At 42.7% G+C, this 122,674-nt stretch overlaps 9 protein-coding genes, 2 long non-coding RNA genes and 8 pseudogenes across 22 annotated transcripts; 14 read left to right on the top strand and 5 right to left on the bottom strand.

The window, feature by feature from the left end:
* Positions 1-11,533: 11,533 nt before the first annotated feature.
* Positions 11,534-14,534, bottom strand: LOC115692491 (probable membrane-associated kinase regulator 6). 3 transcript variants are annotated; one of them, XM_056304201.1, is made up of 3 exons: positions 14,396-14,534; positions 12,034-12,733; positions 11,534-11,880 (listed from the first exon to the last, which is right to left on the bottom strand). In XM_056304201.1, exons 2-3 carry the CDS (start codon positions 12,701-12,703, stop codon positions 11,861-11,863), a joined length of 690 nt encoding a protein of 229 aa, XP_056160176.1. In that variant the 5' UTR covers positions 12,704-12,733; positions 14,396-14,534; the 3' UTR covers positions 11,534-11,860. The 3 variants fall into 3 exon arrangements, with proteins under 3 accessions (XP_056160176.1, XP_056160177.1, XP_030475210.1); XM_056304202.1 differs by lacking the exon at positions 14,396-14,534 and adding an exon at positions 12,845-12,863; XM_030619350.2 differs by lacking the exon at positions 14,396-14,534 and having other exon boundaries at positions 11,588-11,921; positions 12,034-12,822.
* A 4,871-nt stretch (positions 14,535-19,405) lies between these two features.
* Positions 19,406-25,936, top strand: LOC115668760 (uncharacterized). Of its 4 annotated transcripts, none has more exons than XM_056304195.1 (16): positions 19,407-20,200; positions 20,289-20,408; positions 20,851-20,995; positions 21,118-21,410; positions 21,696-21,754; positions 21,867-21,961; positions 22,234-22,336; positions 22,432-22,526; positions 22,597-22,656; positions 23,423-23,498; positions 23,595-23,703; positions 24,039-24,151; positions 24,297-24,355; positions 24,662-24,752; positions 24,971-25,111; positions 25,558-25,936. In XM_056304195.1, exons 1-15 carry the CDS (start codon positions 19,807-19,809, stop codon positions 25,103-25,105), a joined length of 1,947 nt encoding a protein of 648 aa, XP_056160170.1. In that variant the 5' UTR covers positions 19,407-19,806; the 3' UTR covers positions 25,106-25,111; positions 25,558-25,936. The 4 variants fall into 4 exon arrangements, 3 of the variants coding, with proteins under 3 accessions (XP_056160170.1, XP_056160171.1, XP_056160169.1); XM_056304196.1 differs by having other exon boundaries at positions 25,554-25,936; XM_056304194.1 differs by lacking the exon at positions 25,558-25,936 and having other exon boundaries at positions 24,971-25,356.
* A 1,942-nt stretch (positions 25,937-27,878) lies between these two features.
* LOC115669159 (hevamine-A-like) lies at positions 27,879-28,956 on the top strand. 2 transcript variants are annotated; one of them, XM_056304124.1, is made up of 2 exons: positions 27,879-28,488; positions 28,582-28,956. In XM_056304124.1, exons 1-2 carry the CDS (start codon positions 27,955-27,957, stop codon positions 28,858-28,860), a joined length of 813 nt encoding a protein of 270 aa, XP_056160099.1. In that variant the 5' UTR covers positions 27,879-27,954; the 3' UTR covers positions 28,861-28,956. The 2 variants fall into 2 exon arrangements, with proteins under 2 accessions (XP_056160099.1, XP_030446309.2); XM_030590449.2 differs by having other exon boundaries at positions 27,883-28,955.
* Positions 28,957-29,860: 904 nt separating this feature from the next.
* On the top strand, positions 29,861-33,108 carry LOC130135331 (uncharacterized). Of its 3 annotated transcripts, XM_056304168.1 has the most exons (8): positions 29,861-30,069; positions 30,161-30,422; positions 31,173-31,248; positions 31,346-31,454; positions 31,784-31,896; positions 32,042-32,100; positions 32,407-32,497; positions 32,723-33,108. In XM_056304168.1, the coding sequence occupies exons 2-8, from the start codon at positions 30,196-30,198 to the stop codon at positions 32,855-32,857; spliced, it is 810 nt and encodes a 269-aa protein (XP_056160143.1). In that variant the 5' UTR covers positions 29,861-30,069; positions 30,161-30,195; the 3' UTR covers positions 32,858-33,108. The 3 variants fall into 3 exon arrangements, with proteins under 3 accessions (XP_056160143.1, XP_056160142.1, XP_056160141.1); XM_056304167.1 differs by having other exon boundaries at positions 29,861-30,347; XM_056304166.1 differs by having other exon boundaries at positions 29,861-30,422.
* A 7,460-nt stretch (positions 33,109-40,568) lies between these two features.
* Positions 40,569-42,561, top strand: LOC115669004 (hevamine-A-like; annotated as a pseudogene).
* Positions 42,562-45,040: 2,479 nt separating this feature from the next.
* On the top strand, positions 45,041-50,777 carry LOC130135364 (uncharacterized; annotated as a pseudogene).
* A 3,152-nt stretch (positions 50,778-53,929) lies between these two features.
* On the top strand, positions 53,930-55,020 carry LOC115668461 (hevamine-A-like; annotated as a pseudogene).
* An 858-nt stretch (positions 55,021-55,878) lies between these two features.
* Positions 55,879-57,585, bottom strand: LOC130135317 (protein CURVATURE THYLAKOID 1A, chloroplastic-like; annotated as a pseudogene).
* Positions 57,586-58,942: 1,357 nt separating this feature from the next.
* LOC115669456 (uncharacterized) lies at positions 58,943-64,329 on the top strand (annotated as a pseudogene).
* A 6,071-nt stretch (positions 64,330-70,400) lies between these two features.
* LOC130135338 (hevamine-A-like) lies at positions 70,401-72,363 on the top strand. The gene has a single exon (XM_056304237.1). The coding sequence runs from the start codon at positions 70,463-70,465 to the stop codon at positions 71,366-71,368; it is 906 nt and encodes a 301-aa protein (XP_056160212.1). The 5' UTR covers positions 70,401-70,462; the 3' UTR covers positions 71,369-72,363.
* On the bottom strand, positions 72,337-87,436 carry LOC115669256 (protein CURVATURE THYLAKOID 1A, chloroplastic-like). Of its 3 annotated transcripts, XM_056304238.1 has the most exons (6): positions 87,115-87,414; positions 85,883-85,980; positions 85,321-85,428; positions 85,056-85,127; positions 84,451-84,554; positions 82,918-83,185 (listed from the first exon to the last, which is right to left on the bottom strand). In XM_056304238.1, the coding sequence occupies exons 1-5, from the start codon at positions 87,266-87,268 to the stop codon at positions 84,489-84,491; spliced, it is 498 nt and encodes a 165-aa protein (XP_056160213.1). In that variant the 5' UTR covers positions 87,269-87,414; the 3' UTR covers positions 82,918-83,185; positions 84,451-84,488. The 3 variants fall into 3 exon arrangements, with proteins under 3 accessions (XP_056160214.1, XP_056160213.1, XP_056160215.1); XM_056304239.1 differs by lacking the exons at positions 82,918-83,185; positions 84,451-84,554; positions 85,056-85,127 and adding exons at positions 72,337-72,633; positions 73,141-73,212 and having other exon boundaries at positions 87,115-87,436; XM_056304240.1 differs by lacking the exon at positions 82,918-83,185 and having other exon boundaries at positions 84,522-84,554; positions 85,292-85,428; positions 87,115-87,427.
* Positions 74,825-80,587, top strand: LOC115668837 (uncharacterized; annotated as a pseudogene).
* Positions 82,329-83,432, top strand: LOC130135337 (hevamine-A-like). The gene has a single exon (XM_056304236.1). The coding sequence runs from the start codon at positions 82,381-82,383 to the stop codon at positions 83,284-83,286; it is 906 nt and encodes a 301-aa protein (XP_056160211.1). The 5' UTR covers positions 82,329-82,380; the 3' UTR covers positions 83,287-83,432.
* A 3,890-nt stretch (positions 87,437-91,326) lies between the features above and the next one.
* On the bottom strand, positions 91,327-95,358 carry LOC115664404 (uncharacterized). Its single transcript, XM_030586340.2, has 3 exons — positions 92,992-95,358; positions 92,684-92,875; positions 91,327-92,193 (listed from the first exon to the last, which is right to left on the bottom strand). Exons 1-3 carry the CDS (start codon positions 95,259-95,261, stop codon positions 91,629-91,631), a joined length of 3,027 nt encoding a protein of 1,008 aa, XP_030442200.2. The 5' UTR covers positions 95,262-95,358; the 3' UTR covers positions 91,327-91,628.
* A 1,783-nt stretch (positions 95,359-97,141) lies between these two features.
* LOC115664405 (uncharacterized) lies at positions 97,142-99,815 on the top strand. Of its 2 annotated transcripts, none has more exons than XM_030586342.2 (2): positions 97,142-97,727; positions 98,226-99,453. In XM_030586342.2, the coding sequence occupies exons 1-2, from the start codon at positions 97,315-97,317 to the stop codon at positions 98,230-98,232; spliced, it is 420 nt and encodes a 139-aa protein (XP_030442202.1). In that variant the 5' UTR covers positions 97,142-97,314; the 3' UTR covers positions 98,233-99,453. The 2 variants fall into 2 exon arrangements, with proteins under 2 accessions (XP_030442202.1, XP_030442201.1); XM_030586341.2 differs by having other exon boundaries at positions 97,143-97,727; positions 99,418-99,815.
* A 370-nt stretch (positions 99,816-100,185) lies between these two features.
* On the top strand, positions 100,186-104,610 carry LOC115668478 (hydroxyproline O-galactosyltransferase HPGT1-like; annotated as a pseudogene).
* A 905-nt stretch (positions 104,611-105,515) lies between these two features.
* Positions 105,516-106,176, top strand: LOC115667398 (uncharacterized). Its single transcript, XR_004004039.2, has 2 exons — positions 105,516-105,657; positions 105,768-106,176. It is a non-coding gene; the product is annotated as an uncharacterized LOC115667398 (long non-coding RNA).
* Positions 106,177-106,622: 446 nt separating this feature from the next.
* LOC130135358 (uncharacterized) lies at positions 106,623-109,130 on the bottom strand. Its single transcript, XR_008814771.1, has 3 exons — positions 109,066-109,130; positions 107,800-107,961; positions 106,623-107,194 (listed from the first exon to the last, which is right to left on the bottom strand). It is a non-coding gene; the product is annotated as an uncharacterized LOC130135358 (long non-coding RNA).
* A 6,588-nt stretch (positions 109,131-115,718) lies between these two features.
* LOC115665230 (protein argonaute 16-like) lies at positions 115,719-120,025 on the top strand (annotated as a pseudogene).
* The last annotated feature ends 2,649 nt before the right edge of the window (positions 120,026-122,674 follow it).

Below are 122,674 nucleotides of genomic sequence, written 5' to 3'. Positions count from 1 at the left end.
CCTCCTTTGTGAACGAATGTCCTTTTTGTTGGATATTTCAGCATTTTTTAAATATTTATTATAATTTATGATAGCCATAAAGTCATTATTTTGTAACTGTTTTGCCAGGGCGTATAACGGCTTTCTAACGGCTTTATAACATTTGATTTAATTGTTCTTAAACCCTCTATTATTTTACAACAATTTTTAACGACTCTCTTCCTTGTACCTATAAATTGTTACTTTGAGCATAATTGGAAAGTAATAGATAGTTATCTATACATATATATACATATGAAATAAAGAATATTCGTTGTTCATTCTTTTATCTATTTTTCCTTTCTTTGCTGGGTTATACACATAACGTTGTTCCTGTTTCCTTCAAATATTCAGTGCGGAGTATAGAAAAAATTCTGTTGTATCTTGGGAGGATAGCCGCTAGAGCTTTACGCACCGAGTTTCGTACTTCGAGGGGCGAAATTATCCTTAAGGACAGTACTTGCACGCCTCAAACATTTTGATATTATTTTCTCATCTTTTCAATAGATTTTCAATGCTTCTCATTTTTCATGTTATCAAACAATATTTCCAACACTTTTTTCGTATGTCTTTTCAGATCTATGTCCTTCAACATCTTCCAAGCCTCATAACAACTCATTTATATGGACCCTCTTTCTTGTGCAATGAATCGCCGCCGTACAGTGTCTATTCCTCTGGAGAAAGGGAAGTGAGTTTCCTAAGGCTGCGTATGGCAACCATTTTGTGCCCGGGAACAGATTCTGCTAAAAAATGATTCTTTTTTATTCCGTGCCCGGGAACAATTTCTAAGCATTTGAAGGCGTTTGGTAACTGCCCAAAATTTCTAATCTTAGAATAGAAAGAGAACAGAAATACGTTTGGTAACTACACAAAATTTCTTTTTATTAATAATATTTTAAATTTATTTATTTATTTCTTTTTTTTTCCTTTTTTCCTTTTTTTTTTCTTTTTTTTTCCTTGGCCATGGCCGGTTGCCGGCGATCGGCAACAGGCCAAGGCCGGCGAGGGCATCGCGACCCTTGCCGTCGGCCTCGCCGTCGCCACCCCCAGCAACGGCGAGGTCAGCCTCGCTAAACCACGGCGAGGTCGAGTGTGACATTCTGAAATCTGACCCACTTGGGATTTATGAAATGGATGATTTTGTGGACGTGCTTGTAGTTAGATCTCGCCCGGAACTGATCAATCCTGGGATAATAACCGTTAGGGAAAGGCTAATTAGGGATTTTAATTCGCGCGACCAAAGAAACTCGATCGTGAACCGATTTTCGACCATAAAAATTGTCGAGGTGACATTTTGAGCCAATGTAGGCCGATACAAGGATAGTTAGGGATCAATTCGCAGCTGTCGCGACCGAACTCCCGAGCCCTTTCTTTTTGAAAACATGCGAAAAAAGGGGGGGCTCGCCTGGTACGTGCTAAGTCTAGGTTCAGAACTTAACTCGGGCTCTCCCAAGCCCGTACCATATCGCGACTTAGGGTTTAAGTTTTTAACATGCAAGTGATTTATATCAAGGAATCGCCACTAATCGATTTGGGGTGGGCCGATTAGAAACCTAAATAGGGTGATGGGAGAATCACCATATTCCTGCGAATCATAGAATCGCCACATAACAATTCATGCAGCCTAAGGTTCTAACCTTAACTAAGTCAGATGACATTCAAAAACACAACAGCTCATGCAATTGTATTAAAAACATGCATAATAACACAACGGTAATAAAATTAACATGCAAAATACTACCACGCAATCCTAGGCTTGTCTAATTTAAACAAGACAAAAACTTACATAATAATACCATGACAAATATATCACATAATCATAAAACTTTTTTTTTTAAATTTTGAATTTTTTTTTGGAAAAAGAAAATAATAATAATAATAATAACACAGAAAAGAAAAAAAATTTAAAAATTTAAATTTTTTTTAAAATTTTCTTTTTTAAAAAAATAAAAATAAAAAATAAAATAAATAAAGAAAACAATATAATATTGTAACCGGGTCGGGTCGGCGGATCCGGGTCGGGTCGGATTCGACTCGAGTCAACGGATCCGATCCAAAACGTTGACCGGGTCGGATCTCCGGATCCGGGTCCAATCGGAACCGACCCGGATCCACGAAACCGACCGAATTGATTAATTCGGGTCGGATAATTGATCCGGGTCTGTCCGATTGACCCGAATCGATGAACCGCCCTAACCGATTTTTGAACAGACCGGACGGTTCACGTGTCCAACCCTCAAACGCCGGAGAAAGCCACCGACCGCACGAAAATCCGGCGATTCGCCGGATGTTTTGTCCGGCCAGGCATCATTCTCCTCGGCTCATCGAGTCGAGAGTGTTGATGCCCGTCGCCGGAGAACCGGCCGAATAATCGCCGCCAAGCCCCGATCGGAATTGCAAACCGGACGCCGATCGAACTTGGTCGACGTACCCGGACTACGATTCGGGCTCCTCGGTCCCCGATGGTCTCCTCAACACTTACCCGAGTCGGTTGAGTCACCGTTCGGCCCCTACTCTCCGACGAAGCTCAAACACAAACCGGGCTTTGTGAGACATTTTGACAAACGGTTGGCGGGCATGACAATAATAAAAGCATTTTGACCTCCTCCTGGTGACTGTGGCTCACTTTCGCAGTGGGGATGGGGCCGGACCGACATCGGTATGGGCGGATTCGCACGAAACGGCCGGCGCGAGTCCCGGCCCAACCACGCCGGAAAACGAGGAAAACAGAGGCGGTTCTCGGCGGGAGAGACTCACCGGTCGACGGCGCGTCGGGGGTCTCGGCTGCTCCGTAGGCGACGATGACGCCGCTGGTTCTCCTTCTTGCTCGGTGAGCTCTCGGTTTGCTCTCTCTCTCCCCTGTTTTCTCTCGGTGCTCTTTTTCTCTCTCTCGGCCTCTCGCTCTATTTTTTTAAACCGCCGTGACCTCTCTCTCTCTTTCTCCGGTCTTTTATGGTCTCGGTACGAGCATGGCGGTTGCTGAAGAGCTCTCGGTCTCTCGTCTAGCTCGGTCTCTCTCTTTCTCTCTCGCTTCTCTCTGCTTTCTGTTTCTTTCGTCAAACGGCCGACCGGCCTCTCTCTCTCTCTCTCGGCTATTTATAGCCGGCGGCACGGTGCCCTCTCTCGTTACGTGCAGTAATGACGACGGCTCGCACCGGCCTACTCGCGCGCAACTTTCATGGCCATTTAGGCCGGTGCGAGCGGGGGTCGGTTCGGTGAGGCGCGAGCGGAGGAACGAGGGGCGAGAGGAGGAGGAGATAAGGGAGCCGGAAATGGGAAGACGGGACTAGCCATTAATGCCGGCCCGTTGGCGTGCTCATCCGACCTGCTCGGCCGAATAGCGACGGTGAGGAGCGGCCGCCGTGCGTCGGCGTGACGTCGCGAACAAGGGAGAACAGGGCGAGAGAGCGGCCGGCGAGGGGAAGAAGAAGAAAGGAAGGGGTGGGCCGGGCCGGGCCCGGCCCGTCTTGCGGGGAGAGAAAAAAAAAAAGGAAGTGGGGCCGCGCTGGGGAAAAAAGAAAGAAAAGAAAAGGAAAGGGAGCGGACCGGGGTCCAGCGGGGAAAAGAGAAACGGGCCGGGTCGGCCCCTCGATTTCTCTTTTTTTTTTACTCTAATAGACCCTATTAATATAAAATGTACCTAATTTCTATATGCAATGCATTTTAAATTGAAATATTTTTTGTTTTAGGAATTAAAGGAAATTAATTCCTAAATTTTGTGTATTTAATTTTGGGCAAATTAAAATAGGTGTCAACAGCAGCTGTCATACGAATGGATCACGGGTGATTCCGTTTGACACGAGATGAGTTGACGAATGACCCAAACCTATACCAAACGATCGTGCCCGTCAAAACTAGTGATCGATCCTCGCGATTAAGTGACAACCGAGGTCGTCACGATACGGGTAAACTTGAACGTGGCTTGATTCAGTATCGGCCACGGGTCGAATGTGCGAATTTCGCGAAAGCCACCCGTTAGTTCAACATACGCTCAAGTTACGATAATTGAATTTAGTCATTACTTAGAGACCAAGTTTGGGCATTGGAAATTATGAAGGTTACGACAGGATAATTGGACGACGTTGTTATTGGCTTAGTTAGCCTCAGATTTGTTCGGATTCTTCAGAAAATTCGAATTTTGGGGAGAAATGGAAAATGACTGTTTTACCCCTGGGACTTTGTTAAGGCCAAGTATAACGGAAGAGGGGCATTTTCGTCATTTCACACCAACATTAGAAATAGAAATTTTTGGACAATTTTGCCCTTGAAAATTTTGTGAAATTCCAATTTTGCCCCTGGATATTTTTGGCAAGGATTAATCTGGACCGTTGATCTTAGGATAAGATCAAATCGTGGCCGTTGATTGGAAATTAGAGAGAGGGGTATGATGGTCATTTGGCAAGGTATTAGACACCAATAATTGGTTATTTAGCCTATTTCTATCATTTTCTCTCTCTTTCACTCTCTCTCACTCTCTCGGCACCTCTCTCTCCCTCTCTCCCTCCCAGCCGATCATCCTCCTCCCCACCGTGACCGTGGCCAGCCGACCCAGCTAGCCACCGCCGCTGTCCACCCGCCGAGCCGGAGCCACCGCCGTCGACGTGGCCGCTCGCCTCACACCACCACGCCTCACTGTCTCTCTCTCTCTCTCTCTCCCCTATTTTCCTCCTCACCGAACGCCACCACCAGCCCCCCTTCGGTTCAACCCAGCCGAGGTGAACCAGCAGACCGTCCAGACGCCGCCATCCGCCGTGCAGCAGCCGCCGTGGCCGTACACCTGCCGAGTGACCGCCGGCCAGCCACCCCTCCCTTCAGCCCGAGCTAGACTAGAAGTACAAGTAAGTAGCATCCTAAACCCTATTTAGGATATCGGGTATCTACGGACGTAATTAGGGGCTGAATCGAGTTAATTAGGGGCTGATTTGGTTAAATTAGTGGCTGTTTAGGGTGAAATTTGTGGCTGTTTGAGGGCTGACTTGATAGGCTGATCTTGGCTGGTTTGGGGATGAAATTTGTGATGGTTTCGGGACTGATTTGATGTTGAGTTAAGTACTGGAAATTGGGCGTGAAATGAGGAGCATATGGTCCGATTTAGGGACTAATTGTGTCGGTTTAGTGTGTTGTGTTGTGGCTGGTTTGTGGTGATTGTTATGGCTGGAAATAGACTTGGAAATGTTGAATTTATGCTCGTACTAGTGGCTGCAATTGTGGATCCAAGGGCGGCCTTGTATGCTCGTTGGATTGTGAATTGAATGATTGAAATGTGGACCGTTATATGCACGCATGGGCTAAATTGATTTGACTGGCAATTGACCATGATTGGGTATTAATTGAGCATGTGAAATGCGTGAGGTTCGATGCGTGCATGGGCCGAATTTAATCGGCTGGTAATTTGGCATGTTGGTGTGTAAATCGAACGAGTGAATGAATGAGAAAATGTGTGAAATGTTGTGCGTGTGGTCACGAAAATCCCTGAGGCGGTACTGTAACGCGGGGAATTGTGCCGTCCTGAGGCAGTACTGTAACGCGGGACGATGCCCGGTATTACCGGAAGACTGCCAACCTGAGGCGTGTACTTCAACACGGGTTGTGCCGTAGGTGGTGGATGTTGAGCCTGAGGCAGTACTGTTACGCGGACAAGAGACATAGCCTGAGGCGGTACTATTACGCGAGCTAAGAAGCGTTGCGAAATTGAGATGGTCATGTGTGGACCGTGAATTGAAAGTGAACCTGAGGCGTGTACTGTAACGCGGGTCACTGGCAAGTCGAATGATAATGATGTGATGAGGTATGAACGAGTGTGTGAAATGTGGAAATGAAAAGCCTTATGTTCAACTTGTGTATTGGGCATGAAATATATTTGGAATGTGCATGTGATTGGAAATTGTGTATTTGAGACTAACCTGCAGATTGCGCGTATCAAAAGCCCAGGTAAGTGCAAATTGTGTGCATGTTATGTGGTCGTTGAATGTGATTGTGTTTGGACTTGTCTGAAGGTATGTGTTAGCCTAGGTGGGATTTAGGGTGTGTACTTGCTGAGACGTGTTCTCATGGTTGTTTCAACCAAACAATTTCAGAACCTCGGCCTGGACCATGAATCTCCCACCGCCACCGCTTGAGCGTTTTGGAGTACCGATGCACACCGACCATAACATTGTAGAGTATCCGATAGACAAGAATATGGCCTGGATCAAACATACTACAGTAGTCTGGGTAGACATAGGGCAACCCCTTTGGCAAGCCCACAACTATACCGCCTGGTATTTTCGGGATGGGCTGGACGGGTTTGGCCCTGTCCGTGGCTTTGATGTTCCCTTGGACGGAGTAGGGGACTGGGATCCGTCTGCCATACCCTCTCCCGATGGTGAGATGACTAGCTTGGACACTAGTCTCGCCCAGTCAGGACATCAGCATGTACCCGCAGCGCCCGAACCTTCAGTAGCTGAGCCTGATCCGGAGCCGAAGGAATCCCAGGCAGGGTATAATCTGATGGATGTGGATCTAGAGGCAGTGCCAGAGGAGGAACCTAAATAAGAAGAAGAACCAGAAGAAGAAGACCCCGAAGAAGAGCCTGAAGAGGCGCCGGAAGAAGACCCAGAGGTGGAACCAGAGGACGAACCAGAGGATGAGCCAGAGAACGAGCCAGAGGAGGAGCCAGAAGAGGAGTCTGATGAGGAGGAGCGGATTGAGGTTCCGGTAGAGTCGGGTGATGAGGACAACCCGATTGAGATCGAGGCGGATTCGGAGTCTTCCGAGGAGCCGGATGATCAGGGGGTTTCAGATCTGGATTCCGAGGAGACTGAGTTGGAGTGGACACCGTCTAGCTGGCGTAGGGGCTAGTTTAGGGGTTGAGTAAACCTTTTTGGAGTGTCCCCTTTTGGAGTTAGGGTATACCCAGGCTACTGATACTTTTTGATATCGGTGGTGTAAAGTATAGTAGCTCGGTGTGCATGTATATTCTGTGGATTGTAAATGGTGGATATTGTATAAGTTTGAATCGGTAATTGAGGTATATTCTCCATTTTACCCCCAGTCAATAATGTCTGGGTGTTTATGGCTTTCGCTGGTGCTTTATATCTCTGATGAGTTGATTTGGGTCGGCGGCGTTTCCTGGGACATCGCACTAATTCGACCAAAGAGGGATGCCACGAGCTCGATGGGGTTCGGGGCGTGACATCGAGCCTCGCCCGGCCAAGGCGAGGCCAACCTGCCGTCGCCACCCCTTGCGACGACGAGGTCGGCCTCGCCATGACCGGGCGAGGCTCGACCTTGCCCAGATCTGGCGAGGTTGAGCCTTGCCTGGCCAAGGCAAGGCCGACCTGGCCGTCGCCACCCCTCGCGACGGCAAGGTTGGCCTCGCCGTCGCCGGGGGCGGCGAGGGCCGCCTTCGCTGGCCCTGGCCGATCGCCGGTGGCCTGTCGCCGGTGGTGGGCCAGGAAGAAGATGAAGAACAAATACAAAAGAAAACCAAGAAGAATCAGAAATGGAAAAATTGTTCCAGAATAAAAAAAACTACTTGTTTTGCTTCTTGATTCTGTTCCAAAACTGATTTTCGGAACAATTTTTTGCAAATTTGTGCCCGGGCACAAAAATTTTAACAAATGGATTTCTGCTCCCAAACTGATTCTGGGAACAAAATAACATAAATTTTTACTATTTGGCAAGTTGCCAAACGCCCCCTAAGGCTCTGTTCGGTGTCCTAAACCATCTTAAGACGACATCCGGCTGGACTCAGCCGACACACGGCACCTCATGTTGCGACAGTTCCTCTATTGTTTGTTTCGTTTCTTTTTGTCCATATGTTTTGAAGAACTCAATAATTAAACTTTTGAAACATATGTAACTATCTTGGCAATTGGTTGGGTCCTAACAAGTTCAGATGCAGATAACTTGGCATCACTTGATAGTTCCTTTTCTGTTTCCTGCACACATTGTCCACAGGTTGATCACTGAAGATCTACTTTGTATAACTATTCCTCTCGATGCCTGCATTGGCTTGAAATCGCTGAATAAGATATTATTACACCCAGTAATGAGTAAAATAGAAGCGTAATTACTTTTGCCCCTGATCTTCATAGGGGTCATAGTTTCTGAAGCTATTTGATCAGCTGAGACCAAGTTTGATATGGTCTAAGCAATTTCTTGGGACCTAGTGCCATTGACCGCCCGAAAGATAGATAAACAATAGTAAGTTAGTGACTACCTAGTTACTGTTGGATCGACAATAGCCGGATAAGGCCGAGGGTACATTATCGCTCACTGAGCAAAGACCACATCTTCCGTCAGTGGCTCTTTTGTGAACACACAGCTACCGGGAACAAGGGACGTGCGCAACGCAAAATTTATCAGACAAATGTCAACGTCTAAAACGGCCTCGTCCGTGGGACCATTTACGGGTACTTCAACGAGACCGTAACATTCACAAGTAGCCCCGGCCCACTAAGATTCCCAAAATCAATGATCAAACAATTACCTCGCAATCGCTGCTATTTTTAGTCCTTCTCTCTCCGGGCCCCTAAGCCTTCGTCCGTGGATTCCCGCATTAAATCCGTTTGTCGTGGAATGTTGTGAGGACGTTATCTTGTCCCAAAACTCTATGCAACAGTTTCTGTGAATGGAGGGACAAACAAAAGCAAGAAAGAAAGAAAGAAAGAAACACTAACCCAATGGTTAGAGTGAGAAAGCGAATATTTGTGCATGACTTTGCCCAGGCTAATGTCATTATCCAACAGTGAGCCAAAGAATTGATGGCCGCGACAAGCAGCATGTAAGAAGAGCTTCCGGTCCCCACAAGGAGGAGATTACAATTGCAAAGGGATTGATAAAAACCAACAAGAAGAGAACAAAAGAGTCTGAGCTTGGTTCTTCTTCTTTTGCGGAGAAGCACGGGAAAGATCCAACAGGCAAGACGAGAGAGAGAGAGAGGGGAGCCATCAATAGTTTGGCACTTTGTCCTAGCACATCTTGTGTCCATGTCCCCTCCCTGTTGACATGTGACCTGAAACACTCGGTTCACTTTTTTCTTTACCCTTTCATTGGCTTGAGGTTTTGGTCTGAGGGTGAGCTGAACTAGGGCCATGTTCTAAGGGGAACTTTGGTCGAGACTTTTGACTAAAGAAAGCACATCATCTTCAGCCACAAACCAATGGACATAGTAATTTAGTGTTTAGTTTGGATAGGGTACACACGTCTTGTTCGAATCACAACTCTCTCGCTGAGAGGAACCTTGGGGGTCATGTCCCGCCTCTACCCTACAGACGGAGCCTTACCCGATTCTTGTGAACGATGCGATTTGCATTTATGCATGAGGATTAGTCACGCGGAAAGTTCTGATAGCACCATCTAAAAAAATGTACATCGTTCTTTATTGAACTTTCATAATACGTTGCCAGTCTATTTTTTATGAAATAGTTTATAATCACATGTAGGGTCTTGTTTGAAGGACAATTATTTTCGAAAAATTGTTTTCCAACTTTCTAATGTTTTGATGACGGAAAACTAATTGATGTGCAGAAAACGTTTTCCATGGACTGAAAACAACTAGTTTAGATATGGTGAAAACAAATTCCCATTCTGGTAACAAGGAAATCACTTTCCTTAAACCACCAAATAAATGAAAATTATTTAAGGATTTTCACAGAAAATATTTTCCTTTATCATAAATTTTTCGCTGAAACAAATGCACCTTAGAGAAAAAAAAAGGGAAAAGTGTCAGAAAAGTCTTAAACCTAGTGCATTAGTGCCAATTTAGTTCTAAACCTTTTAATGGTGTCAATTTAGTCATAAATCTTTTGACCTAGAGCCAATTCAGTCATTCCGGCTAATTTTAGTAGGACATTGCTTATGTGGGCTGGCTTACGTGGCACGGCTGGCGTTGATGTGAATAACTTTTAATAATAATTTAATATTTTTTGAATTTATTATTTCTTTTCTTTTTCCTTTTTTTCTCTTTCTTTTTTTTCCTTCCCTTCCTTCTTCCTCCAACCGGTCACCAGACCTCAACGACCAGCCAGAGGTAAGGGCCGGCGAGGTCGACCACTGGTGAGGCTCGCCCTCGCCATGGCTGGGTGAGGCTCTACCTCACTAGATTCGGCCAGGTCGTGCCTCACCTACACCAGAAGCCGTGAGGTCAGCCTTGCCGGCCCTTGCCTCTGGCCGGTCGCTGAGGTCCGGAACCGGCTGGAGGAAGAAAGGAAAAAAGAAAAGAAATAATAAATTCAAAATTTATTAAAATATTATTTAAAATTGTCCACGTCAGCGCTGACCGTGCCATGTAGGCCGGCCAACGTTCACATCCACATCAGCAATATCTGATCAAAATTAGCTAGAAGGACTGAATTGCCTCTAGGTCAATAGATTTATGATTAAATTGCCACCATTAAAAAGTTTAGGACTAAGTTGACACTAATACAATAGATTTAAGATTTTCTGATGCTTTTCGTGAGAAAAAAAAAATCAACCGAATAACAATTACATCGGAAATGCCGTAATATAAAGATCAATCTCAATTAGTTTCGAGAGCATATAATTTCTACTAATGGCACGTGATTTGACTAAGAGTTGACTCAGTCTCGGAGTCAGCAGCCAATTCACAAGTCTCGAATCACCGTTGGTGTATACCGAGACTAATCACGGAATTAGTTCAACCGAGGTTGACAAACTATTCCCTCACTTTTGAGACGTTACGTTCTTCTTCTCCTTCTTCCTCAATTCAATGCCCATCTCACACGCCATCTGCCAGTTGCAGGCCATGCCATGAATCACTCGGATCACAACCTGTAATTGCCTTATTTTTCTCCTTCCACGTTACCCTTTATTCAAGCAGACAAATGGTCAATCACAGCAATTTGTGCATGCTTGCCAAGTATGCTTTCTTTGAGATAATCACCTCGCGCGTGTAAAGATAGACTCGGTCTTTTTATGCGGTTCCGTCTGTCGCCCTGTCTTAGCAAGGATATAGATCTTTCCGACATGCTACGGCAAAGTGATGTGATATACTTTCAAATCTTTTGCGTGAATGATCTCGTGGTTCGATCGCGATATTCCGAGACTTCAGATAGAAGCACATCTGAAGCTCTTCCATTGCTACACGGACATCTGAAATTAATTCATTGATAAAAACCCAGCAAGGATATAGATCTTTCTGATATCCTACGGCAATGCGATGTAATATACTTTCGAATCTTTTGCTTGAATGATCTCGTGGTTTGATCGCAATATTCCGAGACTTTAGATAGAAGCACATCTGAAGCTCTTCTATTGATATAGCGACATCTGAAATTAATTCATTGATAAAACCCCAGTTTTTGCTGGAATCAAGTTCATATCTGGAACTTTTTCTTTCTCTCTCTTTTTCACCCTGCAAATCAAGCCACATGGGTGTAGGTCATGTTTGTTCTCCAAAAGCATGCACAGGCCCTTGAGATTATTCTGTTCACTGACTAGAATCAAAATCAGAATGAACAAATGTGACTGCTTTTTGTTCTGTCAAGCGGGTCTAATTGACAGGATCAGAGAAAAAGGAGAGATTTTTTACCAGTTGCAAAAACATTCTGTCCCAATCTCAGAATGACAAAGAAAGTAAAAAGATATACACAGATTCCATTTCTTTCCTCACAGTGTGGGAGAGATATATCCATGGCCGACCAGACAATTTCTGTACATGATCATCACATATGGAAAAGCAGAGACAAATGTGACAAGAAGAAAAGGTTGCTCCATTGATATGATCTTTGACACCTCTCTTTCTTATATTTGTCTTTACGTTTTTTTTGTATCTGGGCTTGCTCTTGTTCTCGTGACTCATCTTCTCTTCTTTCACGCTTTTTTTTGTCCTCCGGAGTCACTGTCTCGTCTTCGTATCTGCGGAACAATTTATTGTAGCCCAATTCAATCGAATTTTCCTGAAACCGGCACGTTGGAAAATGTATCAGTGCCTAAAATATCATTTAGGACACAAGTACTATGTGGGTAAATTCGCGAAAACATGAGGAAATGGGAAAGACATCTACCCACCGAAAGATCTTTTGCAATGGAGAACTGCCTCGTAAATCGAGCTCTCCGAATCGAATGACCTGCGACAATCGTTGGCGGAGTACGCTTCGCTTATTGTAGGAGAAGAAGCCTCTTCAGGATAAACCCAGTTCCTCATTCCAGGACCTCTTGCATCTCCATATTCCGCCCGGAAACTCGACCTTCCGGCTCGGAAAATCCTGTACAACGGCCTCAGAAAGTCCATGTACTTCCCAAACATCCTCTTTGATAATTTCCCGCACCTAGTCTTCGAGGAGGGAGGTGAACACGATTTACTACTCATGAGTTTCAGCGAGCCAGGCCGAGAAGGAGTCGAATTGGACGTCTCGTATGCCTTCATCTTTGAAGGGTCAAGAAATAGGGGCAAGACGTAGCCATCACAGAAGAGCTCATCCGCATGAACAAGAGCCGGAGAAGATGGCGACACTCCCGGGAAGTCAAATTTGAAATCCTGAGAAGCAGAATTGCCTCTATTCCGGGAGAATCTCCTGGAAGGTGGCATCCTGGGATCCATCTCAATGAAGGAGGCTTCGTCCGATGCGTCAAGTGAAGTCCTGACTGATGACCCATCGAAGCTCTCATGGGCTGGCTTCAAATTCACTAGCCAACGGTATGAGAAGCTCTCCACCGAGAGAGGCTCAGAGGATTCCATCAGCAGACAATGTTTACTGTTCAGGAAGATCTGTAGGAATTTGATGGAAGAGAGAATAAGTTGTGTGTATTGCAATGAGAAAGGGAGAATAAGAGAAGGCACGAGATCTTCAATCCTTAGAGCACATATATATATATATACCTCGACAGATATATATCTTCTCTTTCTTCCTTCTCTATAACAAGGGAGTGTGTGGTTGTCTACTTGTCTGGCAACAGACAAAGAATTTTAATAATTGATAAGGGGGGGAGAGAGAGAGACGAAACAGAAAATGTGAGCCCCATGATCACCCATAATGTCCTAGCATCGCCAGTATTTTTGTCAACTTTTTTTTCCATAATCATTGATCTTTAAAGCTTCACAGAGAAGATGCCCTTTTTTTTTTCCTTTTGCTTATTATTGCTCATTTTATTAAGACCCTTGTGCCTTGTGAAGCTTATTAGATGCTAATTTGTTATTCTATACAAGGAAAGGCCCCCCAGAGAACATGCGTGATCCTAGGAAGCATGAGCAAAGCAAATTCATGCACAGTCCAATGACAATCCAATCTGCCTCCCCATAACCAAAGTGTGGAATGATGGAAGAATGTGTTTTTTAGCCTTGCTTGCTTTTAGTATGATGTCATCTCGCAAATGAATTTGCTTTTTTCCTGGTGGGTAAGATAAACTCAGCCTTCTGATGCTTACAATCCAACTACTGCAGAAGGAAGGATCAACCTAATCCCGATTTTCTTATTGCCGGGGGTGTGATTAACGCTACCAAACTATGACTTCCGTTGACAAAATCATAGTATAAGAAGCAACACGGGGACTTAGGCTCTAGTTTTATCTTTCAATACCCAAAAGTTAATTCTCCAGTTTGGACATCAGACTGGTGTTTAGAAGGGAAACCAATAACTGATGAGCATATGAGCACGTCAAGAAGGAAGGCTTGTAGCCTTGTATACACAAGGCCATTGGATCATGTTTTTTATCTGCATATTTTAAGCAAAGGTTTCTCACTATAAACATCTATTTTAACCTCCAGATATATGGAGTACCATTTGACAGAAATATCTGGCATGTAAGAGGATCAACATAGCAAGAGCATTCTCAACCCTGGACTAGATATCTCAGAATTACAATCCTTAATCACAACTTTCTTTAATGCAGAGACAGTTTCTTGACATAAAGAAAAAAGGATGAAAAAGGAGAAAAGAAGAGGATACGGGGGTCTTCTTTTTATTTACAGATTTAACTTAAGAAAAGTGCAAACAAAGTGTTTTGAAAATGACATGACAAAATGCTACAGTTTCATCACGGATTCAAAAGTGCAATTACCAGATGAATGGCACTGGATGCAAACATTTTGGCCTTTTTAGGTCGTCGTGTTGATAGAACATATAATCATGGGGCCGGTCACTTCTTTGGATAGATAAGACTCGGCTCAATAATAAACGATATAACATAGCCTAACTCAGCAACATCATCCTAGAAATCAAACGTAAATTTAACAATTTCTCTGGTTAGAAGAACGGATTATATCCTCTAGTTGCACTTCAAAAAATGACAGTGTAAGTATCTCCTGCTTGGTGTAACAGATAGGTGTGCATAAATCGTCAATTAGTCTATTGAAACTAACGAGCTGAGCACTCTATATTCTCATTAGCTTCATTTGTTGAAATTGAATGTAGGCAGAGCAAAAGGTACTTACTCATCACCAAAGCAGCTTGGTTTTATCCTTGAAGCAGCAATCCAGGGCATATCTCAGATAGATAAAAAAAAAAAGTGGGGGAGAAATGAAATGTCAGAGTTCTCGTGGCAAGGAAATTCCAAACCTTGGCGTCCACGAACGGCCTGACTGGTGGTGCATTTGCGTCTGGGTCGGGCTTTAAATGCTAGATGGTTAGGTCATTTTCGCGCAATTTAACTTATCCAGCTCGGAAACAAATCTGCAGAAGCAGGCAAAATTCACACATGTACGCTTCTATACATGTCCAATATGCGTACGTTATGTAAGCGGAGCCTATGGAGAGAGAGAAGAGAGAGAGGGCAGACAAGGGGTAGCCCACAGTTGTTAGCAAAACGAGTTGACATAAACTAAGGTTTTCGGGGACAAAAGCTGGGCGGCGAAAGGGATATGAAGTCAAGTGGTCCCTGCACTTGTCCCCTTAAGAAGACAATAGGCCACTGCCAGAAAATTCAGACACTCATGAGAGCAATTCTCAAGTGAAATGATTCTCCGGTATGCTTGATAATTGGCGTCATCTTGATCCGGTGGCGGTGAATCAACGAAGCTAATCTGCACGAACACAGATAACGGAACCGCAATTAGCGACAAATTTCATAGAGAGTGAGAGAGATCAAATTGACATAATATGGGCTGTCGCCAATACGGTAAAACTTGAAACCATAGCACACTGATACATGAAATTATCTTGGTTCATCGCAATGTTTTGGTCAGCTTGAGAAAGAGGAAACAAAAGAATCACGACACAAGTATCACTGAACAAGAGAGCGAATTGTTTCCCTTTCGTTTCTGTAAAGGAAAAGCAAACGGAAGCAGACAGGATGTCATTTGCCTTAAGTTTAGCATCATAATCTCCGTGCAGGGCCTCCATAGATATCCCATCCAAACAGCAGTATCTGCAGGATGAGCCAACATCTGGCTGAGGACCACAGCTAACACAATGATCTCTGGTCTTGAACACCCTCCAGTCCAGTCCAGGGCCTACAAACAAGAGCGCAAAAACTTTTGCTCTAGGAACTGCAGCCGATGCCCGATACACAAACTGTCTGATCTGTAAGAATCATCGGACTCCACTGGGTCTTTGCAATATGCGTACTGCTGAACAAAACTAGGTGAAATTCCGACGCCAGTGCACTTAGACATGCATATGTACCGCCCCCTTTCGTTTAACCGAACATTGTTGCTTTTTCCCGTCCCATCGAACTGAAGTGAAAGCTCAGCTAATATGATTTATCTGTGCAAATTTCTGTTGCTGTTTCATGCTGAAGAGAGCACAGCCCACAGTGCATGATGGCTCTTAGCAGCAAGATTGTTTAAGCTACAAGTAACCCATTCCGTTCCAACGATAGTGCCGGTAAAATCACTTCATCATTACATTCTGATTGCCTTTTCGCGTCACGTCTGTGGTCGTGTTTGTTTGTTACGCAAGTCGATCGATCGGCATATTTGTTAGTACTTGAGCACCAAGATCGGTCTCTGAGCAACGTGTGTCCGTACCATCGATACCGAGCGCCTAGCGGCACGTGAACGTCTGCTTAAATGGGAGTTGGGCCACTCTTGCCGTTACCTGATAATGGGCCCAGCGGCCAACCCATAGATAATTTTATATTTGGGCTCAAGCCTGCCCATAGAGGCCTAATTGGGCCTGCAGGCCCAATTCTCTTTTACTAAAAAAAATATAGTACTCCTGAACTTATGTGCGGGCCTTGGCTATGATTTTTCAAGGCGGTACACGACTCAGCCCACCAAGGTCCATCAATCGGGAGAAAATATTCGGTGTCTTGCGAGTGCCACGTCATCGGCTGACGTGGCGTGCGTTAACGTGAGTTGGTGCAATTAAAAATTGACACGTGTTTCAGTTTCGAAAAATTAAAAAAGCAGATTTTCTCTCTCTTCGTCTCCATCGCGGCCACCCATCTCTCCGGTCACTTGAGAATCCATCGCCCAACTCGTCCATGTCCGTCGTCTCCATCCATCGCTTAAGGCGCGGTAACTTCCGTCTTCGACACCCACTTCCCCACCATGGCTGCCGCAGCGAGTTCTTCCTCTGCCTCGAACGGTCATGGAGTCTCTCTCTCCTCGGTGTCCCCAGCCATCGTCCTCCGTTCGAGTTCCCCTCCGCGCAGCGCGGCCGCGACAGACCTGGAATCGTCTTGGAGCCATGGCTGCATGCAGATCAGGAACCGCGGAGTTATGGCAGCGACAGACCTTGGAGCCATGGTCGCATCCAAATCTGGAGCCTTGACCGCGACAGTTTTGGAGCATGACCGAGTTGGAGTTAGATTTGGAGTCATCGACCATGGATGAGCAAGGACGATGGAGAACTTCCAGATCTAGCGAAGACTCTTGACGGAGGCGAACACGAAGACTACAAACTTCTAGGTTTGGAGCTTGTCCATGGCCGCCGACCTTGAAGGCGAAGTCCACGGTGACTCTGCCGGTAGCGATGGCGGAGGGAGGTGCCAGTCTACTTGGGTGAGCTCATAGTGGCTGCAGTCACAGAGGGAGGAAGGAGGAAAACAGAGGTGGATAGGGATTTTTAATTTTTATTTATCTAATTCCACGTATATATAACGTGTCAGCAAGTGACGTGACACTAACAAATCACTGAATATTTTCTCATCAATTGAAAATATTCCAAACGTGCGCGGTGGGTGAGTGAATTGGTTTTTTAAAAAAAATGTCAAATCTATTCATAGGACCGACTCCAATAGAAATTATGTTTCTTTACGCCCAACGTGAACTAGCAAGATAAGCAACGGAAAATACAGAGTGCAAGGGTAAGAGACATGCTATCAAGATTCATAGAAGTCTAGTACTTGTGCCTACCTGCGTTTTTTCTCCTCCGCATTCGCTCTGGCCAAGATCAATCCAGGCTGGTTTGGTTTGATAGGGCCTGGATTTTGATTGATGGTTCTAGAACCGCTAAGCCTACAATAGTACCTAAAATTACTACTGGAAAAATATATAAAAGATTGTTGGGCCCCCAATCCGGGGAAGCTTAAGCAGACATGAAAGAATAGGATGAGGGAAAGATAAAGCGACGAGTGGCATAGGAACCTAATTCTCCACCGATGGAATATGACCAAAAATCACTGGGAATTTCACTTCAAAGGTGGGTTCGCGGAAGGGATATGCCATACATTTTTTGTTATCTCTGCAACTGCTACTGTCGCTGCAACAGAATTTAGTTGAAAGCTAACCGTCCCAATCAACTCGATCCACGCTTTCTTTTGAGTCAATTCAACATTCCTCGGCCTAATCTTAAATCTTAGGGAAGCCGTGCCGTGGGGAACTGATCAACTATGAATAGATCTTACTTAGGGCTAAGAGTAGGAACATCTATTAGTCCGTATCGTGGGTCTACTTGTTACAAAAGGCAAACATCCCCATTCCAAAACATTCACATTGGTCCTTAGGTAGGCATCGAAAAGGGGACGAAAAGTCTATGCGAAGCGGTCGATTTTCCACCATCTTCGGAGAATCGTCCAACTATCTTTTATTTGGATTATATAACTCCGACATGCATGTGTTCAAGATATAGACGAATTGCTTCCTTCTTTTACTTTATTTATTCATGTTGTTCATTGGGAATTGAAGAGGGGAGAACAAGTAGACATCGAAGTATTAATTTCTATTTCTTGTTATCAAGGAATTCTTCATCAAGATGGATCGCCCTTATGCGGTCAATGAACTCATACTTCTCTTCTTTTTTGGCTGCTCCCACGACAAGTTATTTTCGGTATTTACATAATGAAACAACTTGTGGTGGCAAGTTATTTAAGCTTGTGTAGCCTATGCGAAGAAAGCCTAGTCCGACAAGCAGACTTTTATTCCTTCCTTATAGTAGAAATTCCGACAACAGATGCGGATTATGTATCAAATGCCGCTGATGCGTAACATATTGAGTTGCACGGCTTTCCTTGAGCAGATAGGACACAGCGCCATCGACAAACATACTCGCAAAAAAAGCACCTACCCTCGGGTCGCTGAACTACCTTTAGAGAGAGATTAAAAAGGCTAGTTAGAGCTAATTCGGCAAAGGTTAGGTTTGGTTTCCCCTAAGGGAATGTTAATTGGAAAAACATTCCTAAATGTCAGCGAATCGCGGGTTAGACTTAGAGTCTGTTAATAAGAATAAGATGTTTTAACTCAATTTACATTCCCTATTAAGGAAAAGTGCTCATAGAGAGAAGGCTATAGAGAGGCCTAAGAGAAGAGCGACCATCAGGAGAGCAAGGAAAGCAAGCAGCAATCATAGAGGACAGGTCTTATCCCTACTTCAATCAATAAGGTATTGGAAAGTGAATCAATTCAAATCAGATTACCTCCTTTGGTAGACTACAATTTTCATACTCAATGAGGGGATATTATTTAAAATATTCTTATACTATAGGCTAACTCATTCCTGGAATCAAGTTTCTATACTCAATCGAGGAGTGATAACCCGCTAGATCGGAGATGATTTACGTTGAGATAAGGAATAACCTAGCATTTTTTAGGTAACTAGGAAAGAAAGAAGATTCACATATTCTCCCTATATCTTTCAAAGACCTTACCCTTTTCACTCCAATTTCAAACAACCTAGAATAGGTGAGATCGTTGAAAGTCTCTTTAAACTCACATCCACGGAAAGGGGTTAAGCTAGACTCGAACCAGGGGATCAAAAGATAGGCCCAGCGAACTACCATTTTTTCTGATTGTTCTGGCAAACGGATCATAATTACAAGTACCTAGCCTTGCAAATTCAAGTAATGGACATAGCTCCATCTTACCGTTTTTTTCTAGGACGTCCTTGGATTGGATCCACATTCGAATTGGTCAATAAAAATAGATTTCAATGCTATTTCTTTTGCCATCTCTTTCAATTTCAGCAACCTAATTAGGTTAAGTTCCACTAATTACGCCGAGATAAGCAATTCCTTTTAGGAATTTTTTTTTAAAAATAATTCATTTTTTTCGTTTGGACCGACTGATCTCTTCCATCTCATGCTCCCCGTAATCCCGTAGCCAATGAAGAACCATTTGGTGGTAAAGGGAGACGGCGCCGTTTCCCAGCCAACCGAAGATTGGCTCCGGTGGGAAACAATACCGGCCCCGATCCCACCTATCGCTCCCCCCGCCCCCGCCTGAGCGAGCGCGAGCGATCGTCGACGGCCGCGCATCTCCGTCGTCTTCCTCCTCCTCCTCCTCCTCCTTCGTTCCCTCCTCCGCCTCCGCTCCAATCGTGTTGCAACACTCGCTATCGCTCCATCGATAGCTCTTCCCCCTTCCCCGAGCCCGAACCCAATCCGCTCCCCGGGTCAACACGCGCGCCCCCGCCGGCATTCGCCCCCTTCGGATCGCAATCCCCCTCTCCGGCAGGGCCCCGACCGATGGAGAACATGCAGTACGCAGAGGAGCTGGTACGGGAGTTCCTCGTCTTCCGGGGCTTCACCAACGCCCTCCAGTCCTTCGAGAACGAGCTCGCCACCGACGTCGGCAGGGGGTTCCAGGTCGACAAGCTACGCGACCTGATCTTCGCCGCCTACGTCCCCAAGTTCCAGGCGGAGAAGCTGGTGGGCCTCTTCGGCTTCTTCCGGCAGTGCCTGTCGTCGTCCTCGGCGGAGGCGGTGCTCCTGGCTTCCCTGTCTAAGCTGGAGGTCTCCGTCATGCGGTACTACATCGTTCACGCCGTGCGGTCCGGGAGGAGGGACAAGGTTTTGGAGTTCTTCGGGACGAGCGGGAATGATCTGATCCGCAGGGACCAGGATTGGACTCCGTGGTTCGGTAGGTCAAACAATTAATTTTTATTTTTTTTGTAAGAATTTCGTTCGTTGCTGTCGTGAATTTTGCATTTTTCGAGCTTGCTTTTCAGCTATACCGTACGTGAAGAATCCGAGCTTGGATCCTCAGTTTCGGCTCTACTTTTCAAAGGAGTGGTACGAGGCATTGCGTGTTGCTGTGAGGAATTTCTTTGATGAGATCTTCAATGGCACTCATATCCTTGGAATCGCGTGCATATGCATATCGCTGTTTCTTATTTTCAATAGTGCCTCTTGGGCTTTAGCTTTTAGTTCCATCTGCTGCCATTACACATGAATGTGATGACTTATGTGGGAGCAACTTTTGAAGTGTAGATAGATGGTTGGTCCTGATGATTAAGTAGAAGTTATGGAGCTTTCTCTTGCTGCAATTCAGACAGCTGGGGCTTTCACCAGCCGCATTGCAGCCATCCTCTTGATATCCTGGCATACCGACTTTTCTCTGTACAAAACCAATCGTTTTCAATTCGAGTGTTGCCATTATTATTGTCGAATAGATGGTTGGCCCGTTGGTAGGCGGCGACTGTCTTTTTTCATTTTTCTGATTCCCGTCTTGCGAATGGAAAATGCATGAGTACTTACTGTCAGTTTAGCAAGATTTTTCCTTAACTAGACCACGCATTCCGGCCTTATTGACCATCAGTTTGGAGAAGAATACCATCAGCCGTCTCAAAAAAGAAATTAAGCAGCTAAACAGTAAGTTAGCACAACTTCAAGCTCTATTGGAGGAAAAAGAAGCGCAATTATGCCGATCAAGGAGGTAAGTCTCTGTCTGTCTTTTTGTGGTAAACTCTCTCTTTTTTTCACCTCAAAAGTTATGGGTCTATTGCCTGCACCATTTTCTGATAATATTTTTATCGCTGTGATTGTGCTTGCAAACAGTCATGCTGCATCAGCAATGGATGCTAGCATAGCTCGTAGTAGTTCTTCAACTCTGCCAAGTGGTGTGCTTGATGAAAATATCGTATCATCACGAGATAATCAAGACACCTATAATCATGCTACTCCCAATCCGGGTAATAGAGTGCTGTCCCAGGACTTGGTTGCTGCTGCAAAAGCCAAAGTCGACTTAGAATCTCTAGCAGCACCATCTGGTCATGTTACAACCTCTCTAAGTTTATGTAGTGATAATGGAGCTGGTGGTTCCAGTCTAATGCTCCAAGATGGTACCATTGGTAAATTTCTATTCTGTATATTTTCTCTGTTTGTCTAAGTGCAGATTAGTGGTGTTGGACAAGTTTGCACAAGTGCACAATCCTGTAAGGTGAAACAAAGATAGCGGGATCATATATGGCTGGAAGATCTTCTGGCCTATTAGGATGTGTTGCATTTCGTGCATAGATGACCCCTAAAGTCACGAAAATATCTTCATTCCATTTATCACCATAATATCTGCAATGATTGGAATAGTTGCATTACAAAGTTATACATGGTAAGTAGTTGCTTAATGCATTGATCAGAAACTGGAAGAGAAGTAGAGGGAGAAGAAGAATTCGCTGAGGTGAAAGTAGACTTTCAGGTAATTCTGTCAAGCTGATTGAATGACATCTTTTGGACTAACACATTACACCTTTCATTGGTTAAAGTGTTCTTTGGTAGTGGCTCTCACTCTGCAACTCCATGAACTATAGGAAACATTTTTGGGCCATACAAGTCCAATCACTCGATGCCGCTTTTCTGCCTCTGGGAACAATATTGCCAGTGCATCCATGGATGGCACAGTCAGGTTCAAAATGTCATTTTGGCTTATATAAGCTTTTCTCTTTGGGCCATTGCCAGTTTCAAACTTATTTTCTAGTTTGGATTGATCTTCTTTGTTCAAATGAATAAGCTTTTCTCTTGGGCCATATATGCCTGGATAGAATAGGTACTGCAAAAAATGGTTTATTGGCATACGTCCTAGTAGCAAGCTTCTTGTTCAAGACTATCTTCTATTTCTTCAACTATTTGGTTGTATCTGATGTTCTTCTTTTACCTCTTTCATGCATTTCTATTCAGAATATGGACCTATGACTCATCAACTTCAGCATCAAGAAATGCAACTATTTACTGTGGGGCAGAGATAATGTCGCTTGACTGGGAGTGTAAATCTGATCGCTTGGTATGATATGCATCTTAGTCCAATAGCTTGGCTCACCAACAAATGTTTCTTTAAGAGATACCTTTCATTAAGACCTTATTTCTTTTTTACTAAAGCTTCTCATAGGAACTGCTGATGGAGGAATTAAGGCATGGAATGTTGACGCAAAAAGAGTAGTCTGTGATCTCAATACCACAGAGGCTTTTCCAAGGTTTTAAAACATGAGTTGTGATTTTGTACTTCTTCCATTCTTGCTTCTTGACATTTGTGTTGTTCTGCAGTGTCTTGGATTTGAAATGTAGCCCGGTAGAACCAATTTTTGTTTCTGCTGCGGCATCCAGGTATTAATTTTTCCCTTCTGGTACTTTGGGAGTGTCTTTTTGTTGCGTCTTTAAAATTGATTCCTTCGTTGGCCAAGGATTTAATACAAGTTTTGCACTCCATATGAGGATTAGTTTGTGCAGTTTTTCCACCATTTAGTTGTTTTCATTTTCTCTGGGAACTTTTTTTAAGTCTATTTGGTTTAAAATGCTTCCATTCTGATCTTAAAATAGCTGACATGGTTCTACACATGCTAGATCTCATGGATCTTCTCTGTTGCGAATGATTTTAGTCATATGTAGGTTAGCAACCTTTGGTGGCTTTAGCATAAAACTCTTCAACTAAAGGGAAAATGAGGTTATACAGTACGTTAATTTGACTACAATTGATGTTGCTATTCTGTGAGTGAACTTTGAGGCTATAGGTGACTTTACTATCCTTTGGATGAAGTGTCACTGGTTTAAATAGAAGATACGAAAGTAATCTTGTTGAGTGCCGAGACATATGAGGCCCTTTATCTTGGCATGCTAAAAGTCAGCCATACTCCTTGCTGCCTAATGCAAATGTCCATGTATTTCTCTTAGCAGAACTTAAAGATATGACAAAACCTAAGCTAGTGTATGACAGTGCCCGCATGTTCATCTGGGGATAGCATATCTGTCTTTACCGGATGAAACTTTTTCTTGGAACTTTTCAGAAATCTATTATATTTCAGGTTGATGCATTTGCAATGGAGATTATTTTCTTTGTAGATGCACTTGATAATGGGTATCTTTTCCTTTGTAGGCATGTTTCTGGTCATATTGATGACTCGGCTTTTGCTTCACTAACTGTATGGAACATGAAGACATGGAAAGCAATGGTATGTGTTTTTCTTGTTCCTGGAACAACCTATGATTGAAGTTGCTAATTTATCCATTGTCCTTTGTGACTGGACAACTGCCTGGTTTTCCTGAAGACAGTCCTTCCTCTTGGTGAAGATCCCCCTGCAATTACTTCTTTGTGCTTTAACCACAATGGGAAGATTCTTGCTGCCTCTGCCACGGATGGAATGATTCACATGTTTGGTATCCTTTTAGTTTCTACAACAGTGATGACAATGGAATTCGAGGCAAAGATACATTGATTTGTCTTTGCATGCCAGACAGCCTCATCTTCCCCTCCCCCTCCCCCTCCCCATATCCATCATCTTCGAGGGGGAGAAAAGGGGAGTTCTGAATTTTCATGAGCTTATGTGGACCTTGTTATGTGTTGTAGCTTGGATACATTGAAGAAGACATATTGCTTTGAAATTACCATGAATTCATTTCTGTTGGTTTTGAAGTGTCATCATCTTCTGTTTCTCCAATATGTGGCCTGTAGACTGGTAAATGTTAGAAGGGAATGCCTTAACTAGCCATAGACATGTCTGCCGGTCTACAAATTACTGGGTGGCCTGCACATGATTGTGGTATAAGCTCCATTCTTTTTGGAGCTGATGAGACAAGCATATTTAGTTTGGGTACAGATGGAAAGGCAAGTACATTCTCTAGTTATGATTTGTGGATTCATATCTTGGATGCATTGAACTTGAGTATCCATTAAGTTCATTGCATCCCACATCTATTTATGTTTATTCATGGTATGAAATATCAAAAAGTTGATGGTCTTGCCATTTTAGGTCCTTGAGTGGAGCTTGCAGAAACAGGGTCATGTTCTGTGGTCAATCAATTCAAAGAGGTATCGGTTGCGGATCACATATTTACCTTAACAACCATAATATACTTTGATACGTGAGATTTCATGGTTCTTGATGTCACTTGGAATGTCAAATTGGTTTCTCAATTTTATTTATGCATTGGGTGGGTGGATTCTTGAATCAATTTCCAATAAGAGTGAGGAATTGTCCTCACTGAATGGGACGATCCTTAAGATATGATCATCATGGTAACTGATGCCACCTATAGTTGTTGCATCAATTAATCTCGCATGAGTGTCATTTATAAAATTTCGGTCGTAATTATGTGGATCATGTTATGCTTGCAGCTCCAGTCACTTAAGACATGAAATGGCTCTAGATGCAAATGGAAGGAGATTGTTAGTAACTTCTGGTTCAGTAAGAGCGCCCATATACCAGGTAACCTCTCTCTCTCTCTCTCTCTCTCTCTCTCTCTCTCTCTCTCTCTCTCTCACACACACACACACACAGAGAAATGCTGTAGGAAGGCGATGAATAAGGGCTTTTAAGCTGCGTATTTTCTGTACTTCTCATTAACTGTGCTCTGATCAATGGTTTCAATGTATATTTCTTAGAAATGATGTTAGCTCATATCTCATTTTTTTTATTTGGTTTAGACACGTAGTCGGGCAAGTGGTTTGAGAACTCTCCCGCACAGTGCTTCTGTGACAACGGTGGATTGGCACCCAACCTTGCCCATTTTCTTGACTGGATCGGCTGATAATTCCGTGCGGGTGACATCCATATTATGAAGGCAGGTGCTTTACTCTTCTATTTTCGAGGCGTTTGTTCTTGTGATTGATTGTATGCTTTTGGTTGGATGGATGATTGTCAGATTAATTTTGCTCCTTGATTGGTTTAGCAATTAGTAGTCCCCAACTCATTCTTGTGATTCAGTTACAAAGGTTGTCATAGGCTCATATGTATCATATTGAAATTTATCTTCAGACCTGTAATAAATTTGTAAGATAACCTTTGATATGATAGATTCAGATTGCTATTATGATTGTTGTCTGCATCTATTGTTTCTTTTTTTCTTTTTCCCTCTTCACATCCATGTACGAAAATTGGAATGGAAATTTGTTCACTCTTTGTTTTGAGTCGATTCATTTCCCTTTTTTATCAAGTAAACTTGGTAATCAGTCAAGTTGTGGCTTCATGGAAATGTTTTGAGCCCTGAGTTTCTCCTCCGAATTGCAGCCAGTTCTATTGGAACTGGCCTGGATCGCTTGTTCTATTAATAAATTAATCCCATTCGAGGCAGATGATGCCTTTTAGGCTAGTGCACAAAACTGTACCAAGATCACTTCAACTCGGAAGGAGCTCAGGTGACAAGATTGTGGTCACAAGGATGATTGGCTCAAGTTGCGGCAATATCGGGAATGGAGATTCTGTAAGGAAAAAGGAAAATCAGACAAATCAGGGAAGAGTAATGGGTTGAGTCTAAAAGTTGCTTCAGTGACTTGTAATCTAGCAGTCATCAGCTAACTCTTCATGTGCTTTCGGTTCTTGCAGCTTGCTCAGGTTTTTCCGATTTCTGTTGCTGAGTTTTGTTAAAATCTTAACTTGCTCACTTAGTTTCACGAAGTTTATTGATCAGGTTAGTATCATGTCACTTGTCTCCCTTAAGATTTTCTCAGGTGGTGGCTACATGCCATTCATACTAGATGTCCTGTTGGTCTTTTGATGGGCTGACCATGCCAAGATCGGCGATAGCTGATTCTTGCACCTTTAACATGTCCTTTTCACTGCATAAAAAAATTTATGCATAATTTGATAGGATTTTACCTACTACCAGAGTATGACAACCATTATCCAAACTAATCATTACATGTAGAATTCGATAATCAATGACTGATTTGAATGGACGGGAATGTTTTACTCTCGGTGCGCCTAGAATTCCCTCGAGTTATATAACTAATAGTTAAGTAAACATTCACTTATTTATGGCATTGTTTAAGATTAACTCCGCCCTTTCATCCTATAGCGTTTCTCGCTTGTGCTTCTGCGTTGTAATCGCGCCTTGGTCATTCCACTTGTGATTTCCCCATTCGGTTTTATCTTCTCAGAATGGGCAATAGCAAAAGTAGTTAAACAAGGTGAGTGCGCATTAACGTGATGAAAATTTAGCACGATGCCTAAAACGTCATTTTCAATCACATCATCGTGTCTCCAATCCTCTTCGGCTCGGGTTCATTTCAACCTAAACCAACACCATACAACAATGCACAAGCTTGTGGGCGGCTTTGATAGCATATCACCAAAGCAAAATCCATAACATTTTTTGGGATGCTGTGATTGATAGCTTGAACTCGATTGGGTGCGTCAAATCAAACTGAGGGGGTGTTTGGTTCAACTTTGGGAAGGGATTTTGAGCCTTTAAAGCCCATTGGAGAAAATATGAGGGGAATGCTAAAAGCCCAAAGTTGGCAGGAACCTGCTTTGGGCTTTCGGCATTCTCGGAATACTACAGCAGTGATTTAATGATTTTTTTTTCTTTCCAATATTGTCCTCACTAATAATTATGTGTTCCACTTTTGCCCTCAAAAAACACTGTTCATCTTCTTCCTCAAGCTGTCTTCACCGAAGCTGCTGTGGGTCGAGCGACCCAGATCTGGCCGACCACGGTTGTGCAACCTCATGTCGCGCATCCTCGGCATCGCGCATCCTTGGCTCGCCTAGGCGACGGCCGTCCTTGGCGACCCCAGGTGACGGCCGCTTGAGGTTGTGCAACTACCCAGGCGCCATCGCCTGGGGTGGCGCGACCAAGGCCGCCGTCGCCTAGGTCACCTGGGGTGGCGCGACCAAGGCCTAGGTCGCCTGGGGTCATGCGACCCAGGCCACCGTCGCCTGAGGTCACACGACCCAGGCCACCGTCGCCTGAGGTCACACGACCCAGGCGACGGCAGCTTGGGTCACGCGACCCTCATCGGGGGTCACTTGACCTCAAGCGATGGTCGCCGGCGCCAGATATGACTCGCTGGTGGTCGCCCGATCTCGGGCAATGGCCGCCGGTGCCAGATCTTGCTCGCCGGCGGCCATAGCCCTTCGTTGGCGGCCGTAGCCCTTCACCAGCTCCGACAAAGGGTAGGGTAACCTTTTTTTTAAAATAAAAAAAATTTCCAAAGCCCTTTGCCAAAAACTACTTGGGCGCTTCACAAAAGATTTTTTACCAAACGCCATTTACATTTCTCTAAAACGCTTTAACCTAAAGGTATTTGCATTCTTCCGAGGCTCATTTGTAAAATTGAATCAAACGGCCCTTGAATTCTCGGATCACGTCATGAGTATGACACAAACCTGATGAGCAATTAATCCGAGAGGTATATGCCGAGCATTATTCCAATTGGAAATCACGTGTGTAAAGTTTCGACCATTCAATTAACCCGGCTAACCTTTCAGATTCGAGTGTATCATGAATTCACGATCACGACGTTCTCTTATCCGTACGACAAATTTGTCTGTTTTTCCCCCAATAATGTTATCTTGGTCAGAGATCTAAAGTCACGGGGTGCTTCTTCTATAAAGAGTAACCTCGCCTCGCCACACACCAGCATTCCAAGTTCAAACCCACGAATTCACACTGCTAAACCACCCAGAAATGCCAACCCCACCTCCATCCACACCCTACCTCTCCCTCCTCTTACTTGTCTTCAGCTCATCTCTCATCCGAGCCTCTCATGGAGGCGGGATCGCCATTTACTGGGGCCAAAACGGCAATGAAGGTACCCTCGCCAGTACATGTGCCACTGGCAGATACGCCTACGTAAATCTTGCATTCCTCTATAAGTTTGGCAGTGGCCAGACACCGCAAATCAACCTCGCAGGCCACTGCGATCCCGCCTCGGGTGGCTGCACTAGCATAAGCAGCGGCATTCGGAGCTGCCAGAACCAGGGCATCAAGGTGATGCTCTCCCTTGGCGGCGGCGTTGGGAGCTACTCGTTGGCATCTCAAGCCGATGCTAGGAACGTAGCAGACTATCTGTGGAACAATTTCTTGGGTGGCACATCAAGTGCTCGTCCTCTAGGAGATGCAGTCTTGGACGGTATCGACTTCGATATCGAACTTGGGTCTACTCAATATTGGGATGATCTTGCCCGTTATTTATCAGACTATAGCAAGCAAGGAAAAAAGGTGTACTTAACGGCAGCTCCTCAGTGCCCTTATCCCGATAGTCATTTGGGGGCTGCGCTTAACACCGGTCTTTTCGACTACGTCTGGGTACAGTTTTACAATAACCCTCCATGTCAATACAGCTCGGGGGATATTAGCAAGCTCACGAGTTCTTGGAGCAAATGGGTTGCTTCCGTAAACGCCGTGAAGATGTTCTTGGGCCTGCCGGCGTCGTCGGAAGCAGCAGGAAGTGGGTATGTTCCGCCGAACGTGTTGACTTCTCAGATACTACCTGTCATAAAGAAGTCAGCAAAATACGGAGGCGTAATGCTGTGGTCAAAGTACTATGATGATAAGAATGGTTACAGTGAGTCAATAAAGAGTAGTGTATGAGCTGGATCTCCACGAATGAGAGGACCCCAGTCTCATCTCTAGAATTAAATAAAGCTGTTGGCAAGCGGTATGTCCCGTACAAAAGGCTGCACTAATATGTAATGTGGGGCCATAAAACTCGAGAAAAGTTTTACTGTTTGTGAACTTTACCTTCCAGAACAGTCTCCATTGAATCACTTATCTCTTCCTCAATTTGTTCGCTGTTTCCTACATATTTGGTTTAAAAGTGGCCTCAACTAGCTCGGTAAAAATCAGTACCTCATTAGCCAGCTTGGGCAATCCTGTAGGCTGATGGAGGCGGCAACCCGCACCCGTCACCAACATTCAACAAAATTTCCCAATAAATCTTTCTCTAAAAGTGGCCGAAATTATCCAAATTCCTTGTCATAACCTCATATTGCCATTGTTGACCAGATCAAGCAACACAGAACAGCTATACTGTAATCTCAATACCAATAACAAAACTACACGCACCACAGATTTACCACCACACTCATAACGAATACCTGAGTCATTGACTATACTTTCCTCCCTTTTACGAACGGAAGTAAGCACTAATCATGTAAGGTCATTTACATGGATTCACAAGATCCCAAAGACGGCTCCGGTCTAATGTTTCCTTTTGTTACTTGCATAAACTGCCATCTTGTCCTCTTTTTCTTCTATGTCTCTCCAACATGCTTACGACCTGTTCTTACCTCCATATTTTTGTCAATTCTGTTACGTACATGCAGTCACAAAAACTTTTTACCCGATCACCGCTAGACAAATGACGTGTTGGATTCAGAATTAAGCTTTTCACACAAGCTGCCCGCCAAATGATGCTTGTGCAAATTCAGTGGAACTTTCACTAGATGAAGGCTGGTTGTGCATGCTTTTTTCTTGTTATGTGAATTATCAGTAACCTGATTTTCAGCAATGTGATAAGCTCCAAAAGTGCCGTCTCTCTCTTTTTCATGACTCACCTACTTTAACCCTCCTTATTCATCTATTTAGGCCTCATCAATTGGGAGGAATCTGCCAACAGTTGCAGAGATCATTCAAGTCCAACATAAAGCACCAGTCTATATATTCAACTGCTGCATTATGCCTTCCTTTCACCAAATTCTCCTTTTGCTAACTTATGAACTCCTCTTTATGTCGACCATTCTTGTGACTTGCATCAATGCCACCAAAAGCATCGGTGCAGGTAGTGTGCCGAAGAGAATAGTAAGGAAATTGATCCATCGTAATTCCGTCAAGTCGCCAATGTATAACTCTGTTCATACCAACTTTGACCGTGCCAAGTTCGCTTTCGAAGATCCCATCTCCCGTGTTGCTGTAATAGAGGAAAAGATGAAGCGCTGCGAGGTGAACGTGTCGTGCTCAGACAACATTCAAGCCAACCTGCATGTGAAAACCTGGGTGGGTGTGTTCTTTGTGGAGTCTTATATTAAAGACATGTCTCACCGGATGGTTACGGTCATGGACACCGGAAGTAACCTTTTGTGGGTTCATTGCATTCCTTGCCCAAATTGTGCTCAAGCCTCCATCCGAATATACAATCTGAGCACATCCTCGACGTACACTAATGTATATTTGGTTTAAAGCAATCTTTAAAATTGATTCCTTTGTTGGCCATGGATTTATTATAAGTTTTGCACTCCATATGAGGATTAGTTTGGGCAGCTTTTCCACCATTTAGTTGTTTTCATTTTCTCTGGAAACTTTGTATAAGTCTATTTGGTTTAAAATGCTTCCATTCTGCTCTTATAATAGCAGACATGGTTCTACACATACTAGATCTCATGGATCCTCTCTCTTGCGAATGATTTTAGTCGTATGTGGGTTAGCAACCTTTGGTGGCTCTAGGATTAAACTCTTAGACAAAAAGGAAAAGGAGGTTATGCAGTACGTTAATTTGACTGCAATTGATGTTGCTATTCCGTGAGTGAACTTTGAGGCTATAGGTGACTTTACTATCCTTTGGATGAAGTGTCACTGGCTTAAATAGAAGATACGAAAGGAATCTTGTTGAGTGCCGAGACATATGAGGTCCTTTGTCTTTGGCATGCTAAAAGTCAGCCATACTCCTTGCTGCCTAATGCAAATGTCCATGTATTTCTCTTAGCAGAACTTAAAGATATGACAAAACCTAAGCTAGTGTATGACAGTGCCTGCATGTTCATCTGGGGATAGCATATCTGTCTTTAGCAGATGAAACATTTTCTTGGAACTTTTCAGAAATCTCTTCCATTTCAGGTTGATGCATTTGCAATGGAGATTGTTTTCTTTATAGATGCACTTGATAATGGGTATCTTTTCCTTTGTAGGCATGTTTCTGGTCATATTGATGACTCGGCTTTTGCTTCACTAACTGTATGGAACATGAAGACATGGAAAGCAATGGTAAGTGTTTTTCTTGTTCCTGGAACAACCTATGATTGAAGTTGCTAATTTATCCATTGTCCCTTTGTGACTGGACAACTGCCTGGTTTTCCTGAAGACAGTCCTTCCTCTTGGTGAAGATCCCCCTGCAATTACTTCTTTGTGCTTTAACCACAACGGGAAGATTCTTGCTGCCTCTGCCACGGATGGAATGATTCACATGTTTGGTATCCTTTTAGTTTCTACAGCAGTGATGACAATGGAATTCGAAGCAAAGACACATTGATTTGTCTTTGCATACCAGACAGCCTCATCTTGCCCTCCCCCTCCCCATATCCAACATCTTCGAGGGGGAGAAAAGGGAAGTTCTGAATTTTCATGAGCTTATGTGGACCTTGCTATGTGTTGTAGCTTGGATACATTGAAGAAGACATATTGCTTTGAAATTACCATGAATTCATTTCTGTTGGTTTTGAAGTATCATCATCTTCTGTTTCTTCAATATGTGGCCTGTAGACTGGTAAATGTTAGAAGGGAATGCCTTAACTAGCCATAGACATGTCTGCCGGTCTACAAATTACTGGGTGGCCTGCACATGATTGTGGTATAAGCTCCATTCTTTTTGGAGCTGATGAGACGAGCATATTTAGTTTGGGTACAGATGGAAAGGCAAGTACATTCTCTAGTTATGATTTGTGGATTCATATCTTGGATGCATTGAACTTGAGTATCCATTAAGTTCATTCCATCCCACATCTATTTATGTTTTTTCATGGTATGAAATATCAAAAAGTTGATGGTCTTGCCATTTTAGGTCCTTGAGTGGAGCTTGCAGAAACAGGGTCATGTTCTGTGGTCAATCAATTCAAAGAGGTATCGGTTGCGGACCACATATTTACCTTAACAACCATAATATACTTTGATATGTGAGATTTCATGGTTCTTGATGTCACTAGGAATGTCAAATTGGTTTCTCAATTCTATTTATGCATTGGGTGGATGGATTCTTGATTCAATTTCCAATAAGAGTGAGGAATTGTCCTCACTGAATGGGACGGTCCTTAACATATGATCATCATGGTAACTCATGCCACGTATAGTTGTTGCATCAATTAATCTTGCATGAGTGTCATTTATAAAATTTCGGTCGTAATTATGTGGATCATGTTATGCTTTCAGCTCCAGTCACTTAAGACATGAAATGGCTCTAGATGCAAATGGAAGGAGATTGTTAGTAAATTCTGGTTCAGTAAGAGCGCCCATATACCAGGTAACCTCTCTCTCTCTCTCTCTCTCTCTCTCTCTCTCTCTCTCTCTCTCTCTCTCTCTCTCTCTCTCTAACACACACAGAGAAACGCTGTAGGAAGCGATGAATAGGGGCTTTTAAGCTGCATATTTTCTTTACTTCTGATTGATAGTGCTCTGATCATTTGTTTCAATGTATATTTCTTAGAAATGATGTGAGCTCATATCTCATTTTTTCTATTTGGTTTAGACACGTAGTCGGGCAAGTGGTTTGAGAACTCTCCCGCACAGTGCTTCTGTGACAACGGTGGATTGGTACCCAACCTTGCCCATTTTCTTGACTGGATCAGCTGATAATTCCGTGCGGGTGACATCCATATTATGAAGGCAGGTGCTTTACTCTTCCATTTTCGAGGCGTTTGTTCTTGTGATTGATTGTATGCTTTTGGTTGGATGGATGATTGTCAGATTAATTTTGCTCCTTGATTGGTTTAGCAATTAGTAGTCCCCAACTCATTCTTGTGACTCAGTTACAGAGGTTATCATAGGCTCATATGTATCATATTGAAATTTATCTTCACACCTGTAATAAGTTTGTAAGATAACCTTTGATATGATAGATTCAGATTGCTATTATGATTGTTGTCTGCATCTATCGTTTCTTTTTTTCTTTTTCCCTCTTCACATCCGTGTACGAAAAATGGAATGGAAATCTGTTCACTCTTTGTTTTGAGTCAATTCATTTCCTTTTTTTATCAAGAAAACTTGGTAATCAGTCAAGTTGTGGCCTGGGGTTTACATCATGGAAATGTTTTGAGCTCTGAGTTTCTCCTCCGAATTTCAGCCACTTCTATTGGAACTGGCCTGGAATAGAACTGGCCTGGGTCGCTTGTTCTATTAATAAATTAATCCCATTCGAGGAACATGATGCCTTTTAGGCTAGTGCACAAAACTGTACCAAGATCACTTCAACTAAGGAAGGAGCTCAGGTGACAAGATTGTGGTCACAAGGATGATTGGCTCAAGTTGCGACAATATCGGGAATGGAGATTCTGTAAGGAAAAAGGAAAATCAGACAAATTAGGGAAGAGTAATGGGTTGAGTCTAAAAATTGCATCAGTGACCTGTAATCTAGCAGTCATCAGCTCACTCTTCATGTACTTTCGGTTCTCGCAGCTTGCTCAGGTTTTTCCGATTTCTGTTGCCGAGTTTTGTTACGATCTAAACTTGCTCACTTAGTTTCACGAAGTTTATTGATCAGGTTAGTATCATGTCACTTGTCTCCCTCGAGATTTTCTCAGGTGGTGGCTACATGCCGTTCATACTAGATGTCTTGTTGGTCTTCATGTGCTGACCATGCCAAGACCGGCGATAGCTGATTCTTGCACCTTTAACAGGTCCTTTTCACTGCATAAGGAAATTTACAAGGAAATTTACGCATAATTTGATAGCCATTATCCAAACTAATCATTACACGTAGAATTCGATAACTAATGATTGATTTGAATGGACGGAAATGTTGCACTGTTGGTGCGCCTAGAATTCTCTCGAGTTACATAACTAATAGTTAAGAAAACATTCTCTTCTTTATGGCATTGTTTAAGATTAACTCCGCCCTTTCATCCTAATAGCATTTTCCGCTCGTGCTTCTGTGCTGTAATCGCGCCTTGGTCATTCCACTTGTGATTTCCCCGTTCCGTTTTATCTTCTCAGAATGGGCAATAGCAAAAGTAGTTAAACAAGGTGAGTGCGCACTAACGTGATGAAAATTTAGTACGATGCTTAAAATGTCATTTTCAATCACATCATCGTGTCTCCAATCCTCTTCGGCTCGGGTTCATTTCAACCTAAACCAACACCATACAATAATGCACAACCTCTTGGGCGGCTCTGAAAGCATGTCACTAAAGTAAAATCCGTAACATTTTTTGGGAGGGAAAATTCCAATTAAGGACCCCAAGTGGGGTCAAATTCTCAAAAAGGGGTCCAAAGTGAACATTGTGTCAAATAAGGGCCTGAAGTGCTCAATCAGTCTCAAATAAGGACCCGAAGTGCCCAAAATGTCTCAAATAAGGACCTGGGTCCCCGGCCGGCGAGAAAGTTACTGGTCACCTTGACCGGAACAGTGAACTTTTAACTTTTTTATTATTTTCTTTCTTTTTTCCTTTTCTGTTTTTGCTCTTTTCCTTTTCCTTTTCCTTTTCCTTTTCCTTTTTTTTTTTTATTTTCTTCCTCCGCCGGCCATAGCCGGGGCCGGCGGAGGTCGCCGGCCTCGGGCGAGGCCGCCCTCGCCGCGTCGGGCGGGGGCCGCCTCGCACGGGGCTGGGCGAGTCGCCCTCGCCCAGGGCCGGGCGAGGCCGCCTCGCCGGCGTCGGGCGAGGCCGGCCTCGTGGCCGGCGCGAGGCTCGACCTCGCCGAGCGTCGGGCGAGGCCGGCCTCGCCCGGTTGCGCGAGGTCGAGCCTCGCCCGGTTGCGAGCGAGGTCGAGCCTCGCCGGTGTCGAGCGAGTCGAGCCTCGCCGGTGTCAGCGAGGCCGGCCTCGCCGGTTGCGAGGCGAGTCGAGCCTCGCCGTTGTCGGGCGAGCCGGCCTCGCCGGCCGCCGGGCGAGGCTCGACCTCGCCGGCCTCGCCCGGGTTGCGAGGCGAGGTCGAGCCTCGCCGGCGTCGGGCGAGGTCGAGCCTCGCCGGATCTGGCGAGGCTCGACCTCGCACCTGCAACCGGCGAGGCCGACCTCGCCCGACAACGGCGAGGCTCGACCTCGCCCAGCATCCCAGCGAGGCCGGCCTCGCCCGGCCAGCCGGCTCGAGCTCGACCTCGCGCAACTGGCCGAGGCCGGCCTCGCCTGAGGCCGGCGAGGTCGAGCCTCGCCCGGCCGCCGCCCTCGCCCAGGCACGGCGAGGTCGAGCCTCGCCCGGCGGCCGGCCTCGCCCGACGCCGGCGAGGGCTGGCCTCGCCCTGAGGCCGGCGACCTCCGCCGGCCCCGGCTTTGGCCGGCGGACGAAGAAAATAAAAAAAAAAGAAAAGGAAAAGGAAAAGAACAAAAACAGAAAGGAAAAAAGAAAGAAAATAATAAAAAATTAAAGTTCTTGTTCCGGTCTTGAACAAGATTTCGCCCGGCCACAGTATTTTGGCCGTAGGGGACCCGGTCCTTATTTGAGACATTTTGGGCACTTGGTCTTTTTGAGCTTCGATCTGCCCTTATTACACAATATTCACTTTGGACCACTTTTTGAGAATTTGACCCCACTTGGGGTCCTTAATTGGAATTTTCCCTTTTTTGGGATGCTGTGATTGATAGCTTTAACTAAAGTAAAATCCGTAAGATTTTTTGGGATGCTGTGATTGATAGCTTTAACTCGGTCTGGTGCGTCAAATCAGACTAGGGGTGTTTGGTTGAGATTTGAGCCTCTAAAGGCCCTTGGAAGAAATATGAGGTTTTTGGTTTAGCTTTTGGGACTCCATTGGACAAATGCTAGCATTTAAAATGCCGAAAGCCCAAAGCTGGTAGGGACCTGCTTTGGGCTTTCGGCACTCTCGAAATGCTACAGAAGCGATTTAATGACTTTTTTCTTCTTTCCAATATTATCCTCACTGATAATTATGTGTTCCACTTTTGCCCTAAAAAATTATCTTCTTCCTGAAGCTGCCTTCGCCGGAGCTGCAATGGGTCGAGCGACCCAGATCTGGCCAACCACGGTCGTGCGACCTCGCATCGCGCATCCTCGACATCGCGCATCCTTGGCTCGCCAAGCGATGGCCGTCCTCGGCGACCCCAGGCGCCGCCGCCTGGAGTCGCGCGACCTCGCCTGGGGTAACCCCAACCTCAGGCGACGGTTACTGGCGCCAGATCTGGCTCGCCGGCGGTCGCCCGACCTCGAGCAATGGCCGCCAGTGCCAGATCTGGCTCACCGGCAGCTGTAGCCCTTCGTCGGCTCCGGCGAAAGGTAGGATAACCTTTTTTTTTAATAAAAAAAGAAAATTTCCAAAGCCATTTGTTAAAAAAAACTTGTTAAACACTATTTGGGCCAAAGTAGCTTCACAAAAGATTTTTTACCAAATGTCATTTGCATTTTCTCAATAAGTTTTAACCTAAAGGTATTTACATTCCCCCGAAACTCATTTGCAAAGTTAAACCAAATGGGCCCTGAATTCTCAGATCCTGTCGTGAGTATGACACGAACGTGATGAGCATTTTATCTTAGAGATATATATGCCGAGCTTTATTCCAATTGGAAATCACATGTGTAAAGTTTGGACCATTCAATTAACCCGGCTAACCTTTCTGATTCGAGTGTATCATGAATTCACGATCATGACGTTCTCGCATCAATACGACAAATTTGTCTGTTTTTCCCCCAATAATTTTATCTTGGTCAGAGAACTAAAGTCACGGGGTGCTTCTTCTATAAGGAGTAACCTCGCCTCGCCACACACCGGCATTCCTAGTTCAAACCCACGAATTCACGCAATTAGTAGTCCCCAACTCATTCTTGTGATTCAGTTACTCATAGGCTCATATGTATCATTGTTGACACACAAAATTACCCCTGGTGGGAGTGGGCCGTTCACAAGTTACAGAAGATGTAAAGTACGGCCCACATGGCGAAAATCTAAAAAAGACCGCAAGTCAGGCCCAGAAACATTGAGAAGACCTAAGGTAATTATCGACAGGACACATCATAGAGGTGTCGACAAGTTTAAAATCACGAGCCTTGCACGTGACATTGATGAGTTCAAGATCACGAGCTTTGCACGTGACGTCGACGAATCCAAGATCACGAGCTTTGCACGTGACGTCGACAAAATTCAAAATCACGAGTTTTGCACGGAATCATATGGTAATACGTGGTGAAAAATTCATTTACACGTGTCAAAAGGTAAAGATATGACCGTGGGCGTGAAGATCAAGGAAGGTAAAGAATAACAAGAAATAAAGAGACACGTGGAAGAAAATTAGCTATTACGTGATGACCAAGGAGCGTAAGCAATGTCGACAAGTTTGGAAACAGTTAAAGCGCGAAACGTACGGAAGTGGAAAACGATTTTAAAGGAGAAGTGTTCGGTCAACAGTTATCAAGCTGCTCTATAAATACTCAAGGATTTCCAACGTAAAAGGGACCCTTTTTCGCAAACAACACAACATATCTTTTATCTAGCTGTACTTTTAGCACATTAGGAGTAGTTTTAGCTGTAATTTTCAGATTCTGCGTCGTAGATTCAATTCCGGCAAGAGTCTTTATCAGGTTCAACATTGTTGATTAAATTCCAATGTTGTGCCATTAGTTCAGCGTCGTCAATTAAATTCCGGAGTTAAGCTTGGAATATAGCTGTTGATTAGATTCCAGTCATATTCTCCCAAATTACGTCATTGATTAGATTATGACGTACCTTGAATGGTAATACCGCATATTAGTTGTGTCGTTGATTAGATTCCGACATAGCTTGGTCTCGGTATTTGCAAGTTGTCATTTCATTGTTAGTATTATCGAGTTTGGCATCATATCGAGTCGGGGTGTAAGATCTAAATTGGGATTAATAAACGCATTTGACATTCTCTGTCCAAGCTTGACTCAAGACCCTAGTCTCCCCTAATAAAACCCGAAATGCAGCGTTCGGTGAAAGATTTTCGACGGAGTAAAAACCGGCGAAACAATCACATTGAAATTTATCTTCAAACCTGTAATAAGTTTGTAAGATAACCTTTGATATGATAGATTCAGATTGCTATTATGATTGTTGTGTGCATCTGTCGTTTCTTTTTTTCTTTTTCCCTCTTCACATCCATGTACGAAAATTGGAATGGAAATTTTTTCACTCTTTGTTTTGAGTCAATTCATTTCCTTTTTTTTATCAAGAAAACTTGGTAATCAGTCAAGTTGTGGCTTGGGGTTTACATCATGGAAATGTTTTGAGCTCTGAGCTTCTCCTCCGAATTGCAGCCAGTTCTATTGAAACTGGCCTGGATCGCTTGTTCTATTAATAAATTTATCCCATTCGAGGCAGATGATGCCTTTTAGGCTAGTGCACAAAACTGTACCAAGATCACTTTAACTCGGAAGGAGCTCGGTGACAAGATTGTGGTCACAAGGATGATTGGCTCAAGTTGCGACAATATCGGGAATGGAGATTCTGTAAGGAAAAAGGAAAATTAGACAAATCAGGGAAGAGTAATGGGTTGAGTCTAAAAATTGCATCAGTGACCTGTAATCTAGCAGTCATCAACTCACTCTTCATGTGCTTTCGGTTCTCGCAGCTTGCTCAGGTTTTTCCGATTTCTATTGTCGAGTTTTGTTACGATCTAAACTTGTTCACTTAGTTTCACGAAGTTTATTGATCAGGTTAGTATCATGTCACTTGTCTCCCTCGAGATTTTCTCAGGTGGTGGCTACATGCCATTCATACTAGATGTCCTATTGGTCTTGATGTGCTGACCATGCCAAGACCGGCGATAGCTGATTCTTGCATCTTTAACAGGTCCTTTTCACTGCATAAGGAAATTTACGCATAATTTGATAGCCATTACCCAAACTAATCATTACACGTAGAATTCGAAAACTAATTATTGATTTGAATGGACGGAAATGTTGTACTCTCGGTGCGCCTAGAATTCTCTCGAGTTACATAACTAATAGTTAAGAAAACATTCTCTTATTTATGGCATTGTTTAAGATTAACTCCGCCCTTTCATCCTAATAGCATTTTCCGCTCGTGCTTATGTGCTGTAATCGCGCCTTGGTCATTCCACTTGTGATTTCCCCGTTCCGTTTTATCTTCTCAGAATGGGCAATAGCAAGAGTAGTTAAACAAGGTGAGTGCGCACTAACGTGATGAAAATTTAGTACGATGCCTAAAACGTCATTTTCAATCACATTATCGTGTCTCCAATCCTCTTCGGCTCGGGTTCAGTTCAACCTAAACCAACACCATACAATAATGCACAATCTCTTGGGCGGCTTTGAAAGCATGTCACCAAAGTAAAATCCGTAACATTTTTTGGGATGCTGTGATTGATAGCTTTAACAAAAGTAAAATCCGTAAGATTTTTTGGGATGCTGTGATTGATAGCTTTAACTCGGTATGGCGCGTCAAATCAGACTGAGGGGGGTGTTTGGTTCAGCTTTGAGCCTCTAAAGCCCCTTGGAAGAAATATGAGGTTTTTGGTTCAGCTTTTGGGACTCCATTGGCCAAATGCTAGCATTTAAAATGCCGAAAGCCCAAAGCTGGTAGGGACCTACTTTGGGCTTTCGGCACTCTCGGAATGCTACAGTAGCGATTTAATGATTTTTTTTCTTCCAATATCGTCCTCACTGATAATTATGTGTTCCACTTTTGCCCTAAAAAAATACTGTTTATCTTCTTCCTTAAGCTGTCTTCGCCGGAGCTGCAGTGGGTCGAGCAACCCAGATCTGACCGACCACGGTCGTGCGACCTCGCGTCGCGCATCCTTGGCTCGCCAAGCGATGGCCGTCCTCGGCGACCCCAGGTGCCGCCACCTATGGTCGCGCGACCTCTCCGAGGGTCGCCCGACCTTAGGCGACGGTCGCTGGCGCCAGATCTAGCTCGCCGGTGATCGCCCGACCTCGGGCAATGGCCGCCAGTGCTAGATTTGGCTCACCGGCGGCTGTAGCCCTTCGCCGGCTCCGGCGAAGGGTAGGATAACCTTTTTTTTAATAAAAAAGAAAAATTCCCGAAGCCTTTTGCAAAAAAAAAACTTGCCAAATACTATTTGGGCCAAAGTAGCTTCACAAAAGATTTTTTACCAAACGTCATTTGCATTTTTTCAATTGACTTTAACCTAAAAGTATTTGCATTCTCTCGAAACTCATTTGCAAAGTTGAACCAAATGGGCCCTGAATTCTCAGATCCTATCATGAGTATGACACGAACGTGATGAGCATTTTATCTGAGAGATATATGCCGAGCATTATTCCAATTGGAAATCACATGTGTAAAGTTTCGACTATTCAATTAACCCGGCTAATCTTTCAGATTCGAGTGTATCATGAATTCACGATCATTACGTTCTCGCATTAGTACGCCAAATTTGTCTGTTTTTCCCCCAATAATGTTATCTTGGTCAGAGATCTAAAGTCACGGGGTGCTTCTTCTATAAAAAGTAACCTCGCCTCGCCACACACCGGCATTCCTAGTTCAAACCCACGAATTCACGCTGATAAACCACCCAGAAATGCCAAGCCCACCTCCATCCACACCCTACCTCTCCTTCCTCTTACTTCTCTTCAGCTCATCTCTCATCCGAGCCTCTCATGGAGGCTTGATTGGCATTTACTGGGGCCGAAACGGCCATGAAGAGAACCTCACCAGTACATGTGCCACTCACAAATTCGCCTACGTAAACCTTGCATTCCTCTATAAGTTTGGCGGTGGCCAGACCCCGCAACTCAACATCGAAGGCCACTGCGACCCCACCTCGCGTCGCTGCACTAGCATAAGCAGCGGCATTCAGAGCTGCCAGGACCAGGGCATCAAGGTGATGCTCTCCATTGGCGGCGACAACAATGGGAACTACTCGTTGGAATCTCAAGCCGATGCTAGGAACGTAGCAGACTATCTGTGGAACAATTTCTTGGGTGGCACATCAAGTGCTCGTCCTCTAGGAGATGCAGTCTTGGACGGTATCGACTTCTATATCCAACTTGGGTCTACTCATTATTATGATGATCTTGCTCGTTATTTATCAGACTATAGCGCGCAAGGAAAAAAAGGTGTACTTGACGGCAGCTCCTCAGTGCCCTTATCCCGATAATCATTTGGAGGCTGCGCTTGACACGGGGCATTTCGACTACGTCTGGGTACGGTTTTACGATAACCCTTCATGTGAATACAGCTCGGGGGATATTAGCAAGCTCACTAGTTCTTGGAGCGAATGGGTTGCTTCCATAAATGCCGAGAAGATGTTCTTGGGCCTGCTGGCGTCGTCGGATGCAGGAAGTGGGTATGTTCCGCCGGACGTGTTGATTTCTCAGATACTACCTGTCATAAATAAGTCAGAAAACTACGGAGGCGTAATGCTGTGGTCAAAGTACTATGATGAACAGAATGACTACAGTGACGCAATTATCTGTTGTGTATGAGCTGGATCTCCACGAAAAAGAGGGCCCCAGTCTCATCTATAGAATTAAATAAAGCTGTTGGCAAGCGGTATGTCCAACACAAAAAGGCTTGGGCCAATATGTAATGTGGGACCATAAAACTCTGAGAAAAGTTTAGTGTTTATGAACTTTATCTTCCAGGACAATCTCTATTGAACCACTTATCTCTTCCTCAATTTGTTCTCTCTTTCCTGCATATTAGGTTTAAAAGCGGCCTCAACTAGCTCGGTAAAACCCAGCACCTCATTAGCCAGCTTGGGCAATCCTGGAGGCTGATGGAGGCAGCAACCCGCTCCCATTGCCAATGTTTGACAAAATTTCCCAATAAATCTATCTCTAAGTGGCCGAAATTATCCAAATTCCTTGTCATAACCTCATATTTTCCATTGTTAACCAGATCAAGCAACACAGAACAGCTATACTGTAATCTCAATACCAATAACAAAACTACTCACACCACAGATTTACCACCACCATCGTAACAAATACCTGAGTCATTGACAATACTTCCCTCCCTTTTACGAACGGAAGTAAGCACTAATCATGTGAGAGGTTTTTTACATGAATTCACAAGATCCCAAAGACGGGCTCCAATCTAATGTTTCCTTTTGTTACTTGCAAAAACTGTCATCCTGTCCTCTTTTTCTCCTATATCTCTCCAACATGCTTACGACCTGTTCTCTACCTCCATATTTTTATCAAAAAGGCAAGAAGAACTAAACACAGGCATAGTTTGCCTCCTTTCTTTGACCTCTAGTGTCCACCGTTTGCCTATTTTTCTTTGCTTCTCGCTTGTTTTCCACCACTGTGAGGTATGTACGTGGATAAATTTCACTGTCATGTTTTGAGACTCTTCAGAGAGTCCAGTGTACGGAGGAAAGCGTGTTTTCATAGACCAGCAAAAGTGAAACTTTTGTTACCCAACTAACTCATTTGTATAGCACTACCAATGGTAATCGAGGATTATTTTCATTTCCCCCGAAAGTTTCAGGTATTAAATTAGCATATAATATATTGCACTGCAAAGTACAAACAGCAGTTGGGTCCATGTGAGTTTAAGCAGAAAATGACAAAATTAGATTGGACCACAACACTGACTAAACAAAAACAACCATTACAATAGAACTAAACGTTAGTTAATTACCAGAATTAAGAAATACATTTCCTATCCTTCTACAGCTTTATTCACTTCCAGCAATCTCTTTCTTCAACGCTTCAACATCACTGGCCAATTCCTTTCTGCTTGACTGCAAACAAGTAGCAGAAATTGGCATCATGTGGCTCACTTTAGAGGGAATGTCAAGACAGATGATGCAACGCACAGTGCACTCACATGCACTCGTCCCGGATCTCTCTACCACAGACAAGGTAGAGAATAAACCATCAGACTTCAAAAGAACCTAACGATGCTTTCATCCAGGTCTGATTTTAAACGAGTCATTCTCAGAGCATTTCCATTTCTAGCAATACATACTATACCAGATACTTATGCTATGAGTTGGAGCCTGAATATCCTAGTAAATATTGCCTTAACATGTAAAACGAGTTCACTTTCATGCACCAGCAGCTCTAGAGAACCTCCATTATATGTACTTTATCTGCGCTCCACCAACAAGAAAATGTTTTTACATAAACTATATTATCAAGAACACTCTGGATCCTCCGCAAAATCGAGTCTTTTGCCAATACTATCTAGCCAGGAGTAAGTGAAAATGCTCCCAGCAAAGAAATAGAGCATAAATAGCCAACTTTACCTTCAAGAGCAAATATCTGTGGACTGACCATCCTGTGTATCCAAGACCTACCAACTCCATGACCTTTGGCAGCTGTAAGCAAACAATGTCAGAAGAGGTTTCACCACTAGGAGACAATCAAATTTATGGCAATTCCTACAGGCAACTTAAGCTAAAGGATCATCCCAAAATTTCACTACTTAAGGACCTTTTCTTTTGCTCGGGATGCTGCATAGACACCTTAAATAAGTTTTCAATTGCAAGCACAGAAGAAAACCAAACCTGCCAAAGCGACCGAGTTGATAGCCTCAACTACGATGGATGAAAGCCAAACAGCAACTATTGCTCCACCACCATAAAGGAAGACTCTGGATTTGTCTTCAATAGCATCCCACTGTCAAGTTATCATCTAATGTCAACAATTTTTATCAAACAGGGGAAAGTGTCTGGACAACAGGTGCAATATTTTAAGGCCCAAAAAACACCATTTTAATTGAAAATATGTCGATGTTGTCATTTGCTCAATGTTAAAGAATCGACTAGGTCAACTTAACCCAACTTAACTCCAATCACCAGACATCATGATCATGGAGTGCTGTAGCGAGCTTACCTCATAAAACGTTAGCAAGAAATAATGCTTATCCCTTTAGATGTATTACAAGCCATTTTTTCCCTTTGTCAGGAACCATCAATATATACCATTTAGATGATATCAGACAACAAAATAACCTCAATGAGCTAAAATCAGAGGAAGAAAATAAATTCACTTGAGAAAACTTTTTAATGTTTCTATTGTGCTGGGTGTGTGAGTTTTCATAATCCAACACTGCAGAGTAATAGCACCCTAACCTTCTGCTTCAAGTCAGAAAACATCTCTCCAACTTCAACAGGACTAGATGGCTCTTCAGAAGAAGCTCTGATCTGGATAGACTTGAATCTGTTGGAATTTTCAATGATAGAGAGACCGTTAATTCAATGTGCCCGAAAAGTAAAACTTTCAGAACTTTGATAAACTCACCATCATGCGAAAAACACAAGTATATGAACAATTTGGAAGAAAAAAAAATTGTGATTACATAAGGTCATCTATGATTTTTCCAATTCAACCAGGTTAACATATGTAGTTCTTCATATTTTTTCTGCTTAAAATAATGCCTAATGGCGCAGGATGGTCAAGGCTGCGAAAACTACTTATCAGTCAATGAAATTCCGAAACACCGAAGACGCCACAGTAGCAGAGGAAGAGCAAGTACTTTGTCTTCAGCAATCAAGGGCTCTCCTTTCACCTTTGATGCAGTCGCTGCATATCTAATTGAGTGCACTGACGGACTGAAGACAGTGATTTTTGCTAGTTACATGGACATGGAAGTCTGCTGATGTAAGGATTAACGAATTTTGCTCAGGTCCCCTCAACATTGTTAATGTCACAAGCAATAACTCCATTCACAAAGCCGCAGCTAGTGCTTCTCTGTCCCTATATGTGAATTAAAACCGAACCGTGGAACCCATATAGCAGAGCATCCCCAGGCAAAAACACTAAGAAGGCAAAATGACATTATTCAACTGGTATTTCCATAGATTCAACTTAAGCATCTGGTCACTCCAAATGTAAATAATCAGGTGTACTCAAAGCGAAAAGAATGTCTTAAACCCGAACTCAAAAGGGACAAAATTAAGTAGCGAGATAACTGCCCCAGCTAGTAATAAATCCAGCTAAATTTCGTCTTTCCATTCCAAAATAAACTAACCAAGATTCGCTTTCCCGGTATCGTTTAATTTGTCTTTTTCTACAAGTCAATATGAACCAAACTTAGTCAAACAGAGCTGATTAATACCGAAATTCTGTCGCCTACTACAACACTTGGCTTCAAAACTGACGAAAACTCAACACAATCCAAACCAAACTCGAACAAGAAACTAAAATGAACAGTAAAAAATGGTACGAGGAACTCTGATGGAGACAAATGGGTTCTTCAGATTCTACGCTTTCTCAGCAACCACAGAGAGCATTACAGGGAACCTTCGAGAACGAGCTCGCCACCGACGTCGGCAGGGGGTTCCAGGTCGACAAGCTGCTCGACTTGATCTTCGCCGCCTACGTCCCCAAGTTCCAGGCGGAGAAGCTGGTCGGCCTCTTCGGCTTCTTCAGGCAGTGCCTGTCGTCGTCCTCGGCGGAGGCGGTGCTCCTGGCTTCCCTGTCTAAGCTGGAGGTCTCCGTCATGCGGTATTACATCGTTCACGCCGTGCCGTGCGGGAGGAGGGACAAGGTTTTGGAGTTCTTCGGGACTAGCGGGAATGATCTGATGCGCAGGGACCAGGATTGGACTCCGTGGTTCGGTAGGTCAAACAATTAATTTTTATTTTTTTGGTAAGAATTTCGTTCGTTGCTGTCGTGAATTTTGCATTTTTCGAGCTTGCTTTTCAGCTATACCGTACGTGAAGAATCCGAGCTTGGATCCGCAGTTTCGGCTCTACTTTTCAAAGGAGTGGTACGAGGCATTGCGTGTTGCAGTGAGGAATTTCTTTGATGAGATCTTCAATGGCACTCATATCCTTGGAATCGCGTGTATATGCATATCGCTGTTTCTTATTTTCAATAGTGCCTCTTGGGCTTTAGCTTTTAGTTCCATCTGCTGTCATTACACGTGAATGTGATGACTTATGTGGGAGCAACTTTTGAAGTATAGATAGATGGTTGGTCCTGATGATTAAGTAGAAGTTATGGAGCTTTCTCTTGCTGCAATTCAGACAGCTGGGGCTTTCGCCAGCCGCATTGCAGCCATCCTCTTGATGTCCTGCCATACTGACTTTTCTCTGTACTAAACCAATCGTTTTCAATTCGAGTGTCGCCATTATTATTGTCGAATAGATGGTTGGCCTGTTGGTAGACGGCGACTGTCTTTTTCATTTTTCTGATTCCCATCTTGCGAATGGAAAATGCATGAGTACTTACTGTGAGTTTAGCAAGATTTTTCCTTAACTAGACCACGCATTCCGGCTTTATTGACCATCAGTTTGAAGAAGAATACCATCAGCCGTCTCAAAAAAGAAATTAAGCAGCTAAACAGTAAGTTAGCACAACTTCAAGCTCTATTGGAGGAAAAAGAAGCGCAATTATGCCGATCAAGGAGGTAAGTCTCTGTCTGTCTTTTTGTGGTAAACTCTGTCTCTTTTTTTCACCTCAAAAGTTATGGGTCTATTGCCTGCACCATTTTCTGATAATATTTTTATCGCTGTGATTGTGCTTGCAAACAGTCATGCTGCATCAGCAATGGATGCTAGCATAGCTCGTAGTAGTTCTTCAACTCTGCCAAGTGGTGTGCTTGATGAAAATATCGTATCATCACGAGATAATCAAGACACCTATAATCATGCTACTCCCAATCCGGGTAATAGAGTGCTGTCCCAGGACTCGGTTGGTGCTGCAAAAGCCAAAGTCGACTTAGAATCTCTAGCAGCACCATCTGGTCATGTTACAACCTCTCTAAGTTTATGTAGTGATAATGGAGCTGGTGGTTCCAGTCTAATGGTCCAAGATGGTACCATTGGTAAATTTCTATTCTGTATATTTTCTCTGTTTGTCTAAGTGCAGATTAGTGGTGTTGGACAAGTTTGCACAAGTGCACAATCCTGTGAGGTGAAACAAAGATATCGGGACAATATATGGCTGGAAGATGTTCTGGCCTATTAGGATGTGTTGCATTTCGTGCATAGATGACCCCTAAAGTCACGAAAATATCTTCATTCCATTTATCACCACACTATCTGCAATGATTGGAATAGTTGCATTACAAAGTTATACATGGTAAGTAGTTGCTTAATGCATTGATCAGAAACTGGAAGAGAAGCAGAGGGAGAAGAAGAATTCGCTGAGGTGAAAGTAGACTTTCAGGTAATTCTGTCAAGCTGATTGAATGGCATCTTTTGGACTAACACATTACACCTTTCATTGGTTAAAGTGTTCTTTGGTAGTGGCTCTCACTCTGCAACTCCATGAACTATAGGAAACATTTTTGGGCCATACAAGTCCAATCACTCGATGCCGCTTTTCTGCCTCTGGGAACAATATTGCCAGTGCATCCATGGATGGCACAGTCAGGTTCAAAATGTCATTTTGGCTTATATAAGCTTTTCTATTTGGGCCATTGCCAGTTTCAAACTTATTTTCTAGTTTGGATTGATCTTCTTTGTTCAAATGAATGAGCTTTTCTCTTGGGGCATCTATGCCTGGATAGAATAGGTACTGCAAAAAATGGTTTATTGGCATACGTCCTAGTAGCAAGCTTCTTGTTCAAGACTATCTTCTATTTCTTCAACTATTTGGTCGTATCTGATGTTCTTCTTTTACCTCTTTCATGCATTTCTATTCAGAATATGGACCTATGACTCATCAACTTCAGCATCAAGAAATGCAACTATTTACTGTGGGGCAGAGATAATGTCGCTTGACTGGGAGTGTAAATCTGATCGCTTGGTATGATATGCATCTTAGTCCAATAGCTTGGCTCACCAACAAATGTTTCTTTAAGAGATACCTTTCATTAAGACCTTATTTCTTTTTTACTAAAGCTTCTCATAGGAACTGCTGATGGAGGAATTAAGGCATGGAATGTTGACGCAAAAAGAGTTGTCTGTGATCTCAATACCGCAGAGGCTTTTCCAAGGTTTTAAAACATGATTTGTGATTTTGTACTTCTTCCATTCTTGCTTCTTGACATTTTTGTTGTTCTGCAGTGTCTTGGATTTGAAATGTAGCCCGGTAGAAACAATTTTTGTTTCTGCTGCGGCATCCAGGTATTAATTTTTCCCTTCTGGTACTTGGGGAGTGTCTTTTTGTTGCGTCTTTAAAATTGATTCCTTCGTTGGCCATGGATTTAATATAAGTTTTGCACTCCATATGAGGATTAGTTTGTGCAGTTTTTCCACCACTTAGTTTTTTTCATTTTCTCTGGAAACTTTTTTTAAGTCTATTTGGTTTAAAATGCTTCCATTCTCATGGATCCGCTCTGTTGCGAATGATTTTAGTTGTATGTAGGTTAGCAACCCTTGTTGGCTCTAGGATAAAACTCTTCAACAAAAGGGAAAATGAGGTTATGCAGTACGTTAATTTGACTACAATTGATGTTGCTATTCTGTGAGTGAACTTTGAGGCTATAGGTGACTTTACTATCCTTTGGATGAAGTGTCACTGGTTTAAATGGAAGATACGAAAGTAATCTTGTTGAGTGCCGAGACATATGAGGTCCTTTATCTTTGGCATGCTAAAAGTCAGCCATCCTCCTTGCGGCCTAATGCAAATGTCCATGTATTTCTCTTAGCAGAACTTAAAGATATGACAAAACCTAAGCTAGTGTATGACAGTGCCTGCTTGTTCATCTGGGGATAGCATATCTGTCTTTAGCATATGAAACTTTTTCTTAGAACTTTTCAGAAATCTATTCCATTTCAGGTTGATGCATTTGCAATGGAGATTATTTTCTTTATAGATGCACTTGATAATGGGTATCTTTTCCTTTGTAGGCATGTTTCTGGTCATATTGATGACTCTGCTTTTGCTTCACTAACCGTATGGAACATGAAGACATGGAAAGCAATGGTATGTGTTTTTCTTGTTCCTGGAACAACCTATGATTGAAGTTGCTAATTTATCCATTGTCCTTTGTGACTGGACAACTGCCTGGTTTTCCTGAAGACAGTCCTTCCTCTTGGTGAAGATCCCCCTGCAATTACTTCTTTGTGCTTTAACCACAATGGGAAGATTCTTGCTGCCTCTGCCACGGATGGAATGATTCACATGTTTGGTATCCTTTTAGTTTCTACAGCAGTGATGACAATGGAATTCGACGCAAGGACACAATGATTTGTCTTTGCATACCAGACAGCCTCATCTTCCCCTCCCCCTCCCCCTCCCCATATCCATCATCTTCGAGGGGGAGAAAAGGGAAGTTCTGAATTTTCATGAGCTTATGTGGACCTTGTTATGTGTTGTAGCTTGGATACATTGAAGAAGACATATTGCTTTGAAATTACCATGAATTCATTTCTGTTGGTTTTGAAGTATCATCATCTTCTGTTTCTCCAATATGTGGCCCGTAGACTAGTAAATGTTAGAAGGGAATGCCTTAACTAGCCATAGACCTGTCTGCCGGTCTACAAATTACTGGGTGGCCTGCACATGATAGTGGTATAAGCTCCATTCTTTTTGGAGCTGATGAGACCAGCATATTTAGTTTGGGTACAGATGGAAAGGCAAGTACATTCTCTAGTTATGATTTGTGGATTCATATCTTGGATGCATTGAACTTGAGTATCCATTAAGTTCATTCCATCCCACATCTATTTATGTTTATTCATGGTATGAAATATCAAATAGTTGATGTTCTTCCCATTTTAGGTCCTTGAGTGGAGCTTGCAGAAACAGGGTCATGTTCTGCGGTAAATCAATTCAAAGACGTACCGGTTGCGGACCACATATTTACCTTAGCAACCATAATATACTTTGATATGTGAGATTTCATGGTTCTTGATGTCACTTGGAATGTCAAATTGGTTTCTCAATTTTATTTATGCATTGGGTGGATGGATTCTTGAATCAATTTCCAATAAGAGTGAGGAATTGTCCTCACTGAATGGGACGATCCTTCAGATATGATCATCATGGTAACTCATGCCATGTATAGTTGTTGCATCCATTAATCTTGCATGAGTGTCATTTATAAAATTTCGGTCGTAATTATGTAGATCATGTTATGCTTGCAGCTCCAGTCACTTAAGACATGAAATGGCTCTAGATGCAAATGGAAGGAGATTGTTAGTAACTTCTGGTTCAGTAAGAGCACCCATATACCAGGTAACCTCTCTCTCTCTCTCTCTCTCTCTCTCTCTCTCTCTCTCTCTCTCTCTCTCTCTCTCTCTCTAACACACACAGAGAAATGCTGTAGGAAGGCAATGAATAAGGGCTTTTAAGCTGCGTATTTTCTATACTTCTCATTAATAGTGCTCTGATCATTTGTTTCAATGTATATTTCTTAGAAATGATGTTAGGTCATATCTCATTTTTTTTATTTGGTTTAGACACGTAGTCGGGCAAGTGGTTTGAGAACTCTCCCGCACAGTGCTTCTGTGACAACGGTGGATTGGCTCCCAACCTTACCCATTTTCTTGACTGGATCAGCTGATAATTCCGTGCGGGTGACATCCATATTATGAAGGCAGGTGCTTTACTCTTCCATTTTCGAGGCGTTTGTTCTTGTGATTGATTGTATGCTTTTGGTTGGATGGATGATAGTCAGATTAATTTTGCTCCTTGATTGGTTTAGCAATTAGTAGTCCCCAACTCATTCTTGTGATTCAGTTACAGAGGTTGTCATAGGCTCATATGTATCATATTGAAATTTATCTTCAGACCTGTAATAAGATTGTAAGATAACCCTTGATATGATAGATTCAGATTGCTATTATGATTGTTGTCTGCATCTATCGTTTCTTTTTATCTTTTTCCCTCTTCACACCCGTGTACGAAAATTGGAATGGAAATTTGTTCACTCTTTGTTTTGAGTCAATTCATTTCCTTTTTTTATCAAGTAAACTTGGTAATCAGTCAAGTTGTGGCTTGGGGTTTACATCATGGAAATGTTTTGAGCCCCAAGTTTGTCCTCCGAATTGCAGCCAGTTCTATTGGAACTGGCCTGGATCTCTTGTTCTATTAATAAATTAATCCCATTCGAGGCAGATGATGCCTTTATGGCTAGTGCACAAAACTGTACCAAGATCACTTCAACTTGGAAGGAGCTCAAGTGACAAGATTATGGTCACAAGGATGATTGGCTCATGTTGCAACAATATCGGGAATGAAGATTCTGTAAGGAAAAAGGAAAATCAGACAAATCAGGGAAGAGTAATGGGTTGAGTCTAAAAATTGCTTCAGTGACTCGTAATCTAGCAGTCATCAGCTTACTCTTCACGTGCTTTCGGTTCTTGCAGCTTGCTCAGGTTTTTCCGATTTCTGTTGCCGAGTTTTGTTAAAATCTTAACTTGCTCACTTAGTTTCACGAAGTTTATTGATCAGGTTAGTATCATGTCACTTGTCTCCCTTAAGATTTTCTCAGGTGGTGGCTACATGCCGTTCACACTAGATGTCCTGTTGGTCTTTTGATGGGCTGACCATGCCAAGACCGGCGATAACTGATTCTTGCACCTTTAAAGGTCCTTTTCACTGCATAAAAAAATTTATGCATAATTTGATAGGATTTTACCTACTCCCACATTATGACAACCGTTTTCCAAACTAATCATTACACGTAGAATTCGATAATCAATGAATGATTTGAATGGACGGGAATGTTTTACTCTCGGCGCGCCTAGAATTCCCTCAAGTTATATAACTAATAGTTAAGTAAACATTCACTTATTTATGGCATTGTTTAAGATTAACTCCGCCCTTTCATCCTATAGCGTTTTCCACTCGTGCTTCTGCGTTGTAATCGTGCCTTGGTCATTCCATTTGTGATTTCCCCTTTCCATTTTATCTTCTCAGAACAGGCAATAGCAAAAGTAGTTAAACAAGGTGAGTGTGCATTAACGTGATGAAAATTTGGCACAATGCCTAAAACGTCATTTTCAATCACATCATTGTGTCTCCAATCCTCCTTGGCTCGGGTTCATTTCAACCTAAACCAACACCATACAACAATGCACAAGCTCCTGAGCGGCTCTGATAGCATGTCACCAAAGCAAAATCCGTAACATTTTTTGGCATGCTGTGATTGATAGCTTGAACTCGGTCTGACGCGTCAATTAGACTGAGGGGGTGTTTGGTTCAACTTTGAGAAGGGGCTTTGAGTCTCTAAAGTGCCTTGGGGAAAATATGAGGTATTTGGTTCAGCTTTTAAGACTTCATTGATGAAATGCTAGCATTTGGAATGCTGAAAGCCCAAAGCTGATAGGGACCTATTTTGAGCTTTCGTCATTCTCGGAATGCAACGGTAGCGATTTAATGACTTTTTTTTCTTTCCAATGTTGTCCTCACTAATAATTATGTGTTCCACTTTTGCCCTCAAAAAACATTGTTCATCTTCTTCCTCAAGCTGTCTTCGCCGGAGCTGCTGTGGGTCGAGCGACCCAGATTTGGTCGACCACGGTTGTGCGACCTCGCGTTGAGCATCCTTGGCATCGCGCATCCTTGGCTCGCCCAAGCGATAGCCATCCTTGGCGACCCCAGGCGGCGGCCACTTGAGGTTGCGCAACCGCTCAGGCACCATCGCTTGGGGTGGCGTGACCCAGGCGGCCGTCGCCTAAGTCGCTTGGGGTCACGTGACCCAGGCCGTCGTCGCCTGGGTCGCGTGACCCAAGCGACGGCGGCTTGGGTCACGCAACCCTCGCCGGTGGTCGCTTGACCTTAGGCGACGATTGCCGGTGCCAAATCTAGCTCGTCAGCGGTCGCCCGATCTCGGGCAATGACCACCGGTGTCAGATCTGACTCGTCAGCAGCTGTGGCCCTTCACTGGCTTTGGCAAAGGGTAGGGTAACCTTTTTTTTTAAAATAAAAAAAATTCTCAAAGCCCTTTGCAAAAAAATTTGCCAAACATTACTCGGGCGCTTCACGAAGGAATTTTTACCAAACGCCATTTGCATTTCCCTAAAGAGCTTTAACCTAAAGGTATTTGCATTCCCCCGAGACTCATTTGCAAAGTTGAACCAAACGGCCCTAAATTCTCGGATCCAATAATGAGTATGATAGGAAGGTGATGAGCATTTAATCCGTGAGGTATATGCCGAGCATTATTCTAGGTGGAAATCACATGCGTAAAGTTTCGACCATTCAATTAACCCGGCTAACCTTTCAGGATGCGTTTGGTCGACCGGATAAAAGCCAGGATAGGATATGTTTTATCATATACTGTGTTTGGTGGTAGTCTAGGATAGGATAAGGTCGGATATAGACCGGATATAGCCCGGATAAAAAAATCTGGGAGCGTAGGGGTGGGATAGATCCGGATAAGATTTCTAATGCCTATTTTTCCAGAAACCCTACGCTCTACTCACCGTCATCTTCATCTCCACACCTTGTGCGCTTTCACCAAAAAAATTTCTCGGCTTTTTTTCCTTCACAGACTCCTCCGGATCCGTGAATAGCCAAAAAAAAAAAATTATCTTATCCGACTTTAAATCCGTAGTCCACCAAACAGTGGACAGGATATGAAGAAATCCCAGGATTCCTTATCCTATCCTATCCTATCCTATTTAGAAATCCGAACGACGAAACGCAACCTCATATTCGAGTGTATCATGAATTCACGATCATGACGTTCTCTTATCCGTACGACAAATTTATCTGTTTTTCCCCCAATAATGTTATCTTGGTCAGAGATCTAAAGTCACGGGGTGCTTCTTCTATAAAGAATAGCCGTACGACAAATTTGTCTGTTTTTCCCCCAATAATGTTATCTTGGTCCGAGATCTAAAGTCACGGGGTGCTTCTTCTATAGAGAATAGCCGTACGACAAATTTGTCTGTTTTTCCCCTAATAATGTTATCTTGGTCGGAGATCTAAAGTCACGGGGTGCTTCTTCTATAAAGAATAACCTCGCCTCGCCGGCCACCAGCATTCCAAGTTCAAACCCACGAATTCACACTGCTAAACCACCCAGAAATGCCAAGCCCACCTCCATCCACACCCTACCTCTCCTTCCTCTTACTTCTCTTCAGCTCATCTCTCATCCGAGCCTCTCATGGAGGCGGGATCGCCATTTACTGGGGCCAAAACGGCTATGAAGATACCCTCGCCACTACATGTGCCACTGGCAGATTCGCCTACGTAAACCTTGCATTCCTCTATAAGTTTGGCGGTGGCCAGACCCCGCAAATCAACCTCGCAGGCCACTGCGACCCCACCTCGGGTGGCTGAACTAGCATAAGCAGCGGCATTCGGAGCTGCCAGAACCAGGGCATCAAGGTGATGCTCTCCCTTGGCGGCGGCGTTGGGAACTACTCGTTGGCATCTCAAGCCGATGCTAGGAACGTAGCAGACTATCTGTGGAACAATTTCTTGGATGGCACATCAAGTGCTCGTCCTCTAGGAGATGCAGTCTTGGACGGTATCGACTTCGATACCGAACTTGGGTCTACTCTATATTATGATGATCTTGCCCGTTATTTATCAGACTATAGCAATCAAGGAAAAAAGGTGTACTTAACGGCAGCTCCTCAGTGCCCTTATCCCGATAGTCATTTGGGGGCTGCGCTTGACACGGGTCTTTTCGACTACGTCTGGGTACAGTTTTACAATAACCCTCCATGTCAATACAGCTCGGGGGATATTACAAAGCTCACTAGTTCTTGGAGCAAATGGGTTGCTTCCGTAAACGCCGAGAAGATGTTCTTGGGCCTGCCGGCGTCGTTGGAAGCAGCAGGGAGTGGGTATGTTCCGCCGGACGTGTTGATTTCTCAGATACTACCCGTCATAAAGAAGTCAGAAAACTACGGAGGCGTAATGCTGTGGTCAAAGTACTATGATTAATAGAATGGTTACAGTGAGGCAATTATCTGTTGTGTATGAGCTGGATCTCCACGAATAAGAGGGCCCCAGTCTCATCTATAGAATTAAATAAAGCTGTTGGCAAGCGGTATGTCCAACACAAAAAGGCTTGGGCCAATATGTAATGTGGGACCATAAAACTCTGAGAAAAGTTTAGTGTTTATGAACTTTATCTTCCAGGACAATCTCTATTGAACCACTTATCTCTTCCTCAATTTGTTCTCTCTTTCCTGCATATTAGGTTTAAAAGCGGCCTCAACTAGCTCGGTAAAACCCAGCACCTCATTAGCCAGCTTGGGCAATCCTGGAGGTTGATGGAGGCAGCAACCCGCTCCCATTGCCAATGTTTGACAAAATTTCCCAATAAATCTATCTCTAAGTGGCCGAAATTATCCAAATTCCTTGTCACAACCTCATATTTTCCATTGTTAACCAGATCAAGCAACACAGAACAGCTATACTGTAATCTCAATACCAATAACAAAACTACTCATACCACAGATTTACCACCACCCTCCTAATAAATACCTGAGTCATTGGCAATGTTTCCCTCCCTTTTACGAACGGAAGTAAGCACTAATCATGTGAGAGGTCATTTACATGAATTCACAAGATCCCAAAGACGGGCTCCGGCCTAATGTTTCCTTTTGTTACTTGCAAAAACTGTCATCCTGTCCTCTTTTTCTCCTATATATCTCCAACATGCTTACGACCTGTTCTCTACCTCCATGTTTTTATCAAAAAGGCAAGAAGAACTAAACACAGGAATAGTTTGCCTCCTTTCTTTGACCTCTACTGCCCACCGTCTGCCTATTTTCCTTTGCTTCTCGCTTGTTTTCCACCACTGTGAAGTATGTACGTGGATAAATGTCACTGTCATGTTTTGAGACTCTTCAGAGAGTCCAGTGTACGGAGGAAAGCGTGTTTTCACAGACCAGCAAAAGTGAAACTTTTGTTACCCAACTAACTCGTTTGTATAGCAATACCAATGGTAATCGAGGACTATTTTCATTTCCCCCCGAAAGTTTCAGGTATTAAATTAGCATATAATATATTGCACCACAAAGCACAAACAGAAGTTGGGTCCATGTGAATTTAAGCAGAAAATGACAAAATTAGAGTGGACCACAACACTGACTAAACAAAAACAACCATTACAATAGAACTAAACGTTAGTTAATTACTAGAATTAAGAAATACATTTCCTATCCTTCTACAGCTTTATTCACTTCCAGCAATCTTTTTCTTCAACGCTTCAATATCACTGGCCAATTCCTTTCTGCTTGACTGCAAACAAGTAGCAGAAATTGGCATCATGTGGCTCACTTGAGAGGGAATGTCTAGACAGAAGATGCAACGCACTGTGCACTCACGTGCACTCGTCCCGAATCTCTCTACCACAGACACGGTAGAGAATAAACCATCAGACTTCAAAAGAACCTAATGATGCTTCCATCCAGGTCTAATTTTAAATATGTCATTCTCAGAGCATTTCCATTTCATGCAATCAATACTATACCAAATAGTCATGCTATAAGTTGCAGCCCGAATATCCTAGTAAATATTGCCTTAACATCTAAAACAAGTTCGCTTTCATGTACCAATACCTCTAGAGAACTTCCATTATATTTTATCTGCTCCACCAACAAGACAATGTTTTTACATAAAGTATATTGTCAAGAACACTCTGGATCCACCGCAAAATTGAGTCTTTTGCCAATATTATCTTGCCAGGAGTAAGTGAAAATGCTCCCAGCAGAGAAATGGAGCATAGATAGCCAACTTTACCTTAAAGAGTAAATATCTGTAGACAAACTATCCTGTGTATCCAAGACCTACCAACTCCATGACCTTTGGCAGCTGTAGGCAAACAATGTCAGGAGAGGTTTCACCACTAGAAGACAATCAAATTTGTGGCAATTTCTACAGGTAACTAAAGCTTAAGGATCATCCCAAAATTTTACTACTTATGGACCTTTTCTTTTGCTCGGGATGTTACATAGACACCTTAAATAAGTTCTCACTTGCAAGAACAGAAGAAAACCAAACCTACCAAAGGGACCGAGTTGATAGCCTCAACTACAATGGATGACAGCCAAACAGCAATTATTGCTCCACCACCATAAAGGAAGACTGTGGATTTGTCTTCAATAGCATCCCACTGTCAAGTTATCATCTAATGTCAACAATTTCTATCAAACAGGGGAAAGTGTCTGGACGACAAGTGCAATATTTTAAGGCCCAAAAACATCATTTTAAATGAAAATATGTTGATGCTGTCATTTGCTCAATGTTAAAGAATCGACTAGGTCAACTTAACCCCACTTAACTCCAATCACTAGACATCATGATCATGGAGTGCTGTAGCGAGCTTACCTCATGAAACGTTTGCAAGAAATAATGCTTATCGCTTTAGATATATTACAAGCCATTTTTTCCCTTTGTCAGGAACCATCAATATATACCATTTAGATGATATCAGACAACAAAATAACCTCAATGGGCTAAAATCAGAGGAAGAAAATAAATTCACTTGAGAAAACTTTTTAATGTTTCTATTGTGCTGGGTGTGTGAGTTTTCATAATCCAACACTGCAGAGTAATAGCACCCTAACCTTCTGCTTCAAGTCAGAAAACATCTCTCCAACTTCAACAGGACTAGATGGCTCTTCAGAAGAAGCTCTGATCTGGATAGACTTGAATCTGTTTGAATCTTCAATGATAGAGAGACCGTTAATTCAATGTGCCCGAAAAGTAAAACGTTCATAACTTTGATAAACTCACCATCATGCGAAAAACACAAGTATCTGAACAATTTGGAAGAAAAAAAAAATTGTGATTAGATAAGGTCATCTATGATTTTTCCAATTCAACCAGATTAACATATGTAGTTCCTCATATTTTTTCTGCTTAAAATAATGCCTAATGGCGCAGGATGGTCAAGGCAGCAGAAACTACTTATCAATCAATGAAATTCCGAAACACCCAACACGCCATAGTAGCATAGTAAGAGCAAGTACTTTGTCTTCAGCGCAATCAAGGGCTCTCCTTTCACCTCTGATGCAGTCGGTGCATATCTAATTGAGTGCACTGATGGACTGAAAACAGTGATTTTTGCTAGTTACATGGACATGGAAGTCTGCTGATGTAAGGATTAACGAATTTTGCTCAGGTCCCCTCAACATTGCTAATGTCACAAGCAATAACTCCATTCACAAAGCCGCAGCTAGTGCTTCTCTGTCCCTATATGTGAATTAAAACCGAACCGTGGAACCCACATAGCAGAGCATCCCCGGGCAAAAACACTAAGAAGGCAAAATGACATTATTCATCTGCTATTCCACAGATTCAACTTTAGACTCTGGTCACTCCAAATGTAAATAATCAGGTGTACTCAAAGCGAAAAGAATGTCTTAAACCCGAACTCAAAAGGAACAAAATTAAGTAGCGAGATAACTGCCCCAACTAGCAACAAATCCAATTAAGTAGCGAGATAACCAAGATTCGCTTTCCCGGTATTGTTTAATTTGTCTTTTTCTACAAGTCAATATGAACCATACTTAGTCAAACAGAGCTGATTAATACCGAAATTATGTCGCCTACTACAACACTTGGCTTCAAAACTGACGAAAACTCAACACCATCCAAACCATACTCGAACGAGGGGAAAATTTCATTTTAGTACCCAAAGTGGGACCTTTTTCTCAATTTGGTACCCAAAGTGGACATAGTCCCAAATTGGTACCCAAAGTGTCCATTCAGTCTCAATTTGATACCCAAAGTGCCCATTCAGTCTCAATTTAGTACCTGAGTTCGCCGACCGGTGAGCATTGGATCGGCCGGTGAGCTCATGTATCAAATTGAGACTGAATGGGCACTTTGGGTATCAAATTGAGATTGAATGGGCACTTTGAATATCAAATTGAGACTAAATGGACATCTTGGGTACCAATTTGGAACTATGTCCACTTTGAATATCAAATTAAGAAAAAGGCCCCACTTTGGATACCAAAACGAAATTTTCCCTCGAACGAGAAACTAAACTGAACAGTAAAAAAGGGTACGAGGAACTCTGATGGATGGAGACAAATGGGTTCTTCAGATTCTACGCTTTCTCAGCTACCACAGAGAGCATTACAGGGAACCTTCGAGAACGAGCTCGCCACCGACGTCGGCAGGGGTTCCAGGTCGACAAGCTGCTCGACTTGATCTTCGCCGCCTACGTCCCCAAGTTCCAGGCGGAGAAGCTGGTCGGCCTCTTCGGCTTCTTCAGGCGGTGCCTGTCGTCGTCCTTGGCGGAGGCGGTGCTCCTGGCTTCCCTGTCTAAGCTAGAGGTCTCCGTCATGCGGTATTACATCGTTCACGCCGTGCGGTCCGGGAGGAGGGACAAGGTTTTGGAGTTCTTCGGGACGAGCGGGAGTGATCTGATCCGCAGGGACCAGGATTGGACTCTGTGGTTCGGTAGGTCAAACAATTAATTTTTATTTTTTTTTGCAAGAATTTCGTTCGTTGCTCTCGTGAATTTTGCATTTTTCGAGCTTGGTTTTCAGCTATACCGTACGTGAAGAATCCAAGCTTGGATCCTCAGTTTCGGCTCTACTTTTCGAAGGACTGGTACGAGGCATTGCGTGTTGCTGTGAGGAATTTCTTTGATGAGATCTTCAATGGCACTCATATCCTTGAAATCGCGTGCATATGCATATCGCCGTTTCTTATTATCAATAGTGCCTCTTGGGCTCTAGCTTTTAGTTCCATCTGCTGTCATTACACGTGAATGTGATGACTTATGTGGGAGCAACTTTTGAAGTATAGATAGATGGTTGGTCCTGATGATTAAGTAGAAGTTATGGAGCTTTCTCTTGCTGCAATTCAGACAGCTGGGGCTTTCACCAGCCGCATTGCAGCCATCCTCTCGATGTCCTGGCGTACCGACTTTTCTCTGTACTAAACCAATCGTTTTCAATTCAAGTGTCGCCATTATTATTGTCAAATAGATGGTTGGCCTTTTGGTAGACGGCGACTGTCTTTTTTCATTTTTCTGATTCCCATCTTGCGAATGGAAAATGCATGAGTACTTACTGTGAGTTTAGCAAGATTTTTCCTTAACTAGACCACGCATTCCGGCCTTATTGACCATCAGTTTGGAGAAGAATACCATCAGCCGTCTCAAAAAAGAAATCAAGCAGCTAAACAGTAAGTTAGCACAACTTCAAGCTCTATTGGAGGAAAAAGAAGCGCAATTATGCCGATCAAGGAGGTAAGTCGCTGTCTGTCTTTTTGTGGTAAACTCTGTCTCTTTTTTTCACCTCAAAAGTTATGGGTCTATTGCCTGCACCATTTTCTGATAATATTTTTATCGTTGTGATTGTGCTTGCAAACAGTCATGCTGCATCAGCAATGGATGCTAGCATAGCTCGGAGTAGTTCTTCAACTCTGCCAAGTGGTGTGCTTGATGAAAATATCGTATCATCACGAGATAATCAAGACACCTATAATCATGCTACTCCCAATCCGGGTAATAGAGTGCTGTCCCAGGACTTGGTTGGTGCTGCAAAAGCCAAAGTCGACTTAGAATCTCTAGCAACACCATCTGGTCATGTTACAACCTCTCTAAGTTTATGTAGTGATAATGGAGCTGGTGGTTCCAGTCTAATGCTCCAAGATGGTACCATTGGTAAATTTCTATTCTGTATATTTTCTCTGTTTGTCTAAGTGCAGATTAGTGGTGTTGGACAAGTTTGCACAAGTGCACAATCCTGTAAGGTGACCCCTAAAGTCACGAAAATATCTTCATTCCATTTATCACCATAATATCTGTAATGATTGGAATAGTTGCATTACAAAGTTATGCATGGTAAGTAGTTGCTTAATGCATTGATCAGAAACTGGAAGAGAAGTAGAGGGAGAAGAAGAATTCGCTGAGGTGAAAGTAGACTTTCAGGTAATTCTGTCAAGCTGATTGAATTACATCTTTTGGACTAACACATTACACCTTTCATTGGTTAAAGTGTTCTTTGGTAGTGGCTCTCACTCTGCAACTCCATGAACTATAGGAAACATTTTTGGGCCATACAAGTCCAATTACTCGATGCCGCTTTTCTGCCTCTGGGAACAATATTGCCAGTGCATCCATGGATGGCACAGTCAGGTTCAAATTGTCATTTTGGCTTATATAAGCTTTTCTCTTTGAGCCATTGCCAGTTTCAAACTTATTTTCTAGTTTGGATTGATCTTCTTTGTTCAAATGAATAAGCTTTTCTCTTGGGGCATCTATGCCTGGATAGAATAGGTACTGCAAAAAATGGTTTATTGGCATACGTCCTAGTAGTAAGCTTCTTGTTCAAAACTATCTTCTATTTCTTCAACTATTTGGTCGTATCTGATGTTCTTCTTTTACCTCTTTCATGCATTTCTATTCAGAATATGGACCTATGACTCATCAACTTCAGCATCAAGAAATGCAACTATTTACTGTGGGGCAGAGATAATGTCGCTTGACTGGGAGTGTAAATCTGATCGCTTGGTATGATATGCATCTTAGTCCAATAGCTTGGCTCACCAACAAATGTTTCTTTAAGAGATACCTTTCATTAAGACCTTATTTCTTTTTTACTAAAGCTTCTCATAGGAACTGCTGATGGAGGAATTAAGGCATGGAATGTTGACGCAAAAAGAGTTGTCTGTGATCTCAATACCACAGAGGCTTTTCCAAGGTTTTAAAACATGAGTTGTGATTTTGTACTTCTTCCATTCTTGCTTCTTGACATTTGTGTTGTTCTGCAGTGTCTTGGATTTGAAATGTAGCCCGGTAGAACCAATTTTTGTTTCTGCTGCGGCATCCAGGTATTAATTTTTCCCTTCTGGTACTTGGGGAGTTTCTTTTTGTTGCGTCTTTAAAATTGATTCCTTCATTGGCCATGGATTTAATACAAGTTTTGCACTCCATATGAGGATTAGTTTGTGCAGTTTTTCCACCATTTAGTTGTTTTCATTTTCTCTGGGAACTTTTTTTAAGTCTATTTGGTTTAAATGCTTCCATTCTGATCTTAAAATAGCTGACATGGTTCTACACATGCTAGATCTCATGGATCTTCTCTGTTGCGAATGATTTTAGTCATATGTAGGTTAGCAACCTTTGGTGGCTCTAGCATAAAACTCTTCAACTAAAGGGAAAATGAGGTTATGCAGTACGTTAATTTGACTACAATTGATGTTGCTATTCTGTGAGTGAACTTTGAGGCTATAGGTGACTTTACTATCCTTTGGATGAAGTGTCACTGGTTTAAATAGAAGATACAAAAGTAATCTTGTTGAGTGCCGAGACATATGAGGCCCTTTATCTTGGCATGCTAAAAGTCAGCCATACTCCTTGCTGCCTAATGCAAATGTCCAGGTATTTCTCTTAGCAGAACTTAAAGATATGACAAAACCTAAGCTAGTGTATGACAGTGCCTGCATGTTCATCAGGGGATAACATATCTGTCTTTAGCAGAACAAACTTTTTCTTGGAACTTTTCAGAAATCTGTTCCATTTCAGGTTGATGCATTTGCAATGGAGATTATTTTCTTTATAGATGCACTTGATAATAGGTATCTTTTCCTTTGTAGGCATGTTTCTGGTCATATTGATGACTCGGCTTTTGCTTCACTAACTGTATGGAACATGAAGACATGGAAAGCAATGGTATGTGTTTTTCTTGTTCCTGGAACAACCTATGATTGAAGTTGCTAATTTATCCATTGTCCTTTGTGACTGGACAACTGCCTGGTTTTCCTGAAGACAGTCCTTCCTCTTGGTGAAGATCCCCCTGCAATTACTTCTTTGTGCTTTAACCACAATGGGAAGATTCTTGCTGCCTCTGCCACGGATGGAATGATTCACATGTTTGGTAATCTTTTAGTTTCTACAGCAGTGATGACAATGGAATTCGAAGCAAAGACACATTGATTTGTCTTTGCATACCAGACAGCCTCATCTTCCCCTCCCCCTCCCCCTCCCCCTCCCCCTCTCCATATCCATAATCTTCGAGGAGGAGAAAAGGGAAGTTCTGAATTTTCATGAGCTTATGTGGACCTTGTTATGTGTTGTAGCTTGGATTCATTGAAGAAGACATATTGCTTTGAAATTACCATGAATTCATTTCTGTTGATTTTGAAGTGTCATCATCTTCTGTTTCTCCAATATGTGGCCTGTAGACTAGTAAATGTTAGAAGGGAATGCTTAAACTAGCCATAGACATGTCTGCCGGTCTACAAATTACAGGGTGGCCTGCACATGATTGTGGTATAAGCTCCATTCTTTTTGGAGCTGATGAGACGAGCATATTTAGTTTGGGTACAGATGGAAAGGCGAGTACATTCTCTAGTTATGATTTGTGGATTCATATCTTGGATGCATTGAACTTGAGTATCCATTAAGTTCATTCCATCCCACATCTATTTATGTTTATTCATGGCATGAAATATCAAAAAGTTGATGGTCTTGCCATTTTAGGTCCTTGAGTGGAGCTTGCAGAAACAGGGTCATGTTCTGTGGTCAATCAATTCAAAGAGGTATCGGTTGCGGACCACATATTTACCTTAACAACCATAATATACTTTGATATGTGAGATTTCATGGTTCTTGATGTCACTAGGAATGTCAAATTGATTTCTCAATTTTATTTATGCATTGGGTGGATGGATTCTTGAATCAATTTCCAATAGAGTGAGGAATTGTCCTCACTGAATGGGACGATCCTCATGTTATGCTTGCAGCTCCAGTCACTTAAGACATGAAATGGCTCTAGATGCAAATGGAAGGAGATTGTTAGTAAATTCTGGTTCAGTAAGAGCGCCCATATACCAGGTAACCTCTCTCTCTCTCTCTCTCTCTCTCTCTCTCTCTCTCTCTCTCTCTCTCTCTCTCTCTCTCTCTAACATACACAGAAACGCTGTAGGAAGGCGATGAATAAGGGCTTTTAAGCTGCCTATTTTCTATACTTCTCATTAATAGTGCTCTGATCATTGGTTTCAATGTCTATTTCTTAGAAATGATGTTAGCTCATATCTCATTTTTTTTTTTATTTGGTTTAGACACGTAGTCGGGCAAGTGGTTTGAGAACTCTCCCGCACAGTGCTTCTGTGACAACGGTGGATTGGCACCCAACCTTGCCCATTTTCTTGACTGGATCGGCTGATAATTCCGTTCGGGTGACATCCATATTATGAAGGCAGGTGCTTTACTCTTCCATTTTCGAGGCGTTTGTTCTTGTGATTGATTGTATGCTTTTGGTTGGATGGATGATTGTTAGATTAATTTTGCTCCTTGATTGGTTTAGCAATTAGTAGTCCCCAACTCATTCTTGTGACTCAGTTACAGAGGTTATCATAGGCTCATATGTATCATATTGAAATTTATCTTCACACCTGTAATAAGTTTGTAAGATAACCTTTGATATGATAGATTCAGATTGCTATTATGATTGTTGTCTGCATCTATCGTTTCCTTTTTTCTTTTTCCCTCTTCACATCCGTGTACGAAATATGGAATGGAAATCTGTTCACTCTTTGTTTTGAGTCAATTCATTTACTTTTTTTATCAAGAAAACTTGGTAATCAGTCAAGTTGTGGCCTGGGGTTTACATCATGGAAATGTTTTGAGCTCTGAGTTTCTCCTCCGAATTTCAGCCAGTTCTATTGGAACTGACCTGGAATAGAACTGGCCTGGGTCGCTTGTTCTATTAATACATTAATCCCATTCGAGGAACATGATGCCTTTTAGGCTAGTGCACAAAACTGTACCAAGATCACTTCAACTAAAAAGGAGCTCAGGTGACAAGATTGTGGTCACAAGGATGATTGGTTCAAGTTGCGACAATATCGGGAATGGAGATTCTGTAAGGAAAAAGGAAAATCAGACAAATTAGGGAAGAGTAATGGGTTGAGTCTAAAAATTGCATCAGTGACCTGTAATCTAGCAGTCATCAGCTCACTCTTCATGTGCTTTCGGTTCTCGCAGCTTGCGCAGGTTTTTCCAATTTCTGTTGCCGAGTTTTGTTACGATCTAAACTTGCTCACTTAGTTTCACGAAGTTTATTGATCAGGTTAGTATCATGTCACTTGTCTCCCTCGAGATTTTCTCAGGTGGTGGCTACATGCCGTTCATACTAGATGTCCTGTTGGTCTTCATGTGCTGACCATGCCAAGACCGGCGATAGCTGATTCTTGCACCTTTAACAGGTCCTTTTCACTGCATAAGGAAATTTACAAGGAAATTTACGCATAATTTGATAACCATTATCCAAACTAATCATTACACGTAGAATTCGATAACTAATGATTGATTTGAATGGACGGGAATGTTGCACTGTCGGTGCGCCTAGAATTCTCTCGAGTTACATAACTAATAGTTAAGAAAACATTCTCTTATTTATGGCATTGTTTAAGATTAACTCCGCCCTTTCATCCTAATAGCATTTTCCGCTCGTGCTTCTGTGCTGTAATCGCGCCTTGGTCATTCCACTTGTGATTTACCCGTTCCGTTTTATCTTCTCAGAATCGGCAATAGCAAAAGTAGTTAAACAAGGTGAGTGCGCACTAACATGATGAAAATTTAGTACGATGCTTAAAACGTCATTTTCAATCACATCATCGTGTCTCCAATCCTCTTCGGCTCGGGTTCATTTCAACCTAAACCAACACCATACAATAATGCACAACCTCTTGAGCGGCTCTGAAAGCATGTCACTAAAGTAAAATCCGTAAGATTTTTTGGGATGCTGTGATTGATAGCTTTAACTCGGTCTGGCGCATCAAATCAGACTGAGGGGGTGTTTGGTTCAGCTTTGAGCCTCTACAGCCCCTTGGAAGAAATATGAGGTTTTTGGTTCAGCTTTTGGGACTTCATTGGCCAAATGCTAGCGTTTAAAATGCCGAAAGCCCAAAGCTGGTAGGAACCTGCTTTGGGCTTTCGGCACTCTCGGAATGCTACAGAAGCGATTTAATGACTTTTTTCTTCTTTCCAATATTATTCTCACTGATAATTATGTGTTCCACTTTTGCCCTAAAAAATTATCTTCTTCCTGAAGCTGCCTTCGCCGGAGCTGCAATGGGTCGAGCGACCCAGATTTGGCCAACCACGGTCGTGCGACCTCGCATTGCGCATCCTCGACATCGCACATCCTTGGCTCGCCAAGCGATGGTCGTCCTCGGTGACCCCAGGCGCCGCCACCTGGAGTCGCGCGACCCCGCCTAGGGTAACCCCAACCTCAGGCGACGGTTGCTGGCGCCAGATCTGGCTCGCCGGCGGTCGCCCGACCTCGAGCAATGGCCGCCGGTGCCAGATCTGGCTCACCGGCGGCTGTAGCCCTTCGTCGGCTCCGGCGAAGGGTAGGATAACCTTTTTTTTAATAAAAAAAGAAAATTCCCAAAGCCTTTTGTTAAAAAAACTTGTCAAACACTATTTTGGCCAAAGTAGCTTCATAAAAGATTTTTTACCAAACGTCATTTGTATTTTCTCAATGAGTTTTAACCTAAAGGTATTTACATTCCCCCGAAACTCATTTGCAAAGTTAAACCAAATGGGCCCTGAATTCTCAGATCCTGTCATGAGTATGACACGAACGTGATAAGCATTTTATCTGAGAGATATATGCCAAGCTTTATTCCAATTGGAAATCACATGTGTAAAGTTTCAACCATTCAATTAACCCTGCTAACCTTTCAGATTCGAGTGTATCATGAATTCACGATCATGACGTTCTCGCATCAATACAACAAATTTGTCTGTTTTTCCCCCAATAATTTTATCTTGGTCGGAGATCTAAAGTCACGGGGTGCTTCTTCTATAAAGAGTAACCTTGCCTCGCCACACACCGGCATTCCTAGTTCAAACCCACGAATTCACGCAATTAGTAGTCCCCAACTCATTCTTGTGATTCAGTTACTCATAGGCTCATATGTATCATTGTTGACACCCAAAATTACCCCTAGTGGGAGTGGGCCGTTCACAAGTTACAGATGATGTAAAGTACGGCCCACATGGCGAAAATCTGAAAAAGGCCGCAAGTCAGGCCCAGAAACATTGAGAAGACCTAAGGTAATTATCGACAGGACACATCATAGAGGTGTCGACAAGTTTAAAATCACGAGCCTTGCACGTGATATCGATGAGTTCAAGATCACGAGCTTTGCACGTGACGTCGACGAATCCAAGATCACGAGCTTTGCACGTGACGTCGACAAAATTCAAAATCACGAGTTTTGCACGGAATCATATGGTAATACGTGGTGAAAAATTCATTTACACGTGTCAAAAGGTAAAGATATGACCGTGGGCGTGAAGATCAAGGAAGGTAAAGAATAACAAGAAATAAAGAGACACGTGGAAGAAAATTAGCTATTACGTGATGACCAAGGAGCGTAAGCAATGTCGACAAGTCTGGAAACAGTTAAAGCGCGAAACGTAAGGAAGTGGAAAACAATTTTCAAGGAGAAGTGTTCGGTCAACAGTTATCAAGCTGCTCTATAAATACTCAAGGATTTCCAACGTAAAAGGGACCCTTTTTCGCAAACAACACAACATATCTTTTATCTAGCAGTACTTTTAGCACATTAGGAGTAGTTTTAGCTGTAATTTTCAGATTCTGCGTCGTAGATTCAATTCCGGCAAGAGTCTTTATCAGGTTCAACATTGTTGATTAAATTCCAATGTTGTGCCATTAGTTCAGCGTCGTCGATTAAATTCCGGAGTTGAGCTTGGAATATAGCTGTTGATTAGATTCCAGTCATATTCTCCCAAATTACGTCATTGATTAGATTCTGACGTACCTTGAATGGTAATACCGCATATTAGTTGTGTCGTTGATTAGATTCCGACATAGCTTGGTCTCGGTATTTGCAAGTTGTCATTTCATTGTTAGTATTATCGAGTTTGGCATCATATCGAGTCGGGGTGTAAGATCTAAATTGGGATTAATAAACGCATTTGACATTCTCTGTCCAAGCTTGACTCAAGACCCTAGTCTCCCCTAATAAAACCCGAAATGCAGCGTTCGGTGAAAGATTTTCGACGGAATAAAAACCGGCGAAACAATCGTATTGAAATTTATCTTCAGACTTGTAGTAAGTTTGTAAGATAACCTTTGATATGATAGATTCAGATTGCTATTATGATTGTTGTGTGCATCTGTCGTTTCTTTTTTTCTTTTTCCCTCTTCACATCCATGTACGAAAACTGGAATGGAAATTTTTTCACTCTTTGTTTTGAGTCAATTCATTTCCTTTTTGTTATCAAGTAAACTTGGTAATCAGTCAAGTTGTGGCTTGGGGTTTACATCATGGAAATGTTTTGAGCTCTGAGTTTCTCCTCCGAATTGCAGCCAGTTCTATTGGAACTGGCCTCGATCGCTTGTTCTATTAATAAATTTATCCCATTCGAGGCAGATGATGCCTTTTAGGCTAGTGCACAAAACTGTACCAAGATCACTTCAACTCGGAAGGAGCTCGGTGACAAGATTGTGGTCACAAGGATGATTGGCTCAAGTTGCGACAATATCGGGAATGGAGATTCTGTAAGGAAAAAGGAAAATTAGACAAATCAGGGAAGAGTAATGGGTTGAGTCTAAAAATTGCATCAGTGACCTGTAATCTAGCAGTCATCAACTCACTCTTCATGTGCTTTCGGTTCTCGCAGCTTGCTCAGGTTTTTCCGATTTCTATTGTCGAGTTTTGTTACGATCTAAACTTGTTCACTTAGTTTCACGAAGTTTATTGATCAGGTTAGTATCATGTCACTTGTCTCCCTCGAGATTTTCTCAGGTGGTGGCTACATGCCATTCATACTAGATGTCCTATTGGTCTTGATGTGCTGACCATGCCAAGACCGGCGATAGCTGATTCTTGCATCTTTAACAGGTCCTTTTCACTGCATAAGGAAATTTACGCATAATTTGATAGCCATTACCCAAACTAATCATTACACGTAGAATTCGAAAACTAATGATTGATTTGAATGGACGGAAATGTTGTACTCTCGGTGCGCCTAGAATTCTCTCGAGTTACATAACTAATAGTTAAGAAAACATTCTCTTATTTATGGCATTGTTTAAGATTAACTCCGCCCTTTCATCCTAATAGCATTTTCCGCTCGTGCTTATGTGCTGTAATCGCGCCTTGGTCATTCCACTTGTGATTTCCCCGTTCCGTTTTATCTTCTCAGAATGGGCAATAGCAAGAGTAGTTAAACAAGGTGAGTGCGCACTAACGTGATGAAAATTTAGTACGATGCCTAAAACGTCATTTTCAATCACATTATCGTGTCTCCAATCCTCTTCGGCTCGGGTTCAGTTCAACCTAAACCAACACCATACAATAATGCACAATCTCTTGGGCGGCTTTGAAAGCATGTCACCAAAGTAAAATCCGTAACATTTTTTGGGATGCTGTGATTGATAGCTTTAACAAAAGTAAAATCCGTAAGATTTTTTGGGATGCTGTGATTGATAGCTTTAACTCGGTATGGCGCGTCAAATCAGACTGAGGGGGTGTTTGGTTCAGCTTTGAGCCTCTAAAGCCCCTTGGAAGAAATATGAGGTTTTTGGTTCAGCTTTTGGGACTCCATTGGCCAAATGCTAGCATTTAAAATGCCGAAAGCCCAAAGCTGGTAGGGACCTACTTTGGGCTTTCGGCACTCTCGGAATGCTACAGTAGCGATTTAATGATTTTTTTTCTTCCAATATCGTCCTCACTGATAATTATGTGTTCCACTTTTGCCCTAAAAAAATACTGTTTATCTTCTTCCTTAAGCTGTCTTCGCCGGAGCTGCAGTGGGTCGAGCAACCCAGATCTGACCGACCACGGTCGTGCGACCTCGCGTCGCGCATCCTTGGCTCGCCAAGCGATGGCCGTCCTCGGCGACCCCAGGTGCCGCCACCTATGGTCGCGCGACCTCTCCGAGGGTCGCCCGACCTTAGGCGACGGTCGCTGGCGCCAGATCTAGCTCGCCGGTGATCGCCCGACCTCGGGCAATGGCCGCCAGTGCTAGATTTGGCTCACCGGCGGCTGTAGCCCTTCGCCGGCTCCGGCGAAGGGTAGGATAACCTTTTTTTTAATAAAAAAGAAAAATTCCCGAAGCCTTTTGCAAAAAAAAAACTTGCCAAATACTATTTGGGCCAAAGTAGCTTCACAAAAGATTTTTTACCAAACGTCATTTGCATTTTTTCAATTGACTTTAACCTAAAAGTATTTGCATTCTCTCGAAACTCATTTGCAAAGTTGAACCAAATGGGCCCTGAATTCTCAGATCCTATCATGAGTATGACACGAACGTGATGAGCATTTTATCTGAGAGATATATGCCGAGCATTATTCCAATTGGAAATCACATGTGTAAAGTTTCGACTATTCAATTAACCCGGCTAATCTTTCAGATTCGAGTGTATCATGAATTCACGATCATTACGTTCTCGCATTAGTACGCCAAATTTGTCTGTTTTTCCCCCAATAATGTTATCTTGGTCAGAGATCTAAAGTCACGGGGTGCTTCTTCTATAAAAAGTAACCTCGCCTCGCCACACACCGGCATTCCTAGTTCAAACCCACGAATTCACGCTGATAAACCACCCAGAAATGCCAAGCCCACCTCCATCCACACCCTACCTCTCCTTCCTCTTACTTCTCTTCAGCTCATCTCTCATCCGAGCCTCTCATGGAGGCTTGATTGGCATTTACTGGGGCCGAAACGGCCATGAAGAGAACCTCACCAGTACATGTGCCACTCACAAATTCGCCTACGTAAACCTTGCATTCCTCTATAAGTTTGGCGGTGGCCAGACCCCGCAACTCAACATCGAAGGCCACTGCGACCCCACCTCGCGTCGCTGCACTAGCATAAGCAGCGGCATTCAGAGCTGCCAGGACCAGGGCATCAAGGTGATGCTCTCCATTGGCGGCGACAACAATGGGAACTACTCGTTGGAATCTCAAGCCGATGCTAGGAACGTAGCAGACTATCTGTGGAACAATTTCTTGGGTGGCACATCAAGTGCTCGTCCTCTAGGAGATGCAGTCTTGGACGGTATCGACTTCTATATCCAACTTGGGTCTACTCATTATTATGATGATCTTGCTCGTTATTTATCAGACTATAGCGCGCAAGGAAAAAAGGTGTACTTGACGGCAGCTCCTCAGTGCCCTTATCCCGATAATCATTTGGAGGCTGCGCTTGACACGGGGCATTTCGACTACGTCTGGGTACGGTTTTACGATAACCCTTCATGTGAATACAGCTCGGGGGATATTAGCAAGCTCACTAGTTCTTGGAGCGAATGGGTTGCTTCCATAAATGCCGAGAAGATGTTCTTGGGCCTGCTGGCGTCGTCGGATGCAGGAAGTGGGTATGTTCCGCCGGACGTGTTGATTTCTCAGATACTACCTGTCATAAATAAGTCAGAAAACTACGGAGGCGTAATGCTGTGGTCAAAGTACTATGATGAACAGAATGACTACAGTGACGCAATTATCTGTTGTGTATGAGCTGGATCTCCACGAAAAAGAGGGCCCCAGTCTCATCTATAGAATTAAATAAAGCTGTTGGCAAGCGGTATGTCCAACACAAAAAGGCTTGGGCCAATATGTAATGTGGGACCATAAAACTCTGAGAAAAGTTTAGTGTTTATGAACTTTATCTTCCAGGACAATCTCTATTGAACCACTTATCTCTTCCTCAATTTGTTCTCTCTTTCCTGCATATTAGGTTTAAAAGCGGCCTCAACTAGCTCGGTAAAACCCAGCACCTCATTAGCCAGCTTGGGCAATCCTGGAGGCTGATGGAGGCAGCAACCCGCTCCCATTGCCAATGTTTGACAAAATTTCCCAATAAATCTATCTCTAAGTGGCCGAAATTATCCAAATTCCTTGTCATAACCTCATATTTTCCATTGTTAACCAGATCAAGCAACACAGAACAGCTATACTGTAATCTCAATACCAATAACAAAACTACTCACACCACAGATTTACCACCACCATCGTAACAAATACCTGAGTCATTGACAATACTTCCCTCCCTTTTACGAACGGAAGTAAGCACTAATCATGTGAGAGGTTTTTTACATGAATTCACAAGATCCCAAAGACGGGCTCCAATCTAATGTTTCCTTTTGTTACTTGCAAAAACTGTCATCCTGTCCTCTTTTTCTCCTATATCTCTCCAACATGCTTACGACCTGTTCTCTACCTCCATATTTTTATCAAAAAGGCAAGAAGAACTAAACACAGGCATAGTTTGCCTCCTTTCTTTGACCTCTAGTGTCCACCGTTTGCCTATTTTTCTTTGCTTCTCGCTTGTTTTCCACCACTGTGAGGTATGTACGTGGATAAATTTCACTGTCATGTTTTGAGACTCTTCAGAGAGTCCAGTGTACGGAGGAAAGCGTGTTTTCATAGACCAGCAAAAGTGAAACTTTTGTTACCCAACTAACTCATTTGTATAGCACTACCAATGGTAATCGAGGATTATTTTCATTTCCCCCGAAAGTTTCAGGTATTAAATTAGCATATAATATATTGCACTGCAAAGTACAAACAGCAGTTGGGTCCATGTGAGTTTAAGCAGAAAATGACAAAATTAGATTGGACCACAACACTGACTAAACAAAAACAACCATTACAATAGAACTAAACGTTAGTTAATTACCAGAATTAAGAAATACATTTCCTATCCTTCTACAGCTTTATTCACTTCCAGCAATCTCTTTCTTCAACGCTTCAACATCACTGGCCAATTCCTTTCTGCTTGACTGCAAACAAGTAGCAGAAATTGGCATCATGTGGCTCACTTTAGAGGGAATGTCAAGACAGATGATGCAACGCACAGTGCACTCACATGCACTCGTCCCGGATCTCTCTACCACAGACAAGGTAGAGAATAAACCATCAGACTTCAAAAGAACCTAACGATGCTTTCATCCAGGTCTGATTTTAAACGAGTCATTCTCAGAGCATTTCCATTTCTAGCAATACATACTATACCAGATACTTATGCTATGAGTTGGAGCCTGAATATCCTAGTAAATATTGCCTTAACATGTAAAACGAGTTCACTTTCATGCACCAGCAGCTCTAGAGAACCTCCATTATATGTACTTTATCTGCGCTCCACCAACAAGAAAATGTTTTTACATAAACTATATTATCAAGAACACTCTGGATCCTCCGCAAAATCGAGTCTTTTGCCAATACTATCTAGCCAGGAGTAAGTGAAAATGCTCCCAGCAAAGAAATAGAGCATAAATAGCCAACTTTACCTTCAAGAGCAAATATCTGTGGACTGACCATCCTGTGTATCCAAGACCTACCAACTCCATGACCTTTGGCAGCTGTAAGCAAACAATGTCAGAAGAGGTTTCACCACTAGGAGACAATCAAATTTATGGCAATTCCTACAGGCAACTTAAGCTAAAGGATCATCCCAAAATTTCACTACTTAAGGACCTTTTCTTTTGCTCGGGATGCTGCATAGACACCTTAAATAAGTTTTCAATTGCAAGCACAGAAGAAAACCAAACCTGCCAAAGCGACCGAGTTGATAGCCTCAACTACGATGGATGAAAGCCAAACAGCAACTATTGCTCCACCACCATAAAGGAAGACTCTGGATTTGTCTTCAATAGCATCCCACTGTCAAGTTATCATCTAATGTCAACAATTTTTATCAAACAGGGGAAAGTGTCTGGACAACAGGTGCAATATTTTAAGGCCCAAAAACACCATTTTAATTGAAAATATGTCGATGTTGTCATTTGCTCAATGTTAAAGAATCGACTAGGTCAACTTAACCCAACTTAACTCCAATCACCAGACATCATGATCATGGAGTGCTGTAGCGAGCTTACCTCATAAAACGTTAGCAAGAAATAATGCTTATCCCTTTAGATGTATTACAAGCCATTTTTTCCCTTTGTCAGGAACCATCAATATATACCATTTAGATGATATCAGACAACAAAATAACCTCAATGAGCTAAAATCAGAGGAAGAAAATAAATTCACTTGAGAAAACTTTTTAATGTTTCTATTGTGCTGGGTGTGTGAGTTTTCATAATCCAACACTGCAGAGTAATAGCACCCTAACCTTCTGCTTCAAGTCAGAAAACATCTCTCCAACTTCAACAGGACTAGATGGCTCTTCAGAAGAAGCTCTGATCTGGATAGACTTGAATCTGTTGGAATTTTCAATGATAGAGAGACCGTTAATTCAATGTGCCCGAAAAGTAAAACTTTCAGAACTTTGATAAACTCACCATCATGCGAAAAACACAAGTATATGAACAATTTGGAAGAAAAAAAAATTGTGATTACATAAGGTCATCTATGATTTTTCCAATTCAACCAGGTTAACATATGTAGTTCTTCATATTTTTTCTGCTTAAAATAATGCCTAATGGCGCAGGATGGTCAAGGCAGCGAAAACTACTTATCAGTCAATGAAATTCCGAAACACCGAAGACGCCACAGTAGCAGAGGAAGAGCAAGTACTTTGTCTTCAGCAATCAAGGGCTCTCCTTTCACCTTTGATGCAGTCGCTGCATATCTAATTGAGTGCACTGACGGACTGAAGACAGTGATTTTTGCTAGTTACATGGACATGGAAGTCTGCTGATGTAAGGATTAACGAATTTTGCTCAGGTCCCCTCAACATTGTTAATGTCACAAGCAATAACTCCATTCACAAAGCCGCAGCTAGTGCTTCTCTGTCCCTATATGTGAATTAAAACCGAACCGTGGAACCCATATAGCAGAGCATCCCCAGGCAAAAACACTAAGAAGGCAAAATGACATTATTCAACTGGTATTTCCATAGATTCAACTTAAGCATCTGGTCACTCCAAATGTAAATAATCAGGTGTACTCAAAGCGAAAAGAATGTCTTAAACCCGAACTCAAAAGGGACAAAATTAAGTAGCGAGATAACTGCCCCAGCTAGTAATAAATCCAGCTAAATTTCGTCTTTCCATTCCAAAATAAACTAACCAAGATTCGCTTTCCCGGTATCGTTTAATTTGTCTTTTTCTACAAGTCAATATGAACCAAACTTAGTCAAACAGAGCTGATTAATACCGAAATTCTGTCGCCTACTACAACACTTGGCTTCAAAACTGACGAAAACTCAACACAATCCAAACCAAACTCGAACAAGAAACTAAAATGAACAGTAAAAAATGGTACGAGGAACTCTGATGGAGACAAATGGGTTCTTCAGATTCTACGCTTTCTCAGCAACCACAGAGAGCATTACAGGGAACCTTCGAGAACGAGCTCGCCACCGACGTCGGCAGGGGGTTCCAGGTCGACAAGCTGCTCGACTTGATCTTCGCCGCCTACGTCCCCAAGTTCCAGGCGGAGAAGCTGGTCGGCCTCTTCGGCTTCTTCAGGCAGTGCCTGTCGTCGTCCTCGGCGGAGGCGGTGCTCCTGGCTTCCCTGTCTAAGCTGGAGGTCTCCGTCATGCGGTATTACATCGTTCACGCCGTGCCGTGCGGGAGGAGGGACAAGGTTTTGGAGTTCTTCGGGACTAGCGGGAATGATCTGATGCGCAGGGACCAGGATTGGACTCCGTGGTTCGGTAGGTCAAACAATTAATTTTTATTTTTTTGGTAAGAATTTCGTTCGTTGCTGTCGTGAATTTTGCATTTTTCGAGCTTGCTTTTCAGCTATACCGTACGTGAAGAATCCGAGCTTGGATCCGCAGTTTCGGCTCTACTTTTCAAAGGAGTGGTACGAGGCATTGCGTGTTGCAGTGAGGAATTTCTTTGATGAGATCTTCAATGGCACTCATATCCTTGGAATCGCGTGTATATGCATATCGCTGTTTCTTATTTTCAATAGTGCCTCTTGGGCTTTAGCTTTTAGTTCCATCTGCTGTCATTACACGTGAATGTGATGACTTATGTGGGAGCAACTTTTGAAGTATAGATAGATGGTTGGTCCTGATGATTAAGTAGAAGTTATGGAGCTTTCTCTTGCTGCAATTCAGACAGCTGGGGCTTTCGCCAGCCGCATTGCAGCCATCCTCTTGATGTCCTGCCATACTGACTTTTCTCTGTACTAAACCAATCGTTTTCAATTCGAGTGTCGCCATTATTATTGTCGAATAGATGGTTGGCCTGTTGGTAGACGGCGACTGTCTTTTTTCATTTTTCTGATTCCCATCTTGCGAATGGAAAATGCATGAGTACTTACTGTGAGTTTAGCAAGATTTTTCCTTAACTAGACCACGCATTCCGGCTTTATTGACCATCAGTTTGAAGAAGAATACCATCAGCCGTCTCAAAAAAGAAATTAAGCAGCTAAACAGTAAGTTAGCACAACTTCAAGCTCTATTGGAGGAAAAAGAAGCGCAATTATGCCGATCAAGGAGGTAAGTGTCTGTCTGTCTTTTTGTGGTAAACTCTGTCTCTTTTTTTCACCTCAAAAGTTATGGGTCTATTGCCTGCACCATTTTCTGATAATATTTTTATCGCTGTGATTGTGCTTGCAAACAGTCATGCTGCATCAGCAATGGATGCTAGCATAGCTCGTAGTAGTTCTTCAACTCTGCCAAGTGGTGTGCTTGATGAAAATATCGTATCATCACGAGATAATCAAGACACCTATAATCATGCTACTCCCAATCCGGGTAATAGAGTGCTGTCCCAGGACTCGGTTGGTGCTGCAAAAGCCAAAGTCGACTTAGAATCTCTAGCAGCACCATCTGGTCATGTTACAACCTCTCTAAGTTTATGTAGTGATAATGGAGCTGGTGGTTCCAGTCTAATGGTCCAAGATGGTACCATTGGTAAATTTCTATTCTGTATATTTTCTCTGTTTGTCTAAGTGCAGATTAGTGGTGTTGGACAAGTTTGCACAAGTGCACAATCCTGTGAGGTGAAACAAAGATATCGGGACAATATATGGCTGGAAGATGTTCTGGCCTATTAGGATGTGTTGCATTTCGTGCATAGATGACCCCTAAAGTCACGAAAATATCTTCATTCCATTTATCACCACAATATCTGCAATGATTGGAATAGTTGCATTACAAAGTTATACATGGTAAGTAGTTGCTTAATGCATTGATCAGAAACTGGAAGAGAAGCAGAGGGAGAAGAAGAATTCGCTGAGGTGAAAGTAGACTTTCAGGTAATTCTGTCAAGCTGATTGAATGGCATCTTTTGGACTAACACATTACACCTTTCATTGGTTAAAGTGTTCTTTGGTAGTGGCTCTCACTCTGCAACTCCATGAACTATAGGAAACATTTTTGGGCCATACAAGTCCAATCACTCGATGCCGCTTTTCTGCCTCTGGGAACAATATTGCCAGTGCATCCATGGATGGCACAGTCAGGTTCAAAATGTCATTTTGGCTTATATAAGCTTTTCTATTTGGGCCATTGCCAGTTTCAAACTTATTTTCTAGTTTGGATTGATCTTCTTTGTTCAAATGAATGAGCTTTTCTCTTGGGGCATCTATGCCTGGATAGAATAGGTACTGCAAAAAATGGTTTATTGGCATACGTCCTAGTAGCAAGCTTCTTGTTCAAGACTATCTTCTATTTCTTCAACTATTTGGTCGTATCTGATGTTCTTCTTTTACCTCTTTCATGCATTTCTATTCAGAATATGGACCTATGACTCATCAACTTCAGCATCAAGAAATGCAACTATTTACTGTGGGGCAGAGATAATGTCGCTTGACTGGGAGTGTAAATCTGATCGCTTGGTATGATATGCATCTTAGTCCAATAGCTTGGCTCACCAACAAATGTTTCTTTAAGAGATACCTTTCATTAAGACCTTATTTCTTTTTTACTAAAGCTTCTCATAGGAACTGCTGATGGAGGAATTAAGGCATGGAATGTTGACGCAAAAGAGTTGTCTGTGATCTCAATACCGCAGAGGCTTTTCCAAGGTTTTAAAACATGATTTGTGATTTTGTACTTCTTCCATTCTTGCTTCTTGACATTTTTGTTGTTCTGCAGTGTCTTGGATTTGAAATGTAGCCCGGTAGAAACAATTTTTGTTTCTGCTGCGGCATCCAGGTATTAATTTTTCCCTTCTGGTACTTGGGGAGTGTCTTTTTGTTGCGTCTTTAAAATTGATTCCTTCGTTGGCCATGGATTTAATATAAGTTTTGCACTCCATATGAGGATTAGTTTGTGCAGTTTTTCCACCACTTAGTTTTTTTCATTTTCTCTGGAAACTTTTTTTAAGTCTATTTGGTTTAAAATGCTTCCATTCTCATGGATCCGCTCTGTTGCGAATGATTTTAGTTGTATGTAGGTTAGCAACCCTTGTTGGCTCTAGGATAAAACTCTTCAACAAAAGGGAAAATGAGGTTATGCAGTACGTTAATTTGACTACAATTGATGTTGCTATTCTGTGAGTGAACTTTGAGGCTATAGGTGACTTTACTATCCTTTGGATGAAGTGTCACTGGTTTAAATGGAAGATACGAAAGTAATCTTGTTGAGTGCCGAGACATATGAGGTCCTTTATCTTTGGCATGCTAAAAGTCAGCCATCCTCCTTGCGGCCTAATGCAAATGTCCATGTATTTCTCTTAGCAGAACTTAAAGATATGACAAAACCTAAGCTAGTGTATGACAGTGCCTGCTTGTTCATCTGGGGATAGCATATCTGTCTTTAGCATATGAAACTTTTTCTTAGAACTTTTCAGAAATCTATTCCATTTCAGGTTGATGCATTTGCAATGGAGATTATTTTCTTTATAGATGCACTTGATAATGGGTATCTTTTCCTTTGTAGGCATGTTTCTGGTCATATTGATGACTCTGCTTTTGCTTCACTAACTGTATGGAACATGAAGACATGGAAAGCAATGGTATGTGTTTTTCTTGTTCCTGGAACAACCTATGATTGAAGTTGCTAATTTATCCATTGTCCTTTGTGACTGGACAACTGCCTGGTTTTCCTGAAGACAGTCCTTCCTCTTGGTGAAGATCCCCCTGCAATTACTTCTTTGTGCTTTAACCACAATGGGAAGATTCTTGCTGCCTCTGCCACGGATGGAATGATTCACATGTTTGGTATCCTTTTAGTTTCTACAGCAGTGATGACAATGGAATTCGACGCAAGGACACAATGATTTGTCTTTGCATACCAGACAGCCTCATCTTCCCCTCCCCCTCCCCCTCCCCATATCCATCATCTTCGAGGGGGAGAAAAGGGAAGTTCTGAATTTTCATGAGCTTATGTGGACCTTGTTATGTGTTGTAGCTTGGATACATTGAAGAAGACATATTGCTTTGAAATTACCATGAATTCATTTCTGTTGGTTTTGAAGTATCATCATCTTCTGTTTCTCCAATATGTGGCCCGTAGACTAGTAAATGTTAGAAGGGAATGCCTTAACTAGCCATAGACCTGTCTGCCGGTCTACAAATTACTGGGTGGCCTGCACATGATAGTGGTATAAGCTCCATTCTTTTTGGAGCTGATGAGACCAGCATATTTAGTTTGGGTACAGATGGAAAGGCAAGTACATTCTCTAGTTATGATTTGTGGATTCATATCTTGGATGCATTGAACTTGAGTATCCATTAAGTTCATTCCATCCCACATCTATTTATGTTTATTCATGGTATGAAATATCAAATAGTTGATGTTCTTCCCATTTTAGGTCCTTGAGTGGAGCTTGCAGAAACAGGGTCATGTTCTGCGGTAAATCAATTCAAAGACGTACCGGTTGCGGACCACATATTTACCTTAGCAACCATAATATACTTTGATATGTGAGATTTCATGGTTCTTGATGTCACTTGGAATGTCAAATTGGTTTCTCAATTTTATTTATGCATTGGGTGGATGGATTCTTGAATCAATTTCCAATAAGAGTGAGGAATTGTCCTCACTGAATGGGACGATCCTTCAGATATGATCATCATGGTAACTCATGCCATGTATAGTTGTTGCATCCATTAATCTTGCATGAGTGTCATTTATAAAATTTCGGTCGTAATTATGTAGATCATGTTATGCTTGCAGCTCCAGTCACTTAAGACATGAAATGGCTCTAGATGCAAATGGAAGGAGATTGTTAGTAACTTCTGGTTCAGTAAGAGCACCCATATACCAGGTAACCTCTCTCTCTCTCTCTCTCTCTCTCTCTCTCTCTCTCTCCCGCCTACTCTCCCTCTCTCTCTCTCCCCCCTAACACACACAGAGAAATGCTGTAGGAAGGCAATGAATAAGGGCTTTTAAGCTGCGTATTTTCTATACTTCTCATTAATAGTGCTCTGATCATTTGTTTCAATGTATATTTCTTAGAAATGATGTTAGGTCATATCTCATTTTTTTTATTTGGTTTAGACACGTAGTCGGGCAAGTGGTTTGAGAACTCTCCCGCACAGTGCTTCTGTGACAACGGTGGATTGGCTCCCAACCTTACCCATTTTCTTGACTGGATCAGCTGATAATTCCGTGCGGGTGACATCCATATTATGAAGGCAGGTGCTTTACTCTTCCATTTTCGAGGCGTTTGTTCTTGTGATTGATTGTATGCTTTTGGTTGGATGGATGATAGTCAGATTAATTTTGCTCCTTGATTGGTTTAGCAATTAGTAGTCCCCAACTCATTCTTGTGATTCAGTTACAGAGGTTGTCATAGGCTCATATGTATCATATTGAAATTTATCTTCAGACCTGTAATAAGATTGTAAGATAACCCTTGATATGATAGATTCAGATTGCTATTATGATTGTTGTCTGCATCTATCGTTTCTTTTTATCTTTTTCCCTCTTCACACCCGTGTACGAAAATTGGAATGGAAATTTGTTCACTCTTTGTTTTGAGTCAATTCATTTCCTTTTTTTATCAAGTAAACTTGGTAATCAGTCAAGTTGTGGCTTGGGGTTTACATCATGGAAATGTTTTGAGCTCTGAGTTTCTCCTCCGAATTTCAGCCAGTTCTGTTGGAACTGGCCTGGATCGCTTGTTCTATTAATAAATTAATCCCATTCAAGGCAGATGATGCCTTTTAGGCTAGTGCACAAAACTGTACCAAGATCACTTCAACTAAGGAAGGAGCTCAGGTGACAAGATTGTGGTCACAAGGATGATTGGCTCAAGTTGCGACAATATCGGGAATGGAGATTCTGTAAGGAAAAAGGAAAATCAGACAAATCAGGGAAGAGTAATGGGTTGAGTCTAAAAATTGCTTCAGTGACCTGGAATCTAGCAGTCATCAGCTCACTCTTCATGTGCTTTCGGTTCTCGCAGCTTGCTCAGGTTTTTCCGATATCTGTTGCCGAGTTTTGTTAAGATCTAAACTTGCTCACTTAGTTTCACGATGTTTATTGATCAGGTTAGTATCATGTCACTTGTCTCCCTCAAGATTTTCTCAGGTGGTGGCTACATGCCATTCATACTAGATGCCCTGTTGGTCTTGATGTGCTGACCATGCCAAGACCGGCGATAGCTGATTCTTGCACCTTTAACAGGTCCTTTTCACTGCATAAGGAAATTTACGCATAATTTGATAACCATTATCCAAACTAATCATTACACGTAGAATTCGATAACTAATGATTGATTTGAATGGACGGGAATGTTGTACTCTCGGTGGGCCTAGAATTCTCTCGAGTTATGTAACTAATAGTTAAGAAAACATTCTCTTATTTATGGCATTGTTTAAGAGTAACTCCGCCCTTTCATCCTAATAGCATTTCCCGCTCGTGCTTCTGCGTTGAAATCGTGCCTTGGTCATTCCACTTGTGGTTTCCCCCTTCCTTTTTTATCTTCTTAGAACGGGCAATAGCAAAAGTGGTTAAACAATGTGAGTGCGCATTAACGTGATGAAAATTTAGCACGATGCCTGAAACGTCATTTTCAATCTCATCATCGTGTCTCCAATCCTCTTCGGCTCAGGTTCATTTCAACCTTAACCAACACCATACAATAATGTGTAAGCTCGTGGGCGTCTCTGATAGCATGTCATCAAAGCAAAATCCGTAACATTTTTTGGGATGCTGTGATTGATAGCTTGAACTCAGTCTGGCGCGTAAAATTAGACTGAATTCTCGGATCCTATCATGAGTATGACACGAACGTGATCAGCATTTAATCCGAGAGGTATAGGCCGAGCATTATTCCAACTAGAAATCACGTGTGTAAAGTTTCGACCATTCAGTTAACCCCAACTGGAAATCACGTAAAGTTTCGACCATTCAATTAACCCCAACTGGAAATCACGTGTAAATTTTCGACCATTCAGTTAACTCGGATAACCTTTCAGATTCGAGTGTATCGTGAATTCACGATCATGACGTTCTCGTATCAGTACGACAAATTTGTCTGTTTTTCCCCCACTAATGTTATCACGAGAATTTCCACAGCCGACCTATCCAAAGGAAAAAACAAGAGAACACTGTTCTTGGTCAGCGATCTAAAGTCACGGGACGCTTCTTCTATAAAGAGAAACCTCGCCTCGCCACACACCAGCATACCAAGTTCAAACCCACGTATTCACACTGATAAAACCACCCAGAAATGCCAACCCCACCTCCATCCACACGCTACCTCTCCCTCCTCTTACTTGTCTTCGGCTCATCTCTCATCCGAACCTCTCATGGCGGCGGGATTGCCATTTACTGGGGCCAAAACGGCAATGAAGGTACCCTCACCAGTACATGTGCCACCGGCAGATATGCCTATGTGAACCTCGCATTCCTCAATAAGTTTGGCGGCGGCCAGACCCCGCAAATCAACCTTGCAGGCCACTGCGACCCCGCCTCAGGTGGCTGCACTAGCATAAGCGGCGGCATTCAGAGCTGCCAGAATCAGGGCATCAAGGTGATGCTGTCCCTTGGCGGCGGCGTTGGGAGCTACTCGTTGGCATCTCAGGCCGATGCTAGGAACGTAGCAGACTATCTGTGGAACAATTTCTTGGGTGGCACATCAAGCGCTCGTCCTCTAGGAAACGCAGTCTTGGATGGTATCGACTTTGATATCGAACTTGGGTCTACCAAATATTGGGATGATCTTGCCCGTTATTTATCGGACTATAGCAAGCGAGGAAAAAAGGTGTACTTAACGGCAGCTCCTCAGTGCCCTTATCCCGATAGTCATTTGGGGGCTGCGCTTAACACCGGTCTTTTCGACTACGTCTGGGTACAGTTTTACAATAACCCTCCATGTCAATACAGCTCGGGGGATATTAGCAAGCTCACGAGTTCTTGGAGCAAATGGGTTGCTTCCATAAACGCCGGGAAGATGTTCTTGGGCCTGCCGGCATCGTCGGAAGCAGCAGGAAGTGGGTATGTTCCGCCAAACGTGTTGACTTCTCAGATACTACCTGTCATAAAGAAGTCAGCAAAATACGGAGGCGTAATGCTGTGGCAAAAGTACTATGATGATAAGAATGGTTACAGTGCGTCCATTAAGAATAGTGTATGAGCTGGATCTCCACGCATGAGAGGAGTGCAGTCTCATCTCTAGAATTAAATAAAGCTGTTGGCAAGCGGTATGTCCAATACAAAAAGGCTTGGGCCAATATGTAATGTGGGACTATAAAACTCTGAGAAAAGTTTACTGTTTATGAACTTTATCTTCCAGGACAGTCTCTATTGAATCACTTATCTCTTCCTCAATTTGTTCGCAGTTTCCTGCATATTAGGTTTGAAAGTGGCCTCAACTAGCTCGGTAAAAACCAGCACCTCATTAGCCAGCCTGGGCAATCCTGGAGGCTGATGGAGGCAGCAACCCGCTCCCGTAACCAACGTTCGACAAAATTCCTCAATATATCTATCTCTAAAAGTGGCCGAAATAATCCAAATTCCTTGTCATAACCTCATATTTGCCATTGTTAACCAGAACAAGCAACACAAAACAGCTATACTGTAATCTCAATACCAATAACAAAACTACTCACACCGCAGATTTACCACCCACCCTCATAACAAATACCTCAGTCATTGACCATACTTCCCTCCCTTTTACAAACGGAAGTAAGCACTAATCATGTAAGAGGTCATTTACATGGATTCACAAGATCCCAAAGACGGCTCCGATCTAATGTTTCCTTTGGTTACTTGCAAAAACTGTCATCTTGTCCTCTTTTACTTATATATCTCTCCAACATGCTTACGACCTGTTCTCTACCTCCATATTTTTATCAAAAAGTCAAGAAGAACTAAACACAGGCATAGTTTGCCCCCTTTCTTCAACCTCTAATGTCCACCGTTTGCCTATTTTTCTTTGCTTCTCGATTGTTTTCCACCACTGTGAAGTATGTACATGGATAAATTTCACTGTCATGTTTCAAGACTCTTCAGAGAGTCCAGTGTACGGAGGAAAGCGTGTTTTCAAAGACTGGCAAAAGTGAAACTTTTGTTACCCAACTAACTCGTTTGTATAACAATACCAATGGTAATCGAGGATTATTTTCATTTCCCCCCAAAATTTCGGGTATTACATTAGCATAGAGTATATTGCACTACAAAGCACAAACAGAAGTTGGGTCCATGAGAATTTAAGCAGAAAATGACAAAATTAGATTGGACCAAAACACTGACTAAACAAAAACAACCATTACAATAGAACTAAACATTAGTTAATTACCAGAATTAAGAAATACAACTTCCCGTCCTTCTGCAGCTTTATTCACTACCAGCAATCTTTTTCTTCAACGCTTCAATATCACTGGCCAATTCCTTTCTGCTTGACTGCAAACGAGTAGCAGAAATCGGCATCATGTGGCTCACTTGAGAAGGAACGTCAGGACAAGATGATACAACGCACTATGCAGTCACATGCACTTGTCCTGAATCTCTCTACCACAGACACGGTATAGAATAAACCATCAGACTTCAAAAGAACCTAATGATGCTTCCATCCAGGACTAATTTTAAATATGTAATTCTCAGAGCATTTCCATTTCATGCAATACATACTATACCAAACAGTTATGCTATAAGTTGGACCCGAATATCCTAGTAAATATTGCCTTAACATCTAAAACAAGTTCGCTTTCATGCACCAGTACCTCTAGAGAACCTCCATTATACTTTATCTGCTCCACCAACAAGACAATATTTTTACATAAAGTATATTGTCAAGAACACTCTGGATCCACCGCAAAATTGAGTCTTTTGGCAATATTATCTTGCCAGGAGCAAGTGAAAATGCTCCCAGCAGAGAAATGGAGCATAAATAGCCAACTTTACCTTAAAGAGCAAATATCTGTAGACAAACCATCCTGTGTATCCAAGACCTACCAGCTCCATGACCTTTGGCAGCTGTAGGCAAACAATGTCAGGAGAGGTTTCACCACTAGGAGACAATCAAATTTGTGGCAATTCCTACAGGCAACTAAAGCTTAAGGATCATCCCAAAATTTTACTACTTATGGACCTTTTCTTTTGCTCAGGATGTTACATAGACACCTTAAATAAGTTCTCACTTGCAAGAACAGAAGAAAACCAAACCTACCAAAGGGACCGAGTTGATAGCCTCAACTACAATGGATGACAGCCAAAAAGCAACTATTGCTCCACCACCATAAAGGAAGACTCTGGATTTGTCTTCAATAGCATCCCACTGTCAAGTTATCATCTAATGTCAACAATTTTTATCAAACAGGGGAAAGTGTCTGGACAACAGGTGCAATATTTTAAGGCCCAAAAACACCATTTTAATTGAAAATATGTCGATGTTGTCATTTGCTCAATGTTAAAGAGTCAACTAGGTGAAGTTAACCCAACTTAACTTCAATCACTAGACATCATGATCATGGAGTGCTGCAGTGAGCTTACCTCATGAAATGTTAGCAAGAAATAATGCTTATCCCTTTAGATATATTACACGCCATTTTTTCCCTTCGTTAGGAACCATCAATATATACCATTTAGATGATATCAGACAACAAAATAACCTCAATGGGCTAATATCAGTGGAAGAAAATAAGTTCACTTGAGAAAACTTTTTAATGTTTCTATTGTGCTGTGTGTGTGGGTTTTCATAATCCAACACTGCAGAGTAATAGCAACCTAACCTTCTCCTTCAAGTCAGCAAACATCTCTCCAACTTCAACAGGACTAGATGTCTCTTCAGAAGAAGCTCTGATCTGGATAGACTTGAACCTGTTGGAATCTTCAATGAGAGAGAGACTGTTAATTTAATAAGCCAGAAACGTAAAACTTTCAAAACTTTGATAAACTCACCATCATGCGAAAAAACACAAGTATCCTAACAATTTGGAAGAAAAAAAAATTGTGATGACATAAGGTCATCTATGATTTTTCCAATTCGACCAGATTAACTTATGTAGTTCCTCATATTTCTGCTTACAAAAATGCATAACGATGGCGGAGGATGGTCAAGGCAGCGAAAACTACTTATCAGTCAATGAAGTTTCGAAACACCCAACATGCCATAGTAGCAGAGGAAGAGCAAGTACTTTGTCTTCAGCAATCAAGGGCTCTCCTTTCACCTCTGATGCAGTCGGTGCATATCTAATTGAGTGCACTGATGGACTGAAGACAGTGATTTTTGCTAGTTACATGGACATGGAAGTCAGCTGATGTAAGATTTAACGAATTGCTCAGGTCCCCTCAACGTTGCTAATATCACAAGCAATAACTCCATTCACAAAGCCGCAGCTAGTGCTTCTCTGTCCCTATACGTGAATTAAAACTGAACCGCGGAACCCATATAGCAGAACTTCCCGGGCAAAAACACTAAGAAGGCAAAATGACATTATTCATCAGCTATTCCACAGATTCAACTTAACCCTCAAAGATTGACTGGTCACTCAAAATGTAAATAATCAGGTGTACACTCGAAGCTAAAAGAAAGTCTTGAACCCGAACTCAAAAGGGACAAAATTAAGTAGCAAGATAACTGCCCCAACTAGCAACAAATCCAGTTAAGTTTCGTTTTTCCATTTCAAAGCAAACGAACCAAGATTCGCTTTCCCGGTATCATTTAATTTGTCTTTTTCGACAAGTCAATATGAACCAAACTTAGTCAAACAGAGCTGATTAATACCGAAATTCTGTCGCCTACTACAACGCTCGGCTTCAAAACTGACGAAAACTCAGCACAATCCAAACCAAACTCGAACAAGAAGCTAAAATGAACAGCCAAAAAGGGTACGAGGAACTCTGATGGAGACAAATGGGTTCTTCAGATTCTACGCTTTCTCAGCAACCACAGAGAGCATTACAGGGAACCTTTAGAGAATCTGGTCGGTTTCAGGGTGCCGAGAGAGAGAGAGAGGACCACCTGAGACCAGTCTAAGCGACGAGCAAGGCCGACGACGAGGTGACAGGTGGGGCAAGACATGGCGGCGCGACGGCGACGTCAAAGAGGAGCGCCGCGTCGACGCGGTGACCGGCGGTGGCCCCGATCCTCCTGCTGCTGCATAAGCTGCTTCCATGGCGACACCCCTCTCTCTCTCTCTCTCTCTCTCTCTCTCTCTCTCTCTCTCTCTAACTGGGCCTGGCTAGTCAGAAGTCAACCCACGAGAGGAAGTATTGTATGCATCCGAAGTCTCAGCCCACCTCCATCTTACGCCCAAAAAAAAAAACATTTGCTACGTATAATTTGGTCTGTTGCGGAAGTCCTTGGCAGCCCCAAGTGAGACATCATCGTTTTCATTACAGAAATGAGACCAAGAACTTGATGTCGACTGACGGTCTATTGTTGACCATAAATTTACTCTTTCAAATAGGATGACTAGAGGTGACAAATAGATGGATTGTATTGGATTTGGGCGTGTGATAAATGGGTTCGACTCAAATTCACCCATTTAACTTACATTTGAACCTGTTAAATTGGTGAATTGGGTTGGGTTTAGATCGGATCGGATCATAAATTGTCTAAACCCAAATTAACCCATTTAACCCGTTCATGACCCATTTATCGCAAAGCAAATTTCTCAACCCATGTCCGACCCAACCCATACCCAACTCATACCCAACCTAACTCATTGAACTAAATCTAGAAAATTTTATTGCTAAAATATTTTCATGCAATACAAATCTAGTGAACAATTTATATTTTTTTTTTAAATAAAGGCTTCATTTATTTTTCGAAAAATATGACATTTTCTGGAAAATGTTTTCAGGAAAATGACAATGTTTTTCTAATATTTTTTATTTGTATTTTAAAAAAATCATATTTTAATTATTTTCCTTTTCTTTTTTTCTTTTCCTTTTTCCTTTTCTTTTTTTCTTTTTTCTTCTTCCCCGCCGGTGGCTAACCACGGCGATAGCCGAGGCCTCGCCGGCCTCTGGCGAGCTCATCCCTTGCCTGTGGCTGGCCGCCGGCGAGGAAGAAGAAAAAAGAAAAAAAGAAAAGGAAAAATGAAAGGAAAAGAAAATTAATATTAAAAAAATCAGAAAATTTAAAAAAAAAATTAGAAAATGACATGTTTATTATTCATTTAAGCTTATTGGATAACCCATTTAATATCCATTAAGTTAATAGGCATGAAAAGCTGTTGTCGCGTACTGTTCACCACTCACACTCAACTTCAAAAATTCATTTTGGGCAAATCGTAAGTCCAAATTGAGATCCGTAAAATCCCACAGCCACATAACACCTTAAACTATTATTTCCCAACATACTCTATTTTTCGTTAGCCCTTAATGACCCATTTAAGTCTACTATTAAAACTAAAGTCAACTCATTTATGATCCACAATCATTAAATATTGGTTAATATATGGGTTCTTGACACATTTACCACCTCTACTTATATTGTCCTATTTATTTATTAAGCAAATTATATGATCCATACTCAACCCAATCCAGATTCAATCCAAACCCACCCATATAATTCACTCAAAAAATAGAGAATAATTCCAGCATATCTCCAAATAAAATGAACGAAAATTTAAAAAAAAATGCAAAATAAAAGAAATTTAGGTTGCGCTCAACCCAACGGAAACGCCGCCCTTATGGAATCCCTTGGTGGCTGCTACTCCCTCGCCGCTGAGGGCGGATATATGGCCGAAGGCTGGAGCATCAATGAAGTAGCTGCGGTCAAGACAAGCCACTCCTATTGCCCGGAACTAGGCTAGTTTTTGCGGCGGCGAAGTGGGGAGGCTGAGGACTCTACAACCGTCGTTGGTGAAGCTGAATACCACCGATCCCGATCGTTGACATTGACACCAGTGTCGAGGAGGTACTTAAGGCAGTCCATGTCGCCAGCACAAGAGACCTCGAAGATGTCGCCATTGGGGATCCTCCTGACGGTGACAGAGCAACCAAAGTCGAAGTGGTTGAGGTCAATACCATTATGTTGAGGTCAAGCATCCAAGAAGAACTTCTTCCAAAGAGTTCATTTCTTCTTGGGTGGATGTTAATGGTGGTGTTTGAGTATGAGGAGAGAGAAGGAATAGAAGGAGGTGAAGGAGAAGGGAGATTTTGGTCTTTTGGGGTTAAGTTGGGCTATACGAGAAATGGGCCGTAAAATGAAAATGGATTTGAAATGGGTGTATTCCAACCCATTTAGACCAATATATACTTAGACATTTGTTTTTTTGATCCATTTAAACCCATTTCTAACATTTTAGCCAACCCATTTATGACTTGGCCCATAAATGAGTTAAATAATGGATTTTAGATCCATTTTGACATCTCTAAGGATGACTTGTTCATCCAATTTATAGGAAAGTGGCCTTTTTAGAATGTTATTTTTCCAAAATTACGAATAATAACAAAAAAAAAAACCTTTCCAGATCAAAGCCAAAAAAAAAAATCTACTAATAACTATGTTGTGAATGATATAAATGCTTGTAATCTTTCTCTATTTGTGAAGTTCTCCCACTTTGAGGCTCTCTCTGTGGCCTCCTCTTGCCATTTGGGGGTGGTATCCACCTATTTATAGTCGGCCAAAGTCGGTGTATCCCCTAGCATTTTGATTTGTGAATATTTTTTTTTAACAAATTGAAACTCCTCCAACCAACATGGTGATATAATCGACTCCATCACAAATGTTCACACCAGCAGGAAAATGCATGCACGTGAGATATAATCCTCCCATGCATCTTAGATTAGCACGTGCATCTTTCGTGCATATCTAGTGCAATGCACATGCATCTTTCCCTGCCTTCTCTTTCTCTTCGCTCTTTCAATGATTCTCTTAAAAAACTTGCAACATATTTAGCCTTCAGAAAATGTCTCTCTTGATCAATCCACGTTGCAAAACGAGAGTAGCGTTAGTAGTAGGCTGCCATGATTAGTATCTTGTGGTATTCTAGCGATTGGCTGCCATGATTAGTATCCTGGGCTAGTAATAGGCTGGAAGAGAAAGAGAGGGGTGAGGTGTGTTGAGAAGGGAGAGAAAAACGAAAGACATACGGCTTTGGTCAGCTTCTTCGTGACGGTTCGATGCTCAGTGTACTTCACTGGGTTGAAGAAACAGCCGTCCATCTTTTACTGTTGGTTGTTACTCACCGAGTCTCAGATTCTCGAAACTCGCATCTATGGATTCGAAAAACACCAGAAATACGCAACAGAAAGAGAAAAGGTGAAAGCAGAAGAAGATGCAAGAAGGCCAGTGAGTCTTGGACTTGTTGATCGGTGTACTTCAGTAGGTTGAAGACACAATCGTCCATCTTTTTCTCTTGGCTATTACTCATCGAGTCTTAGATTCTCAAAACTCGCATCTATGGATTCAAAAAGCACCCAAAAATATGCAACAAAAAAAAGTAAAGGCGAAAGAAGAAGATGCAGGAGGGCTAGTTATGTTCAAATACATTTGATTGTCCAAATCAAGGTTTTTTTCCTCTTACAAAAATAGAAATTCGCCAAAATGAATTTTTTTTCCTATCAAAATCATATATGCTAATACCACAATAATGACTAAATATATTACTAGACAAATTAGTGCAATGCACGTGCATCTTTAATGTAATGCATAGGCTTATCGGTTGTGGTGCCAATAAATTGGTGTATTTCAAATCGATGGTTTCGAACGAATTTATCAGCTTGTATGGAACATAAAGTTTACTGATGGATATTTTTTTGTTGAAGTCCTTGCATTTTTTTTAGTCATTAGAAAAATGGGGATATTTTTTCTCTGTATAAATTCATTTATTTTATTACTCGAACTTGACTGAATTTTTACGCTATAAATTGGAGAGAAGTCTCGAGAAAAAACAGATAAGTAGATTGCATGTTAAAGGCATTAGACAATGGAATGAAAATGAAGTACATAAAAATGTTACTTCTATTCTTGAACTCAAGTTTTATTATTTCCCTCTAATTACACCACACTATAGCCCACATCGGCTTCATTCTAACCACGACTCTAGTAGTCGCCCTAATGGCACTCTTCGAGCCGGAAGCAAGATGATGTAAGTCTCACATGTGACCTACATAATTCAGTCATTGACATATACGATATATCAATAACTCAACTCGCCCCCTCAAAGAACAGGTCAATTCAAATCCTAATGCTTAAAAGGGTCGAGCAATTACTACGTATAAATCAACAAATATATCTTGTGCGAGTCATTTATGTTCAATAAACATAGAAAATCAATCACAATGTACAAGTTCAGCAGTCATGTTCCCCTAGAACTACAAGATCGTTGGTACCAAAGCTCGGCAATATGATTAGTTGAATCAGCTTTCGAAACAAGTCATTGTACAGAAGATGGTAAGAAGATCGGTCGCGATGTACACGTCTTCAGGGTCACAGCTGCCTGTGCTCTATGTTGACTGTGAATGAGGAATTAGGAAGCTGTTTTAGTCAGGCCAGCCAAGAAATTTTTGCAATGGCTTGTGTCAGTTGTCATCAGAAAATAGAGCCTTCGAAACAGAACCACACAAAGGTAATGAAGGATCCAGCTTATTCTTGCCACTGTTGGCTCGCAGGCAGGAGCGTTTATTGTCAGTCATCGGAGTCTCGAAAACCATGTCGCAGGTTGTCCTGGTTCGATCTTTCTTCTTCGGTAGCTTTCTCCGAGGATCGGACTTGTTCTTCGTTCCCGTGAGCTGCTTTGGAGCCCAGACCCTTTGCAGATCGGGTACCCAACTTGTGAATGATGCGAATCTCCGAGCCCTCTCTCTTCTTTCCTGAGCTTCATTTAATCTGCGGAGATGCTCCTCACGATTCGCTCTGGCATCCTTGCCTTGCCATTGTTCATCTAATTCATTTTCAGCTGAAACCGATTTATCAATCCCGATGTTTTTGTCCATTTTATCTTCATCTGTGTTACCTCTCCCGGATTTACTGCTGTCTTGACTATTGAGTTGCAGATTGGGCAACTCATCTTCCTTGTCATGGAATAACAGCAAATCCATTTTGGAATAGATGCGCTGGACCACCTCCTCTAGATCAGAAAAATATCTGATATCAAAGAAGGGAAACAAGTAAGACTGCTGGATATCTTCTTAGCCAATATGTGAAGTAGAAGCCGTTGATGGTTAAGCTGAAACAATTTTGCTTACATATAGAGAGAAAAACTACATATATATTCCTCACCAAAAAAAAAACTACATATATATATATATATATATATATATATGTGTGTGTGTTGGCTTGAACCTGGCTTCTGATTAACCAATACTTCTACTAAACAGAGTTAACTACCTCAGAAAGAGACCTGATTGCATGAGCATCCCTTCAGAAGTACTACATGAGAATGTGGACACACTTTTATGATTCAAATCTCACAAATCCTTTCTTGGCGTGTGAACAGAAAGACATTATGTCAATGTCGATGCAGTTTTGGCGGAAAGAAGAAGCGGTTTGCAAGTCACAGACATGTTGCCATTCCATGATACTGCTTATCAAGAACAGAAATTTCCTAACAATAAGTGTTACCAATATGATATACCTGCTCTTTATGATCTTTCCCACATAATTATGAAGGCTCCAATCACCAAAAAAGCCGCCCTCCATTTGACATTGGATGCACTCCAGAAACAGGCATATTTGCTTCACAAACCTTAGCTTCACCGACTCCTTAAATGTGGTAGCTATTTGCAAGCGCAGTATTTCCATCCTAAAAAATATCTGCAATTCGTATCTGTTGCTTATTAAGGAAAAGGAAAAGAAGATACTTCAACAAAACCAGCTAGAGCTAATGTAAAAGCTGCAATATCGTGAGCCCAGACGAAAAAGAGAGAAATAAATAAAGGATACTCTCTAATTACACACGCCGAAGCAGTTGAATCTGACTTTGGACAGGATTGATCCCTCATTTTGTTCTTTTCAGTGAAGTCCTTCGGATCCAAAAGTACAAGTTTCATCAACTCAGCAGCAACCCTGCCACAACAAGCATCATCTGCATTCACTGAAGGGGACTGATTCGCTGCAGCCATTTCGGATTCAAAATTCTGGTATATATATAATGTGCAGGATTTCACAAGCCGTTCTGCCAAAGCCCCCAAGTCTACCCCCTCAGATTCAATTCCTTGACGGATCTTACTGGGTACGCTACTGAGGAAATCTTCTGGACTTCCCATATCATTTCCACATGCAACTTCATCTTGTACCCTAGAAACTGCAGTCAAAGAATCCTCTACGCAAGAGGCACATGCAGAGATTGGCTGTTCATTCACTTCTGGAGTGTCTGCTTGTCTGCTCTCCATTTCTACTAGCATGTGAACTTGGTGCTCGGATCCATCTGAGAAAAGGCCAAGCTGGATAGCTCTTTGAACCTGTTTCATCCAACATTTCAAAAATTTTAACTTCTTGGACTTATCAATTTCCCTGGAAAAATATAAATCCTCCAATTTCAATTCTAAACCTTCAGATGCACTTTTGTAGAAGGCAGGCCATGTAAGGTTCTGAAGGAAATGCAAGTTCTCTCTGTTCTTTTTCCTTTTACTATCGCCAAGTTTGATGTCCTTCTTAGTGGACAAAGATCCACACTGAAAGTCATTAGACCCATTTGTGTCTAGCATATCTGGACTGGACCTAAGCATCTTGCTATCCTGCTTACCAGCAAACTGCAATGGATTAACTGCTTCCATGTTCGGGGAAGAAGCAATCTTTGGAAGAAACAATAGAGCAGAAGATACAGTGAACGGTTTAAGGATACCAATACGCGAATCTCCATTCCCATTTTTAAGTGACAATGAAGCCCAAAAACCTTCCCTGCACATAAAGCTCAATAAAATTTGCCATATAGGAGGGTTTCTTCTCACTTGCTCGCCTGACTCTTTTGCTAGTATTTTAAGCACCTTATCTCCCAAAAAGTCACTGCTGCTACCAGAAGTCTGATCTATCCTACGTTTTCCCGAGTATTCACGTACAAGAATTGGTTCAGAAAATTGCCCGCCAAACTGAGCAAACTTATCCTGCTTCTGAACTGTCTTGACATTTATCATTGTGACACCATCAATGAACTGTTCCATATACGTGCTCTTTCCTTCATGAAGCCCAGCTCTCAAACTTTTAGATGCTGGACTTAGCAACATTTCTTTGCCTTCGTACCTATGCACCGTTTTCAACTTAACCAATTCTAGCTCGCAGCATTTGCATTCCAATGGCTTTCCTTTCACATCTAAAATCTCAAGGCCCAAAGTGGCACGAGTCCCGTTAACATGATTTCGAATGTCGAAATATCTCGACAGAATGGCAATTCTGGGATATATCAATCCAAAGGGCACAAGAGCAGAACCCAACACAATTGATCTAGTCGAACAAAACCCCCATCCTATTCTCCTGATTGCATCCCGGAAATCCGCAAACCATTCCGATTCTTCGTCCCCAACCTCTTTCATTTCACATTCCAATTCGCAGTTCACATCAACCCAGCTGAAATGAATATCTTTACTGACAAATGCATCGTTGACGTTCTTAAAAACCCCACGAAATTTATCGCAAAACCATTCGGCATTGCTCGTCGCCTCACCTTCCGTCTCCGCTCCCAAGAATTCACAGCCCGATTTCCTATCTCTACACAAGGGCGAGAGCATAACGACCAAAGTAGATCTAACAGCAAAATCACTACACGGAGCCGTACCCGAACCTTCCTCGTCGGCCACGATGTCCCAGGCGTAGTCGTGCAGGAGCTGGCGCATCGAGGCCGCAACGTTCACCGCCCGCGGCACGGAACTCGACGCCGCCGAGCCCGCGAGACCGCTCGAGAGGGAGCCGAGGGAGCCGGCCAGGGATCGGAGGGTGGCCGCGGGGCCGTCGAAGGACAGGTGGAGAGGGGAATCGGGGATCCTGGAGGAGGACAGGATCGGGGAGAGGGAGGAGAAGAAGAACTTGAAGGAGGAGAGGGAGGAGGAGGAGGAGAGGGGAGGGAGGGAGAGGAGGGTCCCGGCGGCGGCGAGGAGGGAAGAGAGGTAAGGGGACGGCGGCGGCGGCGACGGGGGTTGGGGACGGAGGAGCGGGTCGAGGTCGATGAGGAGGACGACGCGCCTGGTGCGAGAGAGGTCGGCGATCGGATCGGTCGCCATTGAAGGAAGTTCTCTGTGTGTGTGTGGGCAGCACACGGAAGAGAGGAGAGAGAGAGAGAGCGAGAGAGTTTTTTTTTTCTGAATTGAAGGTGGTGTGGAGAGGCGGGAAATGGGAGGAGCGGCGGGCAATTTTTTTGTCTGCCGAGCTCGGTCCCACTCAAAAAGTCAAAGGTTGGTCCAAGGAAAAAGATGAGATAAAATATAAAGGAAAAATACCATAAAAAATCTCAAATTATGTCACTTGTGATAAATTTACCTTTAACTTTTTTTGTGACACAAAAAATTCCAAACTATATCACTTGTGAAAAATTTAGCCTGAACTTTTTTTTGTGACACGAAAAACCCCAAATTATACCACTTGTGACACATTTACCCCACAATACTTTGGTTCATGGACATTTTTCATCGTTTTTTTCTTTTTTTTCCTTTCTTCTCTCTTCCCTCCGCCGGCCATGGCGGAGGGAATTCATCAAGGGTCGCCCTCGCCTGACTCAAGCGAGGACTGCCCTCACCGGATCTGGCGAGGGCGACAGATCCGGCGAGGGCAGCCCCTGCCCGACGCCGGCAAGAGTCGCCTTGCCAGATCCGATGAAGGCAGCCCTCGCCCAACCTCAGCGCCGGCAAGGGCCGCCCTCGTCGGCTTCCCTCCACCATGGCCAGCGAAGGGAAGATTGAAGAAAAGAAAAAAAAAAGGAAAAAAAGAAAAATGCCCATGGGCGAAAGTATTGTGGGGTAAATATGTCACAAGTGGCATAGTTTGAGGTTTTTCGTGTTACAAAAAAAAGTTTAGGGTAAATTTGTCACAAGTGGCATAGTTTTGGATTTTTTGTGGTATTTTCCCAAATATAAAAAAGGATAAATGAGAGAAATGGTCCTTGAATTCTGGTCAAATGTGCAATACGGTCCTTGAACATTTAATTTGTTTAATAAAGTCCTTGAACTTTAGCCTAATATACAATGTGGTCCCAAAAATTTTAATTTGGTCAATGTATCTATAAAATTTTGATACATATTCAATTTAATCCTTATATTTATATGAAAATGTTCAATGTTATTTTTGAACTTGAATGAATAGAAGAACAATGCTAATGATCGCTTTGAACATCATATCAATAACCTCTAGGTCCCTATTTACGGCGGCGCCATTTTTTTGTTCCGGAAATGTGTACCCCAGATAATAAATTCTCATGCCCACCCAAACACATTCAAAGTCGATTAAAAATAAAATGCCCAAACCCTACGAAATAAGTTTGAAAGAGAGGCAATTACATTTTCAACCTGAGGTTTTACTTAGAGATATGTGAATGATATTATTGAAACAATAGCACGCAAGTGGTTATTGAATCAAAAACAAAATATGCCCGTGGTATTTTTCCAAAAATTAAGTATCCTGTATCGATATCATATATTCTCCAAAACAAAATATTTACAAGGACTTCTATTCTCAAATATTTCATGCATAATATTTCATTTTTTACAAGACAAATTAAAATGTATTTTTTTCCTACTTTTAAACGAACTTGTTGGGACTTTTTGCTTTTTGTCGAATGAGAGAGCGTTTGTCTTGATTTTTTGTTCGCTTATGTATATATATTTTATTGTAAGGCTAAGATGTGTATTTTTCATAAGAAAACATCTGAAATTTCTAATGACATATAACCATAAGCATTTACATTCGTCCAAAAAAAATTATTTTTCAATTTTAATTTTTTTTTGATGTGGCACTTGATGGGCTTGGTCAAAGAGAGAGGATGTGAATTACAAATTAGGCCCAAGCCCAGTTTTCCCGGCCCGAGCCCACCCATTTCATTTCGAAAAGTTCTCGCTTCCCACTCAGCGCACGTGAGCTCAGCTCAAATCACGTGACAGCCCACACGAAACAGGAGCGAAAACACTCTCTCGGAAGCATAATAGACGAAGAAGAAGATAACGAGATTTACTGCTTCTCCCGACTCAGTCCGCCACCCAACTCACTCAACTCGCCGTCGTCACCGCCGCTCCACAGCTGAGCTCACGCCGGATCCCGCACGAACTCCGGCGGAACTCGAAGACGATGATCGCGCTCTCAGCTTCGAAGTTCGCTCCAGCTCCCGCCGCCAATCCCTCCACGAGCTCCTCCTCTTCTCCATCTCCGAAACCTCCATCGGCTTCCTTCTCCTCCAACCCGCTCAATTCGTCTCCACCTTCGCGCTTGCGTATCCGCTCCGGGAGGCTCAGGACCCTGACGGGGACCTTCTCGAAACCGTCGCCGGAGGAGGCGGAGCTCTCTGCGCCGGAGGAGGACGAGTGGCTCAAGCGGCTCCCGGACAAGACCAAGCCGCTCTACTCCCACAGCTTGCCTTGCATCGAGGCCTGGTTGAGGAACCTAGGGTTCTTTCAGAGCAGGGAGGACCGTGCCGTTTGGTTGATTGAGCTTCCCGAGTGGCACGGGCAGCTCTCGCTTGACGTCACCGACCTTTATATAAGGTAACATTGGCGCTTCGATTCCACTGTCCTCTTACTCGAAGGAGTTTTCGTGGGATTGAGATTTCTTTCGGTGCATCTTATGCGAGCCACGTGCTTGTTGTTATGTCGTGTTGTGTTGTTCGTCGGACTAGTGATTGAGATTGGCTGAAGTGTTCCAAAAACATATCCGCGGATGAGGTTTTGGCATTGTGGAACGTCTTATCCACATTCGCAGATAGTAGTGCCTACGATTGGGGTTACCTCTCCTACATTCTTAGGAGGTACACAGATGCTTTGCACACTATCAATGTTGCTTTATGGGCAGGTTCTACACAAAGATTGTCCTGCTTTCTATATTGATGCCACTTAGTTATATAGTGTCCGTTGAATGGGGATACGGAGGCAATCGAACAGCCCAAAGTTTTGAGTTGATCCATCAACTTAGTTCTTAGCTATTTTGAGTTCCTAGAATCTGTTTAGCTGGAGAGTACTTGAACAGGCCATTGTCATTCAATTCAGGTTATAGAGAAATTGATTACCTGGATGAGAGGGTGCCTTTTAGCCTAAAGTTTGATCTCACGAAGGTTTGTGCATTCCCAGCTGCCCAATCAGTAAGAAGACAGGATCCTGAACAGAGAACAAGAAGGATTGTCCCGTGAGAAACAAACAAAAAGTGAACAAGAGAAGTAAAAAAGACGTTATTACAACTCATTAGCCACTAGATAAACCAAATTGCCTTAGAAATTGCGAGTTGCTCTTCATTTCTTAAACCGGCATCAAGAGACATTGAGACTGGCCTTCTGTCCTGAGATGGTGATATGTGGCTTGTCACTTGGACAATATTTATTTGCTCAAGGCATTTGGTTGTTTGAACTGCACAGTATTACTTAGCAGGCAGTCCTCTCTTCTCTTCTGAATATTTCGTCCAGAGTAATGGCAGTAGATTTGTAAGAACCGAAAATGGTGTTTGGCTCTCAATAATTTAAATGGGTTGCTTGAAATAACTTCCATGGAAGAATATTAGATCTTGTAAAATGGTTGATCAGTTCTTTTCTAGTCAGGCTCTTCACATTCGTAATTCTCGCTGAGTTCACATGACCTAATTGGATATAGTTCCTCAGTGATATTTCCTCTGTCCTCCGCTAATAGAATGTATGTTTATATCACATCTTAGCATATACATCTGAGGAACATGGCTACTGAATACACCCTCCCTCTTGGGTGTTTCTGGTCATGCTTTCTGGTGCACTCCAGATAAATGAAACTTTAAAAGAGATAGACAACATAGGCAGTGAGAAAGGGAGTGCTTTTCTGATGCATGAAAAAGGAACCTTAACTTTCAATCACTTCTAGACTATTTTTTCCCTTCTTTATCAAGATTAGAGAGAAAAGGAGCTATTTTTTGCTCCGGAATTGAGAAGGTGTCCAATGTAACAAGGGTATCATGTAGCCTGCTGATATCGGATAATCTATTGATCATGCGGTGTGCAGATTACAGGATGTACCATGATAGCATGGCACGTGGTACAAGTGTTACATGATATAATTGGTGATGCATTTTGTTTTGAATACAGTTCTTTCTTTTGGCTTTATTAATATGAAATAGGTTAGAAGCCTTGTGTGTCACTGCATTTAACAGATGATCGATTTTCCTTAAACCTCCACGATGCCCTAGTTTCCTTATAGTCAGAACTTCATATTATATGTGCAGATACCTGAAAAGTGGACCAGGAAACCTTGAGAAAGATGTGGAGAGAAGATTCAGCTATGCATTGAGTAGAGAAGATATTGAAAATGCTATTCTTGGTGGACCTTAAGAGCAAGTGCCATACTTTGTCGAGGTCCCATTGGTTTGGACACAGTGTCCAGCGAAGGAGAAGGAGCACAACGAGCTCGAAGTATCAAAATCTCAGCATCTTCCGGCTTGGGCATGGATGTTCATGCGCCCTGTATTGACAGTCCATGTGTTTTTTGAATGCCCTTCTCACTTTCAATTGTCGAATAATTGGTTCTTTTGCAAGGTGAAGTTGCAATATGAACCAACATGGTGCGGTTGCATCATTTATGAACTTTTTCCTTAAGCTCACATGGTGGAAACCGCTTTACACATCAATTCTGAAGGTGAGAAGATGGCTGTATGCCGGTCGAAAGGAAGACGAGCTTCGCCAGCGCATGTGACGGTAGATCACGCTGGGAGGTCGTTACCGGAACGGCTTAGTCTAAATGACCATCAAATAGCCATGTTGACATCTATTTCTCATCTCCCTCTCTAGCGTTTCTCGTACATGAAAATTTTCGAGCATCAGCAAATCTTAGCTAGATGATAAAAAATGGGCCGCAGTGTATCGACTTGTATAAGTTGCGAGTTAGCCGTGTCTTTTGGGGTGGTCGAAGTTTTCATGTCCTAGGCCCAAGGGAAAATCTTTTTGAGGCCTGATTGACTTGGGCCTCACACCGTACCCAAAAAACAACACAAACCAGAACCGCCCAGCGACTCCAGCCTTTGGACGACGACCGGCCAACAGCTTCAACGGAAGTCCAATTCCAACCTCCCTTCCTTCGCCCTTCGACTTCGACAGTGACGACGACGATCGCTTCTTCACGCGCGTCGTCGGCTCATGAATTCGCATTAACATCCAGATTGCAGTTACCACTTCAGGCTCCGGCCATTCTCAAAACCCTCACGATCCGCCAAGCTCCGTTCCTCTTCGCTCGATTCCGGCAAACCTCCGACCGCTCGATTCGATTCGGAACTCCACGTTCGATCCGTCGGCCCGATCTCCGGTCCCGTTTGCGGCGTCGCCGGAGATCTCCGTCCGACCGAGCGGCGCTGCGATAACGGATATAGGTAGGAGAAGATGCACGGCAAGGGATCGAGCCATCGGCTGTCGGGAATGGTGTCCCGGTCGCGGATTTCGAGCCTGATGCTGTCGATGTTCGCTACGTTCGCTTCGTTATACGTCGCCGGCCGGTTCGTGACGCTGAAACGATTTTTACGTGTGAATGTGAATTTAACGTGCCTCCGGATTTTACTCCTTTTCGGCTCTTTTTCAAATTTGAAGTTGCCGTGTGCCAAATGCGTGCTTCTGAAAATGTGTCCTTCTGTTTTTTGGTGTTAGGCTATGGCAGGATTCGCAGAGCAGGGTTGACTTGATCAAGCAGCTCGATAGGATCACTGGTCAGGTGAGTATTTTGCGAAGCCTCTGCAGTGTTCCTGATTTGAGTGAGGTTTGTTCATCTTGTTCGCTTTCTTTGTCAGGCAGTGTGTGATAGAGATAGATTTACATGTTCCTCTAGGCGCCAATTTAGACTTTTCTCCTGTATATTGGTTAACAGTTTGGGTGGTTTACAAAACTTGTTGACAATTGGGTGCTGCTTAGCTTCAGTTCTTGGTTTTTTTTTTTTTTTTTTGTAACTTTTAAAGATATTATCCATGAGTTCGAGTACAAAACAGCAGATGTTGTCATAACTTGTATATGGATGTGTGTTCCATTTCAAAATGTTGTACATTCCATGCTGAGCCTGGGGTGACCAAAATGACTAAGCTGAGCGGTGTCTTCTTGATGATAGGGGCAATCTGCTATATCGGTGGACGACACATTGAAGATTATCAACTGCAGGTAAAGTATCTGCCTATTGGCATCAGACTCATATCAAGATCATTTAATAATTTTTCTGATCAGTGCTCGTCTTGAGGTCCCTCTAGTTGTTTCTTGAATAATATGAGGATTTCTTCTCAGTGAGTGTTGTGAAACATCTTTTGCTTTCTAGGGAGCAACACAAGAAACTATCAGCCCTGGAGATGGAGTTGGCTGCAGCTAGAAAAGAGGGTTTCAACTCTAAGCACTCGGTGGACGATTCTAAGAAACGACCGCTACTTCTGGTAGGAATTTTTACAAGATTTGGCCACAGGAACAACAGAGATGCAATTCGGAAGGCATGGATGGGAAGTGGTATGGTAGCAATCTTTGCTCTTGTTGGCAGACTCGCTTACTGAAGTAATCCGATCCATAAATTAGTTTCTCCTTTTTTATCCTCATGTACACGTTTAAACTGCCATTTTGAGATAATTAGTCTGTCTGTGCTCTATTCAGCATCTGTGTGACATCTCACTGACAGCATCACTTGCCTATCCCTTTCTGGCATATTGAATGTCTGTATTTTATGCTATGATAAATTGGATTCGTGAGCCACATATTCTAAGAGAGAGGATTAGTTGATCAGTTGTAGAATTATCTTGAGAATTGGAAGCAGGGGTTGGGCTCTAAAGGAGAAAAAATTGTTCTCTGCCATACTTGTCAAGTTTCCTTTGAGCAATAATACAACCAATATAAAATAGTTTAGGGAAGGCTTGGTTGAATGATATCGAAAGTTGGCTAAAAATTCCCTGCAGTGGAAAAGGAGTTCAGAACGTAGATAATTATTTGCTGGGGGAGCTGGTGTGCAAAGTAGCAACATTGACCTCTTTTTGCTCTCGGCAGGAGTTTTTTCCAACTTACTCTCCAACCCCCACCTTATTCATGACCCCTAGGCCTATTGCTTAGGGTCTAATAGTACCAAGGACGTACTGTAAAGGCCAAAGTTTGCTTATTGATGCCTTGATCAATCTGATTTATCATGCACATGCCATGCTTTTAATTTTTTGTTCCTTAATTTTGAAAGCTTAAACCTTCTATTTCAAATTGTAAAGGGAATACTTTCTCTTCACAGGCACAGCTCTAAAAAGGTTGGAGGATGAGAGAGGCATCATTGTTCGTTTTTTTAATTGGAACAAGGTATGAGGTTTTCATGTTTACCAGCTATTTCGTTCTTCCTCTTGGATGGTTGATCGAAGTCTTTGTATGATTTACTTTGCAGTGCAAATAAGGGAGACAGCTTGGATGGGGCAATCGACAGTGAAAACAGGCAGACTAATGACTTCATCATTCTTGTTCATGTCTTGGCAATAATTTATAGTTGCATATCGATGATATTTCTGAATTGAGCTATGACTGATGTTTGTTTTTTTCTTATGCAGCTAAATAATCGCCATATCTATCACAATTTGATTGAGAAAATCTTCTGCAGGTTATTGAAATCTGCAAGAAAATCTAGAGGCAGAAAATTCTTGTGTTTGCCATGTCATCATGTGCTTATGAGTAGGATAGGAGCTGAAGAAATGCATCTTATTAAATCATAGAAAATTAGTATTCGATGAGAAAGGAGCCAAAACCTGATTAGAACAATGTTTTCAGTATATGAAGTTGAGAATGTTTAAGTTGAGCATAGCTTTGTGCAAGTTGTTTTGATCATAGTTATGCAGAAAATCTTTTTCTTCTATATCTTATTTGACACCATCCTCTACATAGCTTGCATCACTTTTGCTTTCAAATCAAACTCCAGTTTGTCAGTAATTTGCTGATTGTGGACACAATCGTTTCATGATTTCCATGAATGCATTGTGTGATTTTTCCATGTTACTGTTCCTTGATTTTGCTGTGGGCCTCTTGGATAAATCGTGATTTGATGATGTAATTCCAAGACTGTTGATTTGTCTGTGTGACAGGATAATCATGTTGAGGCACCTGAGGAGGCTTCAAAGGAGACAAAACTGTTCTTTGCTCATGCTGCTGAAACATGGGACGCTGAGTTCTATGCTAAAGTGAAGGACGATGTCCATGTAAATATCGGTTAGTTCAATTTTCATGTAGATAGAGTTTAGAATGTGATATACGTGGCATAGACTTGGATCACAACCCTTGTCCCTTAGGTTTCTGGTAAAATAATGTTAAAATTTGCTGATTTGTCATCTCTAATTGAACTGTAATTTGTGTATCAGATATTTGCCCTCTGCTACTACAATTCATGTTAAGATTACTTCCGTTTATTGTGCTTCTCTCAACAGATGCCTTGTTGACTGCACTTATGGCTCACTTGGACAAGCCTCGTGTTTATATAGGGTGCATGAAGTCAGGCGAAGTATTCTCCGAGCAGTGAGCACAGCATCCTGGATACATGTATTGTTAACTTACCTTTTGCATTTGTTAACTTACTTTGGCTGAGTATTTGCAGGGATCATCAATGGTATGAATCAGACTGGTGGAAATTTGGTGATAAAAAATCGTAAGTCCTATATGGCTGATTTCCTTTTTCTCTCACAACTTTAGATCCGGAGGATTACTCATTGACATTTCCATTTGCTAAGGAGTATTCAAAACCAACGGTCATTGATCCATCAGAAAGTATAAACATTCCATACCAGACATAGAACTTGACAATTGTGTTGGTCCCTCTTGGTCATGCTCATACTAGGTCTAGGTGGCATATTACTCCACGGTGACTTCTCTGCAAGATGTTTGCTGCTCCTCTGCTCCTAGGAATTTATTACAATTATCATGGTGCAGCAAATTACTTAATTGTCCATGACTGAACCAACAATGAATTTGTGAGGGAAATTCTGGTGATGTCACAAGAGCCTGCAATACGCTTGCTGCACTTAACATGAAGATATCTTAGTTTGATTAGTCGTCATTTCTTCTCGACTGATTGAACCATGTCTGTGCATGTACATGCACATAATTAAACGTGTATATGAATATTAAGTTTTCAGAATACGAAGTCCAGAGGAGGTGGAGACTTGAGGGATAAGTCTTTGCTGCAGCCTGCAGTAGCATTAACTCATTAAGAATTCATCAAATGAGAATTCGATGAAGAACGTGACACATAATTGGGGTCTGCCCTGGACTCGGCATTAGGATTTCACTTGAAAAAATTGAGCATTAAAATGGTTACAACTTAAAGGTTTTCTTATTTAGGGATTCCCACGTGTTTGCCTTTGTATTTTATACTTAGTATTTCATATTCCTTATGTGTGAGAAGTTTCGTCTCTTGACCATGCAGATACTTTTGCCATGCTTCAGGGTAGACATGGCCACGGTTCAGGAACCGCCGGTTCCGAACCGGAACCGGCGGGTCCGGTTCGTGGCCATGTATGAACCGAAACCGGCGGTTCCGAGCCGGTTCCAGTTCGTAATTTAAAAATTAATACAATAAATTATAAAATAAAAATTGCAGGCCTGGTCCTCCGTCGGTCGTCGCTCGGGCTTCGCGGCCTTGGCCATGGTGGCGGAGGCAGGGTTCAACGCGGCGAGGAGATGAAGCGGGAGACGGGGGCGGCGGCGAGGGGGAGAATGAGGGGGCCGGGAGGGGGAGGGGGACGGGGACGGGGAGGAGCGGGGGGTCCTCCTCCTCCGGGGGCTGGGCGGGGTCGGGAGGAGGGGAGGAGGAGGGGGCGTCGGCGTCGGCAGCTGCGGCCATGGGCGGCGGCGGCGGCAGGGGTCAGATCTAGGGAGACAGGGGGTGGGCGGAGGAGAAAAGGGGAGGAGGTGCAGGGTAGCGAAGGGGGAGGAGAAGGGGGCGTCGGTGTCGGCGGCTGCGGCTGCGGCCATGGGCGGGGGCGACGGCGGCGACGGCGGCGGGGTCGATCTGGGAAGACGGGGCGGGCGGAGGAGAAAAGGGCGGGATTGGAGGAGGCGCAGAGAGAGGGGGAAAGGAGGGATTTGGAGGAGGAGGACCGTGGCTGGAGGAGGTGGGTGGGCGTTGGTGGGGGTGGGAACGTGGGGGTGGGGATGGAGCAGTTTTTTTTTTGGAACCGGGCCCAGAACCGCCGGTTCCGGGCTGGTTCCAAAATTATTGGAACCGGAACCGGGCCCGTAGGCCACGGGCCGGTTCCGGTTCCGAACCGTGGGCCCGGTCAACGGGCCGTTCCCGGGTTTGACCCGGGCCGGTTCCGGGCCAAAACCGGCCCGTGGCCATGACTACTTCAGGGGAGTTGTTTGTCAGTACTTCTATCATGCAGATCCGTTCTTCTTACATATGCACATGACGATGTGAGCGGTTGGGTTCTGGTTTATCGGGCTTAATGTTGTGCATATTGATGAAGCAAAGTTTTGCTGCTCATCTTGGTCAACAGGTCGGTCTCTCTCTTGGTCTCTCTCTCTCTCCTGGAATCATGTTATGGGGGCAGGGCACGAGAGATGCTGTTTATCACTGCACGAATTGATTATTTTTTCCCTGTTTCAGGAGCAATCAGTGCAGGTGCTTGATGCGTCATTGCTTATGATACCGGGGTTATACTTCGCACGAGGCCCATTGATTCTTTCAAGAGTTCTTTGAATATAGAAATCTGCGACCCTTTTAGGTTGATTGGTGGAGAGGTGATGTATGGAACTGGAGATTTGGCAGCCCTTCTTTTGGACTTCGGCATGTTAGCTCGTAGCTGAAGAAGGCTTCAAAGATGAATACTTTTAAGTTTTAAGGGCTAAATAGGTCCCATGCTGGATGCAGAACAACTTTCTTTGAGTTGAGCGTCTAACAAATGGGTCATTATTCTTTCATTTATAGTGGGGGAGGAGATTCAGCCCCATTTGATAGTGTCGACTTGCTACCGAGAGATTGTACTATGATTGGCGGCTTATTCTCTTGATTAAAGTGAGTTCGTGATACTTCTGTCTCTTGGACAACCTGTTCGATGCATACTCACTTCTGTCGTGCTGATTACTGACTGATATATCCAGACTTCCTGCAGCATCTGTTCATTGCTCAACAACCTATTCTATGCATTCTTGACGAGTCCCCTCTTCATATTGGACCGTGGAGGCATTCATACTATTTACCATCTTGTCGAATGAATTTTGTAGAGTGTTGTTCTGGTTGATAACATTTGCTATTTTTCCTTTAAACGAGACAACGGTAAATATACTTCCTCCACCCAAATGCAAGATCAGAGTAGAGAGACCTCTGCGCAGCACTCGTAAAGCACTTACTATAGAAACCGAGAAAGTAGTCCGAAATACAGAAAACAGTCAGACACTGGGTAGATCTCGAGAAGAGCTTTATTTCACTCGTGTCCACTGGACTATTACAATTTCACTCGTGTCCACTGGACTATTACAATAAGACCCATATGATATGCTGGACTGTCATATACGGCAGAGCAGAAATGATTGGCATATGAAGAAACAGAACGCATATGGCAAAAGACGATAATGGACTATCACTCATTCTAATATGAGTGCAATCCTGAGCGCAATGTATCCCAAAATGCTTAGATCCACAACAGTGTACCTCTCTAAAATGCGTCCTCTCAATCTAAGCTGGGACGCAAGCCATTAGACATTGTTTTGACCCTGTCCCAGCCACTAGACATCTTTTTACCATTAGCTCCTTCTTCACATGATGTATATTAATGTCAACCTGTAATTTGACAAACTTCATCATGACTAGAAGACTATTCAATAAGAAGATGCAGCATAATGACTGGAAAGGAAAGATCACTTCCCCAATATACGCTCTGGAATATCATCAGGTAGAGCATCAAGATGAACCATTGAGGAAATGAGCCAATGCTTTTTCAGTGTCGTTATCATATGTGACCAAGGGTTCCGCAACACTGCTAGACGAAAACCTGATTCCCGTGAAAGAGTGTACCCATTTACGAATTACCGAACCTGGATAGCAGAACATGAAGCAATTTATAAGAGTCAACTTACATGCTGGATGCACCCGTCACATGCTTGTAAGAGGAGGGACATCTATGCTGTGGCGGGCTTAATTACGTGATTGCACCCGTGAATTATTTGGACCCTAAGATTCTAATGGAAGAATGTGCCTATTTAATGCCACGGTACCAAAAGATCTAAACCAATATGAAGGAAAGTTGATTAGCCTTCTAGAAAGATGGGAAAAGGCTATGTTTCTCAACGCTGAACACGTCTATCTAAGAGGTTGAACTCATTACAAGATGACATCACTAGAACCAAAACATCAGATATCCAATATATGGAAGAAAACCGATTACCAGATAGATCGAGTTTTTTCAATATTCCCACATAATCATAGAAGTCTATTGATTTTTCTTCAACTATTTAGCATTTTCCTTGACAAAAACCTGACCGTCCATGAACTTAGGTAATGAGAATGACCGACTTCTTTCAGGCCTAACCTGAAACACACCTCCATCTTGACTACTGATAGCAGTAAGATAAAACAGCTGTGGGAAACATCCATGACATAGCAACATCATATAGCTAAACAGCGGAAAAGGAGTGCATACTGATTGAGTAGGCTCGGTGGTTCGTGACGGAAGATTTTCCATGGCAAGCCTGCTCGAGTTCAGGCTTTCTTGCTCTGCCTCAGCTAAAATTCCTCTCTCAAAGTCAAAGTCAAACTGGAAGTTGCTTCGACTTATCTCTCCAACTTGTGGAGAAAGATGGGGCTATAAGGAGAATCGGAAACATTCGGATACGTAAGAATGAGATGACAAAATGCCTAAAACCAATTAATGTATGTTACAGAACTACAAACCAAACAAGAATACAACTAGCACGGAAGCAGGACAGACTGCAGAAGGATATGAAGAGATAGCAGGTCTCAAACCCCGCATACTTTACTATTCAGCTGAACAAATCCATTTTACAAGGTCGGATTAGTAAGGACGGGGCCAAGAAATTACTGAGAAGCAAAAAGACTAGAACAACATTTGCATACAAGATGTTCTTCAAGAGACATTAAGCTCTAGGAAAATGTCTTGCACAACAGACTAGAACAGTACTCATGTCGTCGCACTCTTCATAGATGAGACTAAACTCCATGGTTATATGTAAAACGTGAGCAAGACTTTGCATTTCTTGGGGTGACACTATGTGTGAGAGATGTTTATTTCGAAGGAGAAACCGATGCCCAAAAAGATAGGAGCAGAGATTATCCCCAGACTATGGACCTTAAATACACACTTGTCAGTCTTTTCGTTAGAATCTAAAAGGAACAAAAGATTGCCACACGGGCAACCTATGTGCATGGCATTAATCAGTCGAAACTCTTCCCAGTTTATAAATGATGATGTTGCCACGACCAATTTTAACAGGTGAAAGCACGTTCTCCAGTATAAAGGGGAAATAGTAGTGAAGGCGGAAGAGGCGACAATATCTACTTCTCAATTGAGAACAAGCCCATAAACCCATCTAAAGATCATCAAACTGCCGGTCATCACTTAGTTCTTCATTTGCATGCATCGGCAAGTACAGACCATCAGATACCACATCATTGAGAGCATCACTTCCCGGTTCAGTTCGATGGTCGCGCATTGACAAGGAATTAAACAGCCAAACCAAGCCTATCATACAGCTTCCGCATAATGCTGTGCACAAAGGATATCCACAGAAATTTTTGGACAGCAATAGTAAGTGTAAATCAACCTCGCACGATCAATAGAAAGTGGCCCCATGGATCTCTAGCGTCGACCAGGGGCACATCACAACAACAACAACAACAACAACATAAACCATAACATGTTAGAAAAATATAATAAACAAAAACTCACCGGAGGAGGTATCCTGTACTCTGGCTTTATGGCAACCCTGACGCCCAATCCTGCCGCTAAACAGCGGATACTGCGCACTGTTCCTGAAATCGTAGTCCATCTGAAGAAGAAGAAGAAGAAGAGACGAAGAGAAACGGTCCGCCGAGATCGTTGGGAAGGAAGGAGACGACGAGCTGAAAATTCTGTGATGGCATACAAAGAAACAAAATAATGAAAAAAAGGAAAAAAGAAAAAGGAAAGAGAAACACGAACAATAAAAATTAGAAATTAAAAAAAATATGGCAAAGAAAAAATGGACGATTAGGGAAGCCACTTCTGAATAATATGAGAGCCAAGTTTCGATCTTGGGACCGAGGGGGTGTCGATGGTTCGGTTCAGTTTGGATTTTTAGGAAAACCGAACCGAACCGAATCATTTAAACGTGTACTTGCTCCGAATCAAAAGGCGACACGAACCAATTTGATCCGAACCGAAAAATGCAGCTCGGTTCGGATCAGTTCGGTTCGGTTTTCCTCTTTTTCAATTTTTCTGCGCTTCCGCTTCCTCTGTAATGATCTGTCCAATGTTCAATTTCCCTCTCTCTCTCTCTCTGGGTAGATTTATTCACTAGTTGAGCAGCGAAATTTGCAGCTTTTGAGCTGAATCTCGTCCGATTTATCGAGTCAGAGAGAGGAGAGTTGCCAGAGTGAGCAACGCGCTCGAGCCAGCCATGGGAGAAGAGCGAGAGAGAGAGAGAGAAGAGTCAGAGAGAGGAGAGTTGCGAAGATAGAGGAAGAGAGAGAGAAAAGCGAGTGAGAAGAGAGAGAATAAATCAGAAAAGGGAAAGAGAGAAAAAAGCGGGTGATGGAAGAGAGTGTACGAGAACGGACGAAAAAGGAAAAGGAAACCGAATCCGATCCGATCCGATTCTAACCGAAACTGAATCATCAACAAATCAATTTTTTTCATTTATAATCCGAACCGAAACCGAATCGAAACCGAAAATTTATATTTTCGATTTCGATTTCGGTTCGATTTTCGATTCGATTTTTGACAACCCTATTAGGACCTGTGGGTTACGAGCCCACCACGTTTCCAATCTGCTGCGCCACTCTGATTTTGTTATTGGTTCATGTGCCAAAATTATATATATCATTAGATAAGAGAAATAGACATTGCTATCACTTAGGCTGTGTTCGTTTGCGGAAAAATATTTTTCCGCAAAACATTTTTCGCGTTTTCCGATGTTCGGGGGCGGAAAATATTTTCCGTGGGAAAACATTTTCCTTCCCCACCCCCAAATCCTTCATTGTTTTGAGGAAAATGATTTCCTCTTTTCACAAAGAGGAAATCATTTTCCCCCAAAGTGAAGGTAAAATTGCCCATGGAAGGGAAAATGTTTTCCGTGGGAGAGGAAGTTGATCGCCGGTCACCGCCGTTGGCCGCCCACCGCCGGCCGCGGTGCGCCGGCCGCCGCCGCCCGGTCGCCGCCGCCGCCGCCGGGCCGCCGTGGCAGGCCGCAGCTACCGGCGTGGCGAAAAATATTTTTCGAAAATTTTTCATATAGGTCGCCGAACAACGGAAAATTATGTTCCAGGAAAACATTTTCCAGGAAAATGACTTCCGGGAAAATATTTTCTAAAAGAAGAATATTTTTCGCTAAACGAACGGAGCCTTAGTTTAACATGATAGACATATGTCAGATCAAGTGATGACTCAGTCATAAGGTGTAGGGTGACATATTGTGGTGCGTACATCTATCCTCTTATTTATTTCGGGTACCATATGAAATTGTTAGAAAAAGATGATGGAATGGCGTCGTGAAAGAAATTATAATGCCAATGGTCTATGAAAAGAAGAAAAGAGAAGAACAAAGGGCTTATGGGATCTAGGAAGTCGGGTTTCGCGGTGCCATTTCGCACAACTTCCAGACTTGGTGTTGAGTGCTTACGTAAATGACGGGATATCGACGATATTGATAGAGAAGTTTGTCGATAATCATGAATATCGATGGCCATGTGACCAAGATATATCCCTTAGCTAAACCCCCTTAATTCACCTTAATTCCTCCGACATCTTCCCCGTCACCCCCTTCCTTATGTTAAGTAATCGTCGAAAAGTACAAGATACGACAAAGTGGAATACATGTAAGAAAGGCGTACCCCTAGATCACCCAATCACACCTCGATTCCAAGGTGTACGACGCAACCAGAAGCCGCGGGACCAACCCAAAAAAGCGCCACACGCTTATCCTCTCATTAATGTTGGTATCTGGTTTTTTGCTTATTTTTTAAATTTTTCTAAAAATGACAAAAATAGGATTAAGAATCTTGATCAAGCTTAGGAATCTATTTCTAAACCAAAAATAAATTTTTTAGAATTTTCATGAATTTTTCCTTATTTTCTTTTGGCCAAAATGAGAGAGGAAATCAAGAAAAAATACCAAATGGAGTTAAAAAAATTTCATAAAAATATCCATTAGCTTTATTTTAATTCAAATTTTATCATTAATTTCAATTTTGGAAAATTTCAATTGGGGATATGTTTTTCCCAAAATTGGGTAAATTCACACCCAACTTGAACAAAAAATTTAACTGAGTCATTTTTAGTCATTTTTAGGCCATGGTGTTTTCACAACAAGTGATTCTGGGACCTTGAATTGCATATTGGTCGGTCCAATTTTACAATTTAAGAAAATAATTGAAAAGCCCCAAAAATCAATTGAAAATTAGGGATTTTGAGCCCAAATTGGGAATCTTGTACAATTCAAAATTGTTGAACCAGGACAACACCATTCCTAGAGTTAATCAGTCATGGGTAATTCAATTTTGGCATCAATTTTACCCAATAAAATCATCTGTATAGTGAATTGAACAAAAACCCTACTAACCTAGGTTCAAATTTGGGAATTATGGATTTAATTGTAATAAAAATTGGTACAAATCCCATATTTGGATACAAAATGTGCCAAGAAATTCAATTTTGGGGTTAAATTTGAAAATTGGGTCAAAATAGGGTCGATTTTGCAAAATTAGACCAACTCAGGTATGTCGGGTCGGTCGGATCGACCCGACCCGACCCGGGTCGGTCTCCTTCCTTACTCGACTCACCCTAGGTCTAGGAGAGGGAAAAAAATATCCCCCCGGCCTGCCTCTTCACCGCCTTACTTGAGCTAATCGGCCACGTATTAAACGAAGATAATAGCTGGGGAATCTCCAACTGGACTTGGTGGTATGTTATAGCAGATCTGGAGGTCGGTGGAAGGAAGATTGGGTGGGAAACCGAGCTAGAAGAAGAGAAAAAAATCGTTCTTAGTGCAGAAAAGCTGTTCGAGGAAATTCCAAAGAAAAGAGAGAGAGAGTTAGAGAGAGAAAGAGATTAGAATCAAAGAAGAGAGAGAGGAGTTGAGATCCCCGAATTGAGTGACCGGCGCCGATCGACTGAACCGCGCCAGCGAATCGATCGCTCAAGAAGGATCTCCTCCTCAGGCGGTCAGTACGAGGCTGGTTGAGTAGCCCTGAAAATCGATCCCAGCCAGTGAATCTAGGAGTTCCCCGGCGGAACCGAGACCATAAACTTGAAGATCAAGTGTCAGGGAACCGCTTCACGCCTGCAGATTAGCTTGGAAATTTCATTCTGCCCTCCATCAAAACAGGTAAAATTTGATCTTCATCATGGTTTTCCAAAATCCCAAAAAATGAGTTTGAGCTTGATATTGTTAATCATGCGATTTCTTTGGTGATTATGAGTTCCTTGATGTCTAAAACAAGTTTATGATCACATTTGCATTGTTTGATTGCATTTTGGGACGTTAAATGTGCATAAACTGAGTCGGCCATCCATGAGAACCTTCGCCGAAGCTCCCTTGACCTCGCCGGAGTGCTTCCCGTGGCCATAGGCCACTCAAGTTAGTAGATCCTAACCTTGTTTCATGTTTTAATGTTTGTTTTGATCGGTTTAGACGGTTAGGGCGATCTGTATGATGATTTGAGAGCTTGAGCAGCTTGTTTTGGATAAGTTTGCAAGTTAGGGTTTTTGAATCGGTTTTTTGCTGACTAGCGGTGATCTGACGGTGAGATGATTAGTCTAGGATGATAGTTGGTGATGTGATGTTGACACAAAACCTAAAAGAATGAAAAAAAACTCACCGGAAGGTCTTCGGCGACAAGCTCAAACCGGCGGCCTTGATAACCTAAAACGAAGAAACACACTCACCAGATGTTCGATCAAATGCCACAATGAGAAAAGCAAGAAACGGCGTCGTTTCGGCGCCATGCTCGTTGAGGCGATGGCCGGCGCCGGCGCCGGCAAGTCCGACTCGGTCGGACCGGTCTGAATCGGCTCAACCCGGTTCATTCCCTTGGCGGGAAAGTTTAAAAAATAATAATAAAAAAATCTAAAACACTAAAAATCAGAAAAATCACAAAAAATAAAAAAATCCGAAAATCAAATAAATTTTTTTCCGAAAACCTAAAAAAAATTCAGAATTCGAAAATATTAAAAAATTCAGAAAAAATTTATAAAAATCAGAAAATTTCCAAAATTTCATAAAAAATTTGAAAAATTCTCAGAAAATCCAAAAAAAATGAGAAAAATTCATAAAATCCATAAAAATTTGAAAAATCCCAAAATCCCATAAAAATTTCTGAAATTTCAGAAAATAAAAATCAAAAATCAATTTTCGGGAAAGGAAATTCTCATAAAGCTTTTTAAAAAAAAAATAAAAAAATAAAAAATTTCAAAAATTCACAAAATAACTCAGTAACCCTGTGGCCACCCTTTTCAAGTGAAATTTGATTTTGTTTTTTGAAGTGTCTAAATGGCATTTTTTAGGACCCTTAGGTTTAGGGGTTAAACGGGTTCTTAACCCCTAAAAAACCCAAAAAACAGCACTATTCATGGAATAAACAAGCCATTAGGGCTTCATTAGGCATTGAATGTTTTGAATTGTTTTCCTTTTAGATACAATTTAGGAATTTTTTTGATTGATTGAAATTGATTGTGCAATTAATGATTGATTGATTGTTTCTTTGATTAGAACGTCTAGAATTAATTGGTAGACCTTAGAAACTCGAGTGACATGTTAGACACATTGTATTATTTTAGGTACCGAAAGGGTGTTAGAGATCTCGATTCGGGATCATTAGCGTAATCAAGTCCCCTTACTCAGAATTTCTGGTTCGCAGAATCATGGTATTTCTTCTGTACCTCGATTAGGTTTCTAGTCAACCTACTAACAGTGACTAGTGGTGACTCCAAATCAAAACTCAGACTAAATAAAAAGATAAAAAATACAATCCGCTGTCACGCGAGGTATGGTATAAGAGAGACCCTTGTTTGTCTAGTGATGGGATGTCTGTGGAACGGTTGGGCGAAATATCCGTACTGGACTTTAGTAGCACATTCGGGGACAGTTTCTCTATTCGTGACAAATGAAAGTACCTCCTTAGCGTGCCAAAAGCGCGGCGCGACAATTAATAACAAGACGAAGAAGAAGACCGCCGTTGAAAAAAGAAGGCGAGATCTCTCTCTTCAATTGCTTCGCAGGTTCGTTCGCAGAGAGAAGCTTCAGTATCGTTTATGCATTTTTGCTATCTGTTCAAGCTACACCTGCGAGGCAGAAATTCGATTAACGGACTCCTTATGAAGTGCTGCTGTTACTAGTGCTCTATTGCGGATTTCGCAGTGGTCAGAATGGGCCTTCGTTTTGAGGAGGGAGTAATTGGTTCGCTATGTTAGCACTTTAATGGAAAAATGATTGGATTCCATTATAGTACAAAAAAGAAGGCGAGATCTCTCTCTCTCTCTCTCTCTCTTTCCGGCGTACTATTGTTGCTTCTTCCTTTGATCCTAGGGTTCCTTTTTCAATTTTTTGCTGCCTTCGTTTCCCCCTTTTTTCCCTCCAAAAAGCTCTTCAATCGCTTCGCATGTTTGTTCGGAGAGAGAAGCTTCAGTATCGTTTCTGCATTTTTGCTGTCTGTTTGAACTGCACCTGCAAGGCAGAAATTCGATCGATGGACTCCTTAGGAAGTATTGCCATTACTAGTGCCCAATTGCAGATTTCGCGGTGGTCGGAATGGGCTTCGTTTTGAGGGAGGGATTAATCGGTTCGCTATGTTAGCACTTTAATGGGAAAATGATTGGATTCCGTTATAGTACAAAAAAGAAGGTGCTCTCTCTCTCACTCTCTCTCTCTCTCTCTCTCTCTCTCTCTCTCCGGTGTACTATTGTTGCTTCTTCCTTCGGTCCTAGGGTTCCCTTTTCAATTTTTCGCTGCCTTCGTTTCCCCTTTTTTTCCCTCCAATCTCTTCAATCACTTCGCATGTCCGTTCGGAGAGAGAAGTTTCAGTATCGTTTCTGCATTTTTGCTATCTGTTTGAGCTGCACCTGCGAGGTAGAAATTCGATCGACGGACTCCTTAGGAAGTACCGCCGTTACTAGTGCTCTATCGCAGATTTCGCGGTGGTCAGAATGGGCCTTCGTTTTGAGGGAGGGAGTAATCGGCTCACTATGTTAGTACTTTAATGGGAAAATGATTGGATTCCATTATAGTACATCAGTTGCTAAAAAAGTTTGAAGTTTTGTACTTTGGAGATTAAATCAAAGCTTTGCAACCTAATCACAAATTTCACTTCAGTGATCAAGAGAGAAATTTATTTTAAATTGAAGCAAAAATGCATGCCATTTTAAGGGATCATATCGACCGGGCTAAGGTAAAGAAATTGTTGGACTTCATGCTATAGATTATAAATGGCTCCAAATCTATGTAATGTCATCCTTTTATGCAGGCCAAGAGGATGCTGAAGAATATGAGGGCCAAGACCACACACCGCAATATGGAGTACAAAATAGTTGGTCTTAGTGAGAAGCCATGCAATCAGCAATTGTATGTGATATTTATGTAGCTTCTTAGCCATTTTTTCTATCCTGGAAAACAGGAGGAACTTTAACATTTTCCTGTTGTCCCCATGTTTCGCTATGAAACCAAGAAATAGGAAAGGCCCCGATGGCGAGGAGCAGACTGTGGATATTACTGTATGTGATTATCAAGCACTGCGGCATAGAGCTTAGATACTCTGCATGCTTGCCATGCCTCCGCAGGCGAGAAACTTTTTTCCCCTTTTGTTGTTTTTCTTGGTATTGTTCAACTTCAAGGTAATTAACCTAAGCATCGAGGTCTAACTCTCTAAATATTGTCCCGTTTGCTTCTATCTTACAACTTTGTTTACTTATTTCACGTCAATGCTATACAAAAGCACTATCATCAATGCAGAGAGCATCTTTAATTGAAAAATCCAGGCAAAAGCCTCCGGAGAGGATAAGAACTCTAGTTGATGTACATACCGCAGATCACTTGGCTTCACCGATCTCCGTTATTATTATTTTTTCTTCTCTGTGAGTTTATAAAGATGCAATCTCTTTTCTTGAAATTACAGGCTTTGAATAACTACCGTTATGATGAGGATCCTGTGCTTGCTGAGTGTGGTATTTCCTTAGAAAAGCAATTGACCCAAATTAAAGGCCGTGTTCTTGAATCCCCAAAGGTACATCCTGATGCATTACATGCCCTAGAGCCTATAGAGCTGAAGGTATGTGAAGAGGGTTTTCGCTTTGTCTTAATTAACGTGTATTTTGTCACTGGCAGCTGAAGGTGGGGAACGGTAATGACTGCATCCCTCGTAATGGGCGGAGGAACTACAATCAAAGGGTATTGTCTTGGACTGCTGCATGTTTCGTCTGTGAAAATCTGTCATGTCGTACTTTTAATCTTTTATTTTCGGTCTCCTTCTTAATTAATCATCTGTTCTATTTCTTTTCCATAATTTTTTTTAAACCCGATCTGTAGACCCTTTTGCAACCTTTCAATATGAAACACTGGGTTATTGTCAACTTCTCTGCTCCTTGTGATACAAGTCGCCTTTCACGTGAGTTCATCGACTGCTGTTGGAAGAAGGGTGCGGTAAGTTAAACGAGAGTAAATGGTCATGCACACTTGATTCTCTTCCTTTTTTGACCTCTCTCTCTCTCTCTCTCTCTCAGCAAATTGAACGTCCGGACTTACTTATTGAGGAAGAATCACAATTGCGAAGGCAGAGTCCTGTTAGAAGGGTAGAAAGGATGTCTGAGAGAGTGTTTAAGGCAATTAAAGAGAAGTTTTCATGTCTACCTGATCTCATTCTGTGTATCTTGGCGGAGCGGAAGAACTCTGATATCTATGGTAGGAGTATTATTTTGTTTTGCTTGGGTTTACTTATTTTTTGGGGAATTATCAACTTTATGTACTTTTCATTTGAAAGGCCCTTGGAAGAAGAATTGTCTTAGAGACTATGGTGCTCTCACGCAATGCATTTCCCCATTTAAGATAAATGATCAATACCTTACAAATGTGTTTCTTAAAGTCAACTCAAAGGTAAATGTGCAAGGCCACATTTTAAAAGGTAATTAGATTTCTGGCTCTTAAATACGCTGACATTTACTTATGGCAGCTGAGGGTAATAAATTCTTTGTTGGTAATGGATAGACCTGTCAAATGGGTGGATCGGGTCGGGCTTGGATCGGGTTATAAATGGTCCGACCCAAATTGACCCATTAACCCATTTATGCGTAATGCAATTTTCTTAACCCATACCCGACCCGATCCATACCCAACCCATACCCGATCAGACCCATATTGTTAAAACACTTCTATATTTAATTAAATCTAGGAAAATTCATACCCAAACTGAGATAAGAGTGCAAAGTGAGTGAGCGCAAGGTTGAGTAACGGCAAGAGAGATGAGTTGAGTTTAAATCAATTGTAAACTCATTTATGACCCATTTACGACCCATTTATGACCAATTTAATACTAATATTAGACTTTTACCCATTTATGACCCATTTACTAAATATAACAAACTCATTTATGACCCATTTACTAATATATGGATTAAGAAATGGGTTTATGATCAATTTTGACAGGTCTAGTAACGGAGCACTCTTCAAGTATTCCCATAATAAAGGATACTCCTACAATGATTCTGGGTATGGATGTCTCTCCCGGTTCTCCTGGTCGATCAGATATGCCATCTATTGCTGCGGCAAATGGTCCAAGTAGAACTATTAAACATTATAACGACCATTGTCGGTATTGTTCCTGTAACAATCTTATTGCATCTTCAGTAGGTTGTTCGCTCTCGATGTTGGCCGTTGATTTCGAGATATAGAGCATTTGGAAGAACACATTCACCGAAGATGGAGATGATTGATGCTTTATTCAAGCCTTTGGCTGACGGGGTTGATGGTGGTATCGTGTGGTACGTATATCTCGATCTCATGCCATTCGAGTTTTATTCTCAATCAGCGTTAGCTATCATAGAAGCGTTCGAGCGTGTGCTAATGTCCCATTGAATTTCTCTGAAAATTGTACTCTATTTAAAACGATAAAACTTCTGAATTGTTTGTGCACATGCGATTATGTTTCTATATCCTTCGGTAGTTTTGTCATTGATGTGCATGCTACCGATGCAAGCTATGAAAATCTGCGACATAAGAATGGTGGATTTATCATGCATATGCACTGATTTCAAAACAAATGTTTTATGTGTCAATGGGTTCCGACCATATCTTTGTGCTCTCAGTTTTAAGGTAACTCATTTATATAACTCACTAAATATGGGCTGATGACCCATTTTGACGACCCTACTTACGCTTGAAATTTCGCAACAATAGGCAGCTCAGAGGTGAGAACATTGTGGGGAAACCCAGATTTGTAGGACTTTTAGGAGTACAGGCATGAAAGGCTTTGAGCCTCGATGACTAAAATTTTACCAGCCTTTGGAGCTTAATTCTACTTTTTCATGTGAGGTGTTTTTGATACGTGAGATTGTAAATTGTTTTGGATCTCAATCCACCCATTTGAAATGCTTCTTTGATATACAAGAATTACGTTAATCAGAGAAAATCAAGCGGTCTCGTGCGAGATGTGTGATTAATTGATAGTGGCGGCGCTTGTGCTCGTCTTTGACGATCGCTTCCATTTTTAGCTTTGTACCAGTGAGACTTTGCTCTCAATACCAAATACGAAGTCTTCAAAATCATATTAATATTGCCGTTTAAGTCATCATACTTTTGTCTTGTAATTCTTCATGAATTGCTTTTTGGGGGACAAAATTCATGTAAGGCTCGTGGTATGATTAGAGGTGTGCAATCAAACCGGTTCTATCCGGGAACCTGACTGGACCGCCCGAAAAACAGATTCGGAACGGGTTCCAAAGTTGCGGAACCGGTTAGAACTGGTCCGGTTCCTGGTGCCAAGTGAATGTCACTCGGAAACCAGACCGCCCGAACCTGTTTTGGTACCGGTTTCAGGATCTGTTTTGTAATTTAAAAAGCCAAAACCCTAATTTCTTTTTCTCCTGAATTCTAACCCCACCGGTCAGCACTTTTCCGTCCTTGGTCTTTCCTCTTCCTCGCACAATCGCAGGTTTGATTGGTTTGGCTAATTCTCGCCGAACATGAACCTTGCGCCTCCACCGTTGGCAATGTCGCCAAACTGGTACCCGATGTTACCGCCCAATCTGCCACTTTCCAACCGTTATGGAACAGCGTGAACATCCACGATCAAGTTCGAGAGTTGCAAGAGCTGCTTGCGCAAGCTAAAGCAATGCATGGTTGTCGCCACTTGATTCTCTGTTTTGATCTTCGCTTCAGTTTGAATTGTTCTTAGCACTGTGTTAAGCAAGTAAGCACATCGACAAGCGAAGGGAGCTTGAGTTGTTGGGAAAGATTAAAGAATCCGAAGCGTGTGACGAAGATGTTAAAAGTGGGACTTGCGGTGCTCCTGTGCGTGAGATCTTGAAACATGTCGAGGATGAGGGCATTGGTTTGGAGTCGCAAGAAATGCACTCGCTGGAAGCTGCGAACTCTCTAATTCTGAAATTGAGAGCCCAGCTCAAGCCGTACAAAATCGTCACGGATGAGGCAAACAAGGTACGCCTCTAGATTAAAAAAAAAACAGATCCTCAGGTAGACTCTAGAACTGGATTGGAGAAACAGGGTAGGTTCCAAAACCAGTTCCAGGTAAACAGGATAGATTCGGTCAAAAAATTGGGAACCGGTTTAAGTTCTAGGCCTCGAACCTACTCACCCTGGACCGGTCCCCCCTAGAGATGATAGTGATTCGGAAGCCATCCAAGTACCTTTTCCAGTTGAGTAAGGCAAGTGTGTAAAGCACCAGTATCTTCCAAGTCAAAACACAAGTCTACTGTAACCATATGTCAATCTCCATGCCTTTACGTTGCGGCAAAGAATGTTCATTCGGTAGGATTGTCGATAGTGGCCAAGACGATGAAACAGAGACTGACCGATAATCAATCATCTCAATGTGGAGATGTGTTGGTGGGGTGTAATTGTCAAAACAAGCACAAACAACTGATATGAGTATTCAGATTCAGCAAAAAATAAATAAAATGGAAACTGCATACTCAGGGTAAGCAACTTCAGTGATCACTGTCACGCCCCGGACCCCAACGGGCTCGCGACACCCCTTCAACGGTCGTATTGAACGCGACGTCCCAGGACGCGTCGCCGACCCAAACGAAACACCCAACGATAAAGGCAAGCGGAAGCGAATTTAAAACAACCTGCATAATAAAATATGACAAAGGGATAAAGACAAAACAATAATTCCAAATACACAACATCAAAAGGGAATAGTGGTGGGGCATCCTACTTCGCTATACAAAAGAGGGGCACACAAAATATGGGGTAACTTGACCCGTCCTCCATCCCCGAGATACCCTGGTGTCGTCTCCAATCAATCACGGTCGCAGATCTGAAAATGGTTATATAATAACCGTGAGAATGAGTCTCAATAAGCAACCCCCTATACCCCACATAGGCCAATGCGTACCCAGACAAGTTCAGCATGCAATCTATCCGATTACATATATATAATTCACATAAATGGACTTACCTCGCCATCCAATCACATGCCCACACTGCACATTAGTCAAATCATAATAATGCAATAATAGTCAATGAACACATCAAAATCATTCGAGCGCCATACACACGTACGTTCATCCAATTCAACCCAAACACATTTCACATGCGCATCCATCCAACTTTCACACGACCCGGTCAACACTCCCTGTGTCGCCCCTCCGATCAATCCGGCTCTGTCCCCGGCAACACCCCACAGACCTTTCTTACTTTCACACGACCCGGTCAACACCCTACGTGCCGCCCTCCGATCAATCCGGCTCGTCCCGGGTCAACACCCCACAGGACCTTTCAAAAACAAACTTTCACACGACCCGGGTCAACACCCCTCAGGTTGGCAGCCCTCCGATCGATCCGGCTTGTCAAGCATACACGCCACATAATTCAATCAATTTCATGGCATTCACACGTTCAAATATCACCCAAGTGTGTCCAGACAACCACAATACAAAATTCACCATGCTCTTAGTCATATAAATCAATTTCAATCACCACCCTTTCACCAATGTCAATCTAGCACGCCACATCAGTCAACTCAATTCATGCTCCCCACATCGGCCCACCGACCCGACATTCAAGTCAACACATTCAATTGATTCCAATTCACCCACGAGCGCCACGACAATTCAGTCATGCTATTTACCTCAGTCAATCACTAAATTAGCCACACAATTATCACCACAATAATTCATAAATTGGGCACACTCAATCTAATTAGCCCACGCCTAAATTAATTCCTAACCCGACATTAATCATATCCTAAACAAGTCTAAAAATACCCAAAGTACTAGGTAGGGTTTAGGAAGTCACTTACTAGGTTTTGGCCCGGGAAAAGTTGACTCGGGCCTAAAATGGCCAGGGCTGAACAAGATCTGACCGGCGCGGCGCGGCCATCAGCGGCACGGTGGCCGGCCAACGCGGCACAAGTGGCTCTGACGCAGATGCTTCTGCGCAAGGCTGCGCGGTGGCCGATCGACGTGCTTGGCGCGGAGCAGCGGGGATTTAGCGGCGTGCCCGGCGACGGCCGGGCTGAACGGGCAATGCGCCCGGGCGACGGGCGAGGGCGAACGGAACGGGCCAAGGGCCGAGCGGACGAGCGACGAGCCGGCCAATGGGAAGCGACGCGGGCGCACGGCCGAGAGGGAGTTGGGCACGTCTCGGGATTCGCCGGGGCGAGCTCGGGCACGGCTGGGCACGGCTAGGCTAAGGCTGGGCCGGCCGGGCCGGTGTGTCGGCCCGGGCACGGGCTGGTTGGGCGGCGGCGACGAGCGGTAGAGCTCGGCCATGACTAGGGCAGTCCGGGCCAAGGCCGAAATGGCAACGTTAGGCAACCAGGCGGGCTCGGCGGCTACGGTGACCGAAGCGGGCGCGGGGCCGGTGGCCAGTGGTGGCGGACGGAGCAGCCGGGCGGCGGCCGGAACGACTGCGCGCGCGAGGCTGGATGAGGCGGCTTCTGGACAGGGGAAAAAATGAGCTCGGGAAGGAGAGAAACAGGGGAAGGGGATGGTCGCACGGCGGCCGAGGCGGCGCACGGCTGGGCGGGCGAGGCCGGGACGAGCTAGTCGGCGGCTCGGGCGGAGCATGGCCTCGTCGGACGCGGCGGTGAGTTGAGCCGGGCAAGGGCGGGTTCGGTCCGGCAAAGGAAAA

The sequence above is a fragment of the Syzygium oleosum genome, unplaced genomic scaffold (assembly GCF_021117445.2).
Source record: "Syzygium oleosum isolate NSW1041296 unplaced genomic scaffold, Sole_v2.1 Sole_v2.31, whole genome shotgun sequence".
NCBI classification, from domain to species: Eukaryota; Viridiplantae; Streptophyta; class Magnoliopsida; order Myrtales; family Myrtaceae; genus Syzygium; species Syzygium oleosum.
The sequence above is the reverse complement of the archived record's forward strand: the minus strand, read 5'-3'. Positions and strand labels throughout refer to the sequence as shown.

Bases quoted from the DNA above. Each gene is read 5' to 3' on its own strand.
- LOC115692491 (XM_056304201.1), bottom strand. From the start codon at position 12,703: ATGGAATCCTCTGAGCCTCTCTCGGTGGAGAGCTTCTCATACCGTTGG. The intron at 11,881-12,033 runs GTGGGTAGATGT...ATTGTTCCGCAG, and splicing joins CCATTGCAAAAGATCTTTCG to ATACGAAGACGAGACAGTGA.
- LOC130135331 (XM_056304166.1), top strand. From the start codon at position 29,947: ATGCCTTCCTTTCACCAAATTCTCCTTTTGCTAACTTATGAACTCCTC. The intron at 31,249-31,345 runs GTAAGTGTTTTT...GTTTTCCTGAAG, and splicing joins TGAAGACATGGAAAGCAATG to ACAGTCCTTCCTCTTGGTGA. The intron at 31,455-31,783 runs GTATCCTTTTAG...AACTAGCCATAG, and splicing joins TGGAATGATTCACATGTTTG to ACATGTCTGCCGGTCTACAA.
- LOC130135337 (XM_056304236.1), top strand. From the start codon at position 82,381: ATGCCAACCCCACCTCCATCCACACGCTACCTCTCCCTCCTCTTACTT.
- LOC115668760 (XM_056304195.1), top strand. From the start codon at position 19,807: ATGGAGAACATGCAGTACGCAGAGGAGCTGGTACGGGAGTTCCTCGTC. The intron at 21,962-22,233 runs GTTCAAAATGTC...ATTTCTATTCAG, and splicing joins TCCATGGATGGCACAGTCAG to AATATGGACCTATGACTCAT. The intron at 22,657-23,422 runs GTATTAATTTTT...TTTCCTTTGTAG, and splicing joins GTTTCTGCTGCGGCATCCAG to GCATGTTTCTGGTCATATTG.
- LOC115669159 (XM_030590449.2), top strand. From the start codon at position 27,955: ATGCCAACCCCACCTCCATCCACACCCTACCTCTCCCTCCTCTTACTT.
- LOC130135338 (XM_056304237.1), top strand. From the start codon at position 70,463: ATGCCAAGCCCACCTCCATCCACACCCTACCTCTCCTTCCTCTTACTT.
- LOC115669256 (XM_056304239.1), bottom strand. From the start codon at position 87,268: ATGGAAGCAGCTTATGCAGCAGCAGGAGGATCGGGGCCACCGCCGGTC. The intron at 85,981-87,114 runs GTGGTCCTCTCT...CTCTCATTGAAG, and splicing joins GTCGCTTAGACTGGTCTCAG to ATTCCAACAGGTTCAAGTCT. The intron at 72,634-73,140 runs GTAAAGTTGGCT...ACTTGTTTGCAG, and splicing joins ACAGATATTTGCTCTTGAAG to TCAAGCAGAAAGGAATTGGC.
- LOC115664405 (XM_030586341.2), top strand. From the start codon at position 97,315: ATGATCGCGCTCTCAGCTTCGAAGTTCGCTCCAGCTCCCGCCGCCAAT. The intron at 97,728-99,417 runs GTAACATTGGCG...TTATATGTGCAG, and splicing joins GTCACCGACCTTTATATAAG to ATACCTGAAAAGTGGACCAG.
- LOC115664404 (XM_030586340.2), bottom strand. From the start codon at position 95,261: ATGGCGACCGATCCGATCGCCGACCTCTCTCGCACCAGGCGCGTCGTC. The intron at 92,876-92,991 runs GTATCCTTTATT...AATAAGCAACAG, and splicing joins TCGGCGTGTGTAATTAGAGA to ATACGAATTGCAGATATTTT. The intron at 92,194-92,683 runs GTATATCATATT...CTTTGATATCAG, and splicing joins GGAAAGATCATAAAGAGCAG to ATATTTTTCTGATCTAGAGG.